Source organism: Lates calcarifer, linkage group LG15 (genome assembly GCF_001640805.2).
Source record: "Lates calcarifer isolate ASB-BC8 linkage group LG15, TLL_Latcal_v3, whole genome shotgun sequence".
Taxonomy (NCBI): domain Eukaryota; kingdom Metazoa; phylum Chordata; class Actinopteri; family Centropomidae; genus Lates; species Lates calcarifer.
The window spans coordinates 6,625,334-6,769,069 of record NC_066847.1 but is presented as its reverse complement, the minus strand read 5'-3'; the positions used below and the strand labels follow the sequence as shown (position 1 = coordinate 6,769,069).

Here is a 143,736-nt window from a genome sequence, read left to right as displayed (position 1 = left end):
GCGATTAATGTCTCCATTAAAGAACCTCCCCCAGTTTCCAGGGGTGTTGAATGAAAGGATTAGGCCTGATGTAATCTCTTTTGATTCTCCACCAGATTTCTCCACCTGTGTGCTGACACACCGGACACTGGGGAGACAATAGGTTAAAGACATTCCTTCAGGGAAATGAACTTTCCACTAACCGTTTTTTTTTTTTTTTTTTTTAAATTAACGCTTGAAAGGAGATATAAACAAATATAAAGAGAAGTTAGACTAAAACGATTTTCTTGTTTGTGTATTTGTTCATAAATTCATGCATCTCATCAACCCAAATATGGTTTCACTTGACTGAATTATTAATTGTATCTATCCTTAACTAGGTTCACCAAGTGAACATTTTGCAGACAAAATCTGTATGATCTTTCTGCAACGCTGCAGATGCGTACATTAAAAACATTTACTCATTATGCTGATCAAAAATGCAATTCATCCGATATTACCATTCTGTCGAAATCTTTATTTTGGAGACAGGGTTGTGTAGGCATCAAAAATGAATGTTTAAAGAGTTTAAAGAGAAGAATGGTTAGACTGGGTTTTCTCATTCTCATTTTAATTCACAAAACCATGGATCACACTGATCCAAATGCAGGACAGTTGCACTTGACTGACTCATGTATGATGAATAACTCCAAGCTGAAATTATGAGATTTCAGCAAAAATCTCTATTATTTTAGTTATTTATTTATAGATTTTCTTGTATAAAATGCTTATAGTCAGCATTCCATTCAGTGAATTAGATTTTTCCCCTCTTACGTCTCCGCTCAAAAAAACACAACTTGCACTGCATAATACTGGTTAATAATAATATTGGTGTGTGTGAAACTGTATACATGTGTGTGAATGAGTACTGGTTGCACCTGCGGTGCAGAAAGCACTCAGTTGACTAAACAATTACCAAAAAAAAAAAGAAGTGTTAATTTTAGCAATCTTTGAATAATGTCAGAGAGCAGTTTTATCATTGTTTCTTAACCTCAAATTTAATTTACATCCACACAACCAAGTCCTCGTAAATGGCAGCTCCACACAGACAGCATCTTTGGCCAACAATAGCTCTACCTCCTGACAGTCTCCGTCAACTTGTTATCAAGTGACAGTGTCTACCCCACTGCCTCTTCACCCAGACACGCTGTGACACCCCAGATTCCCATGTCAGAAATAGAGATGGACAGAAGGAGGACGAAGACTCCAAGAAGAAGTAACATGCAAAGGAACTCTGGAATTTCAGTTGGTGGTGGGGGGTTTCAAGCAAAAGAATGACCAGCCGAAGGAGAGCTGGAGGAGGCTTTAATGACATCTTGATGACAACCTGGACGGGGGTATGCGCGGCTCCTGCAGGAGCGGAGGAAGAGAAGGGTGTAAGACGAGCCATATGGGCTTGTATAGCTGTGAATAGATGCCTGCTCTGTTATGCTCCAAACCTGCGTGTCTCCATACCAGCACTGATCATACATGATGAGAAACAGGAGCAGTGAAGTCTCCAGCTGTGCATCAATGTGTAATTTCCGACTCAGCCGGTTATGTTACGGGCCACTGGTTCCCCCAGGCTCGATTTGCTGGGCATGGATGCATGATCAATCTGTGGTGTTTGAGGGTTGTTACTGATGTGGAGGAAAAACCCTGCAAAGAATGTTCTTGTCCTCTTTCTTGCCAAGAGTCAAAGGAGAAGATTGATATCACTCTCATGTACATTACATGAGAGGCGAAAGCCAGCAGTTTAGTCAAGCATAGCAACTGGAAAACAGGAGGAAACAGCTAGCCTGGCTCAGGTTGAGGGTAACAAAATCTGTCAACCAGCACCTCTAAAGCTTACTAATGGTTTAATCCATACAAAACCCTGCTGTGGCTTTATGACTTCCTGACGTCTCTGCTAAGCTAATCAGCTGGCTGTGGCTTCATTTTTACTGAACAGACACGAGAGTGGTGTTGATCTACTCATCTCTCTCACGAAATGTCAAACACCTCTGCTTATCTGGCCAGTCGCTGAGTATAGTGGGTTCGATTATTGGAATGTCTGCTCCAGAAACTTACAAAACACTGGTTTTAGGATTTGATGAGCACTTTGTTTTTAGCATACTGGGGCCTTAAGTGACAATGAACAGGATTTGAACACACTTGAACACAAGTAGTTTTGCCACATATTCAAAAATGGTCAAAACCAAGCATCTCAGATGACAAAACATCTTCAATTAACCCTACCAGTGCAGTTACCTTTGGCTAAGCACTTCTAAATTTCCTACTAGATGGATAACAGTGAATCTACATTTTGCTAGTACATTTCTTGTATGCCTCCTCAGTGTCTTGCTGGAGTCAGCCGATTCTCACGGTGAGCCCTGTGTGTATGTGTATGTGTTTCTCTGTATGTGTTTTTAGGCTTAGAGGTTGTAGCTGCAGGTCGGGAGCAAAAGCAAAGAGTAACAACCCTAAACAGCTGCAGAAACAGTAACCTGAGCCTGACAGGGACTCTGTTGAAGGCTAAAGAATCGATTAGCATTCCAGCAACCACAATACCCAAATATACAATGCAAAGATATCACATATACTGGCACTTTTATTGTCTGCATGACCACAACAACCAGTGGTCCGAAACAACAACCTGACAGTCCGGCTTTGAAAAGCAGAATGATTGATGAAGAACTGTAACCCTCTGGCATATCGCTCCCTTAAAAATAACTCCACAAACTATAATTTCGGAGTCAGAAACATCTCAGCTGCGCAGTTATATTTTCTGTGTCATGTATAGAAATACCAAGGCTCATGTTCTACAGGCTCAGCCCTCCCTCTTGGTAGGTGGCCTCTGTTCTGTGGAAATAATCGATACAGCCAAAAAAAAAAAAAACAACAATCGAGGGAATAAAAACACACATATTGAATGAAAATGTATTGACTTGTGAACATGGGACAATCCTTTAAGCCCTGAGCTCTTGTTAGAGAGTGTCAGTGAATGTAGAGAAATCAATCCATTTACAGCCAACAGAGACAGACCTACATTTGGAAATAGGTGATCAGATTTCAAAAGAGATGGAGATGGACGATGGGTGGCAGGGCATGTGTGTGTGCTTCAGTGTTGGCGTGCCTGTGCCTGTGTGTATTTGTGTTTTTTGGTGGGTTGCAGTGTGGCCAGAGGGGTGACTTAACGGAGAGATTACCACTCTGCTGGGAAATAGAGGAGGGGGTATGGGAGGCAGGTTTTCTTTTCTAAGGGGGGGTCCCCAAATCATCCCTAAAGAGCCATGAGATTACAACACTGAGATTGAGCCTGGAGATTACAGGGATGAAATGTACTGTGGGAACTTCCATAATGCAAGGTGAGGGACAGAGGATTGTGGTTCTCTAAATAATTCACCTTCCTGCTTCCCCTCTTTCCATAAAACCTTTCAGAGTGCCATGCCAGTTAAAAATCACCACAGGTCTAAAAAGCAAAGGAGACTGTGATATTAAAATTTGTCATGAGTTATACAAGTTGTTATGGGTGTAAATCCAAGCGTGATCACGTTATGAGCCATTTCAATCTATTTACTTCCAAAATATTAACATTTCTGAAGATCAGTTATCCTGTCTCTGAATATTAAGTGACAAGAATTTAGTTAGAATGAAGTATCATCCTCTAATATTCTTAAACAGGCGTCCGCTCATAATCGCTTAAGGATTAAGAAGGCTACCAGGTTGCAAGACAGAGGTCATAATAACCCTGCAGGGAGTTAGACTCACTTCAGAAATCAAGTCGCCTCACTCTTATCTCTGCAGAGTTACTGCAAACAGTTGAGATTAACACCGCCGCCTTGCTTTGGCTACATGTTTGTTTGGGGGATCTCCTGCTCTCAGCTGATAAAACTATCAGAGTGATGTCTGGTGCAAAGTTACAGCTAATCTCTCACACTCCTCTGCCTGAAAATGACCTCTCTGCAGTCATTTTGAAACATCCAGTCAGTAAATTATGACCACATAACCACATTTGGGACATTAGGATAATTACTGTAAACAAGAAGGACCATTACAGGGGAGATTAGCAGCCTCTGAGGACACTTTGTATTGTTTACCCCTGGGTCAGATTTCATTTTAAATCTACTAGAAGTAGTGGTTTACAGAGCAAATGGACACTGCAATGATGCATTTAGCACTGTTAAAGAAAGTAGATTATGTTTTATATAAACTACTGCGAGAAGTCATGTTAAAGATGCTCAGTGGAGCTTTTTGTAAACAAGAAAAGTTACACTTATGTGCACCATTTCTCATCAAAACTCACTGTGTGTATCTTTGAAACAGGGTTAAATTCCCCAGGGTTTCATGTCAGGGTGCACGAATGACACCTCAGTGAGATCTCAGACTTGTATCTGCTGGAAGATTGTATGAGAACACATGCCCAAAATTTGTATCTCGAGCACACTCTGTAAGGAGAGGAACAGTGAGTTGACTCTCAGCTTTCATCTGAGGCTATTTATAAGCACATAAAGATGAAAAGTGTGAGAACTTTTTTTTTTTTTTTTACACAATTCTTTCCATTTCAGAAGAACAACATGTACATTTATAGATGCAATAAAGTTATCTTATGTAATATTTGGCATCAAATGTATCAGTGACTGAAGTTTATGACGCACAGACTTCCCTGGTGGAGAATAGCCCCGTGCTGCAGCCATCTTCATCTCTTGCTTTTCCTCTCAGCCTGTTGTTTAGCAGGTGAAAAACAGTCTAATCAGATCAACTGACTTTCTTGGCCAATTAAAAACATTCATTCCTTAGTTGCTTTATTTGTACATCTAGAATCATTATCCTGGTGCATCGTATTAAAAACAGGAGGGTATGTATTGTAATAAAAGGGCTGCACTGTCCCCCCAATAAGGATGGCACCCTTAAAAGTCAGGTGTTTCTTCTCTCATAGACACTGATTTCACATTCAGGGTGTAGAATGGGAGACAAGACAACACTGTTTTCAGTCTGCACTATAAATGTCTGTGTGTTCATTCTTTCCTCAGACTAGTTTCCACATCCTTGCCTGAAGCAGGTGTGGCAGTTGTAGGTAAGTATCTGAAAAGAGCTCAGTCAGACAGTGTGTGTGTGTGAGTGTGTGTGAACATCTTTGCTCCCGCAGGTTGGTTTTTCCAGATGGGACCGCTGCTGCCGAAGCGTGTGAGTCACCGTGTCTGTTGAGACGTCCACCGCAGAATCGTCATACCTGAGTGCTACCAGACATCTCTGTCTGTCTGTGAGGGCTTTCATGTAAGAAATATGTATGCAAGGTCGAAAGAAATATCACCTTTCCTGTTTGCTTTTACAACCCGTGTTTCATGATTTCACCTGTAAATCCTCTCTCAGACTAACTTCTGATCCCAGACAAAACAAGCTGGGGGCCAACAATGAAGAGACGACACCTGATACTTTTCGGTGACTAACGCCATTTCATAAACTTAACAACTTTGAGACCTTGAGCTGTAATCTTCAAGACAAACTTCCCCAAATCTGGCACAGTCCGCTCACTTTGGCTGCATAATTTATGACCCGCGGCGGCCAAGGGGAGTCACAAAGGGACAGACGTTGGAAACACAACATCAGCTTACAACATAATCACATGGTTGTTTGACCCAAAGTCATCACACTGCACTCTGTCTCTAAAATAGTCCCACTGACCTCATGTAATGTTTTTTCTTTCATTTCTTCAGCATACCAATCGACAAACAAATGAGCTCTGTGGATAACCAAACTGCCCCAGAGGATTGAGAAAGCATCTGCATATAATACAAATCTAATTTTAATCCTCTTTTTGTATTTCAGCTTGTCTAAACTTATTTTAAGCTTGCACTTAACTTGAAAAAATGTGATATAAAAACTCTATTCAGAGTCTCTTCAACTTTAGAGCATCAACTTGTGATCATAATTACCATGTGTTATTGCCCCACATCATCATAATCCCGCCACAAAAGACAATCTCAGATATAAACAGAAATAACTTGTTATCTTCTCTGAACCATCTCCCATCCAGAAAAGCGTTGTGGTGTGTTTGTGCAACGGTTAACGCAGTCTCACACAACTCTGTGGGCTGCTTTTGTTTGAAGTAATTACAGTGTGTGGAACAGAGCCCAGGGCAAGGTGTGAATCCATTTAGTCATCACTGTTCATGAAGAAGAAGAAGAAAAAAAAGAAAGTACCCCTTCTGAATGATGTCTTCGTGTTAGAGTGGGTGGGGGTGGGGAAATGTTTGTGCTACACTGGGAGCCAAAAGTGAGCCAAATGGCAAAGGCCACTGGGACACAGAGACAGGATGATGTACACAGCTGTTTGAAAAGACTACAAATGATACAAGAGTTGAGCTCTGGGGCAGCAAAGTGTCCTTGACACTCAAAGAGAAAAATGTAAGTCACTTTTTGCATCTGCAAAACAAATGCAACATAACAGGAGAGTAAGCGAGATGTCAAATAAGCACCGCTTGTTCTCACCCACACAGACCTGAGACGAGGTCTAATCAGGCAGATTAAGTGAAAGCACCTGTGGAGGTGTACCAGGGTTGTGTAAGTGCCTTTAGGAAGGGAACACACCACACAAAATAAAAGACTTGTTTTAAATTCAGTTTGGCATGGATAAATGACATTTTTTTAAAAGATGGTGGAGAATCAGGAGAGGATTTAAAAAGTTTCTGAATTGGTTCCTGACTTTATTTGACTTCCTTATCACTGACATCAAAGTAATATTCCTTGTGTTTAAAGAACAAAAGAAGCTCTTTTGAAGATCACCTTATGTGATGTTTACTCAGCTAAATGTGGTCACTGAATAAGGTGTAGAGGTAAAGTCAGCTATGAATGCATACACTATATATGGTAAGGAAAATTGAACTGAATGATCCCTTTTTAATCATGGAATCATATTGTAACTATTTATCTACAGAGCATTTTATCACCTTTCAGTTCATTGTTTCAGTTTTGCGGTCTGCAACTTTACCATCTTGGCTCAGTCACAGCACTCTCTCAACTTGGTTTCCAGCACAGACAGCTTTGCAAAAAAGCTCTTAATACAAAATGCACCCCACCTGGTGAACATGGTGGAAGATTTAACAGCTAAAGAGCCAGATATTTCCCCTGGGAGCTGGTGGAGCCCAAAACAAAAAGAGAGTGAATGTTGTACCTCACACAAAAGCTAATGTTGCTCTGTGTCTGCAATGTGTGTAAATATGTCACTGTTCAACCTGGAGGTGATAATTTTTTGTTTACAGCTTATTCCACTTTCTCAAAGTAGCCAAAAAATAAAAATAAAATCAACTAGGTGAATGTTGCTTTGATTTTATTCACCTCCAAAAGTAGTTATATACAAAACCTAACATCTGCTTGGGTGAAAGAAGAATTAATGACTTGCAAAAACAAATGTGAAAAACCTGGTGAGAGCACTTGGATTTAGTTTTATTTTATTTCCACTTAGGAACCAAATAAAAATAATATCTTTCCATTGGCGATATTAAGCTGTTTGTTATTTTTAAGTTCCCTGGGACACTTTTTAAATGGAACTCACAAAATGATGTGTCTCTCTGTAGTTCCACCACAGTCTCCCCATGCACAAACTGCCACTCTTCAATTTCTGATGCTTTCATGCTCTACAAACCCCATTTCCACTGAGCGTCGCTCACTCTGTGTCATAAAACTTCAATACAGATCTCAGAGCTGCACACATGCATCAAACAGTCAGCAGCATTCATCAGCTTTCACCCAAGCAAACCACTCTCAAGTAAAAATTCTCTCTGGGCTTGTTTTTTTTTTTTTTTTTTTTGGAGTGCACAGACATTGGGTGAGTCACATAAATATGTCCAAAAAGCTGAACATGTCGCTGTGAGTCAAAGTGAGGCTGACAACTGTGGAAGTCTGGACAAAATTATCGAAACTCACAGAGTTTCATAGGATCCATGATGACAGCTCAAAATCTGACTGATGTTGGAAACAAATGGAAACAGTGCTAGAACTTGAGCTTTGGGTGCATGATCACCTTTTATTAGGGTGTGTTGTTAAATTCAAATGGGAATGTCAACAAAAGCCCCTAAATTGAAAAGGAAACAGTATTGTATGTGAGGAAGCATGGCACAGTAGGAGAGGAAATGGGTGTAGATCAGGGAGAACAGGAAATAAAAGAGGAGAGGGGAGAGGGAGATCGGAGAGGAAAATTGTATTATTGACTGGAAATATGATCAGATCCTTGGTCCTGCTATAAAGCATGAGTTTGGTGTGAATGTCATACAGATGTGGGCAGTAGCACAAGAAAGAAGAATACTTTTCAATTCAGGGGTAAAGGGAGCCCCCTGCTGGTTAGAGGACTCACAAAGAATAAGTTCATGCTTCTCACTTGAAATTGTATAGTCTGCAGAGTCAATCAGCTCAGGTGCAGTGAATTTGTCAATTAGATGAGGAGGAATGCACGAATGAAGCTTAGTAGGAAAGTGCTCCTGATCAGACCTCGAGAATGGAGCTACTAGGAAGTATTTTATCAACTTCTTGTGATTTTATTTTCCATTTCATCTTGTCTGCATTGCCTCTAACAGATTAAAGCTGCAAAAAAGTTACATTTACCTTTTTTCAGTTGCAACATCATCTCAGTATATTTTTAGCAGAAGAAAGTAAAGTTATGACCAGTCATTCATGCTTCATCAAATCTTTTAGTGCAATAGTCTTTATTAGAGCATACCAGAAAACAAAACAGAATAAAACATACAACAAGGAAAAAACCAAAATCAGGAAGAAAATAATATTTAAACCTCTTTTCTTTCATGTCACAAAATTAGGAATGTTGAAAATCACACGTTGCACATTTCTCAGTCACAATCAGAAAATTCAGGTCAGTTAAATCATCATGTCAGTCACACATTCATATTTTACACATTTCATATAATTGTGCAGCACATTTTCCATTCCTGGTGTCTGCGGAAAACAAAAGTATTTTTCAAATGATTACAGAATATTATGTAATAGTTATGTTGCACTGCCAAATCTCTCATCTGTAATCTCCTGCCTGCCCTCTGAACAGTGAGATAATCCTCAACTAATGCAGCTATCACTGCCTTGAATCTCTTAATCTAGTTTTTGCTAAACTACAGATTATATCAGGTTTGCTTACAGGTGTGAAGGCCTCCTTTTGTGGTTTAAGAAGCACTTTGGGTAAAGAAAAATCACCGTGCAATCCCCAGAAACTTCACTGTATTGTCTATTCCAGGTTCAATGCTGGTTTATTGTAACCTTTCTTCATTTGCTGAGATATGGTTGTAAAATAAAAACATTTCTGGGAGTTGGTGGGTAAATTCAGTAGCTCTGAATGCCTTCTGAGGACTGAAGGACTTCTATAATGGCTGTACAGTTCAGTTACAGGACATACTTGTTAAATCTACCGTGCCTCTAAACTTCCTCCATAATCCCCCCCCCCAGCCACATATTGTTTATATTCTCCTCATTCCCTCTCACCAGTATCTAGTTGGTCTTGGTTGTGCTCTTGGTTTTCAGCTCTGCCAGCTTGCTGGTGACAAAGTTCCACTTGAAGGATGCGTCCTCGTTTCCCCCTCCCAGCGAGACGTATTTGGAGAAGCTATTGTTGCTCCTTCCTCCTCCTTCACTGTCCTCTCCTGCAGCGACCTGCCCATCTTGGTTTGCCTCCCCTGCGGCCTCTGTCACAGCTTCCTCACCTTGGCCTTCTGCTGCCTCGTTTGTAGCAGCGGCGGCGGCTGCTGCAGCAGCTTCGGCCTGCTTCTTGGCAGCCCAGTTGGCTGCGAAGCTATCCCAGAATCCTGAGCGCCTGGTGGGTCGAGGAGGCTCCTCTGGCTTTACTGCAAGTGGACTGAGAATTCAGAGTAAGTAGTGGGGTGAAATGTCAGTATTATACAAACATGAGTGGGCACTTTTTCAGTGTTTAAATTACATTTTCTATATGTACTTGCTTCACATTAAATCAGTTGTTCAATGTGAAGCAAGCCTTCATTTTCCTTCCAAAAATTAGATGTGACGATTGAGCTGATTAGCTTAGCTTAGTATAAAGACTGAAAACAGGGGGAAACACCTGGCTCTGTACAAGGTAACAAAATCTGCTCACCAGCACATTTAAACTGAGATATGTAGTTGTTTGTCCATGTTTCTAGTCTGCTAGCTGTAGTGTCATATTTACTGGACAGACAGTGATATTCATATTCTTCTTGTCAAGAAATCAAAGAGCTCTATTTCCCAAAATGTTGAAGTACTGCTCTTAAATCTACTCATTTAAAGTTGTTACTGTTGAGTTAATAGTCATACATAAAGTAGAACTTTATTATAATCTACAAGATTATTTTGGCTTTCCTTGAAGTGCTGTATAATTCAAACTCATAATCACATTATCAAAAGATTTTTTTTTTTTTTTTTAAATCCCCTATAGTTCCACTGACTGGCCCTATTTCACCTACACAAACCTCACAGATGGTAACAAGGTGTGGGAATGAGACGACCAAGAGCAAGAGGACCAAGAGGAACAAGAGAACAGATGTCAACAAAAGAGAAAGTTTTCCACTCACTGGTCAGCAACCGGCGGGCTCTCAGTCTCCTCTAGAAGCTGGTGTTCATCATCTTTGTTGAAGAGAGCTGATAGTCTGTTCCAGCTTTTGGCCCCGGCCCCCTGCATCTGGACACACAATCAACCACACACAGGGGGTCAAAGGTCGAAGCAGGGATGCACTGAAGCTGAAAGGTACAACTTCGGTCACAGAAGTCTGACAGTTAATAGTTGTATGACCACATTATAATCTGTATTTGCCTTCCAGACACTGTTTTTGTAAGGAAACCTGTCCCAGAACTCAAGCAGGGGCTGTCAATTTTTGCATACTTTCTTGGCCAATTGGGAGACAGCATTGGGCCCCTCATCCTCCTGCACTGGGCTCATATCATTCTCCACTTCTGTGACCTGAAAAAGCAGAAAAAATGGTGATGAAATGGACACAGACAGCAATGTCCTGAATTTATTTATAATATGCTGTCAAATGTGACTGGAGATGCACAGGATTTGTGCATGTTAGTCGCCATCTAGTGCATATAATGGATATTACAATAGAAAATGTTTACTTGATAACAAGATAATGAGACCTAGATAAATTTATACAAAATAATATCAGTTTTTGAGGCAGAAAAATCAGCAACTTATTGTTTTAATTATTTTATTTTCAATGCACACTCATACACTTACAGTATGAGAAATAATATTCAAATAGTACTTCCACTTCAGTATATGTTTTGACATAAGGAAAGGTCATAGTAACATACTTCATTTGTCTTATATTTCACAAGTACACATGGCGTAGTGTGGACTCAAATAGCAGCGATGACAACCCTGCATATCCATCTAAATGGAAACTATTTCTCCCAACACACTCAGTATTCCCTGTTGTCCCTGTAAAGACCCTGGCCTTGCGAGAGACCGCAGTTTGAAGCTGTCGGCCCGTTCATTCAAATACACCCCAAGGCCCTGGCTATCTGTCTCATCCCCCACCCCTGACAGTCAGTCAGTGGAATGCCAACTAATCCGTATGTTCAGCTCCCGTGCAGGATCGAGTTTCTCAATACTCGAGAGATCTGGGTCAACGCAACACTGTCTGTTTTGCTGCATAGAGTACAGGTGTCACAAAGAGGCCATGAAAACCAGTAGTTGGAGAGGCACTCAGAGTATTCAAGTAAAATACAGCAATTCAAAATATTCCATTACGAGTAAACAGCTACAGTGTGGGGATTCGCCGCTTCCAAAGGGTCACATGATAAACCTGAGGTGTCATGAGATGATTGTTTCCTCCATGGGAGAGGAAACAAGAAAAAGCACATTTCTGCCACACACATTTGTATGATTTTTTTTTTGGCAATTTCTCTAGTGTTTACTTTTTTGGTAAATGTTGGTTAAGTTTGTCTCAAACAATTATTCAAATGAAACCATTTGAGATGTTTAAAGGGGAAATTTATACCCTCCCCTGAAATGCAATAGAGTAGAGGTATAAAATAGCATAAAAAGGAAGTAAAATACCTCAGAATTGTACTTAGAGTACTAGCATGTACTTTGCCTCTTTCCACCACTCATAAAAAAACGGCATGCAGCTTGTATTGTTGCTTCAACATAAAGTACTTAAGTTACAAGTTGCTTTACTGATGCTACTAGACTCTATTTTGACTCCAGGGTCTGCAGTAAATATCAGCAATAACAAGCAATTTTTTAAATCAGTCAGTGATTCAGCTTTTCAAGAGGAAGCTGACTCTGCCAGGGCCTAACTTCTGCCTTAAAGTTCCCTTTGCACAGAAAACAACACAGCTGATCAAGCTCATCTGACTGTGATGAATAAAAAATGATCAGCAAAACAAAACCTGGTGACTTTCTGACTTCGGTGCCAACAATCATGTCAACTTTCATGTACGTCGCCATATGTATATGAATCAGCGAGAGGAACAAAAATGGAGAAAGGTGTAAATTCTGTACCTCTTCAGCAGTGTCCTCCTCATACTCAGGGTTAAGAGTCTTCAGCACTTTGCTCTTATAAACCTTCCACATAGGATTCATACTTGCATAAATAGATGCTCAACACTCAGGAGAACACCTGCGAAGACCTCTCTATGCCTCTGTGGTCCACCCCTCCACCCAAGTCTCCACTTCCAGATTCAGCTCGTCTCAGTTGGGGCAACTTTGACCTGTTTCCATGCATAAAGTTCTCAGTGGTTAAGCAGCGTGGGGAACCTGTTCAGCTCCGAGGCCTGCGCTGGTTCATAGCGTTTCTCCTGGTCAGATTGTGTCTGTCTTGTCAAGCCAACTGGGTTGACAGCTGCTTTCGTCCCCACAGAGTCCCTGAACAGGTGAGGCTAGGAAGCGGTGCCGCTCATGCATGCGCCCACGCAGGTGTACACACACACACTCATACATACGCACTCACATTCAGCGTCACTGTTCAGAATCCTGACTTGGTTACCTGGAAACAGGTGTGGATTTCCTCATTCATATTTCAGAGGGTCTCTTTTCCAGAGCCAGAGGTCTATTGTCAGCCAGCATTGGTACACTGGCTCCTGTAACCCTGATGCACATGCACACACACATACACAGTGCTGACATGTTTATGTTCAGAAAGAAAGCTTATTTTGATTATTTTAAACCTGCAGGGGCTCTGTGCTTGACCAAGTGCATGTTCTCTCAGACCTGAAGTGTTAGCAGGTTCTCTCAAACTTGGGTCTTAACTCTTCCTCATGTACCGTGGCAAACAGAAAACTACAAAGCAGAAAACATAAAAAACATGAATTAATCAGTTGTAATCTGGTCTGTATTTTCCTATGACTCGTCAATAATGAATGCACTTTATTTATGGAAATACACCTTTATACCATCTCATCAAACAACCCACTTATCTTCCACTGTTACCTGGCCACTTCCTCACCGTCCTCACCTCCATTCTCATTGGCTGCTTCAGCGTATCGGTCAAACACCAATCAGATTTCAGGTACACCGCAAGGTTTTTTGTGACTGGTCGCTTGGCAACCTGAGAGGGCTGGCAAGTGTTGTGTAGATAAAGAGAGATGTATAAAGCTTTGATGACTGATTGGGTTTCACCAGCCGCCCACAACAATCCAGCCAACTACGGAAATAGACAGTGTTTTGCTTATTCAACTCAAACACATATCTAAGAAACAACTACATTTAATGCTAACATGTTAACTTGACATGTCTCAATTATCTCTTTTATTGCAGCAATGATTAAAGTATGGGAAACGTCTCTTTCGACTCAAACTAAAAAATACAGCACTTGTCCATTTATTATACATTTATGGAAAGTTATCTAGTGTAGACTTGATCATAATCTTGATTATACACCAGAGACATTTTATCCAACCTGTCCTATAGCTCTCCTGTTCCCGGTTTTGATTACCATACAGAGTAACGACAGTAATGAAGCTGTAAGGTCGGCCACATCCATAAGATCAACATAAATTATGAATGCGGTTCTATGGACGACATGTCTATGCACACAGACTGATGGATGCTGGTTATTTGAAGAGCAGCCAGTTTGGTTGTGGCCGGAGCAGCTCGTGTTTCAGACTGGAAAGGACACACCCAAGTATTTATCAGAGTCACCACACCACACCAAGGCAATTGATTGTTATGGAGGCAGCAGCACGACCTCTCTGATTCCTTACAGATCTTTTGTAAAGGAATATAGAAAGAAACTGATTAACCAGGATACAAGTGGAGATTTAAGAAGAATTTCTCAGAGTGAAGATATAGAAAAGTGGCACTTTTACATTAAAAATATCCATGAATAAACTTTCAATGAGATGTGGTTGATTCAGTGTGGTCGCAGTCTGGATTTAAAGTGCACAAATAATATGATGAGTTTATATAATACAAAGCACTGCTATAGTTTAAGCTACCCCAACAAAATGTACTTTAAGTGCACATTAATTATATATTTTCACATTTTGCATTCATGACTTTTACTTGTGATGGAGTACTTACAGTATAAATTGTGGTATTGATACTTTTACTTTAAAAAGTGGTTTTATGTCTCTGACCACAGTAAATAGTTTGATACAATAACATCGTGGACTTGAATCTTAACTATATATATAAAATCTTAACTAATATCTGATGTGTTTGTGAGTCATCTTATCTCCTTGATTTCCCCAGAAGATCCTGCATTCATCCTCCAGCACTGCCCTCTAACCTTGAGGCTGCCACTACGTCTTTATTTATATTCCCACTGTGCTCATTTAAATAAATTATTAATTAATTTGATCTAATTTGAAATTCCTTGTGTCAGACATGAAGCAAGATGGGCAGTGTAACTTCACTGATCCAAACTATGTCTTTCACTGGATCTTAATTATCCCTGATTTTCCATTACCACTGGTATCTGAACATTAATTACTGACTAGATATTTTTCAGATAAAAGCAAATAGTGGGGGAGATACACACTATTACAGGTCATAGCCTTGGATCACCACCAGGCGGCTCAAGAGCCCTTTACATGGTAGTTTTGCACATTACAAGGAGTAATTTGCAGGGTTTTTTTTTTTTCAAGTGTACAATGATTATAAACATGATATATTCATCATATAAAAATATGCTGATGTTGGTATAAAGGGACTTAATTGAAATACTTTGACCAATTAAAGACTAAATACAACAACTGATGAACAAAAAGCAGCGCAGTGGTGAAAGTGTCATAGTGGCATGTTGTCTTTTAAGGGATTTGTCAGTACCACTTCAGTTTTACATTATCTTGCCAAGATGTGACTGTCTTTTATATTCTCTCAGTCCAAAGTCCTTTGTGAATGTGGGACAATACCTTTGTACTGGTATGTAAGTTGTGCATTTTCCTTTTTATTCTTTCCCTCCCCTCAACAGGAGCTGGCAGCCCAAGGGTGGCGATGGGTGGTCCATGCACATTAACCCATCCTGGTCCATGAATACTGGCTGAGAAAGGTTTTGATTGCAATCAATGCTTTCTCTGCATGACTGCTAACAGCTGGCAAGACAAAAAATAATAATAATCTGGAGTTAGGTTCATGATACCCATGAAAGATTCCTCTTTGGGAGCTTACTTATGTGGGGATGAAAAAAAAAACAACCTCCTGCCCTCCTCTCCACCGCCACATGATAAAGGCCATGCTCAACTATATAGAGTATGTGCATCATATGCACGCTATGCATCCTTTTTTGGTTGTGTATTATTACCCTTGCCTCCCTTTGTTGACCACTAGGTGGAGACAGTGAAACAATCCGGTGCTCAAGTGTAGTGCTTGAGCGATATAGAACAGAATGTACAGAACACAGTGTTCAAATACATGACTTGATCGTGTTTATCATATACATGGACACGTGCCTCACTGTCAACATGCAGGCCTGTTCAAAGTCATCTGAGAGTTTAACAGCTGCTGAACTTTCCCTGAGCGCTGCCAAAATTACCTTGAGTCATTTGAATGTAAAAGCGCTGAGCAGATTCAGTGCCTGAGCAGAGTCCTGCTTTTTCTTTTAAGAAGTAAGATCACTCCATGGAGAAATAATGAAGATTTTGGTTTAGTGAAAGCTCATCCTGTGGACAAAGAGAAGTGTCCCACACAAGAGGGCAAACCAATTGAACCTCTTTTGTGCAAGAAAAAGACCTCCCACCAGCATAGTGGGGAGCACGACATGGGGTATGTGGATGGAGGGAGAGGATACTCAAGAGGTAGTCTGCCTTCTCTGCCACTAAATCTAGACCAGCAGACAGGAATACAACCAGAGGAATGTGGATAGATAAACCAGAACATTATCACGAGTGTTAAACAGATGCAGGTTATCATTCATTGAACTGAGCTTTATGCAGTAGTCACACAGCTGACATCAGCAGTAATTTTCAAGAATGAATCCACATGAAATGCTTATATACGTTAAAACTTTAAGAAGCAACAGGTATTCTGAGCCTTTACTGAAGTAACCAGCGATCCTTCTCCACAACACATCACAGTCATTGCTAATTTGCAGTCTGACACCTTTGCAGCAGACAACAACTCACACCTGTGCTCGTCCTTCTTCTCAGCTTCCAATCTACCGTATCACCCCCCCTCCCCACCAGCTCACAGGGAGAGGGGGTGTCTGTTGTTCAACCTCCTGGGGCGACTTGGATTGGACAGTGAAATTCCATTACTGTGTATGTGTGTGTGTGTGTGGGCCTGGACTTCATAAAACTGATGCATGTGTAAATACTCACTGGACAGAATGTGTCCACTCCAGAATAGACCTGAATTTAAAGACAGAGCCCTGGGAAGGCAAAAGCTGGCTGGCCTTCAAACACATAATGACCGATGTGTTGAATGGACCCTGCTGCCCTTTGCCCTATTTACTCTGCGGTGTGCGCTGTCAGGAATAGCTGATGGAAATGCGGCAGCGTTGAAGTCAAGGCAAAATGTGACTCAAAAGTTCTGGTCTAAAGCATCTGACATCCAATTTCAGCTACAAGTGGACTGATTTGATGACATTTCAGTATGTAGGTCAGTGAGTCAGATTGTAGGACAGCTGTTTGGCCTACTGTACCAGCTGTAGCCTACTGTAGACTTTGTCCTTATTAAATGAACAGTCGAGGTGTTAAAATAACAATTTGTGGATACTCCACTCACTGCCTGACATCCCTGCCTGGAAATCATTGTTGTTTTTACACATCCATTTTTGTAAGGATCAAACTAATTAAATATTACATGTTAATTGCCTGTGGAGGCACTGGTGGATGAGTTTCGTGACCTACAGAGCCAGGCTAGCTATTCTGTTTCAGTCCCCTGGCTGTAGCTAATATTTTTAATACAGATGTGAGAGTGGCTGTGGTTTCACAGGGAGTTATATGCTGTTTTGAATTAGCTACATAATTTCTTGGCAAGTGTAATTTGCTAATTTTGGTGAGAGCCTCTCTACTTGTTTCCAGGTGCTAAACTAAGCTAACTGACGGCTGGTTGTAGCTTCACATTTGACAAATGGTGTGTAGCCAAGAAACTGCACCTTGTACAACCACAACTTCTATTTTTTGTACAGATTAGAAAGATGAGATTTTACCTGTTAGTTACTGAGCTTGCTTGTGGGCAGGTTTAGGCAGATTTAAGGCAGAGCCAGACTAGCTGTCCCCCTTGTGACCACTCTTTAAGCTAAGCTAACTGTTTCCTGGTTGTACATCCATATTTAATGGAGAGACATGAGAGTGGTATCAAGCTTCTTATCTCTTATCTAACTCTAGCAAGTAAGCAAACAAATTCACTTCTCAAAATGTCAAACTATTTCTCTGAAATGAATATACCTACATGTGTTGTCCAGCTACAAAATGACTTCCTTCTTTCTCTCAAGGAATTCCTCAGGTTAGGAACCACAATCATATACGTCTTTACCAAGCATTAATTTGATCCAGTGGATGTTCATCAATAAGAGACATATTGGGACAGTGCTGGAGAGAAACATTTACCTCCCTTGGAAAATTTTTGTTTATCTTGTTTGTTAAAATGATGTCATGTCATAAAAGTGTCAGGTGAAAGTTGGACTGCAAGCAGTTTGCTTATGTAAATTAAAACTTGGCTTAAATGTAAATGTAGTTCATCACATGGTTTGTTGGTTGGGTGTGGTGATCTGCATCAATTTAAAAAAACAAAGAGTTGTCCCACTGAAATGAAGAAATGGAGTAAATCACCACAAACTTGCAAACACATCTTATCTGTTGTCTCCATAAACTAATCAAACATCAGATATGTAGATTTATGTAAACCTATATTTGACTCATTGTGTGTCGATTATGTAAACTGTAATGGAAAATACAGCTAGATGAGCTCACCTGTGAAAGGAATAATGATTAAATGACCTATAAAAAATGTCACATTAATAAGATCTGGCATCACTGGCAAACATTAATACATCTGTATCAGTGTGTATGTGTGTGACTGCATGCAATTTTGTTTTATTAGTTTTTTCTCTTTGTGTACATGCATGCATGTTTAAAGGGAAACAGTTAGATAATGCATTGCTGTGCACATTGCTTGCCCACATTCTTCTGTGTTCCTCTCATGTTTTACGAGGCCTAGCAGGCATGTGAGCTTTGGCAGTGTGGCGTCCTATCGTGCCAACTGTTGTATAATGTCCAATAACATGCCCATTGACAGCTCCTCTTACCTCCCAAAACAGGCTTTTACTGTTGTTATGTTTCCATCATCAACTTGGCTTCAGGTCCTGGTTTTACATAAGAACTGTTAAGGATTTTTTTTTTTTTTTATAACTTGGCTAAAGTAATTACTATATTCACACACACATCTTGTTTTCCAGTTTGCTGTGGTCATCATCTCATCATATACTACAGCATGCATGCAGCTTAAGAAACAAGATGACACATCTGAGAACAACTTCTTAAATTAAATTTCTAATTTTGTAGTTCCCTAAATGTATTTTTTCTTTCTGTCTGAGTCTTGTGGGCAAGCAATACTTTGGAGATGTTAAGTTTGGAGGTAGGAAAAACTCAACAGGATGCCGATTTAAGAATGAACATTGTGTTTATTGGTAGAACCAGATATACCATCAGCAATGTGCATTGAGAAAACATCAATAATGTCAGTCTAACCACAGTCATTTGTAATGACTAACTGTATAACAATAAGTGGAAGTACGGAAATAGTGGAAACTTCATGGAGCACACGTAGAACACAATAATACATCAAACAATGCAGGGACACAAATAAAACCAGACTTATGTTCTTAAATCCACTGTTCCAGTGCATGCTGGGAGGTCTCCCTATACACCCCATTATACCACAATATATGCACATACAAACCTTGTTTTAATAAACCTAGCTGTCATTTCATGTACTATTTACATGCACACAGTACTCTCAGTTACTCTCCATCTACCTGCATCACTAAGTCTTTGTTGTGTGCCGCAGGTTTACTGAGTTCTTTTGGTCCTGACAACTGTGTTGTCTTTGCATACACACCCATGCACACACAAACAAAACTCCTTTTCACAGACAGGTTATCCTTCAGGCCTTGCTGAAAAGTTGATCTCTCAGTAAATAGTGAAGGATTCCTGTGACTGACTGAGGACACAAAGGAGTTCACCAGCAGGGAGAGCATGGACGAGTCCACTGACCAGTTCAAATAAGCTTAACCAAACTTTTAATATGTCGATGCTTAGATCAGATGGTTCAACACTGGAGATGGTTAAATATTATTGCTATCAGTGTTATCAGTAGGACAAGAAAGTGGTCCAATGTGTCAATCAATCAAAAATATTTGTTCCTTCTATTTATCTCCTGTACCTTTTGAAGAATTGATGATTTGAAATAGAGAACCCACCTGATTAACTGATTCAGTTTTTAGCCAGGCACTGTAGCACTGTAACACAATTGACATACATTTTATGTCATAACACAAGAACCATCCTGACTGTTTGAGAGGGTCCTGGGACACGACCTATCAACCCACTCTTTACTTGCCCTGAGGATGATATAAATATATACAGATCCACTGTTGGTGGTGCTAAGGTTGTGAACTCGTTGACATGACATTCTGGAGGAGAGGTGATACTTCAGTTTAAACACTGTTTTCATAATCACAAGGCATGAAGTGCCATCACCACTTCAGGGACTACAGAGGTAGTTTTGTATGTTTTAGTACATAAACTACATATACAAAGATTACTGTATGTTTAATGCAGCCATTAATTCCACTGATTTGTGTGGTCGTGCAACACAGACTATGACTCATCTACATACATTTTCAGCTATGCTAACAGGCGGCTCTAGGGATGGCAATTTGACTCGGTCAGTGCACTACTCCAGACTGAAATATCTCAACAACTATTGGATAGACTGCCATACAATTCTGACCAGTTACACATGTAAAAACGTTATGGATGACTTTTCCTGTGGCATCATCATCAGCTCAGGTTGACCAGATTATTATTATGCCAGCAAAACCAGTGACTCTTCCTTTCTCAAGCAAACTAGGGCTCAAACCTGGAATCAGTGCTAACCACTGCACCACCATGCTGCCCAGTGCTAAACTTTTCCTTGCTAAAATGCTAAAGTAAGATAGTGAAAATGGTAAATATTATTCCTGCCAAACATCAACATGCTAGCATTGTTACTGACAGCATGCTGATGTTAGCATTTAGCTCAAAGTACAGCCTCACAAAGGCTATAGATTCAAAGTCTTGTTGTGGTACAAAGGTTCTCAGTTATGACTGTAAATATCATGTAAGAAAAAAAACACCTTCTTGCTTTCCAGGATTACTGACCGGGCTATAACTGAGAGCAGAAAGCAATATGGTGTTAGGGTCTATATGCCAGGATAATTCTGCTGTTGCAATGTAGCACTGGCATCTGGGAGGGAACATTTTGGCAACATGACACAGGTGGGTTATTTTGGTGAGGAGACTCTGGGGTCACATAAGGTTATAGGTAAGAAGGGAGCCTTATGAAAGCTGCTTGTTGGAGAATAAAGACAAATAATGTTTTTGCATTAAACTCTGAGACACCCGGAGGACACCAAGGAGCTCTTTTCAAGCAGGAGCTACATATTAAACCCATTTCTCACACTGTATATATGGTTGTGTGTTTCTCTGTGAACACATGTAAGGATTTCTTCAGGACACAACCTGTTAAAACCGGCTGTAACTGGTGGTTACAAGCAGGTTTTTGTTGCAAGGCTGGAGGCAACAGCAGGCCTGCTGTTTGACTCAAAAGGAATTTAAAGTTCACGACCAAGAAGAAAACACACACACAATCACATATTTAGGACTTGAAAACTATGTTGATGTCTAGATGAGATGGACTGAGATGTTCAAAGAATTCAAGCAGATATGAACCTTAAATGGAAACACACATGCACATGGCTCCATTTACACAAACTGCAAAAAAGCACATGTAACAGTGAACACACAAGATTTCATGGTACCTCCACTAAAAAGCAACAGGGAGAAGTTTTGGTTTTTATCAAAGCTGGACAAAGAAGTGCCAATCATTGACTGCTTTCATTAAAAAGTTCATTTAAAAAAACAGACTCATAGAAACTGAACTCATAGAAAGAAATTTTTATTATTCTTATTTTATAAACAGCACACATTTTTGGTGTTGACTTTGGTTCTCTGACAGCTAACTCTCTAAAGCCCTGGAGCAACTTCACCATCCTCAGTAGCAGTACCGACAAAGACAAGGAACATCCAAAAAACAGAGAATTTATTGTAATGTAGTACAAAATCTGCATGATAATATAGACATTAGTATACTTTCTGCCATGTAATATATTCATGTACTCTTTCTACTTGTGCACATGAACATGAGCGTGAAGATGTTAGCGAGCAGACATGACTAGTATACATGTCAGAGCTGTGAATCATGTTATTCAACAGAGCCAAATGACCTCAGCGGCAGTCTGTCACAACCTCCAACAGCATCAACTGTTGCTGCCATGATGGAGCACGTACAACTGCTTTCTTTCATCCTCATCAATCCTTGAGTTTTGACCTTAATGTATCAATTAAGTGACAGCTCTTTTGACCAATAAGAGCCAGCTTTGGTCAAGAACACAGTTTTGAACATGCAGCGGCGATAAATTTTCTGGCACTGAGCGTCCCAGCGGTTCCAACTGGACGCAGTCGCACAATTTACAATCAGCATCCATATGAAGCACCACATGCCTCAGCAGCCTCTCAGCTGAGTTTCTCAGATATCCATCCACACCTGTCTTCAAATGCTCTCTCCAAAATTAATTTGGCCCGGCCAGATTTGTATCAGTGAAGAAGAGAGGAGGTTGCCGCCAAGGGAAGATTAGATGGAGGGATTCCAAGGGACAGAGGGATGAAATGAGAGGATTAGAAAGTAACAGCTATCATTCAACTCTGTGTCCTCTTTAAAGCCACTCTTGGTTGTGGAGCTGTGGAGCAGCCAGTGGTGTAATTGGACCTTCATCAGGTGTCAGATGAGTTATAGATACAGCAGTGACAGGAAACAGTTGAAGGGGTGCAGATAGAGTGACTAGTAAGAGCAGAGCAGTGGGTCAGAGCAGTGGGTGTTTCATTTAGATACAAACAGCATGTGCAGCAGCAAATAAGACGTGTTTAATGTAAGCCAAATTACAAGTCTCAGAATTTACTCTATAAATATATAAGTACATATATAAAAGCCCATAAAGAAAAGAGCAGGCCATGTTGACACAGAGACAAAATACAAAGCTTGCTGCTGACTAAGTGGTAAGAAGCCCAGCAATGTATGACTAAAGGGGAAAATGACTGAATCTGCAGAGAGTCTTGTCAAAGTGTACACAAGGTAAACTTAAGCTTAGATACTGTATGTGTTATTTATAGTAAGTTGCCTGTTCAAATACCTGAGGGTTCAAATTCCTGAGATAGTCACTAATTTTCTGGAATTAGTCACCAACATCTGCCCAAATTCCATTGAGCAAGACATTTAAACCAGCTCAGATGAGGCGACTGTAGTGAAATACTGTGGCCTCAGTCTTCCTCTTCTACTGCAAAAAGATCTGTGAAAAAGACAAGCGAAGAAGAAAAGTGAAGAAAAAGCAAACATTTCATGCATGGTTTCTGACCCACTGAGCCATTCTCAGAAAAGAAGCTACTTCATTAATTTATGTGGTTTAGTGATAAGATTAAATAGATTTTAGTTAGTTCTGGTTTTAACCTGCCAAAAATTGACTGACTAAAGACACAGATTTATTTTTTCAGTTTATGTAAAACCTTTGTTCTATTTCTTTCTATTAGATTAAAATCAAATAAACTATTTGTCTGAGTATTGCTGAGTGGGAATAGTGTGCCATATCACTTATGCAAGATGCTGTTTATTGATAAAGAAAAAAGTAGGCTACATGGCCCAGAGGCATTTCCATGGACTCATATATGTCAACACCTGACAATGACATACTGTAGCTGGGAAAGGTGATACTGCAAACGAGGCACTCCTTTTCTCAGAGTGACAAACATTTGAGTCAGCTAACCTTTAATCAAGCGTAAATGAAAGACAATTGAAAAGAAGTGAGTGAAGCAGAGTAACAAAACTTGGCAGGAAATAGATGTGGACAACCTGCCTGACGCTGAGACTTCCACTAAACCTCCTCCACACACTTTTGTCACACTGAAGGCTCACAAACAAGCCAAGGTGTTGATCCTTACAACTAAAAGTCATAAAAAAAATCCACATCTGATATATAACCAGTTTGCCAAGGGAAACCATTTCAGTACAATCTCTGAATCCTCATGACAGAAATAACTCTCAGAGAGTGACAAAAATAAGAGTATTCTGTATTTAAAAAGGAGGGAATGAAAGTCTATAATTCCCAAACCACTGCCTATTTCCAGCTCTGGCTCCCACAGCCACTGGTATTCTCACAAGCATATATAGACAGGAAATCAGCAGCTCAGTGTCCCTGCTCCTCTCATACAGTGGCTCAGCCAAAAATGTGCCCATCAAAACCATGTGGGGTGTTAAAACAACATTCCCAGGCTGTGGATTTTGATCAGCAAAAGGAAAAGTCTGCACTAAAGTTGGATGACTTTAAAAAGGGATGAATGACTGCAGTTTGTTTACTTACTATTGGAAACTACTGAAACAAATCAATAAGTTTGTTCACTTACTGTAAGAAAGTGTACATCTCCAGAGTGGTGGATACAAAACCATGTTTCCATATTTGAAATGTACTTAATGATAAACTATAATATATAAGTCAGTGGTCAAGATGCTCAACCTTTACCCTGAAATGAAACACATATACATATCTATATATATGCATGTGTTGCATCATCATTTTTATTTTGACAGTGCAGTCACTAACTTGCGTGACAGTGCCAGATAGTTGCGGTTTATCGAGCCACTGCTTCCTCTTTCAGTGATTTCCAAGTTTTGCAACAACTTCTGCAAGTGTTTGCCTCTCATGCCAGAAAAAGTGAATTTGAAGGAAAGTATATAAGTATATAAAGTATATTTATAATGTGCACCTTCTTAGTTCAGCATGTTAGCTCACCAACATTTGCTAAGTAGCACTATAGATAAACTACAACCAAGACTGACACTGCAACCCTTTGCGTTTGACTGGTTAGCAAAAAGATCAACACACGATAGCAATAAGCACAAGAGAACTAGGCCGAGAGCATAGCCACCACTGAGTGAGCTGTAACAACCTGGGAATGAGTGGAAGGTGAACCGGGGTATTTGAAGAGGAGAGTTGATGTGTTGATTGGGAGCAGGTGTGGAGATTGAACCAGGTGAATAAGCCGTTACACAGAGAAACACAGGGAAAATACTGGGGTCACAGCCAAGCCATGAAAGTCACGACAGTAATTTTGTTGATGTCAGTGGTGCAATGGTAATGTTAGTTGCTTTATGCTTCTCTGTTTTATAATATAAATTGTTTGTCAGAATATTCATAAAAAAGTGTCATTATATGTTTTCTTACAATAAACAGTTTGTTACCATCCACAGTATTTAGTAACTAGAGACATGTAATCCAAGTGTAAAATCAACATGTACAGACTTATGGGATATCTTTAGCTGCACACATTTCTTCTTGTTCTTTGCACTGAAGTGGTGACATCACCTGACAACAGTCATAAAGAAATGAACCCTGTGGGGGAAAAAACATTTGAGCCCATAAATAGAGAAACAAACAGCCTTCGAGTCCAGAGATAAGCCGCTTTTCAGTAAATCCTAATGAACAGGAGCCATAGGGAGATAGAAAAAAACATCAGAGTGAGATTAGGAGGCAGAACATGGCGTCCCACATCACTGACCTGGGAGAATAAAGGACTGAGATACAGCAGCACTAATTGCTGTAGCAAGCCTATAAACTACAACTTTAGAATAATTAAGTAGCATTTATATGTTGTTTAGTAAGGGTATGGTCAAGAGTGATTTAAAAAAAAAAACTTTTATGCTCGCTGAAAATATTTTTATGTTATAATTATTAAAAATGCTTTTTTAATTTAAGTAGTAGTCTATCTTTTGAAAATTGGAGGCTTTTATGAGGCAGCAGATAAAAACAGATGCTGCTGATTGTGCCGCAGGGCGGGGGAGTCTGGATCTGAGAGACATTGTGTTCTCTACAGTCTGCACGTTGGACGCCAGTCACAACAACGGCTCCCCGGGCAGAGGCCACCCCAAAGTGAACCTCCATGTGGCACATGCTGCAGCCAGGCACGTGCAACACTGCCATCTCCTCGGCCTGACTCTGCCAAGGATGCTGAGATGTGACCTGACGTGGTCTGTACGCATAAACAGGACCGTGATCTGCTTGTGTTTGTACATTTTGTGTCTTTAATAAATCTATGGGGGAAGTCTGAGCACAGCAGAAGTTTAAATTGTTTATCATGGGTACCTTGTAGTGAATGAATACTGCTTGTTGAGTAGTTGAAGGGCTACTGAAACACTCGTTCCCCTCAGTTTTCCAATGTCACTTTTATGCAGTTTAATCTTTTTGTATGTCATTTATAGGGGTTAAAAAACATGGCATGAAATGACAAATGCTCATAGTTTGGTGTAGATTTTTCAACCCAGTCCTGAATATACAGTATATGGTGTAGGTGACTATGATCTAATTTGTACGACTTTTCAGCAATATGCCTCTGACAAGACAAGACAAACATAACCACAAAGCAAAGACTTCATTTAATGTCTTTATTGAACATAAAGCAGCAATAAAACATAATATTTTCACAGGGAAGAGGAAATGTCTCGTAAGGCTCTGAAACATCATCCACCCTGAAAAGGGGTATATATACAGTACTTCTTGATAGAAAAGAAACTTCATAAACTGTACAGCCTATGAAACAGATCTGTACACGTCTAATGGAGTTTAATCAGTATAAACATCATCCATGATACAAACAGGAGCAACAAACTCTCCCACTGCCATACAAGATTTTTCATGTACACACAAGTTGAACATGTTTATGGGTACTGTGAACCCAGTGACTGGAAAATTAAAGGTGACGTTCATCTGAGAATGAGCTTTACAGTCCTGTTAATGTCTCTTGTTCACACCTGCAGCTATGAGTCCCACCCATTCCCAGATTTTCAAAAATTCTTTTTACATAAAGCTTCAGGGCCATTCGCAAACATCTAAAAAACCCTCTCATTTACAAAACTGTACTTGGTCATGACTGTCGGGGCGACCTCTCTCTGGGTGCACTCCTAAGCCCTTTTGTGAGAATTGGTTAGACGTTGAAAGAAAATAAAATTAAGGGAGTGGAGCCCCCACCCTTGTCCCAAATAACGATCCTCCCATCCACATTCCCCACCAATGACCTTATCCCCATCCTTTTGTCTCTGCGGCTTAGAACCAGGCCGATTTTGGTGACATGTCGTCAGTTAGCCAATGGGCGCTCTTTGTTAAGGGTTGTGCCCTGCTACTAGCATCACCGAGACACCATAGTGATATTTTTGCCCAGTGATGTGCAAGGGGAAGGGCAGGGGGGAGGAGCTTCTGGCGTGGGCAGAGGGGCACGTGGCGCCCAACGAGGTCTCGGCCTGTCACAGGGCATCACATCAGCCTGTGAGCAGGCATGCGCACTTTCTACACTCCACACCCTGCGAGAGAAAGGGAGGACGTGCAAGAAAAGCAGTCGCCAATCTGCCTCAAACCTGTCTGTGCAGTGGGGGAAGGTGGGAATAAATGCCAAAACGTCAAGAAATCAGTTACTGATGGACCCTATGTTAGTGAGGAGCATAAGTCTAAGTATGAAGAATATTCTCTGAGATGACGAAAAAGACTGCCATGTAATAATCAGCTCTTAACATGGAAGACTATGTATTTGTTCTTTAGTTTGTCACCCAGAGACATCACATTAGGGCATATTCACAAGCTAGCCAACCAAAATGATCACTTCAGAGATCATATTTCCTTCAGCTTTAGAACTTCATCTCATAACCTTGCTTAAAGGTCCCTTGTGTGGAGCATTTTGTCATCAACTGTCCGTTTAAAAACAACCCTTCCATCTTTGTTTTCCTCAAAGCATAAAGTTGCTAATCCAGTATACAGACGGAAAGCTCGATGTCTATTTGGAACCAAAGAGACTTTTATTCCTCTACTTTAAGACCTCACATGCTTTTTGCCATCATTACGAGCAATTTATCCTTAAATGCATTTATTGCATGAGCTTCACACTCCTTACACTATCACATTTTTGCTACTTTGCGATAAATTCAGGCTTGAATGTGCAGAGGGCACACTAGCAGGCAGGAAAACAAAAGTGCTACCTCACTTAAGGAGAGACATAACGTGTGCATCAGCCTGACCGCTTCCTGTTGCGTGCAGAGGACACCGCAGGATTTTCTGACACAGGAAATACTGAAGCTCTGCTGCTTCTAGTGCCAACCTCAGACTGTAACTCAGACGGTTAAAATTAAAGAAGCCCTGGATCAATCCGTGATAGTTTTCAATCCTTCAAACAATACTACTAAACATCTTTACATCTCTTTCAAAATATTCACAGCTTTATTAAATCATTAGAAAATAAAGTAATACATTCATTCATCAATAAAAATGAGAAACATGAATTTTGCTTTGATTAAAAGTCTGCACACCCATGCAATGTTCATAGTTCATAGTTAAATGTTTGCATTAACATGTAGCAGATAATGTAGGAAGACTTCTTAACCAGGGTGCTTATCAAGGCAGTCACACATCATATTAACAGGACTTTATGGATTATTGTTAAACAGTGTTAAATCACAGGGGGGGAAAAAAAACACCATATATATAAAAAAAAGGGTAGTGAGTGATTTTAAGTCCCTGTCTGTTGTAGTATTTCAAAATGTTTCTGCAGTTTTGTGGAAATATTCACTCAATCTGACACCTGACAGATACCTTTCACAAGTACTGTATATATATTGACAGTGTGATGTGAGTACAGCTCCTGATCAGTTCACAGGCTCTGTGATGTTCTCTCGTGACAGGGGGTGGGGAGATAATAAAAATAAAAGCTTAAGGGGTTGAGCTAACTTTCAATCCCCTTTAACCATGTTCTGGGCCTGCCATCACTTCCTTACGAGGTACATCTCAGTTGCAGTCAGCCTTCCTTTAAAATGCATTACTGTTCATATTATTTAACAGGCTTAGAGCACTAGCAAAATTCACAGTCCCCCCAACCCCCCTTTCGTGGCTCAGAACAGTATTGACGGCATCTTGCAAGCATGCACCTCTGTAACAACTAATGGTCAGACCCAGTTGGCAGTCAGCTGGTTTTGATCACCCTCCCAAAACCAGTCCATGACCCCAGGTGAGCCATCCCCACAAATCCCTCAAGGTCCCAACAACAGAAAGTACAGAAAACACCAGAAATCTCTGTGCATGGTGAGTGAGGGATACCAGAAATTCAGTGTCTGAATGTGACTGTGACCGTGAGGTGAGAAAAGTGCGGTCCTGGAAGACACTGCTGTGCTTCTTGCTTCCTCACTCCATCTCCTTTACTTCTCATTGGCTCATCCATTATCTCAGTAATCAGAGCAGTCAAGTCTCTTCAGGGCGCAGGCTGAGCCTGGACTTTCTCCGTCATCTGTTTGGCACTGTAGTAGGACAAACTCAGGCCCATGATGGCCAGCATCATGGCTATCTGGTTGATGGCACGGTCTTGTGGCTGCGTCTGCACCTCGCCGGCAACTTGCCTCTGCAGGGACAAAAACAAACAAGGCAAAGGTCAGAGGTCAGTCATCGGTGTAAACAATGAGCCATTCAGAACATTCTTGTGACCAACAATGTTCAACCCTGAATGGCCAAAACTGTGTAAAAGCAAACATTCACCAAATATTTTGTCCTAAGAGACCTAACATTTGCAACTTTAGTTCCACAGCCCTCTGCCATGTGCCCAAACATTTGACAAGAACAGTGATTAAACAGTTAGGAAGGGGAGAGGTTTCAGCTAATGGAGAACACAGTGTTCTGAGCACAAAGTACCAAACCATGCATCCAGAATCAAATAGCATGTATTGTAAAGACTGACTGCCTAGACCAGATCATGCTTACTGTAGGTTTCTAAATGTGCACCTCCTTCTTGTCCTCTATGATCCTTACAGGACCTGAAGCAGCAAGTTAGGAATGTCAGCGTTTTTAAAATCTCAGGCATCTGAGACAGCTGCCCACACTCCAATGTACCCACCCCCCTTCACTTAAAGAAAGTATCCATTGACACAATGTCAGATAAGACCTAACTTCTGATAATAGTAGTAGGTCAAGCTACACTTGTAAGCAAAATGCTAATGGAACCCACTCCACAGTGTTTGTGTTCTCAGAACCAACGGGCACCAAAGAAGTAAATTAGGCCTTGGTAGCTTTAGAATCTACCCTCACCACTAAAAAACAGCACTATCATCTCCTTACTAAGTCAGCAATTATCTGAGTTGATTATAAACCAAAGAGCTACATTTAAATCAACTGAAAAGTCACCCATGGTAGTAAAATCTCCACTACAATTACTCAGCATTAGCAAAGTGAATTCACCGTCGTGCCAGCCTGTCAGATCTTATTCAACAGCCAGTCAACTTTTCTATGGTCTGTTGAGCATTTGAGTCACTGTAAAGCCAAATGAAGTGGACAACCACTGTTTTCAAATTAAAGTAAATATGCGAACAAAAACTTTACACAATGGGCGAGACATATGGAGGAGCACGACTAATGAGCGGATTATGATGATGGCGAGAGGAACAAAAGAAACCGAGAGGAAATGATATCACAATAATTAGTGTCACCCCTAATTATATTGGTGATGAAAGCAGATTGTGGGTCACAGAACAGCACTGGGCCCCTTGACTGAAAGCAGTTCAGATTAGAACCATTGTAGGTAGGATATCAGAATCAAAAGTGCTTTATTTGAACGATGTGCAGTGTACACAGGTATTTGACTCAGTGATAGACAGCAAAAATATTATTTACAGAGAGTAAACTTAAATTCCATTCTACTCCAGATGGCTTAGTGGGTGGAGATTAGAGATAATTTGCCAGTGTAAAGCATCTGTCACTCATTTTCCTCATCAGAAACAATTAAAATCAAACTGAAACTTTTCAGTCTGAAACTAAGAGTATTTGATCGGTTTGATGTGACTTTTGTAAACAGTGGTGAGGCTGTACGTACCTGGAGGAGGCGGAAGTATCCAGGTGTCAGCCTGCCCAGTCTGATTATCATATCTGCTGATGTGGTGTGAGGTGGGTTCGGAGGGAAGAGCTGGGTTGGCTCTCGAGACCTGCAAAGAAAATGGCGGATTCAATTAAATTTTTCAACAGGAAAAAAAAAAACAAACAAACAAAAAAAAAAAGAGTAATCGAGGATAAAGTTGCCAACACAGAAATACAGTTGGAATACTAAAATATCCACCAGAAGTGACTGGAAGTTGCGTCGCCAAAAATGCATCAGATAAAATCGACTATCCCTGTCAAACTTTAATGAAAAGTATTGCTGCCAGAAGAACACTGCCGTTGGCTTTCAAATAAACCAAAACCATCTGATCCATGCATGAGGAGGGAACATCTCATGCCTGAGGCTATAGCACAAAACTCAACTGCAGATCCAATATGATTGCCATGTGTAGAAATCCAAAATATACAATAAGATCCTATATCAGGTGTTTAACATCTGGAATTCTTTTTGATCTGATATACTTGGCACAGATTCTCTTTGTTTCATGGTTTCTTCCCAGAACGCCCTTAACACCCCCGCCTGTTATTAAATAATCATGTTTGAACCAGATCTGGACAAGAGCAACAGAACCTCTATTCATGCTGCGTCATAAACTGACGCAGCAAAGAAATGGACAATTTCATTCATTTGCACATGGACAATTCCATATGGCATTGATCAAGAAAGCGGAGTTTCAGATGATTTTTGGACAAACTCTTGTGAAAGAACACCAAAGATAAGCTGATGGAGGGATGGATGTCCATCCAGCCATGAGTTAAGGACAAAATGTACCCAACAGGCGAAGCTCAAGATTTTAACATTTTAAAACTGCACAAACTGGATTCTCTTTACTGGTGCAAGGATGGGGAAAAGGTCATCTCAAAAGGCATCCCAGCTAGACCAGATGAGCAGAAAAGATTGTGCATTACAAGACACAAACCCCTAGGAGTTCGCTTAGTAAACACCAAGCGCGGAAGTCATTTTCAGCTGGGTTTTGATCATTGCATCTGAGATCAGCATTCTAGGGAAGGTGAGGTGTAGGATTATGGAGAAGGTAAGACATATGTGAAGCATTACTTTGCCAACCTGGTTGGAGTTACACCCCCCCCTCCCTTTACGAGAAAAAAAAGAAATGTGATCCACGCTTTAAAAGTTGCTCCTTGGGGGAAAAGTCAGCCTTATTTGCAAAAAGCAACAGCCTGAGATTCCTCACCTTCCAATAAAAGCCAGAAAATGCCAGTCCCAACTGGCCAGCAGGACCCTCTACTTCCCAGCCACGCTGAAAATCCAACAGATGCCAAACAGTGATGAACTTGAACTACTGAGAGAGCCTCTGCGCTGTGCTCCGCCTTTTTATACAACCCTGCTCTCACCCAACGAGATCTGCGGGCTCGCCTTCAAAACACACGCCCACTGACGAACACATACACACGGATGTCGAAATGCATTACTCTCAGTGGGTCGCCTTCCCAGACACACCCCTCTCCGCCTCCTTCCAAAAAAATGAAAAACCCTTTATGGACTGTCAGATATTATTTGCTCATTTGGTCAACAAAGGGTAAATAAGAATAATACAAAAACAATACAGCATGACAATGCGCTCAACAGAGCATGCATGTCAAAGTGTAGGGTTACATAACCAGCCTGATGTGTCCATTTAATCTCAAAACTGGGGCAGAAATTAAATGTCACAGATGTCAGGACTGTCCATCAAGAACCTGATAACCTCTGGATTAGAAACATGAGACAATAACTTAACATGCATTTATTTCAGTTGAGGGTTTTAATCGCTCTAGTGGCTGGCTGTGTTATATAATTCATTTCCATTTCACTGAACAAATAGTTGCACTTCCTCTCCAAGGATCTTTGAGTGCGACAGCCAGTGTTTACAACACGCAGGTTTTAAGAGATTTAACGGGCGTAGGATCCACGAGAAATACAGCAAGGGTCAGTTTCTTGCAGTACAGAGTTATACATAAGCAGATTCAAGTCACACCTTGAGCAAACACTGAGAATTTGGCTCAAACTCAATATAAGTGACTCTGAGTCAACAACAAGTACCTAAGGCTTATAGGTTTATTGTCTAACAGGAACAAAATAACTCACATTAACATCAAAGTAAGCCAATTATTGGAAGTCTTTACAACACTATGATTAAGAGATTAACTCAAAGCTTGGTATATGACTCCCAGCAAGTCTAAAGCAGCAACAATAATCTGATATAAGTAGATTTCAATTGATTTTATACTTAAGAGACGAGTAAAGAAGATGAGTAAAAGTGTAAAAGATTAAATCTGCTCTTCTGTGTTTGTGAAGGTGCAGTGGTAACCTCAGGCGCTTTCAAAACCATTTTCCAGTGATCAATTAGCTAATCTAATGGTAGGTTTTCCAACAGGCTGGATACCTGCAATGTGCCGCGCTGCCAGCAACTATGATTAGAACCAGTGATGTGGGATGTTTTCCATCCAAGGTGCCATATGACAGGGACAACACAGGGAATGGCATTGCCACATCCACACAACAACATGCACTTTCACCTATTTATTTTTGTGTCTTTGATGAACTAGAGCTGAAAACTACTTGGCTGCTATTTAATGGGTTAATGTAATCCATGAAGCCAGAAAAACAATTAGGTTTCCTTAGGCAATTATTTGATGAACTGTAAGAATGAGAACATATTACAACAAGAGATACTTAACAAAAATGGCATTGACTGTGACCTTCCTCAGCTAATTAGCTGGCTGTGCAGATACTACAGAGAGTTTCAATGTTTGGTCCTGCTCACAAATAGTACCCACACACTGAGTGTCAGCTCAGGTATCACCTGCTATGAACTTGTAATGGAAACAATCACCTTGTTAGGACACAGAAGAGTGCTGTACTGTCCTTAAAGGAGCACTCCACTAATTCTGCACATGTAGTTTAGTTTACTCATCAGGAGCAGTACTACTCAGCCTGTGGAAACAAACAGCTGTGTCATATCTACAATTCTGACCATTCTTTTTGGTTGGACCGCAATAGCGGGGCCCTCTTGTGAGCCCCATGACTATATGGAAGTGCAATACAGAAATGTTAGTGCGACATTTGGATTTGTTGTTGATTGCCTTTTTTAATGTACTGTTCATACCTGTCTGGTCAATTTGAGCGTCACTAGTGAAAGTATACAGCTTGTATGTAACATTTCCAAATCTCGTATCTTAAAGTTTTTTATTTCCATTTTCAATTGCTTATGTGGTTTCAGATGTTTTGAGCTTATTACATGAATTATCTCAGCTGCTGCTCAAAGAGGTGTACAGCACAAGGAAAAAAATGTTATGTCACCAGTCAGAGTGTAACAACTTGTGAATGCAGCAAATACTGGCAGCTGATTTGGTTGCTGAGTAAGTATTTAGGAGTGGTTACCTACATGCTTCGGCGTGAGTCCAGGTGAATCACCTGGGAATTATTAAGAGGGCGTTTCCCCATCTGACTGTGCGGGCTCAGTGGGTGACTTTTTTGTAGAAAACAAACAGACTGTATAAGATAAGATAAGACAGACTTTATTTATCCCACTTGTGGGAATTATTTTTTAAAGAAAGTGACGCTGCAAGCAGGGTTCGAACCTGCGCGGGAAGATCCCATTGGATTTCAAGTCCAACGCCTTAACCACTCGGCCATCGCAGCCAGATGTATATTTAGTCATCTAGCTTTCATGTCTTCTACTTATTTCAAAGCAAAGTGTTTCTTAATTTCCCATAAACACGAAAGTGATCTTAGTCTAATTTGCAGGAAAGGGAAATGCAGAAGAGAAAGAAAACTGCCTTGCCTTTCCATCAGGAGATGCTGACAAGAATGTGATGAAAACACAAATTAATTTATTTCATCTCTCCCACAGAGATTGTTTGTGATTGTAAATAAGGGCCTGTAAGTATTTATTGGGTATACTGTGTACTTTATTCCAAACAACCAATCAAATCCAGTCAGAGCGCCTTTCTTGCCCTCTTGGTCCCGCCTTTTCATGTCACATTTTACTCCACTCTACAGCCCATCCACATACAGCAGGGGATCGCCTGTGAGTGAGCGTCGAGAACAGCTGAGTCGACAGCAGCTACAGCAGGACTATCGTCTGAATCAAAATCTGCATCCAGGCAACAGCGGCTCAAGATTACATCATGATCATTAATCAACCTGAATGTCTGCCTAGTCGTGCAATCACACCACTCCCTTGTCTGGGCATCCTCCACATTCATGACCATGGCATGTACATGACTGTTGCCATGGTTTCTCTAGAATAAAACTTTTTTCCTTCAAGCTAGTTAAGGGACAGTTTAAGCAAATGTCAGTTCAAAGAGTTTGTACAAACAGTTTTGCACATCAGTGGCAGACGTACTCAAGGTACACGACGATGAAACTCAAAATGTGGCCTCCATTTTGGGCCCTAGCTGTGAAGAGGCCAACATGGCTGACAAATTAAAGAGGAGTGATGCTTTGTCAGTTAAATGAACCAGATCTCACACTTGTTAATAACCATTAAGCTAAACTGCTTGCCCACCCACTGAGATAACACAAGTGTAAATCTAATCAAGGAGGGAAAAATCCAGGCTCTGTGAATCTGACCTGTGATATGCAGATGACAACAACTGAGCAAACAGTACAAAAAACAAACTAACAAAACAAAACAAAAAAATTCTACATTTAACTGTATCGTTTCACCTCAAGCTCCAACTGGCTTGTGCTTCCAGAAAAAAAAAAAAAAAAATTCTCTGAAAGGAGAGAGGCGATGTGTTTTCCTACTATCTATACTGCTGCTAGGGTACAAAATGTAGAGATGACATGCCACGCACAGGGGTACTCTACACAAAAGGTCAGATAAGCACAAACTGGCAATACAGAGGAGGAGAGGGTAAATGAAGCATTTTAGGATGAGTCCAGTTTTAAGATTTTCAGGATTTCAGGATGAGACGCAAAAAGCTGTGGAGGTTTAGCTAACACTTACAATCGTCACTATAAAAATCTCAACTCAAGATGATGAAATTATATATTAAAAAAAAAAAACAATAATAACAAAATAGACAAAGAAAATGCATCATCTTTAACATTTTAATCAGTATTGTTCTGCTGTTTTTAAATCAGCCAGGATCATTTCTCTAAATGGACATTTTCAAGGAATTCAAGGAAAAATGCATCTCCACTAATCTTAATTTGACTGCAGTCAGCTGCAATATACTCCAAAAATATACCAAGTCATTTATTGCTTCGTTTTGAAAATGCCAATTAATCACTTAATTCACTCATCAGTGCCAGCTTTGCCCTTTAAATACTAGGACTTCAAAAGCCACATCGACTGACAACGTATTTATTTATTTCCCTATTAATCATTTGATGGTTTTGGACTAGAAACTGTTCTCTGCAACAGTTTCGACAAGTTTTTTTTTCTTTTAAACCTCGGAAAAAACAATTCCCTATCACAACCAACAACATAATCCAGATGATCACAAACATTTACGATGTTCACAGTTAAAATAATAAAAAAAAAAATCTTAAAGGACAACATCCAGTGTCTGTGAACACGGGCTCAAAAGTCAAAAACTGTATTTAAGTTTTAAATGAGAACATAAACCTGCCACATCAACTTTTATCACAGAGACAATGGGACTTTTCTTTCTTTCGTTGCGAAACCAGTTTTGGTCGCATGTTTTCTCACAGTTCACTCCTTCCTTGTTTCTTTTTTTCCCCCTTTAAAAGTACCAGGTGATAATGTGGGTGCTTACCTGCAGCTGCACCGGTTTTGGGGGTTGGTTTTTTGGGACGGTCAGTCAGCGTTGGAATGGATAGTACACTATGTTCACGCTGTAAAGTCTTTATAGGAAGCCGGGGCATGTTCTATATGGGAAAGGGGGAGGGGCTCCCTGAGCCTTGCAGCGCACACAAGGCATGTCACTGTCCATGTGAAACACATAGACCCCCGCGTCTGAGAGGAATGAGCTCGTCCACGTTTCACACGATCTGCATGTGCTGGAACATTTTGTCTTCTTCCTCTATAGATCTGACATTGTATCGTTAAACACCAAAACATGGGTGGACTAGCCGCACAGGTCATGTGTACCCCACGCGTCTTGGTGTATTCTGGTTCAAAATATGGCCTGAAAAAAATTGCAGGATGCATTTATTAATTAATTTGAGACTGAACAGTTGGTAAACGTGTAAAGAGACCTAGGTTGACTGCGCTTTGGAAAATATGAAGTTATTGTGACACGCTATTGGACAAAAAAATGCATCCTGCACACTGTATAAAGTGATTCCCATTGGTCAGATTTGCAGATGTACAGAAGTATTTTTTGACCACATAATATAGTCTACAATATATTTGCACATGTCTTGTAGATTATTCAGGCTGCCATTTTCAGATGACTTTCAGGATTTTGCTCTTTTGGTCTTCTAATTGAAAATATCTCATTAATCCAAATAGCCAGATGATAAAAGCATACTGACACCCTTCATCCTAACATCAGAGTTGTATGTCAGGAAGCATTAACTTACCTGAGCTCAACACTAAATCAACATGGTGAGCCTCCTGTTTGTCTGCTTATTGTCATGCAGGTAAAGTATTTAAATAAGATGTTTACTAGTGAGAAATCAGTATCACTTACCATCAGAAGCAGAAACAAAAAGAATTTGAACCAAACAGGAAAACACAGAAATGCCACAGATAAATCAACCTGTCAAGGTGGAACATACTCCACCCTGTCGGCTGGGGTCAGTGGGTTTATACACATTCCTAACCTGGGAGAGAAGGTAAGGTGTCCTGCAGATAGCTTATATCAGTTAACTTTTTTAACTTTTCATTTCACACATGGTAAAAAAGGAAGGAGAACAGAGATATTAGGAGCAGGACTTTTCATCCATGACGGCTTGTATGATACAGTTGAAAACTCTGTAAGAGCTACTGGATGCACCTTGAAGTGGAATTAGTTTGTCATCTAAATCAGAATCAATTTGACCTTTAAAACTGTGCAGCATCTGTTAATACATCCGTATGTTTCTTAAGTTTAATATCAATCTCTTGCATTGATGTAGTCTTCTTAGGTAGTTGTCCCTGTAGGTTTAAGCCTGTGAATTGACTTGCATGTCATAGCTGTGTTGCAGACCACCCTCCCCTCTGGTGCTGCCACCCCCTGATGTGTTTCTCCCGGTGTCACCTTTCCCCCTACCATTACCACATGCAGAGTGACATAACAATCAACTGAAGTATGTGTGTACTCAGTATGTAAAGGACAGTTTAGAAATGCATATGAACTCACTGACTACAGCCAGCAGGATGGAGAGTGTTCCTACAGTCATCTTGACAGGTACTCTAACCAGGTAATCTACATGTAAACTCAATGTGACTGACATTTAAAGACAAAAATGTAAAAATACAGGCATAAACATGAGAAAATGGGTAACATAGGCAAAATAAATATAAGACTATAAGCATGACATCCAACATACATCAAATTTAATGCAAAGCAATGACAACCCAGAAAAATACCAACAGGTGCTGCCACTCGAGTACACACACACACACACACACACACACACACAGACACACACACACACACACACACAGACAGTAATTAACCGTAAGCCTGGGGGAATAGAGAAGTTCTGAGTTTGACGGTGGAAACAATTGTGATAAACCTCAGTGCAGCCGGCAGTTTGTTCCACAGACTGAAGGCACCCTCACCAGACTTGGATTGAATTCTGGGTACAGCTAGGAGACCCCCGCCTGCTGATCTGAGAGACCTGACTGGGTTATGATCAGTGAGCAAGTCAGAGATGCACAAAGGAGCCAAACCATTAAGTGCTTTATGGATAAATAGAGGGACTGATAGTACTAAGCTGCTAAGTGGATCTTGTGGTGAGATTGTTTTTGTAAACTGTTATTTCCAAGCTCAAATCAAATCAACTTTGAACCTCATTGTTTTTCCCTCCTATATTGATACAGTTTGAATAAGTGGTAAATGCCCTTATTTCCCAACATATGATGAGATTGTGTTGTGTTAGTTTTGCTATGAAGTCACTATTAAAATCCTGGTGGGAAACATTACAGGGATAACACAGGGAACTGACAAAGTATCTTTAAATGCAGCTCTCTGTATTCTGGAAACTTGGAATAGTTGACATAAACTATCTCACCATAAGGTCCACTTGTTTAGTCTCCTGGAGCTTTCAGTCATATCACACCATCTTCCTCAGCAGATGGAGTTTGCCCATTTGTCATAGAGATGATCACTTCTAATCTGTGTTGACTTATAAAACAAGATTGAAAATGTACTTCTACATTTCCATGAAACCCGGGCAGACCCCAGCTGCTGATGAAGACCATGTGATATAATTGAAAGCTCTAGAGAAGTACTGAGTGGATGTTGAGGTGAGGGTGTTTTCTGTCAACAGCAGGTTTCCAAGGCTGAATCTATAGAGAAGAATGTGGTTGCATTGTACCTCAACCTGTGGCTGCCACTACCTTACCTACAACATGTACTGTTTATTTAATAAAAATAAAATAATAAAATAAATGAACATTAGCCACTGCTAAATCCTTAAGGTAGTTCACAGGATGTTAAATACTCCTATTAATTGTACAAAGAACAGCAGCAGCCTCAGTGACATCTTGTTGAATATTTCAAAACAAAACACGTCATATTTGACCGACTTTCACAGGCTGTTGAAATTAAAGCAGAGGGAGACCCCAGCTGGAATAAAGACAAGTATTTTGTCTCTCTGCAGTGATGCGTTACTGTCCTCTAGTGGTGCTGCACCATAAAGACAGCACCTCTGTCTTATCTTTGAGAATATTTAATTTATGTTCAACTGTAAACATCTACTTTATTGTTCCAGTGGAAATTATTTTACTTCCCTGCCACTAGTTATGTTTTGGGGCAGTATTTTACAGTGAAAAGTGGTGGTAGAAGAAATGTTCAGATTCCTCATTTAAGTAAAAAAAAAAACAATACTTTGTATAAACACTATTGCATTAAAAATTGTGCTTAAGTTAAAGCACATATAATTAAATTTCAGAAAAATGTACTTTTTCTCCCGACTTTCTTTGTAGATCAATATTTTACACACTGCAAAAAAAAATATTGTTCTTCTTCCTCTCCAAAGTAATTTTTGTCTATTATTGAGTTCTAGATATCTTATTTTAAGACAAATGAACAAAAAGATATGCTTTTGTGTTTAGATCATTTCAACCAGTTTCAATAGGATTCAACTTTTCGATATTACTACAGTTTTTTATATATATATATTGAAACAATGATCACTTATTGTCTTTCTCATTCATTTCTAACACTCATTTGTAAAGCTGTTGAAACAAGTAGCTTTCTGTCAGAACAGGTTAATGGGATTAATCTGACTGTTCTGATCGTTCAGTCTCTGAGGACATAAAGATATTAAACTAGTTACAAACCTTTGCCAGCTAACATTGGAATTTTGCTCACACTAATGCATAATGATTAAATGTTCTAAATATAAAAAGTGTTTAAAGGGGCCAAATGTGCAAATTTCATTTTTACTTTAGGCATTTTGACTTCTTTCAGGTCATTCTCTTACAGTGGAATATTTTCACACTGCACATCTGGTATGTTCACCCAAGTAAAAGATACATCTTCAACTGCTGGTTTTGCTTTTCACTTTAAGTAAGCTGATGTTTTAAGTACAATTATTACCAGTCCTAAATTATGCTTAAGAAAGAAAAAAGATCTAAAATGGATGCCCTGCCCCCAAAATGGAGGAGTCTTCAACTGTTTTGGGGCTGACATCACTGTGTCACAACATATTGGACTAATCCTGAAAGGCCCCTGTGGTGTTAACAGTATCTATAGAAACAAAACTACTTGTCTCTTCAAGGTTTTCATCGCACAACAAAGTAATACCAAGATGACATTTTGAAAATTTTTATTCAAGAACATTTAGATCAACCATTAAGTCAGAAAAGATTTCTTTTCGTCTAACAGAAACATAACTTAACAGAGCCTCTTATCAGATGACCAGGTTCACATACATGTTTTTGGGATGTATCAAACTTTAGACCTAATGACCGTATTTCTCTGTGGCATTTTCACTGACTAGATATTGTGTTGACATACAGTGTTTCAAAACATTTGGTAAGCAATTCTTGTTTTTTTTTTATTAGTTCAACATTAAAATACAAGGAGATGAAAGGTAAAATTCCTATTCTCCCTCAAATTTTAAGAATATTCTTTAGCTGCCTTATAATGTTTAAAATTAGATTTAAAATCCAACTTGTTGGAAAATATCTATTACTCAGCAGTTTAAAATAATAATAAAAAAACAGGATTAGACAAACTAAAAATGCCACGCCTACTAGATATGGACGGATTCATTTTAAAATGGATATAAAATGGATATGAATGTGACAACAAAGTTTTGTTACATCAAGTGCAAGCCCAAAACAAACCTATAAATGACATTTGTAATATAAAACTTGGTAAAAAATACTTATTTAAAACTGTACAATCACCAAGTACACAGAGTGAGCACATCAACCGTTATTCATTTGGCTTCAGTGGCTTCGGCCTTTGGCTCCTAGGGGAGAGAAAATAAAATAGCATTATATGCAGTGCTTGTCTTAGCAGTGTGACAGTACATTCCCCTCTCCTGTCATCATCATTATACTAATATCCTCCATTTCATCTTATTTAGTGTATTGCAGGGTGTCTCCAGGTTTGATCAAGTCAGACACAGCCGTCTCAATTCCTTTCAAAATCAAATAAAAATTATCAAAAATTGCCTATGTAGCTGTGTCTATTGACAGAAGTGCACTAAGAAACCACAACTTAAGACTTCTTAAACTTAATGTGAAGATGTGTGAACAGTAATCATTCAAATTTGGGACTTGAACTGTTAGATATTTCCCAGAATTTGCAGACACTCTGATTTTGATTGGTTGGTGTTTCTTAGTTTATAATAAGTTTTGCTGAACAAAGCACATACACAGATGCATATTTCCAAAGCTGTCTGCATTCTCCTCAGAGCCTGTGAGGTATCTTAACTTGTGTCGTCTCACATTAAGTTTAAGCACTTGAATTAGTCATTCTGTATGCTTGAATTAACGTTAAGCACCAAGTGTGTGTATATTGAGGAGCCTGAAACTACTGAATTCCTTCCTTCAAATTTCTAATGGTACCGGACATTCATTGTGCTTTTTTCACATACCCTAAACACTCGTTACATATGAAGAAAAATGAACAACTTATTGTTATCTTTGACCTCTTTTTAAAGGAAACCTAGCCATTCAAACACATGTTAATACCATTGTCTAATTGTGGGTTATGTTGATTTGATAATTGTGATGGGAGTTTTCTCTCCTACAGAAACAAACCTCAGCCTTGGTGCTCCCATTCTCAGCTGGTTTGGCCTTCTTTGCTTTGGCTGCCTTCTACAAAACAAAACAAAACAAAAACATTAAAATTGGTAACTAACAGATTAGAGCTCCCCTGCTAGTATACAATTATCACATGCTCAAGAATAATGAACAAAAACAAGTGTACCAAAACATCTCAAATGTTTCTCAAAGGCCAACCCTTTTGCCCTGAATTAGGTCAAACTTAATTTCCCTTCCAGGGCCATGATTCTGTTTCACATGTCACAAGACAGAGGTGTTCTGTTCAGCTAGTGTTATAAATCAGATTCATACTTTTGGTGCAGCTTTTTTCTTGGTCTCCGTTGGTGCAGCTCTAGGTTTCTGCAAAACAGGAAGAAAGATTCTAATTGTATGTAACAGATTACACAATAAAAGTGTGTGTGTGTGTGTTACAATGAAAAATAATGGCTTGTGACACTGAGCATTTCAATAATCCCTGCTCTTTACTTGTCACTTCCTCTTGTCACAATAAGTAATTATTACAAATGCGATTTTAACTTTATAATAAAATGTAATATGTATTAGCAATCCAATTAGACAGACAATGTGTTTATGTATATTTAATTTTAAAGGTTCAACTAACTCCTCAGAAAATTACTACCTTGTGGATGAGGAACGAGAATTATCACAAAGCAAAATGGCAGTCATTCATAATTGATTGCTTGAGGCTGTTTGTCAGGAGCTTACCAGGGCCAGCCGTGGGGAGCATCTTCTTTGCTATAAATAGTAAGAAAAACTTTAGTAATAATTGCAGATGCACACATAACCATAACTAAATATTTACAGGGCTTAAGTGGTTATTAGACAGCTTGTCCAATCAAAATGACAAAAAACTTTATTTGAAGGTAAAAACTGAGCATTTATTCAATATGAGTAATATAAAATGGATATTTTCACAAACCTCAGGAGGCACAACTGCCTGAAAAGAGAAGTACCAGAAATGCAAAATATTAACACCAGCATGATATAAGACAAAATCATAACAACTCAAACGTAACAATAATCTTAAAAAGTGACAGAACATTTAAATACATTTCTGCAGACATGATCTTGTACAAGCATAAAAATAAACGCACAAGACGTAAGTATAAATTAATACATTTTCACACTGATGCCGATTTTGAAGTTGACAAAGAACTTCCCGCGCATATTTGAATTCAAATTTGGGCTGTCCTGTCACCGTGACAACGCCTTGGCGCCCTGACAGCTTCCTTTGTTTTGTATCAGTGCGCGCCGACAGACAGCTGTTGGAAAACTGATAAGATTACCACTTTACTAATCTGCTGCTACCGCCATGGAATAAATGCTGCCAAACGAAGCCTGCAGAGGCTGCAAACAAATCAAAATCACGCTTGAATGTAGATTTTTGTTGTGAAACCATTTTTTTATTCATTCATATCACATTTTGAAATATTAGTTTCGTATTTTTACGAACACAAGACGCCGCTGAGGAATCGTGTAACCACTAATTACAGGCAAAATTAACTTAATACTATTAAAGCAACAGAACATTATTGGGACATATTAATATAGACACTAATCAATTAACACCAATACACTTGTTTATTTAATGATGCACAGAGACGTCAACCGATTTTGAGATTACTGCTGTTACCTGTTTTGAATCCACATGCACGAACAAGCCTGAGTTTTCTTATTCAAAACGATGTTTAAAAAAAACTCCCCTCCCCCTCTCCTTCCTCAAATTATGCAGGTTGTGCTTGAACTTACTTTGATTGCTTGATAACCGCGCTACAATACTGATTTTCGACCACAACTTATGCATTCGTATTGTTGCGTTAGCTACGCATTTGCAGCGTGCATCGAAAGTTCGTTGTTGCGTTTAACCTGTCAAGATTTACCCCCAACCACCGACTGCCAAAGAGGGAAAACACAAGACGGTGCCAAGAATTTAATACAGCGCAATGACAACGGCTACACTAGTGAGAGCTCTGGCGCAGGACGCTAACCTATCATTGTGAGCGTTATTAGTCGTGTTTAATCGGTTAGAAATTATTTTACATGACTGGCAACAGTCTAAAGTTTTTATTTTCGACGAATGGGAGGATGCCTGAGCAGGTCTCCTCTGACGGACCGCCATTGCTGTGGCGTTTGTTAGGGTTGATGACGTTCCTCTGATGCAGAAATATCAAACGCAGCCTAACGTTAACCTCAAGTTAACAACCACGAACCTAACTCGCTGAATTAAAATAAAAAATAAAATAAAATATTCTTACCTTCGCTTTGCCCATGTTGCTGGCAGGAAATGAACAGAAAGCTCACAAAAATAGCGTTAAAAAATGAGCTTTTTCCGGAGAGATGACACACAACAACCCACCAGACGCTGTGTAAAATGGCGAATGTATAATGCAAACGAATGTTTTTGTAGTTTATACACTGAAATATAAGAACGAAACCGGTTTGAACCAGTTTTGTATTTCGAAGCCTGTCATTGGATGAAGATGCGTCACGTTTTTCCAGGTACCACCCATTTTGTTAAAGAGGCAGGAGGCAGTCTGAAAAATGCTGATGATTACCGCACGGGGGCGCTGCAGATAAAGTTTCTCCAAACTGTGTATAAAAATTACCATATATTGTCTATGGGTTTCTCAGGAATCTACAGGTCCAGGAAAGTTTTAAGAAGTACCGATTTTAGTTTCCACAAATATCTTTAAATATCTTAGATGTAATTTACAAAGGTCTTAAATATTTTCTCTAGCCTAGCATACACAGTAATGCTTGTTATAAAATGTTTTGGTATGTGGTTTTAATAATAACTGGCTGGAAAACATCTCAATTTCTAATGTGGACCTTACATAAACAATTCTTTTTATTTGTTAATCCATTTTACCATCTATCGTCTGCTGCCTCCATCCAGGTCACACTTTTATATGGTATTGGTAAGGTCTTATAAAATCTGAAATTTGGTATTTGGTGAATATTTTAGATACCAACTTAACTCAGTTAGAGAGCAAAGAGGCCATTTCATTTTCTCCTTTACAAGTAGCAAGTCCAAGCAGCAGTACCGAAATATTGAAACACTCAATTACAATAAAAAGTCCTGCACTGAAAATTGCATAAGTCTTATCAGTAATTTACTTAATGTATCAAAAGTATTCAACTTTGGAAAATGGCCCCTGTGAGTGGTACAATATTCTATATCATATTACTGGATTATTATTACTGTTGCATTGATGTGTTTGCAGCTGTAGTTGGCTGAGGTGGAGCTATATATGTATATTTAACTTGCCAAATAACTATTGACTACAAATGTCAAATAAATATGGTGAACTAAAATGTGAAATATTTCCCTCTGAAATGTAATGAGTATACAGTAGAATGAAGTACAAGTAACTAACATTTGTACTACAGTATTTGAGGTACAGTACTTGAGTAAATGTACACAATATTTTTCTGCCACGTATGTTAAGACATAAGATACCAATATACTGACAGCCACACTGACACAAGAAGTAAGGCAACTGTCCATCGATAGCCACAACTGTGACACGTGGTACGCAGGTACAAAGGAGCGATTAATTCATATCTGACATACAGTAATTACTTTATTCTGTTGCGAAAACTGGTCAAAATCTAGTTACTAGTTCATCGACATCAAACGCAAGAGGCAACACCTTCTCACCTCCTTTGGGCTTTAACAAAAATCCAAACTGTGACGATTTATATTAGTCTGAGTGACTGCTTTGGAAGCATTTCCAAACCACAGGATCCCAGGGTTTCATTCGTAGAACTGGATCTCCCAATCAATGGCATGCATTTGACAGATAATTCACACAAATATTTAACTACATCTTGACCAGACATTTCCACGTTAGACTTTTTTTTTTTTAAATCAACAATCATAAATATCACAATTACTCTACAGCCCCATAGGGGTAAAATTGCCCTCTCGTATTGTAAAAATCACCAACAAAATGAAACCATTCCCAGTTACTGTTCGTTCCTCCCTTTTCCACAGAAGCCCTTTTGTGAAGAGGACAGGAGAGGTTTCATCCCCACTTCAACATGGGGTTTGTTAGTTGGAGCCTTCCTAGGCAAGGACGGCTTCGCTGCATAAGTCATTAAAGAAAGAGTCTCTTTTGTGCTTTAGTGCTCTTAGGAAATCCTGAACTCGTTCCTCCCGGCAGGCGGTGTAGTGCAGCAGCGCCTCTTGTCTTCTCTGGGCGTCGGCAGGTTTTCCATTCCCATGGTGCTGCAGGTGTTCTGCTACACAGGCACGATCCGCCTCTAGCTGCAGTAAGGCCTGGTGCTCTCTATGGAGGTCTCTGGCTTTCTAAAACACAATGCATATTAAAATTCTAATTAAACTTACATGAGAAGGAATACCTTTAATTAGAGATTTTTTTTTAAAAATTACCCTTTTAAGTAGGTGTGAATAACATAGATGTATACTGAAATCCCGAAGCTCATGACATGCACAGCAGACAGTACACTTATGTAACAGATGGTAAGCAACACAAGCTGTTATACCAAGTGATACTGGCCCAGGATATCTACTTTGTCTGTGAAAAAAGTGGCAGTGCTAAATTGACTCTTATGGTTTGAATGCTGGAATATTTGGTAGCTTTTCAGCAACTACGCTGAAGCCATAAAGACAAGGTAAAAAAGTAATTACAGTTGCAATCCTTTTTAAATTTAATGTTTTACAACAACTGATATTGTGACATGTAGTGCATGCATGGTACAAAATAATATAAACATCTTACAACACAATAACCTTGCAGTAAATATCAATTTGATAAAGCAGGTAGTGCTTGGAATCACAGCTTCTGTGCATGTGCAATGTGTTCCTGTGATTTTGGATGTTTCTCACTTTGCCACATTACATAATTTTTGACTGTATTCATCATGTGTAGTATTCATGCATTGTTGGCATATGGTTAACAAAGGAAACTGCATTGGCTACAATGAATTGAAGTCACCCAGATACATTGACTGAAAAGATATCTGACACTACAGTCTCAAAAATGCCACTGGAGTGGAGTTGAATCAGTATCTTTGGCAGGGTCACAAAAATCAAACATTATGACCCTATCAAAAGCTACATTCAGTGTATTAGGTATGCCTGGCCAAAACTAATGAGGTCTAATACAACAATAACTCCTGCCCTCCTTTGGATTATAATGCTCCATTTGAGTTGAAACTGATTTAGAGGAGTGTTAACTCAACTGTTTGGTCATTGTGGTCGATGAAGGTAGGCTAAATAACAAAAACATTTACTGCAAGGCCTCTGTGTTTTCTTGCTTTGCCAATCTCTCTGGTGACACAAAAAAACTAATGGTGCCACAATAACAGCCTTACCTGAATGGATTTGTAATTTAACTGATACTGGAGAATGGCTTCACACAGGTTCCAGAATGAGTACTCCGGCCATAGGACTGACTGAAACACTAGACAGGAGTGGGAAGTCTGCCGGATGGAAGATAAAAGAAAATCAATATATGTAAGTCTCAGAGGTGAAGCTGCAAAGTGTTTTAGAAAATGTGCTTTTGTGGTTTAGATTATTAGAAAATGTTATCTATTTGGTTAATACTGTCTGTCATGGTTGTCACAGGCATGAAATCAATTGCAAAAAAATGTGATGTGAAAACAAAAAGTGGGCATTTTTAAGGGAAGTCCTACGACCCCAACATGTATAGCTTAATTAGAAATCAAACTTGTATTGGTGAAATCCAGTGGCTGCTTCATTACACATAAAGGCAATGTTATACATGATTTTACTACTACCACAGTCTTCCTAGAGAAACAAACCAAAAAAAAAAAAAAAAGAAATCAAATGTATCTTATATCATGTCTACTTTGCTGAAACATATTCCCAGCCCCTACAGATATTTCTTGCTGAAATCATAGACAAATTTGTGGCAATGGCTACATAAACTGGAAGCATTGTTCAAAATCACGTTTGAAGGTGAATTCCTTGAGTGGTATAACCTGACATACAAGTCTAACTGCCAGGGTTATAATCTACTATCCCCATTTCATAAAACTTAATAATTACTTCTACTTTGCAGTGATCAACAATCTTGGAAATCCCGTTTTGCTTTATTGTTTCCACAGTCTAACTGAGATTTATCAAGGGACATATTAGAGACAACACCTCTCATCTTTAATCGGTGTCATTTTTCCACACAATCATTCTCATCCTCACCTGCCAAAGAAGGAAGTCACTGAGGCGCACCTCTCCAGAGGTGCGGATGAGCAGATCAGGATTGGGAGAATTATTGCTGTACAGGCACTCACTTAGCAACGCCTCTGAAACATCACTGTGCACCATAAAAACATAAACAGCTCATTAAAGCAATAGCTCCCCTGGTTATCTTTTTATATTCTATGTCATATTATAGATCTCTCCAAGATATTGACAATTTAAATAGTATTGTCTTGACCATTGTTTACCTTGCTTTGATCAAACTCTGCTCCACTCCCCAAGCCATTTCTCTAACTGCATTCGTGATTTCATATCTTGATGTGTAGGCAAAACACACATTCAGGAAACATCTGCAAGACACATAAATGATAAAATGAGTGGTCATTTATAATGTATCATATAAAATCTGTTTATGTCAAGTAGGCAGTAAAGTGATAAAATTTAGCTGCCACTGATGGAGGTCATATCTAATAAACATACTTATTGTGAGCCCTGGTTGTAACCACAGCTTTGGCAATCATCTTCTGAAGATCAAGGGGCAGCATATTTAAGTCACCTAGCACCCGGATACACACACCATGCTTCTTCAGATTGTCCCTACAGAAGGTAGGAGTAGAAGTATCAGATGAGCAGAAAAGCACTAAGAATAACAGAGAACAAGAGGATTACTCCATTTATACACAGCAGCTGAAACATGTCTGTCTGCATTTCCCACTGAGACGCACACAAAGGTGTCTACACACTGGAATTTCTACTGAGAAGTCCAGTGTCTTGTGTACAGGTAGTATGTCACATGTTGGTGTTCAACGCAATAACACTAACCAGCCTCCATCATAAACCACTGCCTTGGTGGCAACAGCCTTGTAGGTATAAAAACAAGGGTTACAAGGAATCTTGATCCACATATTGAAGATGCCTAGTGCCACACAAATATGATGACAAAGATATTTTAAAATTACAAAATCACAATAAACTTTTCATACTTGTTATATTTTGGAGTTAAGCGCTCTCATCAGCTTCAGTAACTGACGTGTTTAGTAACATGTAGACAAACAGGATGGTAGCTGTTGAAATTCAACACTAAATTTTTCTTGGGCCTACATCCAATGGCTATTTCTGGAACTGTGGATTAACACCCCTCTCTATTAGCCTCAGAGTTCAGCTGGTAGTTGGTAGCTGGTTGATATCTACATTTGCACTAAGGACCACAGTTACAGCATAATTAGAGGCAAAATTTTAAACATTAGTGTAAACTATATATTTTCATGTATTGTACCTCAAACAGTCAGTATCAGCCAAAATAGCAACTGAAATTATTGATTTAGTGTGATTTCATTTAGAAATCAGCCCCTCTTCCTCTTGGTCACCGTGGCATCAGTCCACAGAATATCTTGCTCAGTGGCCAGTATAGTTGTAAGTGTTTCTGTGTCAGTGTTGTTGACTGTTGTTGTGTCAAATTACAGTAGAAAGGAAACCAATAATCCAATATTTCCTCCCAGATTCCTGTGGATGTTTTAAAATTCAGTTACAAACTATGTTGACTTTAAAACATCAACAGTCAGCTGGCAGGACCTTTGAGGAGAAAACACCTCCACCTGAGGCCCCATTGACTGGCAGCATTTATCAGGTGGTTTGCTTCATTTTTGCAAGGACTGAAACTGAAACACGCAAGTTTCAGTCTTGCAAAGACTCTGTTAATTCACCTACACATGACTGGATTTGGTTCCTCTCAACTTTGGTTTAAGGAAGCATGTGACTCATATGATGCATAATATGTGACTAAAATGTCTCACCGTTCCTCCAACAGCCTTTCAAATTTCTGCTTGGCCAGCTCCATCAGCCCGTCCACCTCATCTTTAGTGCGTTTGAAGTTCTCAATGCTGAAGGCGTACACTGTCACCTCTTGGATGTTGAGATGCTTACACCAACGTAGTGTCTGGGATGGATGAGACAATGGGTTACACATACATGTACAACTATTTTATGCCCAGACAACATGTTTTAAACTTGGTGCAACCCCACCTCTGCCAGCTTGTTGAAGCCCTGCATGTGCCCTTCCTGACGCTCCATGTTATTCCTACGCGCAAAGCGACGGTTACCATCCATGATGAAGGCCACATGTTTAGGCATGGGACCAGCCTGGGAGACACGTCATACAATGATAATAATGTGGTTGTTTTTTCTAAATAAATACCTTTGCATTTTCAGCAGTTTTTTTCAAGACAAAACAAGCAATTTCAGGGCATCACATTCAGCATGTGGAAATTACTATGAACATTTTGGATTACTTATTGGCATTTCATAGACCAAATGATGATTATAATTAATCAAGAATATGATCAGACTACTTGAGTAAGAAAATAGTGGTTGGTTGCAGTCCTACAGTGATAGCCGATTGCTACTGGGTGATAGAAAGTAGGTCCAGTTTGTGCCTCTAATGCATTAACTTAACATTCAAGTCATGGAGCTAAGCATCCATATTTTTGAGCTGCAAGGACTGACTTCATAGGGTGAACGTTTGCACATGCCACAATTAGTTTATTATTTTTTGCTATTTTCTAAGTTCATGAAATCAATAGCAACATTCGAGGAGTGGCAAATTTGAATGTCTTTGTGCTGCAGGAGTTGTAATTACATTTTCTTCACTTCAAAATTAACAAAATGAATGAATGAAATTTACCCAGAGCACTGCATTCAACTGATCTTTGAAAAACAACACTTAACACTGTTCTTGAGGTACAAGACTACTCTACCTATTTGGATGAAAAAATATTCTGCTGTGCTATGAAGAGTTGTGTTATAAAGAGTACTTTCCAGAAAGCCAAATCTCCTTGCTTGTTCTGTACAACACAATAAAAGTACAATAAAAGTTATTTTATATGGAAATAAACCATAATGCAATGTAACATCAACACAGACAAATATTACTGTGAATAACAAGTGGTTTATCTTGTTTCAGGCTGTACAGATTGAGGAAGGAGATTTTTCAGATATTTTCCAGTTACTATCTTGAGAAATATGTGGAAACTTATTAAATGTTTCTTCATCTATGGTAAGAGGAGTCTTTAAGGATTGTGGAAATGCCTCCCAAAATGGAAGACGTGTTGTTTAATGGCCCTCTGAGTTGTTTGTGACCAAAATGTAATGCCAATAAGATAAGATAAGATAAGATAATCCTTTATTAGTCCCACAATGGGGATATTTACATTGTTGCAGCAGCATAAGTGATTGAAAGGCTGAAAAGACATAAATACAAGTAAAGGCAAGATAAAAAACAAGATAAGGCTAGATGAGGAAGGAATAGATGGATAGGAATAGGAATAGAGGAATAGATGAGGAAGAATAGGAAAAAACTGGGGGCAAACATAGAAGAAGGGCTTACCTTTAGGACATTGGCTGAAATCTTTTCGAGCAGGTTTAATTCACCCTCCCTGATCCACGACATTTTCAGGCTTTAAACGGTCTGAAAATAGGTGATTCAATAGTTTTAAAAATATTTGTTAATGTTAACCTCGTAAGCCGCCCTATACTTGACAGCAAAAAACTCCCAAGTTGCCGTTAATTCGACGGGAAAATTATCTAAACGTCTTATAAACGCGTCGTTTTAAAAAAAATACTTCATGTTACATGCAGCCTGTGATTGATTTCTCCGTTAACTGCCCGCCTGGCTCACAAGATCTCCAATGAACTTAACTGCTGCGAGGCTGAGAAAAAGCTCAAACCTAGTCACACATGGTCCAGAAAATATCTACTCTTAATGGAAACTACCTCATTCATTCAAACTATTGAAGCTCAGCCCGTCCTCCTCACAAATTTACTGTCATTTTCTCACATTTCATAGACCTTCCAACTCACAGCTTTTACGATGACGACCTCTTCCGCATGAAGTCAAGTGACGTTCCCGCACGATGACGACTTCCTGTCACGTGTTGGTAGATTTTCAGAGTAAGTGGATGGACTCAGCGTTGGATAGTTTTTCAGACTGTGAGCATGTTATTTTCGCAAGAAATAACATTAATTCTTCTAAACCAGAGCCACTATCATAAATATGTGTTCAAAATATTACTTATACAAGTATTATTAATAAAAAGTAGTAGTAAAAGTACGTTCTGAGTAGTAGTTCTGCATTCCTGAAAATACATAGAATCATTTGTTGATTTTTTAAGTGAATAGAAGTCAATAGGTCTACAACACCCGCAACAAACAAACGTTAAAAAAATACTTTTTCAAATCTTGTTAATTCATTGTCAGTTTTGGTTGAACTGAAAATTAGGGGGGGGAAATAACAGTAATTGTGGCATGTGCAGAAGTTTAAAAGTTTAATAGCACTGTAGGCGCTTTTTGCATTCATTTTTGCATTTCTATTCTTCCTGTAGGAATTTCCACCCACTCTTCCTGCAGATTATATCAAATTCTGTAATATTTTCATTTTGTCTTGCACAAGATTACTGATTTCATAATGACTTATTCATTACATCTTAGCACACTCGGCAGTGGTGGAAAGTAATAAGTGCATTTACTGAAATACTGTACATTTGAGGTACTTTACTTGACTCGTATTTTCTTTTCCTGACACTTCTATTCCACTATATTTGTCATAAATTATTGTACAAATTAAGATGTTTGCACATAAAACATATGAAAAGCTCATAAAATATAATGCATTGCATTGATTAAACTTCTTAATCAGCTGACTGACTATTTGGTTGATGGTTAAGTTATTTTTATGTATATGCAAAATTGCTAAATATTTCAAGGTGCAGACTCTTCAAATGTTGTGATTTTAATTAGTTTATCTTTAAAATTTTTCTCAGCACTTACAAACTAAAGGATCAATCGATTCATTGAGAAAACAATCAGGAGATTATAATCATTAGTTGCAGTCGTACTAAAATAGTAACCAACTATAGCAGTAAAAAGTTACTTACCACTGATGCATGAGTAATAATAATCTAATGATATAATACGCAATAAAATAACGGTCATAGGGGCCATTTTTCTGCAGTGAGTTGGCCCTTACTTTAAGAAAATTACATACCTACTCAATGCCAGACTTTTACTTTTAACAGATTATTTTTGTAGTGTCATATTATCACTTTTACTTAACACATAACAGCGAGTCTGCCCTGACACTTGCCCCTGTTTCATATTTGCATATCTGCAGTGCAGTTCCCCCATCAACCTCTGGGGTGTGACAGCAAGTTCATCAACACTTTCTTTGCACTTTTTTCAATGGAAGAGAAGAAGTTTCAGATTTTGGGGGGTGAGGGGCTGGCCTTTTTTGTTCCGCTGGAGAATCCTGCTTGAACGGTGAGCAGGAGCACAACAGACCGACAAGAAATCACAACGCCGCGGACAATCGGCGAAATCACGGCGCCGGGAAGGACCGCACCGCCCCGCGTCGCAAGAGTGTTTGGAAATAAGACGGTATCGCCCTCCAGCTCTGCCGTTACTAGCTCCAGGGTCAACGGGCAGGCAAGCAACTGGCAGCTATCGCCGTTAGCCTCAACTCCTCTGCGGGTCTGGGGGGTTCTGGTAGGGGCAGGGGGCGGGGGTACACCGAGAAGGGAGAAGACTACACGCCGAGAGGAGGGGGCTGGAAGTCTGAGACGCTTCCAGCCTGAAGGGGCCGGCGGTTTGGCCACAGCACCCCGGACTAGCTAGCTTGTACCCGCGCGGCTAAGTGAATGGGATGGAGCCGGGACCGTCTGGCGCTGGTAGGTTTATTTTTACCTCTGTGGTTTTACATGCTATCAATCCGGATACCCGAGTTATGGCTGTAGATGCAGACTGCAGTTGAAAAAACGAGGCACCGTAGCCTGGCCTTAGCATCAGGGGGGATGTTACAAGGAGGCTTGGTGACAACCCCGTCTGTCTGTTGCACCGCAACGTTTTTAGAAGAGAGAGTGGGTGATGGAGGGGGGCTCTCCTGCAGTCTACTTGCACAACACTTTGTAAAGAACGTAATTATTTATACAGATTTATAGCTATAGACAAGCCTTTTAGAGTGCTGACAATATTCTCAGCCATGCGCGGGGGCAGGGAGGTCGTGGGAATCTCGGTGAGGAGGGACGAGGTGAAGCCCGCCTTCAAGCAGCAGCAGCAGCAGCAGCAGCAGCTCAGGAGCAGCAGCTGGCTGCACCCCGGACTCCCCGCTCGGCACACCAGCCTCCCTTTTAACTGACAGGTTATGGTTGATTGCACAGTTCAGGTTGTCTAAAGATTGTCTATATCTTACATGCGCATGTTAGGGACACGAGCAAAGGCCTAACATCTGCCGAGACAGATGAATTATTTATTTAAGTGGAACCAAAAATAATCCTCAATTGTGATATGTGCACAGCTGCTGCTGGAGGTGACAGAACCCGTTTTTAGACTTGGGAAGACTGGGGAGCGTGTGCAATGTATGCTTCACTTTAAGATTTACAGCTAGTGCTTATCAGTGCCACTGATGATCTCTTATTTGGCAGTTTTGTTGGATGACACTGAGGTGTGGAGGCAACCAATTAAAACACAAACTAGGTGGTGACTGACTTTATGCCAAGTTCTGAAGTCCATCTCTTGTGGAAAACGTTGGACCTTGGCATTCATAAAACAGCCTTCAATCTGTCTTGAACTTTTGGAGGGCAGGGTTTATATAATCAGTGCTGTCTTTTTTTATTCAAAGCTGGTCTTTATTTGCACAAGTAGGCCTGAGATTGAAATTACAGTCATTCTAGATACTGAACCTTGAAATCAGTTGAATGGGCTTGTTTTTATTTTTTTAAGATTGGGGGATGGGCCCCTGGGGCCCCTCATCTCAAAATCTGCTTTTGTGTTTGAAGTGCGATGATTCAATGTACTATTTTCCAAGATTGAGCTGATTGCCATGTTTAGCTCATGGTCAACAGCCAATTATTCAGAGGGCCAACTAGTTTGGCCAAAACAATTGATGCATAATTGGCCGTTCCTTCTCATTCATGTACTTGGCCTGTCGTGATCTCCTGACTAGGGATGGGGTCTCCCAGTAAACATCACTTCTGCTCTGTATTTTGAAATTTGTAAAGGCTCTTTTCAATGTGATAGATTTTTTTTTTCAGTGTCAATGTGAAGCGCGCAGCTCAGCCCTTCAAAATGAAAAATAAATGTACTATCTGTTTGAAAATGTGCTCAGTGTTATTGTAATGCAAAGATGACCAAAGAATCCCAAAACAGGCAAATTTGCCAACTACCCATTAATGAATCAAAATTAAGTGCATAAGAAACATCCATGACCCCCCTGATAAAATATTAAATTAGTCATTCTCGTGTGATTTGGGATTCTTACGTGTTACGTCATTGTAAAGACGGTAAATAGCAAGTGTCTTCATGTTGTGATGCAGCACTAAAGCTCTGCTTTAAATCTTACCGCCCGGGAAAGACTGCTATTGTCTCGGGATATGTGAGAGCGCTGGCTCTGCTTCTCACCATCTGCCTTCACTGGCACGAGGGTGAAGTGTGTGTCATTGTGTGTGTGTGTGCAGTGATTACGACGCACCCCAGACACTCACATATTCACACACATACAGTACATGCTTTCTTGCACATATGAGTATGTGTGATCAACACATGCCGAGTGTCTGTGTGTTTGTCAGATGTGTTGTGGTGAAGTGTGATTCTACACATAGATAGAGAGCATCTTTCTGTGTTTTATTGCTAATGTTACTCTCCCTGTTGGTTTGGCATTTTCTGAAGGCTTAGTGAACATATGATGGAGTGGTGTGTTTGACCCAAGGATTTCCATTGCAGCTATTTAAAGCAGGGCTTTTCCAGTTTTGGATACCCAGGCGCCTCAGCCCAATGTGGGAACACACTCAGTGCAAGACCAAAAAGGCCAAGGTCTCTTCAGCATGACCACAGTGGCACCCTGCCTCCTCCCATCTCCTCCAACAGCCCTACACACACACAGGTCCCCTGATATCCATGACAATGCTGTGTTGCCGTGGTGTCTCCATGGTGAGGCTGGGAATGTAGAGGGGGGCCCCCTGTGTTTGTGTGTATCAGTGTGTGTTCGCTGTAGCAAGGGCGCTCCCTCTGTCATACACCCGTATTTGTACGTGTGTGTGTATGTGTGAGTGTGAGACAGAGGAGCAGGGCAGCTGGGGTCTTTGTTGTGGTGGAGGAGGGCTGTTCTCTAGGGACCCAGAGGTTAAGGCACTGGGCCCCTCTCAGGCAGGAGTCACAGCGAGCCTCACAACTAGCACCCAGTCTAGGACCCCCTCTGTATTAAACCTCCTGACAGGCTCAGACTTGTTTTAAAGACATGATGCTAGTGTGGACACTGATTTCTGAAATAAAAAGTTGAAAATGCCATAGAATATCTCTGTGATGCCCTCAACATGATCAGAGTTCAACAATTCAGAACTCAAATACATTCAATTGACAACTGAAAGAAGCAGAAAATCCTTGTCATTTAATGTTTGACATTTTTGCTTGATGAATTAAGTCAATTAATAATCAAAATTGTTGGTAACTGTTATATATCAGGCACAACAAAAACAGTTGGTGTAATAAATGAAGTTTTAGGGAGTTCAGTTACTAACATCCTCGCATTTTTAAGATTTAGACTGACATGTAGAATTTCCATAAGTAAATTTCTGTTAATGATATGTAAAGAAGCATTTTTCTAATGTGTTCTCTCTCTTTTCTTTGCCATCATTTCTCTTCATATCGTCTTCCCCCTCCCTCTGTCGTCCATCCTCATTTGACCTAATCTGCGTGCCCCCCCCCCCCCCCCCCCCTTTTTGCCTCGTCAATATTCTACTCCATCACCCCTTATCTTGCTCCCCTCTGTAACACACCTCTCTCTTCCTCTCCCCGGTCCCAAATGCACAATTTGCTGTCTAACTTTTTCCCTCTCATTGTTTTTCTTCTCTCCTATCTTCCCTCTCCCTCATCCTGTCTTCCTGTTACTGCCACTTACTCTCGTGTCCACCTGTCATGTCCTCTTGGCCCCTGCCTACGCTTCCTTCCCGACTTTTGCCCACATTTTCTCATCCTCTTTGCCCTGCCTCTGCTGTTCACAACCACTTCCTTTGCCACCTCCTCACTTAACCGTTCTTTATCTCTCGTGTGCCTGCTTTGCCTGTGCCTTTCCTCTGCTTTGTCTTGTTATTTCTGCACTTGCTGTTGCTTTGTGCACGCCCACTTTCCTCATTCCTGCCATCATTGCTCTGAACCACCTCCCCACCTCCCCTGCTGTTACCTGTCCATGTTGATGGCTCCTTCTCCCCCATCTGTCCAGTGCCCATGGGGGTCTTCCCCCCACCCCTGCAGCAGGTGTTCCATGCCCCGCGCCGGCCAGGCATGGGCACCGTGGGCAAGCCCATCAAGCTGCTGGCCAACTATTTCGAGGTGGAGATCCCAAAGATGGACGTCTATCACTATGAGGTGGACATTAAGCCTGACAAGTGCCCACGACGAGTCAACAGGTAACAGAACATTGCAGTCTTGGTATTTTTTGTGTATTTTTTGTCTGTGATGTCCCACATGAATCTGAAAGATCAGTACTTGTCAGTTGTCATTTGTCATGAGCATTTATTAACGTGTGGCAGCAAAGCATGCATTTTAAGAAGTCGACAAGCAGCTGAAATGTCTGCTGTGTGGAACAGTTTGAAATTGGATAATGAAAGCCCAGCAGCCACTTGTAATCACTGTGTTGTCAGTCTTTCAGGAGGCAGCAACGGCTGCTTTCAACACAAACAATTCAACTGGGATTTAAATGTAATTCTTTGTAACAACTATTTATTAGTTTTTACAGGTTTATTACCATATTTTATGGGAGGGGGGAAAATAATGAAATATCTGTTGCAGCCAAAGCAAAGCTCTTCAACACATAAGCATGCCACACCGAGATTGGTCTTGCCCATTTATGTAAGAAAACAAATATTGCATTGGGGTGCAATATCACTAGATATTAAGTCATAAATTGCTCAAATAGGGAGAAAATAACCTCTTTCAGATATTCTAAGCTAGTGGAACATATTTTCCAAACTTCATACTGTGTTAAATACTCATGGAAGGTCAAGCCTCTGTGAAAATAAAACTTGTGTGGTGCCACATCAGGCCATGAAGAGCAAAAAGCAATGTGAGAAAAGTTCATGCGTCTGTGCAGAATCAGGTAAAAATTAAACAAAGTTTAAAGTATGCATGGGTTTCAGATCATATTAATATTAAGCAGTAGGAAGCCTTCTGTTCCTGCAGTAGCTGTGCCCAAGTGACCGGACTGGACAGATGGTGGAGTCAAAAGTGAATCTAACTTAACTGACCCTTTCGTCTTTGCTGGTGTTTATGCCGCAGAATGTGCTCGAAGAGGCACACTCCACATGGGTGGCTAAATTGTTCCTGTCCAATGTAGGCTCAGTCAAAATGATTGTTTCAAAATCTAAATGAAGTCACCGACTTGAGAAGGGTTTTAAGGGTATTATTAACATAAGTGGCTTTGCAATCAGTGTTTTTAGATGGAGCAAGATAGACATCCTGCAGTTTACAAAAAACGACAGTTAATTGCAAAAGTAATTCAAAGGAATTCTATTTATTATGAATTGTCTTCTTATATGTTCACAGGCTAGCACAGATTGCTATGTTAGTTGCTACATCCTTGTAATCAACAGTATTAACTTTTTTTCACCATTAGTCCCTAGATAGTTTTTACTGGCTCCATCCATTTTTCTTTCAGCTGTAACAAATTAAAAACAAAATAGGAGATGCCATGTTCATGTTCATCATTTATCACATTTATTGCTTTAATCCAGGCAACAAACAGTACATAAACATAAATACAAAATTCAAGTGCTGTCTGCCTTGCTGACTTTGGTCATGGCTCTCCAGAGAGCTAATTCTTCTGGAAAAAAAGATTGTCTTGTCTTGCCTTTGAGGGGAAAGGGCAATACGCCACAAAATACATCATGTTTGATTCAGGAGAATTCATCCTTTCATGAAGGAATAAATGTCATTTTCCCATTTACTCAGCTTTCTCTGCTCTCGATTCCAGACTGAAATTGTAGTGTCACGCTTGTGACTGTGAGGGGGCTATCAACAAGATATGACCGGCTATCATGTTCCACAGTTGCCTTTTGTGTGGAGTTATGTGTCAGGCTGGCTGTGAGCAGAAATATAATATATATAGGCTGACCTTCTGTCAGTTTTTTGGCATTTGCCGAGTCCAAGAGCCCTCAAGTTTACTGTCTCAGTGTGGCTTATTAATGGCCTCAGTCTGTTGGATAATTGCTAATAATTATTTAAGATGGAGAAAGGTAGAATGTAAAATGGAGATAATCTGTCTTTTAAACTAGAAAACTTCTTCTCTGGATGTTTGAAGCCAGATGTTTATGTAAGAACATGATGTGACCATTACAGTTGACAGTTTCACTCAGACGTGTGCAGCTTTAATGAATTAAATGTTTAATCTGTTTTTGTATGTTTCCTGAAGAGAAATTAATTACTCTTCTCAAACCCTGAGAGGCACGACTTGACAAAATTTATTTCTGTCTGCTAAAACAGCCATGACCCAGTACTCGTGTCCTCATGTTACTTTCTGTTTTTGATTAAACAATCAGTCTTTTGTTGAAATCCTTGAAGATCTCAGCAGTTGTCCAGAGAACCCTCTAGGACAGCCCTCAAGCTTCTCTCTCTTTCTAATTATCAAGGTTGTGAGCAGACACAGAAACAAATGAAGCACTCCAGTTATTTCCTATTTGTAATTAAACAGAGTTGTAGGCCTCAGAAAACCTAAAGAAAAATCTCTGAAAATTGCATGTGTTGGTACAATTTTCTCTAACATCCAAAGAAGGTCTTTGAGCTTCAGTCTCTTTTGGCTTTAATGTTTGAGACAAAGGGTCCAAGAAGGCATGCAAAGGTCAAGCCCTTTGACCTTTCCTTTTTCAGGATGTCTCCTCATCCCCCTACACTTATATGAAGACCAAGGCACGGCGCATTGAAAGGTGGCCCCTCGCCCACACCCTCTCTCTTTTTGTCCTTGCCTTTCCCCCCATGACCATGAGATTTTGCACCCACCAGCTGTATCCTGCTCGATCAATATTCTATCATCTTGGGAACTGCCCCCCCCACCATCACAATAGAGCATCCTGATCAGGCGATGGGTTTAATTGACAGAGCACGGCCTCTTTCTGTTTCTGGTGCATATTAATCCCATACTGTGTTTTTATGTGTTGCTTCCTACAGGGAGGTGGTCGAGTACATGGTGCAACACTTCAAACCCCAGCTGTTTGGTGACAGGAAGCCAGTATATGATGGCAAGAAGAACATCTATACGGTGCTAGCACTTCCTATTGGGAGTGAGAAGGTAGATGTTTGCAGTGGCTTTGTTTTACACTGTTACACAACACTGTACTCACCTATTAATTTCTCATCAGGGATCAATAAAGTCTATCTTAAGCCCTGCTTGGACCAGAATTAGAAATTGTCTTTAGTGGAGGAATGGTTATTTGAAACTCACTGAATTTTAAATGTGCTGCAGAGCACATGTCTGCCCCAATATTAAAACTAATGACAAATTTTAATATTTTAATATATTTACTTTGTTGCCAAGAGTTGGTCAAGAAGATCCAAACTAATATAAGGCCACAGCCTGTTGCCAGTTAGCTAAGCATAACATAAATACTGGAGATAGGGAAATAGCTTGCCTTTATTTTTAAGCAAACTAGATATAACATGTTAATTAGAGAGCTTTAGGCAGATTTTCGTTACAATCAAACAGAGACAGGCTAGCTGTTTTTCCCCATTTCCAGTCTTTATGCCAAACTAAACTAACAGGCTGTAAGACTTAGCCTCATATGTACCATACAGGCTTGAGAGTGGTGTTGATTTTCTGATCCAGCAGGAAAGTGAATCAGGTACCCAGGTGCGATAACATACAGTCATATTTAGGAATCCATATAATATTAGGAAAACGAAACCATGCCCTCTTGAGTACTGAATCCTGTTCAAAATAGGATTTACAGTAAACTGCAGAGACTGATAGTTTTTTTTTTTTTTCTTATCTTACTGTTCTCCTCCTGCAGTTTTCTCGGTCTTTACCTCATCTCTCTGTTTCTGTCCTCTATCACTTCAGGTGGATTTCGAGGTAACCATCCCAGGCGAGGGTAAGGACCGAATCTTCAAGGTGTCCATCCGTTGGCTGGCCAAGGTTTCATGGCGCCTGCTGCAGGAGACTCTGGTCAGCGGCCGCCTGCAGGTCCCCCTCGACTCGGTTCAAGCCCTGGACGTGGCCATGCGCCACCTGGCCTCTATGAGGTATATCAAAGGAAGCCTTTTCCTCACAGTTACACCAGTACAGGCACAAACACACACATTAGTACTCAAAGTGCAACACCCCTACTCCTGTCAACAAGAGTTATATGCATGCATGCCTTAAAAGCAGATTGGAAAATTGTGTTTTTGTAGAGTTCATTTTTGTTGACATTGTAACCATGCAGTCTAGCAAGGTTAACTGGGTTGTCCCGTTCACTTGCATCAGACCATCATAGCTCTAGGGGTTAGAGTCACTAAACAAAAGATGCTTGTTAGCTGAGATGTGTGTGAAAGTGTCTACTGAACAATACCGAGGAGGGGAATAATGATAACTGGCTTGAGGACTTGACCTGAAAATGGTCAAAAAGGAAGTCCTCAAGCCACAGAAGTAATTTCAAAGATAATGTTTCCCCATTTTTTCCCAGTTAGTATAGCACTGTTCCTTAGTCCAATATTGTCCAAGACTGGTGTTTTTCCATGCAGGTTTTCCTGTTTTTTCAAATGCTACTAGGAGACGTGAGACATCAACTTTACTGGAGGTCAAGTCACACTGAAGTCATTCTGCACATTCATCATTTTCGTTTTCACCCCCACCTCCTCCATTTAGGTACACTCCAGTGGGCCGTTCATTTTTCTCCCCACCTGAAGGATACTACCACCCACTGGGTGGGGGGAGGGAAGTCTGGTTTGGTTTCCACCAGTCTGTACGCCCCGCCATGTGGAAGATGATGCTTAACATTGATGGTGAGTCACTGAAGACAAGCTCACCAGAGTGTGTGTAGTCAGCCAGTGATCTCAGTGTGTTTTTTCCTGACATTGCATGACAAAGCTGAAACAGCAGGACAGAAATGGTGAAAATTAAAATTGAATCTGGGACCAATGAAGATGTGAAACATCTGTTGTTATTTATATTTATGATCATAAATAAAGCTTGCTGCTGTTCTTTCTGGTGGCTGCCTATAATATTATATTGACTCTGATGAATGTCTTAAATTTTTAGGTAAATACTGAGTGAAGGTTTGGACGTCCATACACCTCTTTCGCCTCTCTGACTTTTTGGGACCTGTTGCTGCTCTCTGTCTCCCTCTAGTGTCCGCCACGGCCTTCTACAAAGCCCAGCCTGTAATTGAGTTCATGTGCGAGGTTTTGGACATACGCAACATCGACGAGCAGCCCAAGACTCTCACTGATTCACAAAGGGTCCGCTTCACAAAGGAAATTAAAGGTGGGTTCCTGGACAGTGTGAAAATCCCAGCCAAATGTCACAATGAGCCCAAATCAAGAAAATATTTTTTACCTGCAAGCCCCTATCCAAAGAATAGTTACTCATTTTAAACCTGACAAGTACATTTCAGATCTTTTCCTGGAACTTATACATTATGCATTTATAAATTATATATTTCCATTTGCCTTTAAATGTTGGGGCATTGTTATTTCATGAGAACCTCTTTAATTTCATTGCTTCTAATGATCTTGTCTGTCTTTCTGTGTCCGTGTGCATTAATCCTACTTGTTGTTGGCAGGCTTGAAGGTGGAGGTGACCCACTGTGGCCAAATGAAGAGAAAGTACCGTGTATGCAATGTCACCCGACGTCCTGCCAGCCACCAGACGTAAGTACACAGACGGCATTAAATTATATCATATTGAATTCATTTGGAAGACACTTCTGTAAATGAAATAAGCACATGCACGACTGCTTTGTACATTAGGTCATAAACAGTGACTGTTTATCTTAATGCATACCTCTACATTATAAGGACATCCCCAAATTAACTATATGGGTTTGCATAAGTAGATACAGTAATAACCATTGCAATAGAGATCTTATTATAAAGTAACAAAGGTTCTACCACAAACCTGTATAAATGTTTTTTTTTTCCCAGCCTATTGGGGGAAGTGTAACAAGGTGTACACACATCACTCAATATGTTATCACCCTATAAAGTTTATGTGGCAAATGTGTTAGCAAATAGTTTCCTATTCATAGATCCAGTAAATATGGAGCAGTAAATTTATGTGGAAGAAAACCAAAACATTGAGCTAAAAAAAGATGCTGAAATGCTCCATACAGCTGAGAGAAACCGCAGAGTTGGGTGATGTTCCTCTGCGCGTTCATCACTATAACCTGCTCCTCTCACATCCATGTTGTCATTTGATCCTTGTTGATATAAAATGACTGATTATAGCAGCTTTAATGTTTACATCAACATGTCTTAATTAGTATTTTATCCAGAATTACTCATTTTCTAGAGCTGAAATGATTGTTTGGTTAGTTGTTTGACAGGTTAGAAGTTTGTATTAAATAGGCAATTTTAATACATTACTCTGGAATCTTATTAGGTGTGCACTTTTCCTTTACTTTTTACATTTAATTAAATGATGAATCAATTAATGAAAATATTTTTTGACGATGGACATAACTGTGAGGCACCATTCTCGTTCAAGCCTGGCTGAACCTTCAAATAAGGAGCCTGAAGGCATGTGTCACTCAAAAGCTTTTGTAAACTATTACACCAAATGCAACCTCTTTGTTGTTTCTTCCAGAGCATGCAGTCATTCATGTTTCTCATCTTTTTTTTTTTTCTTTTTCACAGGTTTCCCCTCCAGCTCGAAAGTGGGCAGACAGTAGAATGTACAGTGGCCCAGTACTTCAAGCAGAAGTACAACCTGCAGCTAAAATACCCCCACCTACCATGTCTACAGGTGGGCCAGGAGCAGAAGCACACCTACCTGCCCCTGGAGGTGAGAAGGGTTCAAGAATGATTTAATTGTGATACAATAACTGAGGTCATTGTTTAAACATTTAACCAACCAGAAAGTGTTCATATGCAATTACTTACACTCTACATGATTTGGGTTATTTGGGTAACACTATGTATACTGTCCATACAGTACATACAGTGCATTAGTGCATTTAGAACCTAATGAATTTTGATTTACTTGTTCCAGGTGTGCAACATTGTAGCTGGTCAACGATGCATCAAAAAACTGACAGATAATCAGACTTCCACTATGATCAAAGCCACAGCTCGCTCTGCGCCTGACAGACAAGAGGAGATCAGCAGACTGGTGAGTTGTGGAGACATGGCAGCACCGAAGAAATGTATGACCGTGATTTATAGTGTTAAGTCACAAAGGCTGTGAGATATGATGGATGACCTTCACTCTCCACAGATGAAGAACGCTAACTTCAACCTGGACCCGTACATCCAGGAGTTTGGGATCAAAGTGAAAGATGACATGGCTGAAGTGACGGGAAGAGTGCTCCCAGCCCCTATCCTGCAGTATGGAGGACGGGTAAAGAAAGAGTCATTTATCAGCTCAAAGAAATCAATTTTTGAGTTAAAAAAGTTAAAAAGCAATCAGTTGGTAGCATACATCATTTTGCTGTAGATCTGACCTGATTTGGTTTAATCATTCTCTCCTCTGGTCCTCTCTTGCACAGAATCGTGCCATAGCTACCCCCAACCAGGGAGTGTGGGACATGAGAGGGAAGCAGTTTTATAATGGCATTGAGATCAAAGTGTGGGCAATTGCCTGCTTTGCCCCCCAGAAACAGTGCAGAGAAGAGGTGCTCAAGTAAGGACTAATGAGTGGGAGCAGTGGGAATTCATCTTTTGAAGGGAGATTAAATAATTTTCCCCAAAACATTTTTTTGGCTGTCTTGCCTGTAATTGTAGTAAATCATTAGATCCACTTTTAATTTAGCTGTTAATGCTGAACATTAAGCATCTTGAAGAACGTTATTTCTTTCTTTACAAAGTACATTTCTTTTCAAAAGCAGTTCTAAAGACTTTGTTGCATAAAAACATGGTATATGATCACATCTACTGTACAAGACAACAGACAAGACAAACAGTCTTCACGTGTGTTGCTGAATTTTGCCGGTTTCCTTGCAGGAACTTCACAGACCAGCTGCGTAAGATCTCTAAGGATGCTGGGATGCCCATTCAGGGCCAGCCATGCTTCTGTAAATATGCCCAGGGAGCAGACAGCGTGGAGCCCATGTTCAGACACCTAAAGAACACCTACTCTGGACTTCAGCTCATCATCGTCATCCTGCCAGGAAAAACTCCTGTCTATGGTATGCTATGTTTTTTGTTATTGGATACACACTCTGCCATAATGAAAGTCTGTTGTCATTTTACACAGACAGATAATAGATTTAATGAAAGAAGAAAAGCTGTTTAAAATACCCACCAAACCACGGAACCATCTAAAGACGTACTCTGCTGTCAAAGCATATACATCAGTAAACATCAAGGCAGATTATTGGAAAGCTTAAGCTCACAGAACACTTCCTCTGCTCTTAAGCATCATTGTGTTCTTGGTATCTCATTTCCAAACTCTGCCTTTTAGCGGAGGTCAAGCGTGTGGGAGACACTCTCCTTGGCATGGCCACGCAGTGTGTACAAGTGAAGAATGTGGTGAAGACGTCACCTCAGACCCTCTCCAACCTCTGCCTGAAGATCAATGTGAAGCTGGGAGGCATCAACAACATCCTGGTGCCGCACCAACGGTGAGCCACTGTTTGGATGCTTTTGAATTAGTGAGAATTTTAATAATACTCTACCTACTGCCACAGTCCTTATCTGATATAGGTCCCTGTTAAACCAAAGAATTATACCATTCATACACTACTATTATATACATGAATCTGTTGGTTAGTCCTCATATTAAGTTTTTTGGTCTCCTTTATACAGCAACTACACTTTACAATTTAAATGAAAGCCCACTAAATCCTACTGGATGAACTAAATTGACCCATCTTAGCATTTCAGCTTGTGATGGTAATGTAATTCCTGAAAAGCAACCCTACAGTGCCTTCATGAGTGAGCATAAATTGCATCTCCTCCTCCATTCGTGCTCTCAGGTCAGCGGTGTTTCAGCAGCCGGTTATCTTCCTGGGAGCAGACGTCACGCACCCTCCTGCTGGAGATGGCAAGAAGCCCTCCATTACTGCTGTAAGTCTCAGTAATAACGCCTTCATTAAACTACACTAGTTGACCTTGAACACAATCTCAGGAAGAGGAAGGGAATGAGCGGCTGCATGTCCTACAAACCCACACCTCTTGTCAAATCTGGGCGTGCGCGTACAGCCCTTGGGCGGGGGACAGCAAAGTGCTTTATTTCGTAATGGAAATAAGTGGTAGGTTCAACAATGGATGTGTTATTATTTTCTCTATCTTAATTATTTAAAGATTGTGGACTGTAGAAGGACAACAGATCTACTACTTTTGTAGTTTAAATGAGAAACATTTTTCTTCAACTTCAATATGACCATTTTTTTGAGACAGTATCTATCATAGTGGCCAAGTAACAGCAGTCTAGTACAAGTCAAAGTAATGAATTTATAGGTGTCACAGAACTGATGAGCATAATTGTCAGCCAGGTTCTGTCCACTGCCTCTGCTTCTGTTAGGCACAGCAGCACCAAATACAGCAGCTCTGTCAGCTGTGAGTGGATGAAAACTATATCTTGTGATTAGTTGAAGGTCAGTAGATGGTTGCCAAGCGCAGTTTTGATCCTTGGGCTTTCTTTTTCAACCCATTTCAAAGCCATACAAACCATTTTGTATTTACAAGTATGGAAAATTACACACTGAAGTAAGTCACAGTACAGTGTAGCTTCTCTGATGGAAGCCCAGATGTTAAACTGAAAGGTGCACTCCTTTTTATAGGCAAATCAAAAAACATCCGAGGGTATGTAAATAATGCAAATGATCTCAGGATATCATAGATAAAACAAACGCACATGACTGAGGTTGCTAGGTGACAGTGGCACTGGGTCCCACAACTATAAATAGTATGTTTGAGGCAGAGGAGCTTTAACATCTTTAATCACTTTAATCTTTACATCATATCATAAAGTTAATTAAACTTTTAGAGCAAATGTCATCACATTCAGTACATATTTGAGTGTTATCAGTATTATCTGATATCAGTTTGATTGTTAACATGAACATACAATAGGAATGGATAAATACTATTATGTGTTTTGACCATTGGATAGGTTAGATGAATTCAGCGCCTTGGGCATTGTTAATTAACTTTGGTATTTTTGTGAAAACCATCAGTAGTTGTAGCCCTAATTTGCAGCTTTATCAAGTATCGTATACCGAAGATGTGTTTTTGCTGATCAGAACATTTCAAAATACCAACTTATTCCTTTTCTGATGCATCAAATTAGTGGTAAATCCCCGAGCACACCCTGCTTTGAAAGTCAAATTCATAAGAAACGTCTGCAGTTGATTTGACTCTTTGTTTAGACCTGGATACACAATAAATGAGGCTGAACAAAGAAAAAAAGAGTAGTAAGAGAGGAGTTAGTGAGCTCATCACTGACTCACGTTCAAAAAGGAAATGACGTCAACCCCTGTCCGCCCTTGACCTCAGCTCAGCTGTGGTTGGCTGTGTTGTTGCCTAGCAATTATGACAAACGCTTGAGTCACACAGAGAAAGGAATGGGGAGAGGAGAGTGAGTCTGTCTCATTTTTCCCAACTGAGGAGAAAACTGATGAAAAATGATGATTGTAGTGCAATGAAAGGATTTGAGGGAAGAAAAATAAAATGTTGATGCGTTTAGCCTCCCACACTAACTAATCGCAGCCTCTAGGGGATGCTAATATACAAAAATACATATTGGGACAGAAAACTGGCAACTGAAAGGACAATGAAACAGCTGATTGTAGCTTCTTTTCTATGTTGTTTTAGTTTGTGTGACAGAGGTTTTAATTTAGAGAGCAATGCTACAAGTGCATAGATTTTCAAATAACTAAGAGGTCTTGAGTTGTACTCAAGGACACTTTGACACTAAGTAGATGATTTCATTTTTGTTTCTTCATCATACATTTGATACATGCCTTTATGCAAACCACTTTAAAATATCAAATGGCACACTTTCTTTGCCTATGTGTTACCAGTGGGAATCAAATCACTGACCCTGAAATACCACGTTCAACTCGTCACTTGTTTCCTCGTCTTTCACAGGTGGTAGGCAGTATGGATGCCCATCCCAGCAGATACTGTGCCACAGTGCGAGTCCAGAGACCCAGGCAGGAGATCATTGAAGATTTGTCTTACATGGTGCGTGAACTGCTAATTCAGTTCTACAAGTCGACTCGCTTCAAGCCCACCAGGATCATTTTCTACAGAGATGGCGTTCCTGAGGGACAGTTGCCGCAGGTAAATGGGAATGGATGAATTTTTTTTTTCTTTTGTGATATATGAGATGCCAGTGATATCAGCCTAAGTGCTAATAACCAATACCCTTGTGTGTAGATTCTCCATTATGAGCTCCTGGCCATTAGAGATGCGTGCATCAAGCTGGAGAAAGACTATCAGCCAGGCATCACCTATATTGTGGTGCAGAAACGCCACCACACACGCCTCTTCTGTGCTGACAAGTCTGAGAGAGTGAGCTTTTTATAGTCTAACACAGTTTGTACTTGTTTCATTAGACATACCTGGGTTCATGTGTTTAATAATGTGTCTGTCTTTTGATAGATTGGGAAGAGTGGGAATATTCCTGCAGGGACTACAGTGGACACCAGCATCACTCATCCCTTTGAGTTTGACTTCTACCTGTGCAGCCATGCAGGCATACAGGTAATAATAACAGTAACAAAATGGCTTTTTGGTTTGTGCTCTTGGATAATTAAGTTTTTGATTTCCTTGAATAGATTAGAAGAGGAATGACTGCCTTTGACCCCAAATCCTACATAACACATTTGATTGTTTTACATAGCCAGGTTTTTTTAGTGCATAAAGTTTTCATTGCCTTCTCTCTGTCTCTAGGGTACCAGCCGGCCGTCTCATTACTATGTCCTTTGGGACGACAATCGTTTCACGGCTGATGAGTTGCAGATTCTAACCTACCAGTTGTGCCACACTTATGTGCGTTGTACCCGCTCAGTCTCCATCCCTGCTCCAGCCTACTATGCCCGTCTTGTGGCCTTCCGTGCCCGCTACCATCTGGTGGACAAAGAACATGACAGGTTAGTGTGATTATGAAAGATATAACATAGGGTTTCTGAAACTTAAAAAAGATGATAAACTGTGACACCATTTTTGGTTCCTAGAATTCTTACGAACCACAGATATTGGAGGATGTTCTGTTTTTAGAAGCTGTGAAAAAGTTAAAACCTGTTAAGTACATCTTAGTATATTTGTTCTGCAACACTGCCTGCGTTTAAAGTGACCCTACGCAGGGTTTGTACCCTAAGTTTGAGAGACTGTGTTATTGGTGACTTTAGTCCAATAATCACATATGAAGAGTCACTGAGCTTGTTCTCCTCCTGTCATCTCTGCAGTGGGGAGGGCAGCCACGTGTCTGGTCAGAGTAACGGTCGGGACCCACAGGCGCTGGCTAAAGCTGTTCAGATTCACCATGACACCCTGAGGACCATGTACTTCGCCTGAGCTAAACCAACCATCACCACCATTGACCCCTCCCACCTCATTTTTACCTGAGTGGGCAGACGGCCCACCGCCACCTCATCCCCATCCCTTATTCCCAATGACTGCCCACTACACATACTCCACAGACCTGCCAGTCAATCACCCAAATCCAAGAAACATAAGGCCCTTCACCTGTAAAACACAGTCAGACTCTACAGCCTCATGCACTCAAAAGGTTATGAATATTATTATTGTCTTTTTGTTGTTTTTACTTTACCAGGACTATTGTTCTTTTTTTGTGTTGAATTTTTAAAACGTGGGTATTATTATGTAATTGTATTGTACGCTACCTTCACACTCCTATGTATGTAAGTATGCAATACGGATGGGAGAAAAATAGGCGATAAAAAGAAAAAAAATCCTGAAAACTTTTTTAACTGCCACCACGATGCTGCCTCTTTACCCATCCGAATGCCGGATGCCAGTATTCCAAACCCCTTAGTATGGGGTTCCTCCAGAGGGGTGGTACTGGGCACGCACACTTACATGTATCATTTTAACGTTGTCATGAACTACATTCATGTTTTTAATGTTTTTGAATAATGTTATTTTTTTAAACAGCCTTGAGGAGTCTGAGGTATGGTACATTAGCACTTAGTGTTAGCATGTAGGTGCCACCAGTCCTGCACATAAGAGTTTGTTAGTATATGTGAGGCTAGCCCTCTGGTCTTATATTAGCAGAGGCAGAAAGAGCAGGTGTAGCATATCGTAGATACAGGAATGAAGTCCTGCCGCACTCTCTGTGCTGGTTAGCCAGTCCCTTAGAGATTTAGCCTATAGAGGCAAGTTTAGCAGAACAATAGAGGGACCATTTGCATAGAGTGTATCAAATATACTTGCACCCCATGCACCTAAACCAGCATTATCAACCAGCCAAAAGTGATGCCAACCAATGGAAAAGGGGCACTTAAACAGGAAGATAATCTTTTATTTCTGTATGCATTGCTCTTTTAGGATATACGAGGCACTTTTTTAATTTACTTATTGATTTATTTTACTTTGAAATGGTGAGACTTGTCTGTCCTGAGGCTTGACACACAGACTACTTTGAAGTTTTCACATCCGAACACGCATAGCTTTCAGAACAAAGAGGTAACTAAGGCAATAGGCAAGGTCAACACTCCTCTGTAGATTTGAATACAGGCAAATAAGTCTGTGATCACTTAAGTGCTGCAAAGCTGAACTCGCATTCAGCAATTGACCTTGCTCCGATCATTCTGCACATTCCAACACGTATCGGTGGAGATAGCGCCAACTTCCACCCACGCACTTCTTTGCGTACCTGTACACACCTGTTCTGCTCCTGTCCCATTTTTACACAAAGCTCTTCCCTCTGCAGGCATTTACAACTCATGGCCTGACTAGGAGAAGCACACACACACCTCTGCCCTCTCAGTCTCTTGTAAGCATGTAGAGACCAACTTCTTCAAATGCACTTGTCCCCTTATTTCCCTCTAAGCCTAACTATCACTTTCCGCCCTTTACATCATCACCCTCTATCCTTGCTGTCTGTTTTCACTTTTAATCTGCAGCATCCCCTGCCCCAATCCCCTAGCTTGTGTTAGCCAATCCCCATTGGTGCTCTGTGTGCATGGGCAGCACAGATAGGGGATTGTTACATTGGACAGGGTGGGCCACTACTACTACTACTACTTAATATGCCCTGCCTTTACATCTAGTCACTTTCTGGATTAATGAAAAAAATGCATGTAATTATTTTGACGACTGGATATTCTGAGCCACCTTATTTTGGTTTTCTTAGAGGTAGGAGCTGCACGCTCACCACTGCCTGTCAGTCGTTTTGCCTCGATTGTGTAATCCTTTGTCATTATTATTATGAATATTGTGACTAGTGTCAGAGTGTATCCTCAAGAGGGCACTGTGGAGACGGTCTCAAAATTCCACCTCAGTTGCCCTTTAAGCGCCTCAAATCTTGTCTGATGGTCAGAGCCCCTTTGAGATGAAAGGGATCAAAAGGTAAGAGATCAGATGAGTTTGATTTTTAAATCATGTTTATGAACTTGCATAATCTAAATGCCTTTGTACACCGTTTTACTGATCCTTCATTGTGTCCAAGGTGATTTGTATATATAAATATATAATATTAACCTGTTATGTATTTTGGCTCACCGGTTGCCGGGCCTTTCACAGTTGGGGCCAGTGTTTTACCCCTCATTCTGTGCTAAAAAAGAAAAAAAAAGAAAAAAATCAGTCTGGGAGGCATTTCCCAGCACCACTGAAACCAGATGCAGTTCTTCACTCACTGAAGCCACAAAGCACCTTGCAAAGGGGGGAGACGAAATGGCAGTCACCCTGGAAATGCATCATGTGGACACCGGAGAGTCCACTCCTCTCCACACAGCCTCACTGTCTGACTAAGCAATATTGAAGCCACTGATCAAGAACAGTCCTTGTCATAGCACTTCCCAGTAGATTTGAATGAAAGGACATGGAAGCATACTATTTTGGCTCTGTATGTGATAGTATGGGAACTCTGTTGGGGAGGGTTATTTTTTAAAGAAAATAAAATTGTTTTTTATTACTGCTGTTGTTTTTTATTCTTTATAAGTTGAACTTGACCACCACTAGATATGTCCATTTCATTATTTCCACAATTTCACTCAGAAACTGTTGATAGGAAACTAACTAGTAACAATATGGATAAATAATAATTTCTTTTCAAGCAAAAACTGGTTTGTCTGATCGTAAACTCAACATCTATATGGTTTTTGACTGTTGTTCAGACAAAAAAAAAGCAATTTGAATATGATAATTGGGCTCCAGGGAATAATTGTAATGACATTTTATAGACTAAACAAATAATAGATTGGTATACCTCTAGTATTTGATGATGAATATTCTGTGATACTACTTTGCCCAAGGTTTTCTGTGTGCTATTTTTGAAATGGAAAAAACAAACAAAAAACCCCAACAACAAATAAGATCAATATGCACTAAAACAAATAAGGTATTACTAGTAGTTTTTCACACATTCCCTCCACAAGACAAAGCCACAAAATATAGTTATTTATCAATTAAATTATTTAGACAAGAATGACATGGACTAAACCTGTTGCTTTTGGGGTCCCTGGGGAGTTGCCCGCTTAGCGAGCATTGGTTTACCCGGATTTTAAATTAATCTACACTTTTCAAATACTCAAGTTAAAACAGAAAATAAAAATAAAAGTGAGCAATGTTTACACAGTTTTCAGAGGAAAACTTCTCTAGCTGAATTTATAGAGTTTGATGTAATGTATGATAGGCTTTTAAAATATCTTCTCCAGTAATTTATTCATAGTATTGTAAACGTGGGGTTACCTATAGGTGAAGGCGGAGTTGATTTTTCTGACGTCTGGCGACAGAGCCCACCTCTTCCTGTCGGTGTCAGAAGGCAACTTCACCATATTTAGCTGGCTCGCCGAAGCCCCGCAGAGTTGATCTGTCAACCAGACTGAAAATCTTGACACATATCGGCGGATACTGCCCGGTGTTGACAGCTTTATTCTGGCACTGGGATAGAAACTACAGAAGACGACGTCGTTGGGAGACGGTGCTTGAGGAACGGGGCCGTGTCAGTGGCTGTTTTTAACGCTATAAAAGTAGCCGTCGTCTGTCAGAATTCCAACTATCCAACAGCCGAGCTAGCCAGCTAGCTAATTACCGTAGCTACACCGACGCTCGCTGTGCGGTAGATACGGATTTATGTGCTTTCTGTTAACGGTCAGCCATCGGTAGGAATTCATTTGGACTCAGTGACCCCGCTGTGATGATATCCTGACAGCTCCTCTCGTCCGTTCCAGCCGCTTTCCTTAAAGCCTGGCTAGCGAGCTAACTTAGCTAACTAGCTGGTTTTCACTGCCACAGCGTCGCGTCGAGTAACCAGTAGCTTTCGCCGTGGCAGTGAAATCCGATTGGATACGTTGACCGTGTGCGAACGGCGGTGTGCGGGGACGCCGAAAACCCCCGGCCGGCGAAACGACCGTACTGAAGGGCCCCTTTTGACAGTCCGCAGGGAGGGGAGCTAGCAGAACACCAGGGTACTCGGACACTCAGTGCTGCAGAGGCGGCGCACCGCCGAAGGAGACACCGGATTGAACGGAGGAAGAGTCCCAAACGTTTGACAACTGTGATCCGGGAAGTGAACCGGGCAGGGACCTCATGAATGGAAATCGGAACTACAGGTAAATTACCAAGTTGTTGACTGTTGCACAGCAAAAGTGTCAGTGGAAGTTACATTTCCCGGGGATTGTACAAGCTAGTGAGGTGAAAACACCGGGATGGTTGGGTTGCTTCTGTGCTCGACATCCAGTGAAGCTTGAAGGTGTGAAACTGTAACCAGGGAATTTCTCATCTTCTGCTGCTAATTTGCCCAAACATGAGTCACGCAGATGAAATGATTTAGCTGAATAACACTCCTAATCATGCGAGACTGAATTCAACTTCTTCTTTGCACCCAAATGTAAAATATTTGACTGTCATCATCTGTTAAGTCATCCCTCAAGAGTACTGAGGAGTTAGTTCTATCTCATTGACTGTAAATTCATCAGCCGCATCGACCAGGTGTATGGGCTTCATTAAACAGGTGCTGAGGTCTGTGCCTGGTATTCCCCTGCATTATCCCACATTTATAAGCTATTGCACGGTTTAATCCTCATGTTGTAGAATGAGCTGTTCAGCCTAAACCTAACATGGTTAGTCGTCCGAGAAGTTGTGATAGAAGATGAACTCTCTTGTCCTTTCAAGTCCCCCAGACCTTGGTCACCTACTGACCCCAGCCTGACCTCAACATATTTAGCAGCGGTAGAGAGTAGGTGCTGCGGGACGAGGTCACAGCACCTACTCTCTACCACTCTGAGATTTAACCTATTTTGCCGTGGTCATACTCTGTGCATATAACATTTATTCAGTGTGTTTTCTAATTCCTCAGCAGTGAGTAGGAAGGCAGCGTTTTACTTAAGATGATTGACAGGATCCTTGGTTGTTTTTGGAGCAGCTTGGCGGCAAGTTAGTTTACCTATTTACGTGAGTGTAAAAACTAGAAACCCTCATCTTTGAACATGTTTATCTGCAGCAGTGACCTCATGTCACCTTGCAAATTCCTGCCCAGTCTCGGTGATTAAAATTTGTCAACCTAGCTCATGGCCAGTAAACTGTGTCTGTCTTGGTCATAGTGGCAGTTAAACTGTCCGAACTGCCTGGCTTTGTCTCAGCTGTAACGGAAGCTTTCCACTTACGTGACCATAAACGAATACCAGGTACTCTTGATCAGCCAGTGACACATGATACAGCAGTTGGTCCTTAACCCACCCCCTCCTCCTCAGGAGGAGATCCCTCTCTGCTGCCTACTGTCTCATTAGTGTTTCGGCACTTCTCAGTTGGGACACTTCCCATTGTTAGTAGCATCAGGGACCTTGAGGTGTTTTCCCAGTAACTGAGCACCTACGGTAATGTCAAACTGACTAAAACAGCTATATGTTAATGCTGAGCTCACAGTATACTCTGAACTAGATTAAATTTGCTGTGTTGTCACAGACAAAATGATGAAAAAGAGGCACCAGATTTGGTTAGGATTCTTTGATTAGGTTCAAACTGTTATTTTCATTATACTCCTTTAGTTACAGTGTTGATGATGTGATTTTTCTATTTTAACTTCTTTTTTGAGGAACTTGAATCATGTCTGCTTCTCAAGCTCCTCAGTCAGCATGGATGCCAATAAAAAAATCAGACCTGGGAGCTGTACAGGAGTATATTGGTGTTAGCTTGCAGCACAGTATTCCACGGTAGTCTGAGAACACATCAAATGCAATTTCATGGGAGTATGCTGCTAGCCAGCCTTACATTAAGTGTGTTAAGGAGTGTGGTTGATGCTTTCACTTTGGAAGAGGTTAATACATTGATACAGTCAGACAGAAGTGCATTTTACCGTGCAGTTCTGTGGCTTGTCCCTGTAAGTCGCTGCAGTCTTGATATTGTGTATGTTGGTGTTGGTTCACAATCTCATATCACTAACCACCACAGGCCAACCCATGAGCCCTGTGTCTGGGTGAATGATTAAAAGGAGACCCTTCATCTGTCAGCCAGTGGCCTGGAGAGTGGCGTGAGAAAATGCAAATTGATTGCACAGCCTGTTTAGACACTGACAGTTACTCCTCGCCCCAGAAGTAGTCTGAGCAGTGGCACATGTGGCATGGAAACCATGGCTCTGGAGAGCTTAGCACTAGGGATATAATGAGTGCAAGGCTTTTGAGCCTTAAGCAAATCAAATCCATTTTCATGTGCTAACCCTGTGGTATGCCCACAAACAGCTCATCACTTGATATTGATGTGATGTTACATTATGGTTGAGTTGAAAAGCCAGAACTAGTCAGAGATTTTGAATTATGGGCTTTGCATTGTTAAAATTTGTGATGACCTCATAGTCAAACATAATCTCAAATGGAAAGATAAATATTTTATTATATGTAATTTTTGACTTATATGCATAATACAGTTATTGGTCATGCTGGTTTCAGTGGCAGGCCAGCATTTAAAGGAATAGTAGTCATTTTGGGAAACATGTTTTTTCGCTTTCCTGCTACGGGTGAGATGGGTTAGTTGAGACGAGATGATTTTATGTAATAAGCTCCAGCCAGCAGCTAGCCTGCTTAGTTCAGCTCAAAGACTGGTAACTGGGAAAAACTGCTGGCTTGGCTAAAAGAAATAAAGCATTAATTAGTGAAGATAAAGTCCTGGTATCCAGATATTGTTATCTCTGGATAGCTGTTTCTCCATTTCCAGTCTTTATATTATGTCAAAATATTCTTTTATTCGCTGCCTTGCTCATATCAAGGTGTTTTTCTCCCATTTGAGCAGAATACGTGGTGGACCTGTGAGAATGGACTATACAAGAGCGTAGGTTTTTCTTATCATGACAGATGCCCGTTGCAGTGGTGACGACAACATAAATGTACCTGGCATATTGAAGGATGCAGTTTACTGGAAGACAATGATATCGCAGATATTGTATAGCAGGGGGGCCTCCCCCACCCTCCACCTGTCACACCACACTTAGTAGCCAGGTGGGATTTGAGTTGGCTGGAGATGACTCAGCTTAGCATGAAAGGCAGCCCTGGTGGAGGTGGGTTTTGCTGTCCATTAACACAGCACGTTAGGGGAATGTTGTTAGTTTCATGAAGATCGTCTCTGGGGTGTGTTTGAGAACATATGAAATTTGCATACTTTGTGCTTGGTTGCCGTATTGATGTCTTGTTCCTCTGCCAGACTCACTCCCCATTTTGTAACCCCCCCCCCCCCCCCTTCTCTCACTTATGTGTTTCCCGCTCTTTTTTTGATTCACAGACAGTCTTCCCCCCCCCCACATTTCTTCCCTTGCTTGGTAACCGCTTCTATTTCTCTCTCTGTGCCTCAGTGGGGAAACTCTGCCTTCCCTGTCACTCTCCTTGTATGCTGGTTCTCTGTGGATTTTGTACAGACAGCGGGGTCGCCTTTGAGAGAGGGCTTAGTACTTGATTTGCAGTCTCTCCCCATAATACTCAGTTCATTCAAGCAGCCCATTGACAATAGACTACCCCAGTCCCAAACCCCAGCCACCCATAAGGCTAATCATTAGCATATTGTTGAAAGTTTCTATGGAAAATGCAGTTCACCGTTGCTCTTTAGGCTCATTTTATCACAGAGAGATTTCACTCTTGGTTTTATTCTACTGATGAAAAATTTCAATCTTTCCTATTAAGCCCTCTTAGAATTTTGTCTTTTTTCTATCAGATAATATTCTATCATTCAAAATAAGTAGTAGCGACCAGAATCTGCAGGGAGCAGCTGATACAATTGAGTCTTAATGTTGGATCATGGAGTATTGAGGTTCTGTCATATCTCATGATTTGTTCTGTAAATTTCACTTTTTTAAAACAGTTGATTAATGCTGTCAGAGATATTCAGTATTTTTAAGTTAAACACAAATTCATTGTGCCCTCTATTGTGTATATGTCTGAGTAATTAGTAAAGTAACAGGTTGCCTCCTTCTGCTGTCCTTACTTTTTTGAGCCAGATGTGACCTCTGGTTTTACTACCACAAAATATAACTTCACCATGATAGTATTTACAAATAAAAATAATGATAATGACGCTTTAGTTTGACTTTTATACTGTGAAATTCAAAATGGTGTTAGAATCTAATCTAACTTGTTACTAGATGTTAACTCTTTACTCATGTATCATCATGCTCCATATTTTTTCTGACCTACATGTACATGTCTTTTTAATAGAAAGAGAAAAGGCTGTTTCAGCCCAGAACTTTCAGTGTAATTTTAAGTACATACATGCTCCAAATATACTGCCATCTTTTTCTGATGTTGTGAATCCTATGGCCTTGTGTGGAATAAATCTTTCTTGTATTCACTATAAAGTCTTCTTCATGTGTCTGTGTAGTAGACACATGAATAGCTCTGCTGGCTGACACATGCTGTTGTCAGAGTGTGGAGCTGACAGCAAACTCCTGCAAGTGGGCTGAGTAGACAGAGGGAAAAGTCAAGGCACGGAGTGTGTGTGTGTGTGTGTGTGTGTGTGTGTGTGTGTGTGTGTGTGTGTGTGTGGGAGTGTGGGAGAAGGGGGGATACAGAGGAGTGTGAGTGGGAAGAGGAGAGGAGGAAAGGCTGGAGGTTGTGATGTGTCACAGAGATTAGAAGCCAGAGCAGCCAGACCACGCTTCTTTTCCACCCCCTCCTCCCTCTTCTTTTCCCCTTCCTGAGATCTGTTTTTTGGGGGAGCTGAAAGGGGCTCATTTTAGGGGGAGGTTATGGACAGGAAGAGAGGGAATTGGATGGGGAAGTCTGTGTGTTTTGTCGGGGGGCTCACTGCAGGACAGACAGAAATCTGTCTGTTTATCAGAGAGACAGCTTTGTGCAAATATCTCTCATCAGTATTCCCTAATGTCTCACAATGAGGGTTGTAAAGAAAGTCCAGTAGAAACTACATTATCTAATATCAGTAAATTTCTAACATACAAGTTAGAAGTATATTCTTGGAAGACTTTAATTGCTGTGCTTTAATTGCTGACTTTAATTGCTTCTCAGTTGATTGTAATTAAAAATCATTCATGTTTTTACTCTTGTGTTTGGGATGCTAAGTCTTAACAGCAACAAACAAAAACCAGAGGTTCCTTTCATCAGTCTGTCAATACATTAATCATACTTGATGATTTTCCCACAGTAAGTACACTACTTGATTTTGTCAATACCATCAAATTGAAAGACGGAGAATAAGTTGTTTTCATGGTTTCATGAAGTCTGAAGTTTGTTTCAAGCAGCTGTCAGAGTTTCTTGAGTCTCGGGGACTGGGGACCGGGAGTCTCGACTTCACTCTGATTGTTGGTGCGTTTGCATGTGCTTATAATAAACTCAACATGTCATAGAAAAACTCTGAAGTTCATCTAAAGCATTAAAATGAACTCTTTTTGGTACTATTTCTTATGTGGAACTGAAAACCGTATGCAGCCAGGGATGAGGACTGTTGAAAGGAACAGGGACGTTGTCTCTGGAAAGACATGTCAACGCTCATTTTCAACGTTCAAAGCACAGCAAATAAAAACGTTTTTCTGATTCTGGCACACTTACCTTTTAATGCAAGCGAGATATCCATGTTAAGACGCTGACATGACAACTGCAATAATCTGAGCACTTGCTTTGGCTCTAATTAATTTATTATAGCGCATGTAAACTGTCAGAGTAACGGAGCAGTTGACATGCCCAGGTCAACATAGAAAGTCAACAGCCTCTGGCCGCAGTCCACTGTTCCAGTCAGGCTGGACTAGCAAGACTGAGGACAGAAGGCTCCATTTAACCTGGGCGATTAGAATCTCCTGGTCAGTTTAACACAGCTGGTACCTTGTGTGTGTGAAAATGTGAGTAGTTTTTTTTTTGTTTTTGTTTTTTGTTTTTTTTTGATTACACCCATGATTTCCCTTTCAGGCTGATTGCATAAATAACGTTGTAAAATATCCTGTATACAGCATTTTACTGGTATTTTACTGGAGTTGTACTCAGTTTTGTTGTATACTATTGTGTAGTCACCCATGACCTACCTGTATGCCACTGAGTCAGAACTGGCTTCTCACTACAGATGATCTTAAACCCCCTCCAAATCCCCCTATCCACTCAGTCCCACTGAAAATTGTCCTGAGGGTGATGTCAAAATTTTTGCATGTTGTTGTGTCTGATCAGGCCTTGTCAGTATGTGGCTGCCTGCTGGTGTTTATCTGTAGCAGAGAGTGGCATTGACTCCCACAGGTGCCAGATGCAGCACTCTTGAGGTTGATGAAGGGAATAGGAGGGAGGAGCCTGACATGTGCATTACGTATATCAATCCTTCCTTGCCAGCTATCAGTCTTCTCTGTGTATGTCTGTGCAGGCGTGCATGTGTGTGTGAGTGTTTCTAGTTTCTGCCTGCTGTGACTGACGCCATTGTGCCTCACCACTGAACACTCGCCCTGTTCCCACAGCTCAGGCCTCTCTGGATTAGAAACACAACAGCTGTATTGTGTGTGTATGTGTGTGTTGGTGTGTGGGCCTGTATGTGTGTGGACATGTGCACTCGTTAGCAGCGTGGACGTTTGTGTAGTTGGGGGGGGGTTAGCAGGGACTGGATGTCAGCCTAGCTTCTCACTATCCAGTTATTCTGGATCCCAGCCCACTGTGTACAGTATGACTGTGTTGTGTTGCAAAGCAGCAGAGTGGAACGAGTTCGCATTGCTGGGATGTTTTTGCTAAATATTCACTGCTAAGAAAGGGATGGTGTGGTGTGTTTATATAATATTTATTTGATATATTTATTCCATGTACACCATAGAATTGTAATACTCATGCCTCTAGCTGTGTGGTATCATTCAGCTTTATTTACAATTAATGAACTTGATTCTATTCCTGTGCTCACCACACATTTTCCATTGATAAAAAGAAACCAGCAGGAAACTTATTTAATGTCGCTGCCTGCTTATACAATGAATTTGCATCTTGATCTATTTGGTCCTGATGTAACAAATGAAAAATGGATAAGTCTTGGAGAAGAGAATAAGACTTGCTAGTTGCTGTTTATGGATTATTGCCCCGGAGATGGACTTTCAGGAACAATGGCACAGGACGAACATTTCCAAACTTGATTAATGTGCTGCATGTGTATGTTGGAAGATTGAGGTTTGCTTAAACTGAAAAAAGGCGCCTGCAGCTCTTCACCTAGCCAGTTGACCTGTGTAAAACTGATCTGCCAACAAAAAGTGGCAGAATATGTCCAAATGTGGGGCTGCCAGCCAGCCACACAAGCGAGGCACAAAATGAACTCAGTTCACAAGCAGAAAACTGAAGCTGTGTGTTCAGCAAAGTTTTGGCAAAAATACAAGTGTCTGGAGCATATTGGGCATGCTGATGGACGGCAGCAAAGTAGATTTCAATGCGGGACTCGTAGGAGTAGTTTTGGTACTGTATTTCTGCCATTAAACCATGTTACTATTGGAGTACGGTGTAAGTGACATAAATTCAAGCTGACCACAGCGGCTGCTCCCTGAAACAGGAAACTGCCAACATTTAGGAGCTGTCTTTCAAGCCTGCTGGGTGTAAGCTTGTTAAATCATAGATTGTAGTTGGCATATCACTTTAAAGTTTGTAAAATATTGGCAACATTAACATATTCCTTTTTATTTTGGCGTGAATATCTACTATATCTGAAAGTACTATATTTGGCCCAGACAAGAAGAAATAATTATACTAAATATTGCTATATATAGGACACAGTTTCATTGAACTGAACATGAACATATTTTACCTGTGACTGTGTTTCTCTCTTATTGATGGGTAATTCTTCTCTAACCCCACACTCCCTTTGGGCCTGAGAGTTATTTTTAGAATAACTTTTTCACTGGCAGTAAATGAAAAGAAATATAGATGTATAAGTTTGATTTGAAAAAAAGAACATCTGATTGCAGCGTGTTGCTGACAGTATCTTAAAAGGCTATTGCATATCTTCATTTAACACACACAGCCTATGTAATGATAAACCAACACTAGACCTAGGTCGTAGAGTGAATGCTTTGCTTTGCAATACAACAAAAACACTTAAGCTACTCTTTCAGCACAATGCAATAGGCCCAGGGCTTGAGTGGCAATTTCCAACCATGCGTACCACAGAGATGTTGAATTTTCACTGAGATATGCTAATAGTTCATTTTATTCATGGTCAAGAAGGGCTTCCCCACCTTTGTCATCTCTCACTCTCTGAATGTACAGGCCCAGGAAATGACAGACATACTTACAGACATGGGGGAGGATTAAATCTTCTCTCATCTGTTTGTTAAAGCATGTCCTTCCTGTAATTATCTGAAAGCGCACGTACAAACACACAGAGCAGCATTTTTCGTCTCAACAAGGGGAGGTTTCCTTGAACCCTCACACTCACTGTACCAAGAGTCAATAAGCCTTTGATGTGTCTGTGTAGATTTGTGGTTGATGTTTCACTATTTGTCATTGCCAAGTATAACACATCACCTACCAGCAGCGGTCCATATCGTATCCCTGACGAGTTCTGTGTTTAGTCTCGCAGTAAGTGGATGTTCCTATAGACTCATGCAAGCATCTTGGCGGGTTAGGGGTTGTGCATGCCGTGCACCCACCAAGCCTTCCTTTGAAAGTTTCCCTTTTATTGTTGGTTGCAGTGAATGACTCAGATAGAGCTACTTACAGCTGTAGAAGCTTGAAACTGAAGTACGTTGCTTCAACCCAGCCCCCCACCCAACCTGACCCCTTTGCTCCTGCTCTGACCCCCTCAATGCTGCTCCTTTGGACAAGCATATTTGTTACGTCTGTTTGTGGAGGGAACAGAGACAGGCCGTTTCCAAGAAGTGCAGATAGGAGGGAGGTATTTGATGTGCTGCTGAATGTTTGCAGTCGGGTTCAGAAAATGCTGCAAAACACATCTGTGTGAACATGCCTGGTAGACTTCCAACATCTCAGCATGTCGCCTGCCATGTGCGTGATGTTGCTGATCAAATAATCCCATCTGTCTCCGCAGCAAGCAGTAATCACTAGATGAATAGATGAATGGTGAGGCCAAAGTCATTTTTTAAGCTACTTGTTGAATGCCTTATTCTGGTAAAAAAAAAAAAAAAAAAAAATCAAACTGTGCAACATTAAAGAAAGAAATCCTCCAATATATGGCAGCACATGTCACATTGCAGTATTTTTAGCCAATAAAATTTCTGTAACATTTCACCAAATGGAGAGACATTTGTCCTCTGAGAAATATGAATAGTCTTTCTGCAATCTCCACTGCAAAAGGAATCTAAATATACCAACATCACAAAGTGTTTCTGCTAGCGACAAATTCATTGAGAGGTCTGTCATAATGTGCAGGATTCACAGGAAGCCAAAGAATGCAGATGCAGGCTAGCCAAATATCTTGGTGAGCGAGGCCAGTGTTTTGATTAGACCCACACAACTTGTTTGTTTTGATGCCTGTTTGCATCTTGTCAGATTGCCACAGGCCAAACACAAGTCATGACTACGGGTGGTAGGTTAGTCTGTGCAGGCAGTTTTTTAGATGGTTGGCCTTGGAGATTGTGCTGTGTCAGGAATATTTGTTTGAATGTAAAAAAACGCTGTTGCAGTTTGTCAGTTTGTACACATCTGTTCTGAAAAACATCACAGAGGGTGTGTGCGTATGTTCAAAATGCCAAAAGTAGCAACTTTCTGCTTAATATAAGCTCTTTCTTTGAGAGTGCGTGTGCGCAATACCACAGCTACAAATTCCTGTATGTCTCTGTGTGTGGTTTTCTTACTAAAATGAAACCAAGTGGTTACGTGTGTTTGTATTTGTGCAAGTGGGAATACCAGAAGTTAGTTGTGTTTTTTTTTTCTTTAAGTTTTGTTTTTTCTTACTGTAAGATGACCCTGTCATTGCTACTGTAACCCCAGAGCAGGATGCTCCTCCTGTGTGTTTCTCTGCCCATATGGTGGCTCTGTGACTCATGCTGAATGGGAGCCAGTACCGAGAGGCAGATGAAAGCCGGAACACACCAATCCTGCCCACTGTCTAATCCTGCCACTCCCTGCTACTCTCCTCCTACTTGCCAGCTTCACTAGGATCATCACAGCACAGCCCAGAAAGAAGTGCGCTCTCAGTAACAGAAGACCCTCTTGAAGTTTGCATTAAGAGCTTCTTGAGTGATTTCTTTCCTGAAATTGCCTGAATTAGGACAAGTCACACTTCATGGTAGATAACCTTATTTCTGTAGCCTTAATGAAGACTTACCAGAATATCTGTCTTCCTTTTTTTTGTTGCAATTGGGCTTACCTCAGAGGTTTCACTGAGGGTCCCCAAGGGAATTACCATTACAAAAGTTTGTAGACACATAATTTTGTGTGAGAGGGACAGCTGTGGTAGGAATTCCAGACTACCCTCTCTTTTTCATCATTTTATCCCAACAGGCTGTGTCAAACACAAGGCCTTCACCCTCTGTCGACCCTGTTAGCCTCCACTCTACAGCCCACCAGAGGAGACACAGGGGCAGAAAGGGGAACAGGGCAGAAAACACATACCTCTAAAGCCTCCTGACTGTAAACAAACAGGGTTGCTCATGTTGTCTGCTGTTACCTTACAGAAGGTTTCTGTTCTGTTGTGGGGTGGTTTTTATGAACTTCCCCTCTGCAGGGCCCTCAACACCAACTTCACCCACACATGTGAGCCTATGAGTCAAATCAGTGATGAATCACACTCAACCATGACTCTCATTTATCAATGACACATTTGGGGCAGTTTTTTTGGTAGACGCTGGAGAGCACCAGGCCTACAGCTGTGGAGACAAAATGAGACAGTTGAATAAAACTGAAAATAAAAGGCCATGGGGGCTGGAGGGGGACATAAAGATAGCAACACTTGCCAGGCAAATGGATGAGTCTCATCTGGGATTTTTTTGTGTAAAGATGGCTGTTGTATAACAATGGCAAAACGCATGATAGCATCATAAGTTTAATCCAGAGATTGTATTGGTACGTCAGCAAAGCCATTTGTTCTCTCAAGTGTGGTGTGGAGGGCAAGCCTCAGCAGACCCAAAAATAGCCCTGACATGAGTGTGGCACATTAAGTTGAACAGAACTCGCTGTTTCTGGATCAAAGTGACTCATGTCTAAGACAGCTCATGGTTTTTGTTTAAGTGTGTGTGCATGCACAGTAATACCGTATTTTAGAACAAATGTGAGAGCTGTGTAACAAATAAAGATTGTTGAACACATGTTCTGTTGTGAGTAGCACCACACAGTTAACAGTTGTTAATGTTGAACCATTCTGGTCTGTTGCTGGTTCTAAGAGCTAGTGTGTGAGCAAGTAAATTTTTAGTTGAATCATTATTCATGAATTTTGTCTTCTGGTTTTTAAGCAAATCATGCAATATTATCAAGAAAATTGTCTATACAGTATTTTAAGTTGGAGCATCTGAAATGTGAGTGGAATGTTATCTTTGAGTGATTTTTACATCAGTCGTATTAGAGGGCTAGATTTTTTTTTCCACCACAGTGAATTAAATAGCTGTAGTGGAAACCCTGTGCAATTAAGTCACATGCACTTTCTGTGATGCTGCATACAGGGTCAGTGCACCTGATTTGTGTGCCTGTGTGTGTGCATTTTCAGAAGACTTGTTGGTCCATGTGTAACATCCGTTTGCAGTTGTTTGCTTTGGAGTGCACCACGAAATGCTGGTGCACGTGTCAGGGTGTTTACAGTCCTGGCTGTGTTTTTTCATCATGGGCGTGTATTGTTCATTTTGAAACAGGCTTTATTCCCCCGATACTTTTATATAATCTCTGTACTTTTCTCAGTTATATCAGATCAAATTTTAAAGTGCATATTGCAGTCAAGTGTGACAGTTTTGCGTGTGTGGTGGGTGTGTACGTTAGTGTTATATAATGTTTAAAATGTCAGTGTCAGTTGTATTTATTCTTGGTGTTTCCCCTATACTGTGCCTTATCTTGACATTTGGAATTTCACTGTTTACTTTTCTCCACCATCAGGCACTTGTTACCTTGTTAACTAATGTATCAAACCAGTGACAGAGAAATCATGTAGTACCTTCAAATCATTCAGTTCTTAGTTGATATAATATTGTTTACCATTTTTTTCTGTAGAGCCCAACACATAATGTTTTCTTTTTTTAATGTATATTAGTGGGTAAAAAACATGATAATGATAATCAGCATGTTTTTCTTAATACATAAACACATAACGTAACAAACATAAGTTTATTGTTTTGGCAAGGATACCTCAAATGCTAAGTAATTGTGACAAAGCAGGCAGATGATTATAACTTTACACACTTTAAACAGTAAAATTTCCCCTGGAAATTAATTTTTAAATAACTACAAAGTTAGCACAAATACAAAAGAAATGTTAAACCTAGTTTAAAAAGCGGTGTATCCAATATAGACCCTAATAAACCATTAAATGTGTACTTACTGTATTGTATTACAGTATCTTTGATAAGCCAGTATCTGTCAGTAATGTCAGTTTGTTTAATGCAACATTACTTGTGTGCATACATTCTGCACAATTGTCACCCTGAATGACCTGAATCTGATCCACACTGAGTTTTACATTTATTTATCCTCCCCTCCATGTTTTCCTCTCAGGAGCCGTTGGGGCCCAGTCCCTGTTCTCCATGCCTCGGCGGCCTGGCTATGGCACCATGGGAAAGCCCATCAAGCTGCTGGCCAACTGCTTCCAGGTGGAGATCCCCAAGATGGATGTCTACCTCTACGAGGTGGACATCAAGCCTGACAAGTGTCCACGGCGAGTCAACAGGTAGGATGGTATAAATAAGCATTTAGTTAATATCTTAATACAGAGCAGTTTGCAGGGAGTGAGCACAAGGAGTGCAGTCTCTTGTTATAAATGGTAGATGATGGACATATGAGGTATTAGTTAGATTCTGTGACCTTTTAATTCACAGATATTCTCACAAATTATTTGTGTTAAGATGATTGTTTTTTTGACATACATTTATGATGAAGTCTTAAACATGTTAGTATAACTGAAAGTCTGTGTGTGTGTGTGTGTTATGCAGGGAGGTGGTTGACTCCATGGTGCAGCACTTCAAGGTGACAATCTTTGGGGATCGCAGGCCGGTCTATGATGGAAAGAAGAGCCTGTATACAGCCAACCCATTGCCTGTGGCACCTACAGGGGTGAGCTGGAAAAAGACTCACACAAGTGCAAACACACAATCATAATCCTTCTCCTGTGTGTGTGATATCTACATAAACACAAACCTAACTGAAATATGCTGTAGCCTACAGACTTACATGCTCACATACACAAGTACGTAAAACCTTAATAACCACCACTGGAAACCTTTCTTCACTCAGTGATCTAACCCTCTCCATGCTGTCCTGCAGGTGGACCTGGATGTCACTCTACCGGGTGAGGGAGGGAAAGATCGTCCTTTCAAAGTTTCCATCAAATTTGTCTCTCTGGTCAGCTGGCACATGCTCCACGAGGTGCTCACTGGCCGCAGCATGCCTGAGCCTCTTGAGCTGGACAAGCCCATCAGCACCAACCCGGTACATGCAGTGGATGTGGTCCTACGACACCTGCCCTCCATGAAGTGAGCTACTGATGTTTTTATTTAATGGATAATGCTGAAGAATGATCTTGAAACAGCTAACCACGTCAAAGACATTTCCTTTTTATCCTTACCTGCTTTCTCTACCTCCTTCTTCAGTCACCAAACATGAGGTCAAAAGATGAAAAATCAAACACATTGTAAAAAATCATCCCTCTGATACTCACAGCAAATACTATATGTTTGTTTTGTTATAGTGGCACCAATATAAACACTCTGATCCCAGCAGAAATCAAACACAGCTTAAATAGGCTCTCACGAAGCGCCATACTTGACCTCATACCATCTTCTACTCAATATCACTTTCCAAAGCCCCAGCAAGAGCACAGATATCACCAGCGCTTTAATGAAAATTTTTTTCAAAGCATTATTAAAAAGTGGTTGTATCGACACCTTTCATTTAGCTCTGCTCGCAGGTGCCGGGAGCCTAGTATTACAACGGTATCTTGACACATTGTCAATGCAGGATTCAGTGAGAAAAATGTAGCCCCTGTGCAATTATTAATGTGTCTCCTGGGAAGAGTAATAAGAGGTTGATGGGTCCAGGCAGTGTCACCACCCTCTTAGTTCACTGATCTAGTTTCAGGCCATGTTGAGGAGCAGCTGAATGTGACACTGTATAACACATATTGGCCTACATTCTCAATTCAGGATGTGTCAACTAAGCTTATACGTCCTGTCATCTTCTGGGCCCTTTCCTATTTGCTTCATGTTCTCCTTTTCTTCTTGTTCTTTTCTTTCCATGACCTTTGATCGTTTTTAACTCCCTGTTATGCTTCATTCTTTTCTCATAATTGCTACTTTTCTCCGTTAAGGTACACTCCAGTGGGTCGATCCTTCTTCTCAGCTCCAGAGGGCTATGACCATCCCTTGGGAGGTGGGAGGGAGGTTTGGTTTGGCTTCCATCAGTCTGTGCGGCCCGCCATGTGGAAGATGATGCTTAACATTGATGGTGAGAACCAAACTTCAGTGTTTGTCTTGCTTTGATTTTGCTGTGATGGTTCCTCAGAGCTTCAGTATGACCTCACAAATTTAAATAAAACAGCACTTTTTATTGCTCACACAGAAAGAACTATGATAATACATCAAAAACCTAAGAGTATTTATACTCATTACACAATGTTTTCTTTGTGATTTAGTCCTTGTTTAAAAAAAAGAAAATAAAACTGTCTGCCCTTGTATAGTCACGCAGAAATTGCTTTCTCTGTTCCTCTGTCACAGCTGGGGAAATGAGATTTTAATAATTAAACAGATCAATTAGAATGACATGGAGCCTCCGTGATGCAAACTATTTTTAGAGATGTGTGTATGATCGATTTACTTTCAGTGATGTTATGTTTGAGGAAATTTAATAGCAGTATTTAACATAAATTTAATGTGACAGTGTCAGGCTCATGAGAAAGCTATTTCACTGTAGCTGAATGAAGTGTGCAGGATACTCAAGGCTTTTTCATCTTCGTGGAGGCTGAAGTTGTAGTTCTGTGCTAGGGAACCAAATATTTTTTTTAAATGAAACAGCACATCTCCCATATTTACTTTTTATTACTTGTTATTTTTTCATCAAATCAAACTCAAAATTTTACTTGCTGTTTGCTTTAGTTTTACTTGGTGATGATGTTGCCTCCCCTCTGCCATTACAGGTTATTTAGTTGTAGACCAGCAGATTTAATTAGTCAGAATGGAGCCTGTTCTGTTGGCTGAGATCCAGTCTTTCAGATACGTATTGAATGGAAGATCTAGTTTGGTTATTGGCTCCAGCTTGGGGCCCCATGTCAGCAGAAAAAAAACTCTGTTTGATGACCTTGAATAGTAAGCTACAATTTCAATCTGTTATTATTTGTGTAAAATATGTGACAGAGAGGGAGGTGGAGAATGTGTTTTGCCATATGCACACTGCAGGAGGTTGTTGGAGACCAAGGCTCTGCTGCTGACAAGAGAGAAAGTGCGTGTGTGAGAGTGTGTTAGCGGAGCTTGGAGGAAGGTGGGTTCTTGGCTGGATGGGAACTGACTAGTTGGTTGCTGTGGAGACAGAGGACAGCTTGTGTGTGTGTGTGGTTGTGGTTGTGGTTGTGCCTACATGAGTTAGACGGGTGGGTGTAGCTGGGGTCAAGAGGGTAGATGTGTGGAGCATTTCCTTGAGACAGCTTTTGTTTTGCTCCAAGTGCTTGAAGCCTCTCTATTTGAATCTTTCCCTCTCAACTCTCTGATTCTCTCTTTGCCTCATTTTCCCGCCCTCTCATTCTTGGAAATCAATTGGTTGCCTCAAGTCTCTTGTCTACTCTCCAACAACAAACCAGAACGCTAACTGTTTGCAAAGTATTTATTTTCTAACTATTCAGCATGGCATCGTGTACTGGCAAACTACTATTAAGCCTATTCAAATACTTGCGCATGAGGGAAACAAACACTGCCTCCTGCGCTCAATATCATGGAGATCAAAAGCGCATATACCAAATAATTGTAATTACAGAGAAATGAGACCTTTCAATTTTACATTTACATGAATGACTCAGATGCTTCGACACACACAGAAATGAGAACAGAATGCGTGGGATGGACCATTAGGAGTGACGTCACTTCCTGTCGGCAGTCAAAGGCTCCCATGTCTCACGGGCAAACCAGAGGTGTAAGAGTGTTTGTGTTTACAGTGCAGTCATCTGCCTTGTTGTTAAGCATCACTCAGAGGTACGCTTGCAGTGCTTTCGTCAAACATACCGTCAGAGAAGGGCTTCTGACATCAGAGCCAGAATATTCGTCAACAACTTCCTCAACCTCAACACCACACTCTTTTCATCTCTGTGTGCCCAGTTTTGAATTCCCTTTGATCTTCTGTGTTTTGTCATACCTGTTCATGTCTCCCTGAGATTTTAATATCGCTCTGATGCTGTACAGTATGTCTAGCTCTGCAGTCTGCCCGATCATATTTAAGTTTATTCTGTGCGTCAGTCTTTCCATTTATTGAGATGAAGTTTTTATCAGAACAAAGGTAACCTGCCTACATTTGACAATGGGAGAATCTCAACAGACCACAGATTTTGCACTGCATGAATTTGGACCTCCTGTGTTCAGTCTCTATTCCTGCTACTTTTATTTTTCATGGTGGGCTGACTAAACAAACATTATGTGATATGCCTCAATAAGAGCTTCACAATAGCTACATTTCACTCCATCCGTATGTTACAATCCATCTGGTATTCATGCATTGCATTTGTTACTTAGAGCTGGTTATCATTATGTGTGAACATTTCAAAGTTGCTGCCATTTTTGAACACATAATTGCCTTCACAGTTGGAGTCAACAAAGTGCCCAGTAACCTATTAAATGCTGTTTAAATGTTCAGCTTGGATGATACTTCAGCCTGTGGTGTGTTACAATGGTACATTACAGAATTAAGTTGTTGTTATTCAGTGTTGTGTGGAAACATAGGATTTTTTTTTCTTAATTGACTGTTATCTATGCTTTATCTTGCAGTGTCTGCCACCGCTTTTTACAAGGCCCAGCCTGTCATCCAGTTCATGTGTGAAGTGCTGGACATCCACAACATAGATGAGCAGCCTCGCCCTCTCACAGACTCGCACCGGGTCAAATTCACCAAAGAAATCAAAGGTGAAGCCAAGGGGGGGGAGTCAAGTTAAAACAGATGAATAAATGAATTATGTGTGCTTGGGAATGGGAGAGACAGTTTGAACAGGAGCAAGAAAAGCACATGTCGCAGCCAGTTGCACTCAGACACATTCTTAATGCTTCTCCAACACTTCGTATTATTCACCAGGTTTGAAGGTGGAGGTGACGCACTGTGGAACCATGCGGAGGAAGTACCGTGTCTGCAACGTGACCCGTCGGCCTGCCAGCCATCAAACGTGAGTCAGCCTTCTGGGTGGGAGAGGGAACAAGAGATGCTGGGTGGAGTGTGTGGATGGGTTGGGGGCGGGGAACGCGGACCACAGAGGATGTGATCACCAATTCACTACCAAACAAACCAGATAATGGCTGACTCATCCGACAACCATGCGGTCAACATTACTCATTTATTAGTGAGGTAGCTGTACTGCTGCAGAACTTCAGTGTTTGTCATCTGGAGAAGAATAACTCACTGTGTGTATTTCTTTAAATGGCTTTTACAACACCGTCAGAGAGAACGGTCCATATCTATGGCAACGTATCATTCAGCAATATGGTGTTAGAATACTATGGGTAGAAATACTTAATGAAATATAAATAGTGATTATGAGCTTTGAAGGTAGCTGTCTGTAAAGCTAGGTGTTGAAATAGTATGCTTTTTCTCTACAGGTTCCCTTTACAGTTGGAAAACGGTCAGACTGTAGAGCGCACTGTAGCCCAGTACTTCAGGGAGAAGTACAACCTGCAGCTTAAGTACCCACATTTGCCCTGTCTACAGGTGGGCCAGGAGCAAAAGCACACCTACCTGCCCCTGGAGGTGAGAGAAAAAAAAATTCTCAGTTATTCTCTTTGATAAAGAGAGCTTCAGATATAATGAAATCTGTAGTGTGCAGTCCTCTGTGCAGCTCCTAGCTGTTCCTGTAAATATGGACCAGGGCAGATGCAGATTAAGCTCTCTTCAGAAAATCTTTTGCTTGCTAAATAATAACTAAAATGATTAAAGATGCATGTTCCAAGCTTTGTTCAAACTTTTGCTTTTGTTTCTTTACAGGTGTGTAACATTGTAGCTGGTCAGCGGTGCATCAAGAAACTGACAGATAACCAGACCTCCACTATGATCAAAGCCACAGCTCGCTCGGCACCTGACAGGCAGGAGGAGATCAGCAGACTGGTGAGTTGTGGAGACACCTATGTTTAAATACTGAAATGACATTAGGTGATATTGGTAACACGTTTAGAGTATAGAGATTAAAATTTAGAGCCATTGTTGGGGGTCATGGTCTGTGACTCCTGATGAAGGAGGCAGCCAAAGACAGAATGCTACCCAAGAGGCTAAACTGAGGGCTAGAAATTCCCTGTATCCAGATACAATCTAGGATATAAAAAAAAAATCATAGATTGACTGTATAGAATATTTTAGCGTGTAGCCATTAATGTTGCTTTCAGATGTTACATTTTGACAGCACACCACAGTGGCTTTATTAAATGCCTGTGTTGCTAGGGTTGTCAACAGCTGGTTGCTGTGTTGCTCATCTTGATATCAAATTGCTTGTTTTGTAATCACCTCACCCAGATTCTCATTTTATATTGTTAACAGAGGCATGTCTGCGTGATTGTCCATCGCATTTTGCAATTACAAGGCAGGTCTACCTAGGGTCAACAAAATGCCAGTCGTAATGACTTTAATATGTATGTGAGGCTGAGGTTTATAGAGAGACTGACAGACTGTACACTGACTGCCTCTGGCCACCATCAGATTAGCAATTCACATTTGGTACCTGTTGTTACCGTATTAAACCACATCTCCTGTCTCTTCACTCAGGAGTGAAATGACTGGACTTGCTCACAGGAAATCATTGTAGACAACATGTTTTCATTTAGATGCACCATTGCTTGAAACTGACAGGGCAGTGTGGGTGGAGTAGCAGAGGTTGAGAAACAGAAAAGGAGAAAACAAGCAGATAAGCTGTGTCTGTCAGAGCCACATAATGAATTCTATAATATATTTGGATATCTAGCCAGCTGGACTGATCATGTACCCTGTGCTTGCAGTCATTTGGATTAGGGTGCTGACACCTGACATTCTGTGGCATGTCACCAAATTCTCATTTCATTTTTCCTATCCACCAATATACTAGAACACAATGAAAAAAATAAAGAAAAAATGCAAATTGTCAAAGAGAAATTCCATAAAAAAGTATAAACAAAAACCACTACCCATACATACACGAGGGAGTGCAGGAAAGTAACACCTCATTAGGGTAACAAGGCCTAAAACCACGATGGCATAAACATTTGGCACAGCAGCAAGCATCGTAGAGGTCACTTTTTTTTAATATAATGCTCACTGAACTACTGCTGTACTTTGTCCCCATTAAGAGAAATCAGAGCTGTATCACAATATACACATTTTGTCCTACTATACAACATTCAAGAAACAATTGTCTACACTGGTAATTCACAACAACTGAGAGAAATTTAGCTGTTTCACTTAAAGGAACAGTCAGACTTTGCGCTTATTTTCATTCTCACTGAGAGTTAGATGACCAGTACCACTCTCATGCATCCAATACTGTCTAACATTACAGCTGGAAGCTGCTTGGCTTAGTATAGCAGAAAGACTTGAAACCGGGAAAATGTCAATCCTGGCTTGTTATTACACTTCTGTTTTTCATATGGAATAATCAAATGAGATATAACGTGTTAATTTGTAAGCCTTAGAGGCACTGGTAAGTAGATTTTGTCACCTACAGACTTAGCCATGCTAGCTGTTTCCCCGTTTCCAGTCTTTATGCCAAACAAAGCTAACCAGCTGTACAGATGCAGACAGATATGAAAGTGTTTTTGCTTGCCTCAGCAAGAAAATAAATAAGCTTTTTCCAACAAGGTCAAACTATTCATGTAACCAAAACAAAGCACAGTAAATGATCAGGTAGAGGAAACTCCAGTAGAACAGATGGATGTTATAACCTTTCAGCACTGCACTGGTCTTTATTCATAGTGTCATTAACTACCGCAGTCTAACCTGTGCCCAATTTTCCCTCCCTGCTTCCTTGCAGGTGCGCAGTGCCAACTACGAGGCAGACCCATTTGTGCAGGAATTCCAGTTCAAGGTGCGCGACGAGATGGCCCACGTGACGGGGCGAGTGCTACCCGCCCCCATGCTGCAGTACGGCGGCAGGGTGAGCACAGAGCACTTTATGGTACCCTTCCTTTAAATCACGCCCATTCTTTCTGTTTGTCTGACACGCTCTCCCCTTCCTCAGCCTTTACTCCACTGTCTCTAAGGGGAACTAACTCACTGGCTTCTGTTTGAACTTCATGGTGTCAGTCTTTTTGGCTTATTTTTTGTGGTTGAGTCTCAATAGTGCAAGATTTGATTCCACCTTAAACGCAATTTCAAACAGGACACAACACATTTTGTCCATCTACTACAAGGCTTATTAACATAAAATTAAATGCCTAAATCATGAGTGGATGGCTTCTAAACTATAGAGCGTTTTGGCAGCTATAGCCTTAAAATTTGCCATCACTTGCCTGATGTCAGTCTTCCTAACTGAACTTTATGAGAGGTTTCCAAAAGAAGCAACTTATTGAGACTGAACCACTGTGTTGATTAACATCTGTCTGTTTATCTTCTCTGAAGACACACCTTTATTATTGTACATTTCGTGCGTGTGTTACACAGAACTATGACACCATTATGCACACTATGCTGAGCTTATATATATCTTACATACTATAGATTCCATCACACAGTGTGTCACATTAGCTTTACTGTAACAAGGTTCACATCAAAATCACTTGATGATTTTTGTTATTTGTTTCTCTAGTGAGAACTGAGCCTTTTTGCAAATGCATGTTTCCTGGAGTGAGCTTTTGTTGTGTGTTTTTGTTTTTTGTGTGAATTGAATTTGTGTACAAAAATGAGCGTTAATACATTTTGGTGTGGATGAAGAGTGTGTGTGTGGTTCCGGTGAGTTTTCAGAGAGTAAGAGTGTATATGTATGTGGGTGTGTATGTGCACACTTGTGTTTCTGCCCACTCAAGTGTGAGTCTGTATGAACAGTATGAATGTGAGTGTTTGCTCACATAATCATGAGTACATGTGGTGAGACTGCGATGTTGTTTCAGAACCGCACTGTAGCCACGCCCAGCCACGGGGTGTGGGACATGAGAGGGAAGCAGTTCCACACTGGGGTGGAGATCAAGATGTGGGCCATTGCCTGCTTCGCCACACAGAGGCAGTGTCGAGAAGAAATCCTGAAGTATGATGTTTTTTTTTCCTGTAACGTTTTCAAGCTGTCTTCTTTGAGATTCTATTACCACTGTGCAGTTTAAAATACATTCATTAGATTCCTGTTCAAACCACTTATCAGTTTTGCCTCTCTCACTGTCCTGAGGTTAAAGATTATATTACTTGTATATTTTTATCTCCATACATTGTAATCTGGCATGAATTAACCATTTCTTTTTCAAATGACAACTGAAAAAAAGGTAGCACCTTTTCAGCAGTTTGCAGTTGGCTAGGTTTTTTTTTTTTTTGTAGCAAGGCTTATATGGATATGTATATTTTAATCTTTACTAGTTGATACCAGTTAATTCCAGAGAGAGAGTGGTGCACATTCATAAAAAATAACTGTAGTAATGTCAGAGTTGGACCACAGGGTAGTTTTTGTAAAAAAACACACCCTAAAAGCTGGTTTTATAAACGTCAAAATGAATTCTAACACTTACATGGAAAAATGCAATACCTGTACAACCACAAAAACAGGAATTTCAAGTACTCAGGTAGGATTTTTCAACTCCAGGGGTGACATGATGTCAGTATGGATGTCAGCACAGTCAATACATACAACAAAATGAATATAAAATCAAAACTTTTACTTAAGCAAATGGGCCTATTACACATTATTATAGCTTTTCCAAGCTAAAGCACACAGGGCACAAACATCCAGCTTTTCCAGTACTTTTCTTCTGATTGTTTACCCTTTGTTCCCTTTCCTTCCTAATATAGGGGTTTCACAGATCAGCTACGTAAAATCTCCAAGGATGCTGGGATGCCCATCCAAGGCCAGCCATGTTTCTGTAAATATGCCCAGGGAGCGGACAGTGTGGAGCCCATGTTCAGACACCTGAAGAACACCTATGCTGGACTGCAGCTCATCATCGTCATTCTGCCGGGAAAGACTCCCGTCTACGGTTAGAAAATAAATAATTAAAAATAAATAATTAATTTTATATTATTGTGAAATTATATTAGAGTCCAGAGCTTGTGGTTGAGACTGTGTGGAAACACTAATGCTATTCTGGGACTGAGTGCTAGTGCAATATTCTTTCCTCCTCAGCTTCGCAAATGTTTGCCAATGAAAGAACCATATTGAGAAGAGTGTGTGGCACGCTATTTAAAAAAAAACTCTTTCCGCTGTATTTTATATTTTTAATGTTTTGTATGTTTTTCTCAGACCTATTTTTTTTCTCAAATCCTTAAGAGTTTGCATATATGACTGCTCTCATGTAGCTTTTATACTTAACGATGTTTGAATTTCTTTGACAGTTACCTGCAAAGATTTGAATTTGATTACTGAGCATGAGTTGAATAGTATTCCTCTTCTTTTCTAAATCTCCATTTTGAGTGCCAGATTTTAAAAAGTGACAACATCATCATACTGTATATGCTATAGTCTGACTAGTCTACTGACATGTTTGACAAAATTTGATATATGCTTACTTTTTTAGCGGAGGTAAAGCGCGTGGGAGACACCCTCTTGGGCATGGCCACCCAGTGTGTTCAGGTGAAGAATGTGGTGAAGACGTCACCTCAGACCCTTTCCAACCTCTGCCTCAAGATCAATGTGAAGCTGGGAGGCATCAACAACATCCTGGTGCCGCACCAACGGTCAGTCATGCTCTCTCTCTCTCTCTTTTCTTATGAATGGCAGTTCTTTATTAATGCTTGTTAAAAATGGTCTGTAATGACTTAAAGTATTAAAAGAAATTGTAAATATCTGTCACATACATGAGAACTTGTCCTTACATTATTTGCTCAGTTGCCATAGTAACACACACAATACCATAAAGGAAGACACGGTTTATATTGTCATGTTTATATTGTCAGTAATGTCTGTCTTTGCTGTGTTTCTCAATTAATAGACCCTCAGTGTTTCAGCAGCCAGTTATTTTCTTGGGAGCAGATGTTACACATCCACCTGCTGGAGATGGAAAGAAGCCCTCAATTGCAGCAGTGAGTCTCTTTTTCATTTTCCACCTGACATTCTCTCCCACTTGGCATTTCAATCCGAGTCCTCATCTCTCTTACTCCCTCCTGCACCTCCAGTTGCTCCCTGCAATCTATCACCGCCACCCCCTCACTCATGGTCCTCCTCCTCTCCTTTCTCTCCTCCAGGTGGTAGGCAGCATGGATGCCCATCCTAGCAGGTACTGTGCCACTGTGCGGGTCCAGAGGCCCAGGCAGGAGGTGATCCAGGACCTGGCCTCCATGGTGCGGGAGTTGCTCATCCAGTTCTACAAGTCAACCCGCTACAAGCCCACCAGGATCATTTTCTACAGGGATGGAGTTTCAGAAGGCCAGTTCAGACAGGTCAGCTCCTACCTTTATACTTTCAGAAAAAGATTGGTTGTTTCTTTATTGTTTTACAAGTCATAATTTAGATGTTTTTGATAGAGACTGTATGATTAGGTGATTGTTTTGGTTCTGTAGCTGGTATGTCAATTCAAATCAAAATGTATGATCATATTCCACAAATATTTTTCAATCACAAATTGAATGAAAAATATTTTTACAATGGAGGACAACATTCTGGTATTTGAACTTTGAAGTTAATATTATGATTGGTTGGACAGATGGCCTTTAGAGAAATTCAAGTAAAGATCAATAAATGACATAGGACATAGGAATATACTGTAAACTGGAGTATATTATCAACAGATTTTTCTTCGGGGGTAGTTTTTATAAACTTTTTTTTTGGTTTCCACAGGTGCTGTATTATGAGCTGCTGGCCATTCGTGAGGCCTGTATCAGCCTGGAGAAGGAGTATCAGCCAGGCATCACCTACATTGTTGTGCAAAAACGCCACCATACACGCCTCTTCTGTGCCGACCGTAATGAAAGAGTGAGTCCCCAGCACACACACGCACACACACACACACACACACACACACACACACACACACACACACTCTTTTAGGATGACACAATGATAGTACCCATTAAAGTCAGTACAGTGTGTTATGTTTTAGTCTATATTCTTTTTTTATGCCCTGTGCCAGCACGTTAAGTACTCGAAATGGACCTCCTTAATTACCTTTTGTTGTCAATTGGACTGTTCACCCTCCTAACCCCTGTAATTACATTCGATTAAAGCATTAGGGCCCAGTGCAAACTGAGAGCTCTGGAGTGGCACTCAAGGCCCCTAGAGTAAGACTCAGCTAGTAACAAGCTTATTTTCAGTGCAGGCACTCTCATATGGAGCATTAGCCTCTCTGGGGCATTAAGCTTTTAATTGGTTGGTTGGGAGCACTTGGTAAACCTTTGCCTCGGTCAGTCCATCAACTAGTTTTTTCAGAAGTTAGATTTTTTACTTCCTGACCTCATTTAATGCTCTAAAAGCTGTGTTTTCCATTAATTTTTCCTGCATCTTCCATTTTCTGTTCTAATTGTCTTTGTTTTATAGGTGAAATATGAGGGGAAAAAACAGTCAAAGGGCATTAGTAGGGACTAACTGACCTTAACCTTGCTTTTGTCAGGTTGGACGTAGTGGAAACATTCCTGCTGGTACTACCGTGGATACGGACATCACGCATCCCTACGAGTTTGACTTTTACCTCTGCAGTCACGCTGGAATACAGGTCAGACCAACCTCTTGTCTTGCTCAGCCTGCTACCTTTTTCAGCAACGTTTCATCACACTCTCCACCACTAAAATCCTATCATCTCAAAACTGTGTGTACTTTTGCAGAACCATTGTTTCAAATACATAGTGAACAGCACTGAGAAATAATATAGCCACAAGAGGAAAGAAGAAATACCTTGTTTTTATTTTATTTTTTAAATGTTTCCATTTCTTTTATATCTATCTGAGGTTAGATCCTCAGCAACTGGAGATTTCCCTCCTGGCTGTGTAGGTCATTTTCATGTGTCTTAAAAAGACTTTTCTTTTAAAGACAACTGAAGAAGTTTTTAGATCATGCAATTTTATCAAAGTTTCAAAAACACCCTCACCTCTGCAGTGACTGTGTGGAATGGCAACACCTCAGTACAAAACAGGGCTAAATTTTTACAGAAAAGTACTGAATCTCAAATCTGAGTCTGATAATAGCATAATTGTGTCTTTTAATTGTTTTCTTCCAGGGCACCAGTCGGCCCTCCCACTACCATGTACTGTGGGATGACAATTGTTTTACCGCTGACGAGTTCCAGCTGCTCACCTACCAGTTGTGCCACACTTATGTGCGCTGTACCCGCTCAGTCTCCATCCCTGCGCCAGCCTACTACGCCCACCTGGTAGCCTTCCGCGCCCGCTACCATCTGGTGGACAAAGAACATGACAGGTAAGGAGGGAAGATAAACAACGGTTTCTTCTTTTCTGGCTCTGGATGAAAAGGTCCTGACCCCTGTGTGTGTTTTGATAGCGGAGTCTTGTACTACTTACAGAAAATTTTCTTGCGCACCTCCCATTATTATTTGTCGTCCATCTTAACTGGTTCTCTCCTGTCGACCCCGCAGTGCTGAGGGCAGCCATGTGTCTGGTCAGAGTAATGGTCGGGACCCACAAGCGCTGGCCAAAGCTGTTCAGATTCACCACGACACCCTGAGGACCATGTACTTCGCCTGAGCTACACCAACCCTCCCCAATCATTGCCACCCATAACACACACACACATAAATACACAGATTGCAACCATGCACACCTGGCTTGCAAGTCAAGGAGTCCTCATAGGTGCAAGTCCCGCCCCCCACACGCCTAGTCAATCCGGACCTGACACTGTGCAGAGGAAAGCAGGGAGGAGGGAGGGGAGGAGGCACCCCCACACTGGACTGAGGATGCAAACGCTGCTTTAAAAACAAACAAGAGAGAAACTCAGCACTATTATGCAATATTAAACCAGCCAACTAGTTTATTTTCACCCTCATCAGGCCCCCTTTTCATTGCCCCTCCTATTTGTTCACCCTTGTTTGTCTCCTTTACTTATGGCCTAGTGGGTGTTCTTGTTTGTTTTTACTTTTGCCCTCCTTTGGCACAGTCTTTCTTTATGATCTACTAATCTGCTCCTTTGCCATCTACAGTACCTCAAGTCAGTTTGAGCAGCAGCACTTTTACATTCTGTCAGTTTTAGTGTAGTTTGTTGTTGATTCTCCCCAGTGTTTGAAATGAAGGAGCAGAGAAGGAAAGGTCAGACTCTGGAGTTGTTCAGTGGTGTTTGATATTTTTTTTTTTTTTTTTGGAGTAATAGTTATTACATTGGACCTGAGGTCCTCCCAGACGCCACTTTTGTTTTTCCTTTTTCTCCTTTTCTTCCTCTGTCCTGTCACTTTTTACTAGTGTGTGAAGTCACCAGTTATGTGTATGGAGCAACATGTTCTTTTGAGCACACTGCCACCTGTTGGCGACGAGGTATAAATGCCCCCTTAAGTCACAACAAGGGGTTGCTGTCCTGTAAAGATTCAAATCAGTTTTGATTTATCTTTAGCAGTCAGCTGTCACATTTAGACAGGGGCAGTTTATATTGGCTGATATATCAATTGCTCAATTGCAGCCATCTATGGATTTTATTTAAAGTATAACACTGTTATTTGATTCTGGTTGTTATTTTTCCTTCGACATTATGTGAAACATTTTATGATTCTAACTTTTTAAAGAAATCATTTAATCATGTAATCTGATGTTTTTAATCTTAGTAGTCGTCATGCATTCATTTCCCTCAGTGCTTTATCTCACATTTCCCTCTCTCGAGTTTGAGATGGTGGTTAAATAGAGATCATGTCAATGGTTTCCTCTAGTGCAATAATCAGTTGAACGAAGGGAAGAGGATTTTAGGGGACTTAAACAACGTAAAAGAACAGTTTCACATTTCATTTGAAAGTGAGTGTCCTTGATAGGGGAAAAGTTTGCCACTTGCAAGGCACTTTCATGTATTCCTCTTCTGCAAGATGATAGATCACCATGTTTTATGAGTTTGCCCTTGCTGTTGGGCAAAAACAGTGCAACTGCAGTTGGTGACTCTTTTTTCTTTTTCTTTTTTTTTTTTTAACTTGAATTGAAGGATTTTATGCGCCTCTGTGGTTTGAGATTATTTTATCATCAATGGGCATAATTTCAGAATTCCTGATTATCAGTTTGCTAATGAGGCTGATTTTCTTAATTCCTTAGAATTACCCAATTTTGGAGAGCAAAGCTTTTCATCTGACAGCAGCAAAGTGGAGTCTAAAGGCCATAAAGAGGTAGTATTCAAGTGCCTGGTGGAAGTTTAAGCATTTAATGGTCAAATATGGATCTTTTTTTCCCAGTGGGTAAAAGAATCAAAAAGCAAATTCCAACAAATGGACAACATGAGATAGTTTGAAGCAAGAAAGTTTCACCCGATGCCTCTTTTTCCTCTCAACAACTGTCTACTGACTTTTCTATACATCTCATTCAAATCATCCTAAGATCAATATATTTATTATGTTTGCCTATACAGCAGTGTTAGCTGTTGGCTTTGCTTCGGAGCAGCATTCAAGCAAAGCAGGCCGAGTTGTCTTTTGCTTAATATTCACCAGATATGGATCCAGCTGCTACAGTGTGTTTGTACCTAATGGGCCGGGTTCATGGGCATGGAGTCAGCCTCATAATAAACTAATTCTTTCAATAAACTGTTTCTTTCAGTAGGCATCCAAGTCCAGGATTAGGTTTAATTCCTTGTCCATGTAACCGGCCTGAAGTTGGGGCTGGCTTCAGGACAGAGCCGAGGAGTTAAGTGGATGACCAACACTTGCAGCAGAAGTACAGCTGACTGTTGATATTGAAACATGTATCTGACTTAGAGTCACCATTTTGCTCCTCTGTGCCACTGATGACCTGAAGCTCGTCCGGGGGGTGTTTTTAAAAGTTATCTGCACTAAAAGAAGCATGTGTTTCGGGACTGAACACAGGCGTGGTGCTACTCATTCTGAATTAGAATCTGAAGCTGAACCTCTATATGAGACTGTATATGAGCTGGTAGGTAGGGTAGAAAACGGTAAACCTCACTCATGTTAGGACATTAGAAGGTCCCACTTCTACGGTTGGTGCGGGGAGCTCTAGAGTTAAGATTTCATTCGGTAGTTATGGTCGGCATTGAGAACCTGTCTATGGTACAATGACAGACGTTCCCTCGGACAGTGAGGTATAATGTAGGGTCCTGCATCCGCTGTTGCATTTGACTGCCTTTCATAGGCTAGCCTTCCAGCGTGGAAGCCAGTGGGTTTGAGCCTTCATGATTTCACTAGTGTCTGAAAGCCTTTTTAAAAAGCCAGATCGAAAGTATATTTGTACATTTTAAATTATGTAATGCACACCACTTATTTTTGCTAACAGAAAAAATGTAGTCTAATTATTAATCTTAGTAATAAATGTATCATGATAAGTAATGGTTAAAAAGGTATAATAACAAAGTTTTATTATTGCAATAGACTGTTGACTTGTTCCTGTGTCACTGTATAACGTATAGTGTATGTGTGAACAGTGGTGGGGTTGTTGAAACTAGTGATGTGTGTTTGGACTGTCATACTGTTATTGATAGGGATGTGGACTTAAACCGCCTCTTGCTTTGATGTTTGGAAAAAAAAAAAGCTGCAAGATGTTGAATGCTTATTTCTCTCCTTTTGTTTTTTTTATGATGTTCGTACAGTTGAGGGTTTGTCGTAGAAGAAAGAATATCGAGAGAGAAAATATTAGCATACTCTAGTCTGAAAGGCTTTGTATAAGACATTACATCCCTATTGTGATGACAGACAGTAGAATAGAAAAGGAGTGGGTTGACGTATTGAGTGTCTGCTCTTGAATGTTCTCGGGTTCTCTTCAACTGGTGCTGACGCCTGCTCCTTATCAAGAGGGAGAGTAAAAGGGAATGGGCAAGTGGTTTTGAAAGTGTTGTTGATCCATTTCAAGGACATGTGATCAAAGAATAACGTAACAAGGGGTAGTAGTTCTCCATTCCTTTGCGTTAAAGCCTCGGGGGATTTACGTCGGATTGCAACCTCTGTTGCTTTCCTCAGACTCCTCTCCTTACCCGAGCCTGTTCATGTGCTCACAAATACAAAGAGTTGGCCTCCCAGTAAATCTGGTGTGACAAAGCCTGTAATCTTATTGTTGCTCTCTTTCCCCTTTGCTCCTGAACATTTACTCCCCTGTGGCAGAGGACTACATTCCACGGCCGTACAATCCCATCCGATCCCCCTGGGAGGCGTAAAAAAGATTAGAGCTGAAGGACAATATGGTGGGATATAGTGGGTTCTGTGATTAATTCAAGTACATGTGTGTGTGTTTGGAAGGAATCAAAGCTGATCAATGATAGCTTTGTCAGTATGTGGCAGGTTGTGTTGGAAGCTGAACAAGTCTGAAGGTTGATTGTGAGAATTAGAATCCATTTATAACTCACTATCTCTGCTGTCTGTAATGGATGTTCATTTTGTGTATAAACTACACTCTTGAGGGCAGTTGAACACATGTTTACATAGCAGATGTGTTTGCCTTGCTTACAACTGAAATGTCATCAGCTCCGCTTTGCAAATATTAGCTAGTAGAGAAGTGACCTAACATGAGCAAGACCATTTGGGGCCTGTGGAAGTGAACGCTTGAAGGGATATGAAGACATTATTTATTTGGCCAGTTTTTCCTCAGCAGACATCTGTGTTAAAGAGCAGGGGGAAAGTCTTGTTTGTCCTTCTAGTTCCATTAAAATGACGTGTTAGATTGGATGGAAATAAAAGGCTACACTCAGCTCACAGCTCGCAGCTAGCTGTGGCCTTTGGCTCTCAATTAGGATTGTTAACCATACAGGCAAGTCTTCTTATGAAACCTGAAGAGCAAACATCTTACCCACACAGTGACAACTGTCTAGTGAAGAAAAATAACCAAATTAACTTCAAATGGTCAGTGACTCCTTTTTTAAAAAAGAAAAAAATAGTAAAAGTATATTCCATTTCGAGTAATCAATCAATATCCCTGATTTTGGTTGCTCTCTATTTGCAGTGGAAGGTAGCAATGGAGTGAGAAAAAGTCCACAGAAAGTGCCTTTCCTCTTGATGGTGCTGTAAATTGAAAGATAAAATGTAAAAATCAAAGAAATAGAATCTCCTTTTCAAGAACACATTGCAATGCAGGAATGACTGCATTTTACACACACTCACTGTACACGTTTGTTTTTTAGAGATGGCAATGCAAACTTGTGTATTTAGACATTAAGCCTACATAGAAACAGAATATTATGCCAAGTATATGGTTGTGGTTGAGCTTTCGCTTCCTAGTGCATTTAGTGTCTTGGACCAATGGTGTCGTTGGTACAGTGGAATGTGCGTCTGGGTGGGTGGTGGGGTGGGATGGGGAGGGTGGGGTCATAGCGGACACTAGCGTGGTGTGATACAGCCCAGCCCACGAATGACAAACATAGCACAGCACTTTAGAGACTGCCACTCTCACTTAGACACATAGCCAAGAGGTTTCGATCTCTGTCCCTCCAGTCCCCTTCTTCCTCCCGCTCGGGGAGGAGGAGGAGAGGATCCAGACCTCAGCGTAAACGAGGAGTCGAAGGGATGTGTGTTACCAAACAAAGCAGTCGGTCATTAAAAGTGTGCCTCATGCTCTTGTGACTTTTGTTGTTGGCTCGGTTGAGTCAGCCTGCTCTTGGGTGGTGGTTTTCCCTCTGGAACAGCCACTCAATACTTGTTACAGCTAGGGCTGGGTGTCAAAACATGATATCAGTACCTCCCTGATTTTTGGCATCAAAATTCTGAAGTGTCCCAAAGTTTGGAGAAAAAAAAGTGGTCCATAACTTTTTACAAGAGTAGATTTTTGCACTGAGGAATCAAGGTTTTCTTCTTGAAGGGCATTTTTACAAAGGAAAGTAACACAAGGAGGATCTAAAGAAATCATGAATGACAGGAAATACTACTCTGCTGCACAGTGAAGTATTCTTTCAGTGTCATTTTACAGCAGGTATAGAGACGAAATCCAACAGAACCAGTGTCAGTATTGAAACTCTCTTCACGATGCCCAGCCCTAGTAACAGCCCATGGCATTCTGTCATCTTAGTGCAATGCCCTGCCATGTGTCTTGTCCCTAATGGAGGGAATGTGTGCCCAGTAGTATCCCTGTCTTGAGCCGGTAGGGTGTCGACTGAAAACCGAGGGTGGTCTGTAGTTCTGTGGGTACCTTTTCAGTCCAGGGGGTGAAATCTTTCTATTACAAGAGATCTCAAAAAACACTGCACCTCACTTACCTTGGTATGCTGCATATGTTATACTACATGAAAGAAAACTGCAAATTGCTTTTATTATGACATATAATGCTTGAGTAATGCCTGATTGCGATATTCTTATACAGTAACTATTTTAGAGTCAAAATAAGTATAACTGTAAAAAATATTCTCTGTTTTGTCTTAACACTTATCCAATTTTGAAAAATTGTTCTTGAGCCGACTTTTATTTTGTTGTCCTATTTAAATGTGTTGTTCTTTAAATATATATATGAAATATATATATGCGGAATATTTTATGGTGTATTTATTGAGAGTGCGTTTAAGCGGCTGGAGTCTCCGCATCATATTGCAACATGGTGGGGGTGGAGCCAGGAGGATGAGGCCTTTAGCCCCTCCCCCTCCATGTTGACGCCTTATTCTCCTAGACACGCAAGCACAACAATATGGAGGGGGGTATGAGGTGGAGGAAAAGCAGGAGGTGGATTTGACTTGTTTAAAAAAAAAATAAACTGCGTGTGTCAAGTTCAGGTTGACATTTAACTCTCAAGCCAACTCTGCCTCCTCCTTTTCTTGATATTCTTTACCCTCCAATCTTCTTTTACCACCTGAGAAGGCCAAATGCCAACCCCCACATGTTGCAGCTCATCTCTGATGAAGGGAACCATTTCTGAACCACACTGACTTGAGTGTCGAATAGCTGACTTTTTTTCATCCCAAGCTGCTGACTGGTACGTTAGCCATGTAAATTCCCCAAGCCATTAAAGGGCAGGTGGGAGAGAGCGTAAAATAAAATAAATAAAAAATGTAAAAAAACCCACGGGGGAAGGAAGGAAATATGTTGGAAAGGCAGTATACTTTTGGATTATGGTGAAAATTTTAGCGTAGGCGTTGCTTCTTTCCTCTTAAGTTGTTTCCTGTCGTCAATTTTTTTTTTTTTTTTGTGCCAGAACATTTTACAGCAGGAACAGGTCTCATTCCACAAGAAAAGACATGCCTCAGCCTTAAGTGCGTTCTTATGTAATCGTCAGATTTCTATGTGACTTTGCAATGCTTGCGTTGGGTGGCCTACCAAGAAAACAAGCCTACGTACTTGATCTGCCCTAATTCCCCAACCGGCATCCTCATCACTTTCTCATGTCTCATGTAAACCACTAACATTGCTACAGAACCTAGTGAACTCTGATGTACGAACAAGTGTAAAGCTTTCGAGAGAAAAAAAATTGCTCTGTCCCATTTGTACTGATGTCAGAACAGAACCAAGTCTGGGTCAAACAGTATTTGGAAACAATTGTTGGTATTTGTCAAAACCAGATGAGCAGGACAATTCAGATATCAACATAAAAATTCTGAATAATGTGAAAACATATGCTAATTTGCCTTTTATACACTTACATGTGCTGGTGTAAACTTATTGGTTATTCTGTTGTCATTAATCACAAATCCAAAGAGCAGTATTTTCAGATACAGTTTGACTTGGGCCTGACAGGAACCAGGGGGTTCCCTAGAGTGCTGGATTACAGAGACCTGTGCCTGTATAATGAACCAAGGATGAATCATGTTGTGATGAATTGCTGTTCTTTTATTTTTCTTTTCTTTTTTTTCCTGTTGGTTGTCCCTCACCCCATCGGAGGATCAGAGACATGGAGCTTTTGAGTGTTGTCAGTCCTGTTCCAAAGCAAACAGGCCCTTTGCCCATTAAACCAAATACATTTTGGTTAATAAATGTTTACGGTAATGTTTACTCCAATGGCTATCAGATGTTTAACCTGTTTCCATCCCATTAGCATTCCAATAATGACTACGAACCAAATATTGCAGATGAGATTAGGCTCCTGATGCCGCTTTTCCCTTGTATACACATAATGGTTTTGAAGACAGATACTTGACAGTGGCCAAGGATTTTATGTGTATGCTGATTGTCCAGATTGTCATTTTTTTTAATGTAGCATCACTCCTGTGTCAGTCTTATTTCAAACTTAAGATCTTGGGCTCTGATACCTCTGAGTGAGGCACCAGCAAACGGATGTATACGTTGAACAGTGAACCTTCACCACCAGATGATCCATGTCTCAGTCTGTGTTAGCCTATGTTGCAACGGCTCTGTTGTACCAACAGCTCGATTCCTTTTCAGTTTTAAATGTTTTTCTTTTGTAACTTTCTCTTACAGGTTGTTGGCCTTTTAGTGTTGCTTTGCTTCAGTTTGAAGTGTATCTTTGACTAATACTTGCAATAAAATGCTTTGCTTTACCATGGTTGTCTTGGTGAGATAATGTTGGTGAAATTGCAGGACATTTTTCACAGTATGACAACTAAGTACCAACATACTCAGGAGCAGCAGAAACATCTCAGGCCTGTCACACTTACAACCACAAAATAAATATATTGATTTATTTAGACTGAGTTTTGTCACAGTTCCATGAAATTAAGACAAATGTAATCTGAGAGCCGGCTGTCTTAAAGTCCACATCTAGTTGAATCCCTAATTTTACGACCCCACACTCCAGTGGCCCTACCTCACAAATACACATGAAAATGTTTTTCCTAACATTTAATACTTTGTTTTCTAACATTTCTAGGAGCTGCTTTGCAACCAGTTGCAACAAGTTACTTATGTATGTTTTCCATCTGTGAGCAGCACATTTCTTTCATGAACTGAATTGTTCTTTCAAGAACAGCACCTCGTTCAAAACTTTGCCTTATTTAGTATGCGTACTGTCACAGACGGATTATGAAGCAATGCACCTCTGGGCACAGACATGTACAAGGCCCCTCGGCCCTTCTACACACACAGATTAAACAAGAAACAAAATAGCCATGCTGCTTGCAGTCATTTTGGGTCTTTTTTTTATAGTTGTTTGCCTCTCTTTGTGTCTCTGTAGTTAGCATGTGCCTGTTTCAGTGACATTTTGCAAGTGAAGCCTAGGGGGCCCCCTAACCCTTTGGGTCCATGGGCCCATGCATGCTCAGTCTGCTCATAAATCTGTCCATGCAAACTGTTTTCTTTGAGTATACTTTGTCACTATTCTAAGGGAAAGAGAACATTGGATAATACAGAGACCATATTGAGATGTAAGTAATATAAATAATAGTAATGATAGCTATAAAAATAATGATGACAGTTAAAATAGTAAAAACAGTAAAAGCAATAACCATTGCCATTAACACTAATAAATTTTAAATTTAACAAAATCCATTGAGCTAGATCGTGGGAGCAGCGGGAAACTACTACTGTGGAGGCAGAAAAACCTGCAGTAAGCGACAGGAGAAGAAGAGTGTAAACACACTATATACTATCACGATAATGTTTACCAAGTTCATCCTGTTAGCATGCTGACATTGCCGTTGACGTTGCCATTTATCACCAAACACAAAGTACATCTGATGAGGATATTTAGTCAAGTCAAGTTGAACTTGTGGTGATCACCAAATCCATAAAGAGACGTCATCTGAGGGACCATAAATATCTGTACAAATTTTCAGTTAAGTTGTTTTAGGTGACCCTAACAGTCAGTTTATAGTATCACCTTTTGATCCCCATTGCTAACAAGGATAGAAACAATAGAAATGAGACTGAAAATGACTTCATCTTTATAACTTTTTATTGGAAGATGGTTGAAGAAAACATTTTGTCAGTAGCTCTACCTGATATCTATCTCTTAAGTGATGGCCAGATGACCAGTACTATGAAATTGCAACATTGTTGTCTTTCTGGCATTTTTTTTTAAACCCTAAATAACTGAGCTGAGAAAAAACAAAGTTAAACACTTTTTATGCTAATATCATCTGCCCAGGAATTAACTCAAGCACCCGCTGCCAGATTGTTTGAAACAGTTCGCAAATGAGTCTGGAGATGCAGATCTCAACCCAAAATCAGGATATGTAACATTGTTTCTTTCTTTATAACATTTTATCCTGCAAAGAGCACACAACAAGTCACTACTGACTGTCACCATGAATACTGCTTAAAAAAACATTCATGTAGGTGTTTATTTTAGAGGAGGTTTCACCACACACTCAGATGCCTAAATACACACATACACACACAGCACGGAAAAGTGGAGGACCTCTCTACGGTGCAGCTCCCACTAACGAGCTGAAGTGTTTACAGGTGAGGTATCTGAGGTAGAGGGGAGCAGGGCCTACCTGAGAAGTGGGAGTGAGAGGGGCTGTTGTGAGGCCTATCACACATTCATGGTAACACAGGTGTTTTCATTTATTTTCCCTGATTGCACCTTTGACTGTGTTGCTGTGTACAAACTGTGATATCGACATTCTTTCCCCTCCTCCGATACTGTGTTGCACCTGTTAGGGCATGATAAATTGTGCGTATATTATTCTTGTTAGTACATGATTTTCACATAATTCCCAACAAAGCTCCACACAGAGTCAGCCCCAGCAGAGGTTTAATCAGCCACAGTAATGGAAAACACCTGTGTGAGTGTGTGGGGCTTCTAAAAATTGCAAAGTTGCCTTGAAATGAATATAGACATTAAAGAACTGAAAACCTTTGGATCAGATTTATATGTTCACAGGTTTTAGTAGAAAAAATGTCAGCTATATTATACACAAAAGGCTGAAGTACAGCATATTTTTTAGTATGGCTAGTATCATTTACAGAGAGAAGAAAATGCTGCCCTGTAGTATTATATCATGAAAAGACCATATAAAACAGCTCATGTCCTCCTTTCACAGCAGGTTTCTCAGCAAGATAGAAGAATAGACTATGCTGATTTTGAAATTCACAGTTTGGGGAAAGAATCACAGCTATTAATTCTTAATACACATTCTCAGTCTAACTATGAACCTCAGTTACTGGCCACCGAGTAACTCACTTGCAGTAACTGGGATTTTCCTCAAAGTGTTTTTTGATGATTTTTCTGCCCCAGTCAAATTCACTCAAACTGCCAATATTCTGCACTCTCTGCCAATGTCATACCAAACTAATACCAGTACTTAAGGACACTTCCTTCTGGCAGGAGGTTGCGGTCCATCAAAACCAAGACCTCATGGCAGAAGAACAGTTTCTTCCCCTCTGCAACTGGGCTCCTCAACAAGATCTAGCCCCCCTCAACACGCACAGACTGTTCACAGACTATAATCCCCCCACCCTCCACTACACGTTACATTAACGTATATCTATGTGTTACATTAACACACATCTCTCCGGACAATCACTGCCACCTTCAAACATTTGCACTCAACAATTTACATTTTGATTATGTATATTTATGTTCCTTGTAAATATAGTTTTTGCTTTTTGCTCTTTTTTTTTAAACTACCACTGTCCTATCACTGCACCAATATACCAAGACAAATTCCTTGTATGCGCAAACTTACTTGGCAATAAAGTCTGATTCGGATTCTGATTCTGAAGACCTGAAGGAATTAGTTTATTAACCTATTTGTCAAACTGACAATAAATGAATCACATGTTTGAATAGTCAGTTAGGAGTTTCAGTATTTTTCAAACAAAAAATTCACATTTTCTCTGGCAAGGATTTCCTGATTGGTAATAGGCTATGCTACTAGCTGATCCAGCTCCTGGTAATGTGGTGCTCAGGCCCTAATAATACTAACAATAATCTCTACAAAAGCAATAGGTTCCTTGCACCTTCTGTGCCCAAATTCGGTTTCAAACAAAAGGAGGAGGTCTCTCTCCTCTTTGACGCTGGGGGCGAGTCCGCCACAGGGCTGAAACCACGCCCATTCAAACTGTGCAGTACAGTGAGCAAAAAAATGGATACTAGCAGCCATGGAGTTGTAACAGCCGTTCATATTCGCGCCACCAGAGCCAGAGTAAAGTTCAGAGCCTGAGGACAATTTCTTATTGAATTGGAATGTGTACAAATGACAGTTTTGTTGGTCAAATGGCCTGTCTTTCAAGGACTCCAGAAACAAGTCGTGCTGTTAATAGTCATATTAGTATAAAGTATAATGATGTCACACAAATAATGAACTAACTGTGCGTTTTATTATGGCAACAAGTGTGTAACACATACGTATAAAGACAGACAGTGGGTACTGTGGGCGGGACAGGAGGGTGAAGGCTGGAGAGGGAGACGGTCGGTTCCGCCCATAGGTTCCGCCCCGTTCAAAAGTGACAGCGGATTATCTGTGAATTTCCGTCGTCTCCGATGAAAGTTTATAAAATTTATCGGAGTGAAACGGTCACTGCAGAGACGGGTGTTAGTCGCATCCCTCAGCTCTCCATCGGTGTGGCTCTTAACCAAAATAATCCACCTCCTCTTAATGCCTTTGAAAATTTAAATAGGGCGGCAACCAAGCTGTTCTGCAAACTGTGGCATCCAGGGAAGATACATTTGCGGGACGACGGCATAGCTAACTAGCAAGACCTAGAATAACTTGTAGTCGCGCGGGCGAAGTGCTGATGTTAATACAGCCTTAGTATTGATAACGATTACACTGTTAGGGGCGGGGTTATGCTGAGTGGAGGCTTCAGTGTGTCACCGAGCCGCCATTTCAGACCCGCCCATAAAATCCTGAAATTGAAACTGATGGAAAACTGTGAAACGGTCTAACTTCACAAAGCATTAACACATGGTTTACAGACTTTATGCGTGATTTCAGGAACTATTTTCTAACATAAAGAATGTGTTTAGAGACAAATCTCTGAATTTGCTTTTCATGAACTTTAACTGATAAAATAAGCGACAGATTAATCAGTAATGTAAGTAACTGATGGATGCAGTCTTGCTTTTAATTCAAAATTTTCAATATGAAGTATGTTCACACTAGAAAAAACAGCCAGCATGCACTAATGTAACAAAATTGTTCCATTTTTGAATGTTGGATTTATGAGAAGTATTGTCCCACAGTGTAACACACAACAGTTTTGACAACAGTTTTTCTGTTTTGACAGAAAAACAAAAACAAAACCGCTTTTCTGGAATTTCAAATTTTGATTTGCAAGTAGCCTTTCAGAGTCACAGTGTGATCAGTGTCTGTTTGTGCATGTCTTCTTATTGAAGTCTATTTTAACACAAAAAGTCTACATGTGTTCTATGCAATCTAACTGCCAAAAACATCCACTGTCAAAGTTAGCACAGAACATACTTTATAATAAAATATGAAATTGAGATGTTAGACATGATTCATGGCCTCAGAGTCCTTGTCTGTCAGCTTGTCTTGAGATGGTTTATTATGGTGTAAAATTTCCAAAGAAATAGGAATGTATCACTATTGGTTTTCTGGTTTGCTCAAGTGAAACTGGATTAAACCTGTTTATTTTCTGTGAAACTGTTTATTTCTTCACATCAAAATTCTGCAAGAAACTGGGGACACATTAAGCTACAGCACAGTGTAATGAGAGAACAATAACAGACAGCAAACGATTGGCACTGAGAAGGAACACTTCTTATCATTAAAAACACGGAGAGATGGATGTTCCATGAGAAACCAGATGCTCTGCAGGGTGGGACTCAGCACTGATTATGTTCACATCCCAACTGTCAGAAACAGCTCCATCCCCCTGCGCCCAGCTACATCCAGCTGACAAAATGACGGTGTTAATTTCCGTACATCATTTAAATAAGGGAGAGCCAGTGTTTAGTCAAACAGGCATCCCTCTGTGGGCCTAAATGCAGCTGCCACAGTTTCTCCCTGCCTGAGAGTAATGCACTGATCACTCATGATGACATAGTAGCACTGTGACAAAACCCACTGTTAAAAGCTAAATCAGTCCTAAATCACATGAGAAAAAAATGCAGTGGAGTCAAAGCAGGTTTTCCACTAAGATTTAGTTACACACTCAACAAGCAACATGAGGTATTTGGCAAGGGGGATCAGGGCTCGGTTTAACTCTAACCCTAAACCTAGACCAACAACATGGAAACACAACTTACACCACTTAAAGTAGTATCAACTGTGTTTTTTTTTTTCTTTTTCTTTTTACCACTTGGAGTAGCAAACACTTGCATACTATAATTTTCAGTGGTATGTTTGTCAGATATTGACCATCTGCCACAAAACTGATTTCCACAAACTACTCCAACCATCTGGACTTAACATACATCTAGTTTAGAAGAAGCAGAATGACACATTAGATATAATAATAAGAATGAATCAAAATGAAGTTGGGCACTGTAAAACCAAAACAAAGAGCTGAAAGACACTAAAAAGTTCAGTGGAAAAAAGGTGGGAACACAAAGTTAGGTGATCATTCTCTGTGGATTCATCACTACGAACAAACCCTTTCATCTTTTATTCACTTTTTCCCCCATTGCTGTTATGTAAGCTTTAACAAAATCTGAATTTGTCAAATAAATAGTTAAATTGTTATGTATATGAAGGCAACTTGTTAAACATTTTGTCTTTTCTCTACAGTAGGTATGAAGAAACTAAGAGTCACTGCTGTTTTGGGACAAACGTTATTATTTTTTACACTGCTTTTTCAAAGTGTTACTCCAACAATTCCTGAGGTTGCAGTTTGTTGAAGTGTTCAGCAGGTATCCCCTTAAAAAGCCTCTCAATCCGTGTTGGTGAGGATCTGTCATATTTGTCTGAGAATCTCTCCCTTGCCACATTAGACAATTTCGTGAAGCCGACTGTTGATGCAACAGCAATTCAAGCAGCCAGCACTTTATCATAATTACCAAAGTGGCTACATAACTGGTTCTAATTAAAATAAATACCAACTGAAAGTATGTGTCAGCTTTAATACAGATCTTAATCACCATTTTTATAAATGAGTTTACAAGGTAACTGAATGTACAAACAGATCTGCCTTAACTGCCCAGGTGTCTCTCATACTGCTGATTAGGTGAATGAGATAGAAAGGCAAAAACCCCTCCCTCTTTTGTTTGCTCTTTCTGCTCATAAAAAGGTTGCTTTGACTGAAAACATTATTTTCCATAAAGAATATGAAACACAATGCTACATATGTCATTTGTGGTTTTTTTTGTTTTTTTTTTTTGTTTTTTTTTTGGCTTTTACTTTGTGTTTTTCCCTCTTACTTCTTGCCCCACCTCTGCAGGTTGCCTTGATTAGTGATGATCAACTGCAGCTGTAACACTTTGACCTGGCAGCTATAAAAGGAAGCATTTGGAGAAGAGGAGTGGGAGCTCTCTGTTGAGTTGCATGGAATGGGGTTTTTTTGGGGGGGCGGGCAACACAAAGGCACAGAAGAATTAGGCATTGTACACGAAAGATCTGTTATGTCGTGTTTAGTGTAAAAAGAGGCTTATGCCAAATAAATGCTGTCACTGTGGACTTTGCAGCAAAAAAGCTGCAGATCACTTTATTTCCATGGGTTGTGGCTTCACAAACACAAGAGATATGGGGTTTAAAATTCAGCTTCTTTGGGAGGCTGGCAGTGAGACCACTTTTTCTGGGGATTGAGTAGACACAGTATGATGATTGCATAAGTGTCTCATTGAGATCAAGATCCCTTGCAAGAGATATACTGAGAGCAAATCATATATACAGGATCACAGAAGACAAGTCAGTCACACACAAGCATGCTAATTAAAATAGCAGAACTTTTAATTCCCTCTGAGAAATGAGCTTTTCTAACAGTTGGTTTCATCCCATTAGAGAAGAACAGTTCTCCAGTTCTGAGTTGGTAGAAGAAACTTTCAAAGCTAACCTATCCTGTGAAACTTACACAATATGCAGTCTGTCTGTCTTGCTGTTTTTACAGCCATCACTGACCTGAGTTAACACCCCCTACAGTTCCGCCTCTCACCAGGAGTGGGAGCAGTTCACCAAGAAAAAACAGTCAAGCCTGATGAGAAAGGGATAAGATGCTGTGCACTCTGTCATTGCTCACGTACAATATGCACAGGACGATGTAAAGTGTGTGTGAGTTTGTGTGTGTTTTTGGAGTTGAGAAGCCAGAGATTGGGTATCTTAAGGATGACAGTATGAGGGCCAAAAATGATTTGAAAAATAATAAACAAATGTGGGCCTGTAGATGGAGACTTATGGAAAAGATTAGGAATCGTGCCATCAAACCAAAAGTACCTTTTTTGCTTTTAACATCATGGGACGTCAATATGTCAGTGCTGTATCTTGAGTGTGACATTTTCATTTTACCTCTAACCTCTACATTTGCTTCTGTCAGGAGGGTGGATGATATACAGGGAGAACGACTTGACTCACAGCCTGCACACCACTATCTCCTCTGTCCCATAGATGACAAATGACCTGATAGCACAGGGAATTATCACAGACGTCAACCTGCAAAAGTGGGTCCACTAACTGCAGGAGGATATCCCAGCAGGGGGACTTGGCATCAGCTGGGCACAGTCAGCAACAAATATTGATTTAATAATACCACAATCTTTGTATGTAAGCATAGTTTGTGATTGATTGTCTGCTGAAAGGATGTTTGGCTCTTTTAAAGGTTTCTGGAAAGTGATGAACTTCACCAGATCTATTTTAATGCCCTTTGATTACATTTCAGGAACAGGAACATCTTTTTTTTTTTTTTTTTTTCTTAATTCAAGCCAAAATGACAGTCGCTTATGGACTAGTTTGACATTTTGGAAATACTTATTTTCTTTCTTGCTGAGAATTCGATGAGAAGATCTATACCACCCTTGAGTCTATTCAGTAATTATGGCTGCAGCTGGCAGTGCTGCCAGCCATTGGGTTGTTATAATTGGGGTTACTTTTGTACTATTTGGATAGTTTCCACCCCTGAAAAGTTACATTTCAATAAATCTGCCCCCCGTTTTGAAATGTTTGGAACATTTTGACCAAAATTATATTGATTTTGAACCTGAAAAGTCTGTTCTTTGCTGGAGCTAAGAAGTAGTGGTGTGACTCATGACAACATCAATGGGTGTGTCATTCTTATACAGGTTGGACAAGAGTGCCACCGTTGTCCACTGTGCAACACCCTCCATTAACAACACATCTTTGAATACAGTGGTTTCTCTCAAAACTGGTGGAAAAGTGGTCTGGTTCACTAGATAGCATGAGGGTCAAGTCTTTATACAAGTCTTTATACAACTAAACTGCCTAGGCAGTTTAGTAACACTCACCAGGTTATAGTTTCTGTTCATATAATGAGGATATGATGCTAATTCATGTATTTTGCAAGTTGCAAATATGTTGATACTGAATGTACCAGCCTTGTACAACCACCATCTGTGCTGACCACCTCCTGGCGATCCCAACACCATTAATAAATGCCTCTTTCATTGATTAAAAAATAAATGAAAATGTTGACCCTGAAAGTTATTCAGCCAGCTATTACTTTTCCTACAAAACTTATTTGCTGTTCTAACTCTCAGCAAGAAGGCAAATAAGTACATTTCCCAAAATGTCAAACCTATTGCTCTAAGATCTCAGAGGCTCATAACAGCTTGCTTGAATTATAACATGACCAACTCTCAGTCTCTGACTATAAATAGCCATAGTCAAGCCTTTCTCTAATCACATCAGACCACCCATTCTCCCTTTTGTTAGCCCTTTGCTGGCCTCTATCTACAACTATGAATACGTATAGTTCTGGCAAGGAAATCCAGCTGTGATAAGAGTAACATGACTGGAATGCACAGAGAGACGTTGGGGGTCAACAGAGGGAAGCCTGGCCGCTGATGGTTCTCATGGATGTGTCATGGATCAACGCACTGCTCCTTACAGCTCCACAGAGAGAGTACAATGCACCACACAAACAAGAATCTGAATCTGCTAGTGTGTGTATGTGTGTGTGTTTGTGTGTGCGCCACTGACTGCAGAGATGGTGATAAGATAATATTGAGCTGTCAGGGATCAGCAGACAGTCTTTTCTATTTTATGGACTATGTGAATTATGATGGACCATTCTAACGGTTTGTCCTTCCCAGCCATTATTCAGTTACTCTACGCTTGTCAGCTCAGAGCCCGGGCAATGCATCTATAATGAATTTGATTATTTACAGATAATTTTGATGGGGATCTTGAAACAAAATTAAGGATAAAGGACCCACTTCTTTCTCATGGTCCTCTGAAGATGAATCCTAATAATTATGTTCAATAAAACATATTGGTATGATAACATTTAACTCAAAGCACCACTGTGTCTCAGTACAGCCTCACAGAGCTGTTCGGGCTCAGACTTGTTTTGACAGCAGTGGCTTTCTGGAATAAGTTCTGGGTTACAGAGTTAAATCATGTTTGATATTTTTGACCTTTTCTCTGCAGATGGCTGTTCTGGGCCACTATACTCCAAAATGGCATGGAGTGAGGATAATTTTGCAGGGGAACTGCAGACCAAACGTTTGTGAGAACAAACACAGTCCAATTGTGGACAAAATTTTACACTTTTCGGTCCGTTTTCTATTTAACGATAAACCTGGTAATATCCCGTTTTTTGTTCTTGTCAACAAATGCCATAAAAAGACAAAAAACAACAATGAACCACTCTCTCAGTACTTTTGGATGTCGGTGGTACTCTGGTCTAAGCCCATTTGTTCCTACTGAAGATGAATCTTAAGAAATAGGCCATGAATATATCCCACATTGTTTGAAGATTTTGAAGAGATTTCCTAAATGACCTGGGCACTTTAGTTTTAAGCAATTGTTACTTGAGATTGTTAAGACTGTATTTGCTGGACCACTTTCAGCCACAGATTTATTTCTCTGCTATTTACAATAGCAGGACAGTGTATAATGGATTGACACAAAATAGTCCACACTGGCAGCTTCATCATGATGAAGGATGTCACCCAGTGCAATGATGTGGCTCATTAAGATGTTTTTAATCGTTTTTGCACAGTGGAGGTCTATGACACAGAAACGAGCTAAATCAGGCACTGGCTTAAAAAAACAACTGGCTAGGAACAGTTGGCGTTGATCTTTGAATTGGATCTGTTAACAATGATTTAAATGGAGAATATCACCACCTATATTTTTTAAGATGAATGTCCTTCATGCCCTTTAGTGGGAGCTCTGAGATTTCTTTAAACCCATATTTCATATTTATCATATGGCCTCAGCTTCAGACGAGGCTCTACAACTTGCAGGTTTAGCTCCACATGATGGATGTGCCTCTGCTGCACCTCCATCTCCTGTGTCGTCTGATGGGAGGCGGTTGAATCCAGGGGAGCACAGGGTACACTAACAGTACAATGAGAGCAGTGCTAATGGGCTTGTGACAGGGGGGATTCTTGCAGAAATCTGGGTAAGGAGGCCGTTTGAGAAATGTTCTGCCCTCCTTTTATGCTTATACTGTCAAAAGTTCTCTCGAAAGGGATAATGTGCACATGGTGATGTATGTTTTATATATTACCTGCATTTTCAACTTTGCAGACTCATGTGAAGCTGATGCATTTATTTCATATAGAACTGCTGCATTTAGAGGGCAGGTGCATTACTAATTCTGAACAACAGTCTGACTTCAGTGGTGAGTGATCTGTATTCCACTCCTATCACTCTACAGTTTTCATTCCATTTTCATAATATTTCATCATTGTCTTCTCCACCTCAGGATATAGCCTTAAGGAGCTATATAAGCTGTATCTACCATTCTTGTATCAGTATTAAGGTTCAGCAATATTAAGGACTTTTGTAGCTGAGAAAGGAGCAACTTTTCTTTGATATATTTCGAAATATCGGAATGGAAAGCAAAAATTATTTCTGGCAAAACCTCCCAGAGGCACGCCTAAACTTTCATGGCAGATGTTCAATAGCTTTTTCCTCCCACACCTGATATAACTTGTCCTCCATTTGACCGCCTGTTCTCTGGTTCCATTTCCTCCATGTGGTCCAGTGTGGCTCTGCGGCGCGCAGTCATAACAGCACTGGGGGTTAATGGGTTCATTTCTTATGCAGTGTGATTGGTGTGCTGTGAAAGTTGACATCGCTAAAGTGCATGACAATATATCCAGCGTTATCTGTTGCACACAATCTGCAGTGTCTGGATGAAAACCAAGAACACTGTAACAAAGAGAAAAAACCAAACCAAAACACAACATAACCAAAATTAACGGGGAATCCCAGAGGATAATTTTAGCCTCAAAATTACACAATTGAATGGGTAGGAAAGCAGAACATATCAAGCTGAATTCAAACATTTGAATAGCAAAAACCCACAAACAATGTAGAAGACTTAAGTTTGAGATTGTACTGGGACCCATAAACACAAAAATGTTTACAGGCTGGATTTCATTTTATATACTCATTTTTGCAGGTGTTATCCTGTGCAATTTGCTTTTTTTTTTTTTTTTTTTTTTTTTTTTTTTTTTTTTTTTTTTTTTTTTTTTTTTTTTTTTTTTTTTGGTCCATTACTGAGTGATACAGACTTGATTATATTCACTGGTGGCACAGGTGCCCTGGTTCATATAAGAAAGATGAGCCATCATGCTTGCTTGTAACAGCTCCTTGCATGCAATTATGGCAATCCAATTGGCATGGGAGTATCAAAGTTCAATTGCGTCGACTGAATGGTAGCTGGCTCACTGACTGGTTGACTCAGTTAATTATTGGTTATAATACTCATAAATTACATGGTAATACCTGACCCTTGACCCCTTTTGAATTCCAAAAAAGTTGGTTGCATAATTTCTTTTGGTTGAAACCTGAGTAAAAGTTACTTTGAGTTGCTGTTTTCATATTATTATTATTATTACAACATAGTGAAAAAGAAAATGTGCAGTGTATTCATATTTGAAGCTAATGGGAGACTGATAAATAGTTAATAGTTGAGCATTATCTACACAGTAGGTCCTCTACATTATAGCTGTTTGTCTATGATCCAAGCAATTATAATAGCGAGCTGTCTGAGGCTATGTGTTGCTGTTATTATAATTTAAGTAACTGTTAAATTACTTTTGGGATAACTGTTGTGTATTTGACTCCTTTTTTTTTTTATCTTTGTTATTTTTGTGTCTGTTTAGAAGATTAAAAATTGTGTTGTATGTCCTATGAAGGCTTCATGTTGTTCTGATAATTTGTTTTTTCCCAGCAATGTGATTAATCTGACAGCCAATTTTGTGATTCCAGTTTTCTTGTTACTGGAATACCTAATTCATTTTTACAATATGGTCTCTCTCTTGCTGAAGATTTCCACCACTGTCTTCAGCAACTGAGTGCTGCTGCATAGCTGTGGACCTCCATTCATAGTGAGGACAGGAGAATAATCAATGTCTGCTGTTATAGCAGCTGAGACAAAAAATTAAAAAGATCACGACTCTGTCCTCCTGGAAAAAAATAAGACATATCTAAAACTGTCTTTTCAGATTATTCAAGTGAATCATTGCATTAGTAAGTGTGTCACATTCTGTAAAGGGATTTTATTATAAAAGAAATACAATACATTTAAATACAATGTAGAGTCAATACAAGCTTACAAAAATGATCATTACCTATGCCTATGCTATTAAATACACAGTGTCAGTTGCAGCCCAGCAGGAGGCAGTGTAAAGACTCTGCTGGTATCTCAGGCTCAATATCCATTTTTAGATATTTTTCTTTTTGCCGACGAGCAGTTCACTCTTCACATTGTTCCACTGCTGTGTAAGGTCACACTGCTCACAGGACAGGAAGATCCTCCCTCACAGTCCAGTCCATTCCCTGCTCTCCCCTTTTTAGACCTCTGAGTTTTTAGATGGGGTCATTCAAAGGTTGGTGCAGAATCTCTCCACTGTTATTGTGCCTGTGTCTCCTGAAAAGAAACGAGTTAAATTTAGATCAAATAGCATTGACAAACCGTACACTGGCTTGAGTACACATGATTATTGTTTTGTCAGCAGACACTGCCTACCCTGTCATGCCCCATATGTGTCACACGTTGTGTGGGAGGACTCTGGCTGTGTAGCTTCTTACTGTTTTCATTTAGTACCCTCAGTTTTTTTTCTCTCCTCTTTTAAAGCAGTTACTACCAGTGTCTTATTTTCTCTCGGCATATGGTTTTATGATCAGACCAAAGCCTGAAATGAGATTTGTGCCTGTGCCTGCCACTGTCTATGTGCTATACTGTACCACCACAGCAGAAATGCCAGTACTCCTCCAAGCAGCAGCAGGAGGACGAGACACACCACGGCCGCCGTTGTCCCTCTGCCCTCTGTCTCACAAGGTGCTGTCAGGTCGGTAAAAGACAATGAGATGAGAGGGCAAAAAAAACCAAACCCAAAAAAAACTGTCATCTGACATGGCTGCTCTAAAATGCCACAAAAGGTCCACTGCAACAAGTCTGTACAGCCACTTAACTGACTGGAAGAGCAAGAGCTAACAGGAGGTTTCCTGAAATACCCTGACTGTCTTTGGATCATCACGCCTCGTGGCAGATACGAAGAATTGCATTTGTCTCGCCTGTTTAGCAGCAGTAGCAGTAGTGGTGGTAGTGATTTATTGATTGCACTGAGGAAAATCCTTTATCACTGAAACACCACCAGTGATACAATACACAGAACAAAGTACAATCAGTGGGGGATGGGTCAGATAGACACAAGCCACAGTATAAAGGAGTCTGATTTCTGAATATCCATGACACAACACCCTGAGCTGACTTTAAATAAGATGTTGATGATGATAAAATGATGCTTGGCCACCTTTTCGTCCAATCAGTTATCTTACACAATGATCTCAGAAGCTCAGTATCTAATTTGATAGATTAATCATCAAGTGTTACATTGTTATATTTATTATATTATTGGGTCATTATTGTGTGTTAATGTGTGTGTGTGTGTGTGTGCAGCATTTGTAATATTGTAACTGGTATAAATACAGTCTAAGTGATTCATATACAGCTGGTATTTAAATCCATAACAATGTGTAATTGACACGCATTTAATGGGTTGATGGGTCATATACTTTGTATGTATACAAAAAACCATGATGTGCAAAGTAACATCAGGCTTTTATCAGATAAATGTAGTAAAATAAAAACTGCAATATTTTATTATGGAATTTGGTTGCTCAGAAGTAGCATTAAGTAGAAATGGAAATGAAATTCCTGGGAAATATCTGGCCCTTAAGCTACTAAATTCTCAAATATGTTCACCAGCTAGTCCATAATGTTATTTATCTGCTGTGTGATGATGACTGGGAAAAAAAACAAACAAACAAACAAACAAAAAAAATGCCTGTGTCTGGAAGAAACTTCTATGAGAGTGGTGAGAATGAACCAAAACTGTAAAGTTGTGGGCTGTAAACTAAAACAATGAGCTGAAAGATGCTAAAATGATTTATAGAGCTGACTGGAGTGAGCCCTTTCATACAAAACATAAATTTTTCCCCCAATACTGATATTAATTTGTGCAGCTTTAAGTAAGGTAAATAATGTACTAAATGCACTTCACCTCTGCAAACTGTACACAGGTGATTCATTTTTAAGAACAATATCCCTACTTCTTCACAGAGGCAGACACAAACAATACAGAGTCAAAATCGTACCTGCAGTATATGTGGCAGAACTGTAGCCCAGTTTGTTGCTAACCATACAGGTGAAGTGGCCACAAATAGGTTTCTTGGTCACAAACAGCGTCGTTCCATCTTTGGAGACGTTTCCCACAGTCTTGGTGATGGCGACCCTCTCGTGAAGCCAGCTGAAGTGAGGGTCCGTCCCCCAGGCCTCGCCGCAAACCAGCAAGGAATGAGACACATTGATGCTGACAGAGACATGGTGCACCGCCTCTGGAAAAGACAGAGGGGTGAGGATAAGTGTGAAAATAGGTCATAGGTATGGAGGAAAGAACTTATGGCTGGATGGAAACAAGGGGAGATATGAAGTGCTAGGCTGTGGGCATCTATCTGTTATAAAATATGAATAATGGCACATGGTTGTCCAAAAGAGTCTAAGACAAAGAATCATGAACGCTGTTTAATGCTGTCAGGAGAAACTGGCTCAGTTTCAGAGGGGGTGATGATGATGATGGAAAACCCTGAAAGCTGAGAGAGCAGATGTAGAGAAGAGTGGAACTGATGAATTGATACCATTTAGAGCAGACAGATGAGAGTGAAGGCAAAGAAGCTTTGACAGAAAAACTAGAAAGCTGCAGTGAGACTGAAATCATCTAGAAGCACAGAAACAAAGAGAGAGAGCCACAAAGCAAGGCCTATAGGCAAATTTAATTTAAAGTGTTTCATTATTAAATGAGACATCCGCCATCAGAGAGAAACAATGCCTGCTGGCGTGAAATTAAAGCACATCCATTATGCCATTGGTAATTGTTGGAGTTAACTCTAGAAAGGTCAGCTGATGAGTATTTGAAATTTCTGCTTTCATATCATTACACTGAGATGTACATATTTGAGACTTAATTTTCACAAACTGCTGTTGTAAAATTCTTCAAAATGTTGCAGAAGAGCAGTATTTATATTCATATTTTCCCTCTCCAGCTGCCATCTGTTGGCAGCCTCAACATCCACCAACCTTTATAACCTTATGACTTTCTCCTTGTCTGTTCAGATTGTAGAGAGCAGAATCATTCCTAATAGCAGCTGCAACTACTGATTATCTTCAGTATCCATTAGTCTGTGTGCTTATTTTTGCACTTAACCGATTGCTTAGCCAAAAATGAGAACAAATGCCAATCCCAATTGCCTGTGTTGTCTATAAAGTACTTATTTTGTCTGAAAAATCAAAGGGATTTCAAAGGACTGCTGTTTGCAAGGTCAAAAATGTCTTTTAAAACTTCAACTATTAAGTGAACATTAACAAGAAGTCCTTTCAATACTTTTACAACTCCATGAGTTGAGGTATGCAGACAATTTTATTCCCATTCTCTCAGGAAAGTAGCTTAGTAGATTCTGTGAAATCCCCATGAACACCCTTAAATTCAAAGTCTACTTCCTAGACAAAAAATGGGCTGCTGATATGGTTAAAGTCAGAATGAAGTTAAGTTCATATTCTGGCCTGCTCTGGGACATACAAGTCAGAATTCGAATCTTCCATCAAAAGAAGATAATGCAGAAAACCCTCAAGAGAAGCTACTAAATGGATTTTGTGGTGAGATTGTTTGGTCAACAAAGGAAGTCAGTTTAAAATGACTGGTGATAGAAAACCGTGCAAATGCTTGACCTGGAGAATCCAAAATTTTTTTGAGTTAGTATACCATCAGAATGATTGTGAAGCTATGTCTCAACTAACGACTTCACAGTAAATTCCTTCACATGATGTGCTTCATACTGTACCATATTCCCTGACAATGCAGTGTGCAGTGGTCTTGGCTCCTGTGTGATCCGTCACAGTCACAGCGTACACACCGCTGTCCGCTCTGCTGTATCCATTAATCTCAAGTGTTGCCTCCTGCTGCTCCACGTTCGCACTGACTTTTGGCCTCATACCAGCACACTTGAAGCTTTCGCCTGGGCATGTGGCCAGTGTCACTCTCACGGGAGAGATTCCAGTTTCGGGCTCTCTTTCCCAGGTTACCATGGAGACCTGTTCAAGTGGTCCATGCTCGATCTGGGCTTTCAGAACCAGCCTGAAGTCAGGGATTACATGCACGGGCTCCTCATTGAGGATGTGCACTGACATACACTGGAGCCTACATGGCACTGAGGACAAAGATTGGACCATTTGTTACTACATGCTCATCATCAGTGTCTGGTTTTTCAACTTACATGCCTCATGCAGAATGTTTTTCTATTCAGCTGGCCAGGAAGACCCAAAGTATTTCATATTCATCAGTTTTGACCTTTTAGCTTATGGAGGGTTTGCATTATTTGGGCAGAACTGGAAGCTAATAAAACAAACACTGGCATAATACTTCATCTCCGTCCTCTGCATGTGCTTTATGAATATGTATGGCTGCTTTCTGTCAAACAATGTCAAGCGATGATTTATAGTGCATGACAGGCATGCCTAATGTGATATCCATCAAACCACATCAATATCCTAAAATCTATGTCAAAACTGTAGTGGACCTGGTAAGCCTGTGTGCATTTACCGCAAGGAGTATTAATCATGCGTCTTAACTTGGATGGGAGGATGGAGGAGATGTGAATAATGCAAGTGTGGACATCAATGGAAAAGGCAGTTTACATTCTTTTTGCATTTGTGTTGGTGTGTAACATGATTTTTTTTTTTTGTGCTCTCAGAGAATTAAAGGATAGCTTCACATTTTTTTAAAAGTCTGTCTTTAAACAAAAGGCAGGTGCTCATGTGTGCACTGAAACCTGCTGTAATCATTTTATAAGATGCTTTCCTTATGCACTTTCAGTGAAGTGATAGTCCAATGTCCTCTTGTAAAAACAACAACCCCATATGTCGTGTGTGCAGGCAGCTCATTATGACCCATAGTTCTGTTGATGGGTTGACAAAACACAGGATTTTCACACAGGAGACCACTGCTCATTTCCTGTGTGAAACTAATAGTCCGCATTGTCTCTTATATCCATGACTGTTCCACAACCTTAAACATGTGTTTATTGTTGTTGTTGTTGGCAGACAAAAGTCTGGTATGCTCCTATGGGTCATATTTGAGGATAAGGACAGACGACCTCCGTGCTTGTTTAGGTTGGACGACATGGTGGTCCTTGCTGAGGGTTCAGCAGTCTGTGTTTTTTGATAATTGAAATTTGATATCTTCCAGACTTCCAGCCTTTTTTGTTTAAAATTCTGTCATTGTGTTTCAGCAGACAGTGTTTCCTTGTTTAGCAGCAGTGGAAAGATAATGACACAAAGAGAGACTTCTGCACTAATGGTGTAACTTTAGAAGATATCCACTTGATTTGTCTAACTTAGACTGCTGAATCCTTGCATTACCCTCAGATAAACTTTAGAAAGTATTCATACACAAGACAAGGACTGCATTGTTTTATATTGAAAGTGCAGGAGGAAAGATTACAGCAAGGAACACAGGGATCTGACTGTTGTTTTTAGACAGACTTCATGCTGTTTTTTTTATTCTTACTTTTTACTAGAAGACATTATTGTGGTGCCTACAACAAAAAACCTTACTCAAAAGAAGCAGCAGAGCAACTCTCCCGCACAGGAAATACTGTAGATCCATAACACCTGCTGATGTAGACACAGAACAGAGAGAGGAATTTGTCCATGACCACAGCAACAGCACACCATTTCCTCTGAACTCATGCAGCAGGGGTGCCACCACAGCAAGAATAACAACACCACCTCCAAAGAAAATGTGAAATTAAAATGAGAGTAAAAAACAATTAAAGCAGCATGTCCCTCTATTAAAAATGTAATCCAAATGGTTAGGGTATTCTTTTTTTTCCCCCCTTAATTTATTTGTGAACTATCCAAAGAACAACAATATTGGCATTGCAGACTGCACTAGAATCAGAAGTTGGAACAAAATGAGGACGGGTCTGCTGCCAAAACTAAAATGAACCCCCTCAAGCACAGCTGCCACAACAAAACACACAGAGAGGAAACAGTGATAGCAGTGCAGGAACACAACGCAACCTGCATACATTAAATATAACCTGGAATTCCCCTTGCTGTTTGCCGTCAAGTTATCCACATCAAAACTCCCTCAGAGTGGGATTCACCTACCTTTCCAAAGGTGAGACAAACAACAGAGTCGAGCCAGAGCTGCTCCACTCTGCGTTCACTTTCTCAGAGGTTAAGGTGCAGTGCAGTTCACTCACTGAGCAGATTTATGGCCTAAAATAAAACAAAATCTTCAAAGCAGTTGCCATTTCATTGTGATAAAGAACCTAGTTAAAGATGAGAGCTCCAGATCCACAGCCGTTACTGCAAACAACATCAGACAGAAGTACAGCTGAAGTGTTTCTGGACCTTCTCCTTCTCTCTCTGGCCTTTATCTCTGCTTGTCACGTCCAGTCAGTGAGTCACGTAGGCGTCACCTTATTTCCAAGCAGTTTCCTCAACCACCCCCCACCACCACCAACTCCCCCTCTCCTTCCTGTACAGTAAAGAGTTCTTTATGCTTTGTGTTTTCAAATAAGTGAACTTTCCATTGTAAAAATCACCCCCCTCCATACTCTCAACCACTACCACCCCCACCCCCACCCCATCCTTTCTCTGACCTGTGTCCAAGGACATGCTCCGACAACAATACAACATGTTCGATTTTGGATTTTCACACCACTGTTGTTGCACTGTTTGTAAATAGAGATAAAATGCAATGGTATTCTTTTGAAGGGAAACCAGTGACAATGTTGGAACTCAGTCTTACGAAACAGGCTTTGTACTGCAGGCTTCTTATCCTGCACAAACACTATTTGCCCTGCAGACACAATACATTGTCTTGGCTTTAGAGTGTAAAGAGGAGGTAATACATGAATTACTCTATTCTTATTTTGTTTTTTCAATAATTGTCTGCCTGCATGCAACTAAGAGACACCTCCAAGCACGTAAACCGCAATGCCAGTGATTTTATTCTTTTTCCCTTGGGAGAGTTCAGTTAGTCTACGCAAAACTGGAGCGAGAACCATTTAATTTGAAGTTTGCATCATTAACAGTGGATCGTGTGCTGATTTGATGGAGCCACACTGGAATTTAAGATCATATTCTGGCCTTTTCCAGCTTACATAAATCAGAATTTAATCCTCAGCTTGTGAAAAGAACATCGGGAGGGAAAAAAAACCTTCCGTCAAACAAGATGATGTAATATGATCAAAAGCTCCAGTACAGCCACGAAACAGGCCTTCAGATAGGATTGTTTTGTCAGCTACAGACCTCTCTACACTACCAGAGCAGTGAAACAAAATGACATCACTTATTTCAGGCTTAGCTCTGCAGTTTTTCACTTTAAGAAATGCATCCTGGGGCCCAGATATAACGAGTGATTTAAAACTGATTATAAATCCATTTGTATTTGCAGAGGGGTTATGAATAATCATGGGAATCACAGCTGTGGCTCCCACTGAGTTCTTTGTCTACAGAGGAGTGCTGTTAGCTGGAATTAACCAGTGGGTGGCACTGATACATCAGCTGAAAAAAAAATCTACATTTTGCCCTCGTATCAGCCTTTTTTTTTCCCAGATATCAACATATGCTTCTGGTGCCATATGTAAAATAATTAGTTTTACTTTACATTAATCCAAATCATTGCAGTGAATATTTTAAATAAAGAACTGAATGTATAAAGATGTTGTTATCTGATATAATTTTATCAACCACTTAATCAGATCACAGTTTCCATGTAACACAGCAACCAGTGCTAATAAAGATGACCTTGAATCATGAATGTTAAAAGGGAAACAATCACCATTTTGAGAAAATAAAATGTATATATTCTCTGAAAAGTGATGCGGTTTCTACGTAACTGCTAGCAGTGTGACACTATCTCACTGTCTCATCACTATCAGTTTCATTAATCTAAAAACCCTTTTACATTTCTTAACATGTTTTATGTGGACTAATGATGTGATACTGTAAGATTTTTGTAATATATTCTTCAAGCTGGAGACGTTAACATGATCGTCCATTACATTTTAGCCCTAGCCAAAGGAGTTCACACAACACTGAATAAGCCTATCAACACCAGGTAAATCTCTCTCCTCCAGACCTGAAGGAGGGAAGCAACCGTAGCTATGGAGACAGAGTAGACTACAGTAGCTAGGAGTATGGCCTAAGAAGTATCCAAGAAAAAAAACAAACAAAAAAACATACTCTACTATTTCTCTATTCAGAGAAAGGAATGAAAAAAATAAATAAAGCGATCCACGACGAGGACAAACACAGATTACCATTGGTGTGGTGTCATAAGCTGGCACTAGCAGTGTTTGTGTAATTACTGTCTACCAGAAGGGGAGATGAAAATTTCACACTGCAGGTTTAATGTTATTATTAAATGCAGTAATAGAAAAAAAAAAACAGGGCACATTTATGAAAATACTCTTCATGAACACATGAGCATGTAAAAGTATAGAAGTATTATCTAAAATTTACTGGAGTAAATTTAATCGTTCTGCAGAAAATGTCCCCTGTGCCTGATACATTATTATATATTACATATTTTAGACTGTTGTAGTTGGTCAAGGTGGGACTAATTTCAAATACTAAATATACAGTTCAAGTACTGAGTTACTTTCCACCATTAGCTTGTAGCTAATGGCTGTGGACACCTTTAAGAGAATAGGTGTGTCCTTGACAGGTAATAGTGGAGAAACAGGAAGTAGACTCATAAGTTAGCAAACACAATCCAACACGGAGCTTTATTTCAACACAAAAATGAACACAAGGACAGGGGGAAAACACTTTGGTGAGTTTTATACAGCTAGCTCATGTTATTAATGTTAATTAATGTTCAGGAGAAAATATTTGTTTTTTTAAAATCTCGTATAAACTGAATTAAATGGTGTATAAAGCACGGTAATAATAGCAAGGCTCCAATCTGTACAGCCTTTATGGCCCAAAGTCTGTTAAAAAAAATATTTTAAGCTGTTAAAATTTATCAGACTTCATAGCAAAAGTAATTTTGTATATTAAAGAGTTTAATCTCTCCGCAGACCGGCCTGACTGACGACATGAGACAACCTTTGCTCCTTATCAGTCTGTCACTGGCAGGTAAAACAATTTGCACTGACAGTTTTCTCCCCTCCTGTTCTGACAGTAACGTTCAAATGGTTCAAACAGCTCACAAAAGAGTATCGGTTAGAGTCTGTACTGCGGGGAAAAAAACAGGTCAGGGGAGAGACACTGTGGTATTCCAGGCACGTTTATAAAACAATTGCATTTCAAGCAGAAAGCTCGTCTTAACTGCTCTAAAACCTGCGTGGCTGCATTCTCGCTTGTGCGCGGACTACTGAGTGATGTGATGCTTTCACGGTCTCCTCCCAGTTTCCGACATCTGAGCCTTCAGACTGACTCAGATGGACTTTGTTTGGAATTTTGTTGATAGGGATGGACGATAATACATTTTTTGAATACAAGAGTAGGCTACGTAGCTGTTCTTCATGCGTGAATAAGAGGTTTACCTATACTGATACTTCCTTGTTGTTTATGAAAATATGACTTCTGAACAGTTATTAAGTACAAGTGAGCAGGTGTTTAATAACATACATACATACATATATATATATGAGTTGATACAGATGATCTGAAGGAGGAATCCTGTGATGTGGATGTTTTGGGTCACCAGCGCCTGACCACTAGCACAACATGCTCAATTTAACAAATAAGATATTGTTTGTATTGTCAACAGTATGAAAAGATCATTGACCCTTCACACAAGTTTTATCTGTGAAGCCAAAGTCTGATATAACTTACTCCTCAATTAAAAACATGAGTGAGCACCTCAGCACCTCTACTGCCATAAATACTTGCAAGAACCCCTCGTATATTAATCCGCAGCGGAAAATAGTCTCCAGCAAATGCACTCTTTATTCCTGTCTGAGTAAAAATTATTAAACTATATGTTTGTGAACAGTCTTTAATGACTTACGACTCAAGTAAGAACATGTAGGTTTGGGGCTGAATGCCACAAACAGGATATATAGGTGGGAAAATGTTTAGACAAAGGCTAATACATTGCTAGTTTTCATCTTTTCATGATGATAACAAAATTATGTGTTTGAGGATCTTGCATAATGGATGCCAAATGAGTAGTATATCTTTTACTGTGGTACCAATTTTCACATCCAAAATTTCTGATCATTCTTTCTACTCTGGTGTAATTGACTGTTGGATGCATAAAAGATCAAGCAGAAAAAATCTACTTTTACTATTTGTACTTCTGCAGCAAGATTAGCAAAGAAAATAAGCACCAGGAATGTAAATGATATTTTAATTTGTTCATTAACTAAGGGTTGTTGTTCATGCATGAAAGATAATAATTAAAGTAATAATCAGCAACATTTTCATATAATTAAATATTAATTTCGTGGCTGTCTATTGGCAATTGATATTACACAAAAGTGAATCAACCTACACTCTTTGTAGGAGCTCTTTCTGTTCTAAATGCCTGCGGTTTGGTGGATGTGTCTCTGGCAAAGATCCTTTGGTGCACGAGAAGTGATTTAACATTTCCAGAAACAGCTGTTAGCTTGGAAGAAATGGATTGTTAGAATGAACAGTTATACCCATTAGACCCACCTACAGAAACCTAAAGTTCAGGAAGGAAAAGTAAAAACTTTTCTGGCTGCCAGTTAATCTCTGCAGTATACAGTTTTATTATCAGTTCACTTAACTACAGTTGCTGGCATCACTTCTGGGCTCCCTGCCATTGTTCATTCAAGGAATCTGCAACTAAACCACTTACATATTGTTATGAATCAATTGCAACCTATTAAATTCAGTCATATTTACTCTATTTCTTTGAGCTGACCTTGTGTCCCGGCCTTGTAAAAACAGCCCAACAGCACACAAAGGCACTGAAACTGTGCTGCGTCACTCATGGGTGTTCCTCACTTCTGACTCATGACTCTTTATCTTTCCATCTCTACTGGAAAATCGACAAGGCCGCTGATATTTTTAATCGAGCATTGACTTTAACATCTCAGTGCAGGAACCTGAAGACAGTCCATATAGCTGTTGGCTCTTGTCATTTTATTCTCTGCTTCCCAGTGAAAATCGTGTAAAGGCAGTCCAGCAAGACTGATCAGGACCATATTGATTTGATTCACTATAATTCATTGGCCAGAGCGTTCTTCCGTGGTGGCTTTATATGCCAGTAAAAGGGCACTGAAAATTCAGCCTGGGTTTTTTTTCCTGCATGAATCTGTAATACCAGCACAAACAAGAGGGAGGACTGGCAGCCAAATAGAAAAAACCAGACAGATTTATTTATTTTTTTGGTCTTCACTCACATACAGATTACAAATGGACAAACGGCACACAACAGTTAAATGCCTGAATGTGTCAAATCAATGGTTCTTTACAACATTTGTGAAAAATTGCCTATGCACCACTGATTCTTGAGAGGAGAGACAGCAAATGTGATTTCAGCACGGCTTACGTTAAGTCAGGCTAACAAAAACACAAAATAGATGTTTAGCTTGGGATCACTTTACAATCCAAAAAACATGGTGTGAAATCTACGAGGAAGGAAAGAGTGTGTACCTTACTAATGGGTTTTTACCCCTGGAGCCTGGTCTGTGTGTATCTATAGATTTTGTTCTCTGCAGTGGTGGAAGCAGTACTCAGGTCCTTTAGTAAAAGTACTGAAGTATTATCAGCAAAATATATTTAAAGTGTATCTAAAGTTTAGATACAGTGGTTTCCAACCTAGGGGTCGAGTCACTCTAAAGGGAATCTTAGGGATCATGAGGAGATTAATGGGATGGGAGAGAAAAAAAGGTTTTCCACACAAGTTTGTATTTTTTTTTTTGGACTCTAATCTTTGATTTATTTGTGAAATATTGAATAATTTTAACTTTCAAAGCCTCAACCAATTATTTAACTGAAACTCCTGCAAACAACTCTTAGACATCTGGAAGGTGACAAGGGGCCCCAACTAGCCACTGCTAATTTGTAAGGGATCATAAGCTGAAAAATATTCAGTACTTGAGTAAATGTACCTTCCCTCACTGATTCTCCTTTTATTTTCTGTTTAGTCTTCCTCTCTGCTGATGTGATGGCTCAAGTACAGATCCAGTTCCAGACAGACCCGGTGCTGGTTCAAACTGGTACTGAGATAGTGTTTACAGTGCTGACAGTGCCTCAGGTCCTGTCCATGACATGGAAGTACCAAGGAGTCACTCTGGGTGTGTGGGCCGGGGGAAATGCAGTGGTTAATCCAGTGGCCCAGTTCGCGGGCAGGGTCACCATCACTGCCACCCAACTCCGCATCGGAAGTGCCCAACTCCGAGATGCCGGGAACTACTCAGTGGAGGTTATCCCCATTGCCACCACCGGCCTGACTCCTAACTCCAGATCAATACAGCTGAGGGTGTTTGGTAAGAGATAAAAAGTGTGCCTGTGAGTTCACTTAAGAGGGAGGAGGAGAAGAAGGAGGAGGAGGAGGGAAGGGAAGGGAAGGGAAGGGAAGGGAAGGGAAGGGAAGGAAAGGAAAGGAAAGGAAAGGAAAGGAAAGGAAAGGAAAGGAAAGGAAAGGAAAGGAAAGGAAAGGAAAGGAAAGGAAAGGATTGGAAAAGAAGGTGGGAGGGTTGGTGGAGGGAGGTTTTGAGGGAAGCGATAATGTTAAGGAGGAAGAGGAGGGAGTAAAGAGAGGAGAGGGAGGATTTGGGGAGTAAGAGACTTAGTCTGGGAGGTGTAATGAAATTAGTGACCCATAGTAGGCAAGGTAAAATTAATGAAAAAGGAGGAGGGGATGAAACTCGTGGCTCAGGGCTTTATGCAAATCAAAACTCATTTGATATGCAGCACTCATGCTCTTAGATGTTTGATATTGTAGCAATCTAAATGTAGCATTACATTTACATACAGTACATACAGTATTTTCCACTCATTTACATTCAGTAACATACCAGAGCACGAACAGCTGAGTGTCTCTCTTTATTTTCAGTCATCTGCCCATGCCAGAGGGATGACGTACAGTCTTTCTCATCCTTGTTACCACCAGAGGTGATGGAGTGGCAGGGTGACCAAATTGTTAGAGGCACTAGTCTGTTCCTGCTCAAAGGTCATATCCTCCAAAACTCACAAAAACCAGCTCATGTCATGGATTAGCCGAGTCCTTGAGCACGACTCTCTGCCTCCTACTTACTCACCATAACTTACTCTAGAAATGAGGAGCAGCTAAAACCTTAAAATGTAAAATGCTACTGCTGAGTCACAGGCAAGCAGAAAGCCTGCAAAAATGCAAGTGGTTAGAGCTATTAGAGGCAGTTGCTTGAATGTTTTTGTTTGTTTGCTGTTGCTGCCGCTGTTCTCTCTTAGTCACAGCCTCCTCCTCCATCCATACGCCCCCTCTTCTCCCTCTCCAATTATTTAACTTAGGCTGCCCGCCAAGAGGCATCTCGGCTACCACTCATACCGTCTGCCCCCTTATTCACCATCTGTGCTTCTATCTGAATCCTGTCCCTTCTCAGCTCTCACTTGCTTTGATTACAACAAATTATCCTCAACAGAAACATAAAACTGCCCTCTATTGTTCTGTCACTCCAACTTTTGAAGTGTGCTATCTCATACTCTCATGCTCTATACCAACAGTAATAATACCTTTAGAAACCCTTTCTGGGTAATTCTGCTTTTGCAGCTCTTTGGAGACATCTTTATTTTTGAGTCTCCCTGTAGATGCAGTGGCTGGGGTGAGTCTGGTTGTTCCCTCAATAGCGGTAGAGGGTAGAAATGTGTCTCTGAGTTGTACATGGACTGCTGGGACGGAGACTACAGTCCAGTGGGGCAAAGGAGGTAAAACCATCACTGCCGACTCCAGGATCACCATCTCAGATGGCTCTCTCATCATCAACCCAGCCAGACGGAGTGATACCGGGGAGTACACATGTACTGTCAGCAACCTTGTCAGCGCCCAGACTGCCACAAAGAGCCTCACTGTCTACTGTGAGTTTGCACTGATCAAGACAAGTGGCAGCTAATCTGCTGTAGCCCCTGCAAATAGCAGTAGCTTATCTGCTTATCCATACTGCACTGCACACAGTGTTCTGAATTGCACTCGGATTGCACAAGACATTCTGTCATAAGATTATTGTTCTGCCACTGTCTTTATCACATCATTAATTTTGATATGACAGTGTTACAGTAATATCCCATACTACAGTGACTACCTTCCACATTCCTGCTCTCTAATATCTAAAACACAAGGTTTCTTTTCCCAAATGAAAAACACATCAGATCACAGGTGTTGGTAAAATCCACCTGGGCTATACATGCCAGGAACATAAGATCATGATAAGAAGTCATAACATGAGGTGTAACTAATGATCATTTTCATTGCTGATTTGTCTCTGGGCATTTTCAGTCAATGAATTATCAGAAAATAGTGAAAATGCCCCTTACACTTTACCAGAAGCTAAGGTGACATCTTGAAAAATCCAAAACCCAAAGAGATTTAATTCACAGTAATCTGAAACAGAAAAAAGTTGCAAATATTCACATTTGAGAAAATTAAACAAGCATTTATATATGGTGTTTTTGCATGATAAACGATACTGTAGTCAGTGAGTAAGCATATTTCCCATATCTTGAACTGTCATACTTTTTATTGCCATATATAGCTTGGAAGATGTCTTTTTTTTTTTTTTTGAAGAGTAGCATGTAAATTCTGCTCTAACACCAGACTGTCTTGAGCAGCAGGCTGCAGTAGCTTGTTTTCTCAGTAAGCTGTACTTTCTTCGGCTTCTGTGCAGGATGTTGAATGCACAAGGCCCCTCATGTGTATAATATGCAGTCAGATATTTTTTTGGAATCCAAATTTTCCTTGTTGTACTTGAGAACCAACTGTTTTTGACGCTGCTCATGATGTGCTCTGATCGTCACCGATCCAGATGGCCCTGACACTCCTGTACTGACCAAGGACACCCCAAAAGCCTGTGTCGGGGGAGGGAATGTGTTGGTGGGACAGACGGTGCGTCTCACCTGTATGTCTGACTCGCTGCCCCCTGCCCTCTTCACATGGCAACGTAACGGAGAAACTGTTAAGCCAAACCAGCCAGACAGTGGGGTGCTCACCCTTCAGACTTTCTCAACCAACGAGAGCGGCCGGTTCGTGTGCACGGCCAGAAACACCATCACTCTGGGCACGTCAGAGCAGGGGACAGACTTGACCATCGTAGGTGAGTTATGGTGGATGCTCTCTGTGACTGATAATGATGACGGTTGGTTTTGGACTCCTTCCCTGTATCTGTCTTCACGACAGGAGAGGCACAGAAAGTATCCTGGGAGATTGATCTGGTGGGAATGTGGTCAAAGTCATTCAGTGACTTTCACACACACTCTTTCCTCCCTTTATTTTCATTTCTTTCTCTCTGCTGCACTTTATCATCCTTTTTTAGAATCTTCCCCTCCTCTCCTCTGTTGTTTTTTTTTTTTTCTTTTCCTCCTCTTGTCTGTCTGAGCTCCAGACTCATTATCTTTATTAATTCTCCCCCTTTGACACCATTCTTTCTATTTCAGACATATGTCTAAATGGAGGGGAAGTGGCTGGGATTGTGATTGGAGTGTTGCTGCTGATCATAATCATTGTGCTCCTCATCCTGCTCATTATTTGTCTTGTGCGAAAGAGGAGGGGTAAGTCTGTTTGTGCAACCATGGACATTTTGTTTATCTACTTTTCATTTCATTATATATTATGTTGAGTCAAACTCTTCATAAAAGACTACTTGATGATCTCTGTGTCCATCTATACTTTCCATAATAGCTCAGGCATGTTTTCTTGCACTGGTGTTATTTTGTTGTCATTTTTATTGCTACAGCACAGCAGAGATACAGGAATACTGTGGTTGCTCAGAAGACCAACCCAAATCTAGTAAGCCACTATAACAGTTTACATATGATTCACTATTGATTTTGTCTTTATCTTGTCCATGTGATGGTGCTTAAGGGCTTTTCACAAATTAACCCCTTTATTCCATCTTTCTTTTGCTGTCTCCTTTCATCTTCCCCTCATTTTTCATTTGCTCCCATTAAGCCTCCAGATCCACAGCCTAATGGTGCAAGAGAATTGGGCCAAGGTCCCCACCACCCCCACTATCACGTGAACACACACGCACGCCACCCTGACCGCTTATACACAGTGCCACGTGAAAACCGTGACAACCCACAGACACTGCCGCTGAATGGCCTGCATAACTTTGACACACAGCAACACAATGGTCGTACCCACACGAATGGACTCCTACACAATGCTATTCAGAACACCAATTCATACCCGCACAATGGCATTGACAACCCGGCTTTCACGCACACTGATGCTCAGAATGCAAATACAGTCCCAAACAGACAGCAGCAAAATTCTAACATTCTCATACAGGCTGGCACTGCCCAGGGCGGCACCCAGCCGCCGGCGGTCCACGTCAGCCTCAATACGCTGCCACAAACTGCCCAGCATAACAACAATGCACAAATGCCCACCATTCATGTCAATCTTAACTCATACCCAACCAATGGCCAACAGACTCAGCAAAACAGTTCATCTCCCCTTACCAACACAGCTAATAATTTTGCTTCACAAACCCAACAAAACCTGTCACACACAGGGCAATCAACTCCTAGGGTGCAAAGTGGGCAATTCTATCCTAGTGATCCCCAACTGAATGGTCCTCAAACTCAGCCTGGGCTTATACCAACTGGGTACACACATTTTAATAGTAACAATATTTCACAGCAAAATGCAGTCACACAGACCTACCAGCAGGAGCCAGCGCGTCATCACCACTCTGAAAGAAACTCAGACAGATATGATGCCACTCCCAGCTCCTCCCATCAACAGATGCCGTGGGATCGCCTGCGAGGGACACCGTCATATCCCAGCGGCACGCTTCAAAGACGACAGTTCTCACCTGAGCTCACCTCTGACACTACAGACTACACTACCAATCCACCTATACCAGAGGCGAGAACGGCAAATAGATCTCAGCCACAACCTCAGAGCCAAAACAGTTTGCTGAGCAGAGTTCTAAACAGACAAGTTGCACCACCGGTGGACAGACAGACACGGAGCCGTTCAGCTGATCTTCGATTCCCAAATACACTCGATGTAACGCAGCTTGAGGCTGCACACCACACACAGAGCAGCCTCCGCACACAAAGGGAGAGTGCTCAGCGAGACATCAGAGGTTTGCCTGGTAGCCAGACCGCCCCCAGGCAGGAAGCCAGACACAGCAATAACCCCCAGGCACTGCCTCTCATGAGCCAGCAGGACACCGTACGACACTCTGCCATGTCACAAGGACCCACAACACAACAGGGACCAACTGCACCACAGGGTGCAGATACAAGAGCTTTGGCTGATCCTAATCACCTTCCACAGGCTCACATGGCCCAGCAACATAGAGGAGTACCCATCCAAACATCATCACAAGGTCTGGGCATGCAGACACAGCCTGTCATACATGGTGCCAGTCACCCTCGCCAAGGAGGCACTCCTGCCCAGTCTAATCCCAATAACCTAACCCAGGCTGCACTCAGAGCCCACACTGCGATGGCTGAAACATTTCAGAATCGGAACCAACAGACCCAGGCTGCCCTGCTTCACCCTGGACCACAGGCTCAAGCTCCTGCTGCTGGAGCTCAGCATCCACCGACTCCTCCTCCTGTTCTGCCCCTTGCACAGTTCCAGACTCTCCCCAGGGAGCGCACTCAGCACACATCCCCAACTAAAGGTCCCCAGCCCCCTAGACCTCCTCTTAACATACCAGTGGCTCAGCGCCGTGCGCAGCGGCATGTTGCCACGATGCATGTTAATCCAAACAGGCGTGTTGCTGATGAGGCCCGTGCCCGTGCCCGTACCCATGGTGATATCCATGACCGTTTCCATGCCCGTGTCCATGCCCAAACCCTTGATCGTGCTCATGACCGCTCCCGTGCTCAAGCCCTAGCCCAGGCCCGTACCCGTGCCCATGCCCGTGACCATGCCCTAGCCCAGGCCCGTGGCCACCGGAACCCAAGACCGGTGAGTGACACATGATGAGAGTTTGAAATGGCAGCCAACAGATGCCATATGTTGACTGATATTACAAATCTCCAGCACACGTTGCACTCTCAGATGTGTACTTAGGGCTGTCATATCATGTCATGCTTCCTGTTTACTTGCATGTGTGCAGTGCGATAGGCCCACTTCTACCTGTAGTTTGTCCTCAACAGTTTGTACTTTTGTCTGCAGTATGCATTGCTTGATGGAAGCTTGACAGCACCTTTAACTGAGTGTTGCATTTTTACGATTGACAGCCTTCTCGATGCCATAAAAATTTATTTAGTCTCGAGTGTTTGTGACATAGTGGCAGTTTTTTAAAGTAGCATTGTGTGTCAGAGGTTCTGCTTCTTCTTCTGTATGACATGTTGGCAATGAAGGGGTTGTCGTGTCTTTCCACCAACAGGCTCATGCAGGGAGACGAAGATGATGACAGATGCCAGCAGACAACACTCTACAAGTGTCCCACATCCAATGACACAAACAAACAGATGACAGACATGATCCAATATACCACCAAGCAAGACTGACTGCACAAGGTTCTGCACTCAAAAAAAGCTGTCATACCCTGGTATCTCAGTACTAAAGTTAGTTTTTTTTTTGTAAAAGAAATTAGCATGTCTCCCATGGGGATTATAAAAAAATAACTTTTTAAAATACAGACCTGCTTTCTTAATAAGACATGATCTTCCCTCTTCTAAAAATGCACTATGTTAAATATACTAAATGAAGGATTTTCTTATAAATCCTCTCTCTAAACACACTGTTTTCCAGACCCAAAAGCATTGCACTGTTTTGATTTCTGATGCACTGGTCAAGCATCAAACTTTGCCTGGAGCCAGCTCAGAGAAGATAAGTTCAGTGATCCATAGCTCGCATGCACTCATCCATTCATCATCAAAACTGAACAATGCTACCTTGACAAAATGCACTTGAGGTGCTTGCATGAAAATCTGTTTCTGTCTGGCCCTTAGGAAGATCTAATAGTGACAGACAGTGTCATAAATGAGAAGGACACCACTCACAAGATGGAGTCAACCTCTGGGAGCGGTGACAATTATGAAAGAAGTAAATTAGCTGTAGGGGTGGTCTTCATCTACATGGAACTATTTATTTTGCGCCTTCTGTTTACAGATGCCTCTTATTTCACTTCTCAATTAAGGAGATTCGCCTCAGTGGTGCTCGGAAGTAATGCTCAGCTAACTATGAAGGGGATCCCACGAATGGATGGCGCTTATTAATTAAATGCTTTTATGTGACTTAAATGACTTGGAAAATAATCACACCCGCGCATGAATGAGGTCTGCACAAAGACCTGAGCTGCCACGCTTTCTGCTGAAAAAGCACAGAGTTGCAATTTACTGTCTGTATTGGGTCATGGGCAGCACATTAAAAATGACAGGATGTCATTATTACTTTCACAGATTATGTATTTAATGATTTATAATGTTTATGTTTTTTTGTTTTTTTTTTACTCAGGGATGTACTTGTGGATTCTCTTATTTAGGTTGCACCAGTTGATATCAGTGCTTTTTTTTTTTTTTAACAAATATGTGTGACCAAATACATCTGGACATTCAAGAATAAGGCAGGTGACATTCTATATTTTTCTTATTGTTAACAAATCCCATGACAACTATTGTCTGTGTAGCCAAAATGTGATATATCTAACTCATGTGTACTGTTGAGCTCCATTAATTAGTCATTAATCAGCCACACTTGCACTGGATGACGTGGTTCATCATTATGATAAACATGATCTTTGCAGTTTGTTTGAGCTAATCACAGCAGCATCATCATGCTGCTTCTCACTACAGCACCAAATGTATATTAATCTCCTGCTGAAAATAGTCCCCCACAAATGCACTATTTAATGTTACATGAGTAACATTTGCTGAAAGCTACAGTGCCCAGCTGCATCAGGAAATTATTTAGCCTTTTTTTGAACTGCAAACAGACTTAGGGCTGAGAGCCACCAACAGGGTAGGAAAGCTGAAAGTATCGAGAAGCAGACTAATGTGTTGTTTGTTTTTGTCTTTTCATGGAACTTGTTGACAATAAGAAAAAAAGACAATAATCCAAGCCTTATCCTTTTTAATATCAAAATACTGTAAACTCAAATTTGAAAACCAACATGAACAAATACACAGCACATCTGGCTGCTCCAACTGAACATCTGGAGCATGAGATTTACTCTGCTGCCTTGACAAAATTGTGCTGTTTTTGAAAAATTAATGCTTGTGAATAGTGTATATGAATATCCATTTGAATTGCTACAAGTACTGTATTTATCTTTGCTCCTCAGGAAGGAATTGTATATTTTTTTGGGCTTCATGAAATGTTCTGAGATTTTTATCAACAAAATAATAAAGAAATTTTGTCACAAAGTGTGTTTCCATATAACTTAGACAAAGTCTGCTGTTGAACAAAACCATGTCAGGTTGGTGTGTTATTTCCATTACAGTGAAGTCACTTGTCTAGACTATTCACAGCAGAATTCACAATCAGGACTTTTTTTCCCTCTACTTTTGAAATGAGCACATCCTTCCAAACATGAGGATCTTTTGATTTCCAGTACAAAATACCTCCTTGCACATATTGACAGTAAGTCGGACCACAAAAGCACCTATTTATTCTATTGCTCCTCTGAATCACAGAGTTGTTTGCAGTCTGAGCATATTTCAGCTCACTGTGTCTATAGTGCTAATTATGCATAGCGCCTGTGTACACCGAGCACTGCTGTTGATTCTCCTCAGATAAATCTGTTCCTTCAGCTTGTTGTGGAGGTGCAGAGCGTGTGTTTGGATCACAGCTCCATCAGTCTCCCAATCCCCTGTTCCCACTTGTATGTCACCTCTGATGAACAGTCCTGCTGCTCACTATTGGAGACACTTCACGGTAGTCTAGCACTGTAATGAGTGGAGATGGAGTGCATTTAAGTACCTGCACTAGAAAAGGTTACGGCATTGCCTACCAGTTCCAGATGAAAGCTGTGATTTATGAAAAGTTTGGAGCAGTTTTACAAATGCGCTACTTTGTATACTATACTTTGTCTTTGGAGTGAAGTGTGTTGTTTATAGGCTACACAGCTGAAATTACAAGACACTCTGCAGTCCTGAAACACACAACACAGTAAACCTCAAATGCTGATGTGGCCACCTTCCCTGGGCCAATTTGCATGTAAATCTGCTTGTGTTGTTTTAGCATTCTGATTTACCGTGATTTACTGTGACTGCCGCAAGTAATTGTAATTGTTTACGCATCCCTTTGGAGGCATAAATTAAAGGCAAACATAACTCAAGTGCTGTGTGTGCAAATAGGGCATTTTATGTATTGATGAATGCTCTTTCGGTGTGTGTCGAACTGCAACAGCGAGCTTTCCCGACTCAAGTGTGGAGGGAGCCAGTGTTGATTTTACTCAGGAGACTGCAGTAGATTTGTACTGAAAAACTTAATGCCGCAAGATGGCCAGTATAATCCTAATCCAGTTTTAATTTAAATTCATTTTAGCTCAGCAGGCACGCATATTTTTATAGATTTGTTGGAATTTTATCATTTGAAAAATCACAAGGAGGTGTCACAAGACCCAGACAAAATTTAGTCCACTTAACATTTATCTCCAAGTGAATAAAAGATCATGATGCTGCCTTTCTGGTTGCATTTGCTCACTGCAGTGATGCTGCATTTTCTCTACCACTGGGGAAAAGAAAAGGGGTCAAGCATATTAGTCCTCATAAGTCCACATCATCACTAAAATGAACTAGTAAGTCCTCTGAGATCCACATGTCCATCCCAGTCAAAGTGTCCTTGAGCAGGACACCGAACCCCCCCGCCTCTGTGCACTGACCCCGCCTTTAGTGAAATGGCACATGAATACGAGTCTCAGAGGGATATGAAATGAAACAAATTTATGATTAAACTTTACACATTAGAGCCTCTGAAAAAAAGAAGAGTGTGACAGCATGACCCTGAATTTATGGCTTCAGCTTGTGCCACAGTCATCTATCCAGTCAAAGTGTCCTTGAGCAGGAGAGTGAATCCCCAACAGTTCACTAACTGTAAATCGCTCTAGATGGGAGTGTCTAAAATGTAAATCATAAACTGAAACTGCACTGTGGCAGCCAGGGACCCCATGCCTCCACATCCCACAAGGGGGAGCCATGTGAGAGGATTTTTGAGGTTATCTATTGATCATTTTCCACCATTTTTTTTTCTCCTCAAGGCCTTCACCATCTGTGCAACTTTGATGGTGGGTGCAGAAATTAAAATACAAGCCACAGGCAAAGTTTTTCTTGTCTACAGTCCAGCACAGAAAAAAATATCACTAGGTATATAAAAAAAAAAAACAAATACGGTTTTGTGCAGCAACAAGGAAATCCTCAGTTGTCACAGACTTGTTTATAGATGCTTAAAGGTGAACTGCTGCCTTCAGGGATACATATCAAACGCAATGACTTCAAAGAGTTTTGTGTTTTATCGTAATCTTTTGTTGACTCAATTGAGCATATCATGTTGTGTTTCATATTTCAACCATGCTCTCTCTTTCAAGTAAAGGCAGGCTCTTTTACTGATATTTCTCTGTAAAATAAATCAGAGACAACTCTGAGGAGTCCTTGTAGAAATCCAATGCTTTAAAGCCTCTCCAGTAGATCTTTGATATCATCTGTGACA

The 143,736-nt window shown here is 40.5% G+C and overlaps 7 protein-coding genes, 1 long non-coding RNA gene and 1 other non-coding gene across 15 annotated transcripts; 3 read left to right on the top strand and 6 right to left on the bottom strand.

Annotated features, from left to right (window-relative positions):
- Positions 1-8,648: 8,648 nt before the first annotated feature.
- LOC108899442 (uncharacterized protein C1orf232) lies at positions 8,649-12,819 on the bottom strand. Its single transcript, XM_018699880.2, has 4 exons — positions 12,475-12,819; positions 10,846-10,923; positions 10,538-10,644; positions 8,649-9,831 (listed from the first exon to the last, which is right to left on the bottom strand). The coding sequence occupies exons 1-4, from the start codon at positions 12,553-12,555 to the stop codon at positions 9,468-9,470; spliced, it is 630 nt and encodes a 209-aa protein (XP_018555396.1). The 5' UTR covers positions 12,556-12,819; the 3' UTR covers positions 8,649-9,467.
- A 15,140-nt stretch (positions 12,820-27,959) lies between these two features.
- LOC108899453 (putative transmembrane protein ZNF593OS) lies at positions 27,960-36,558 on the bottom strand. 3 transcript variants are annotated; one of them, XR_001963553.2, is made up of 3 exons: positions 36,407-36,558; positions 30,615-30,723; positions 27,960-29,153 (listed from the first exon to the last, which is right to left on the bottom strand). XR_001963553.2 is itself a non-coding variant. In XM_051075883.1 (3 exons), exons 1-3 carry the CDS (start codon positions 36,262-36,264, stop codon positions 29,007-29,009), a joined length of 261 nt encoding a protein of 86 aa, XP_050931840.1. In that variant the 5' UTR covers positions 36,265-36,391; the 3' UTR covers positions 27,960-29,006. The 3 variants fall into 3 exon arrangements, 1 of the variants encoding a protein (XP_050931840.1); XR_007814592.1 differs by lacking the exon at positions 36,407-36,558 and adding an exon at positions 31,870-32,024; XM_051075883.1 differs by lacking the exon at positions 36,407-36,558 and adding an exon at positions 36,260-36,391.
- Positions 34,238-34,319, bottom strand: trnas-uga (transfer RNA serine (anticodon UGA)). The gene has a single exon. It is a non-coding gene; the product is annotated as a tRNA-Ser (tRNA).
- A 3,999-nt stretch (positions 36,559-40,557) lies between the features above and the next one.
- On the bottom strand, positions 40,558-44,469 carry LOC127143302 (uncharacterized). The gene is made up of 6 exons (XR_007814591.1): positions 44,301-44,469; positions 42,965-42,982; positions 42,751-42,780; positions 42,337-42,384; positions 42,022-42,078; positions 40,558-41,225 (listed from the first exon to the last, which is right to left on the bottom strand). It is a non-coding gene; the product is annotated as an uncharacterized LOC127143302 (long non-coding RNA).
- Positions 44,470-45,611: 1,142 nt separating this feature from the next.
- On the bottom strand, positions 45,612-52,186 carry dhdds (dehydrodolichyl diphosphate synthase). Of its 2 annotated transcripts, XM_018699888.2 has the most exons (9): positions 52,088-52,186; positions 51,615-51,695; positions 50,255-50,371; positions 50,026-50,168; positions 48,713-48,829; positions 48,481-48,582; positions 48,233-48,347; positions 47,386-47,493; positions 45,612-46,357 (listed from the first exon to the last, which is right to left on the bottom strand). In XM_018699888.2, the coding sequence occupies exons 2-9, from the start codon at positions 51,675-51,677 to the stop codon at positions 46,115-46,117; spliced, it is 1,008 nt and encodes a 335-aa protein (XP_018555404.1). In that variant the 5' UTR covers positions 51,678-51,695; positions 52,088-52,186; the 3' UTR covers positions 45,612-46,114. The 2 variants fall into 2 exon arrangements, with proteins under 2 accessions (XP_018555404.1, XP_018555405.1); XM_018699889.2 differs by lacking the exon at positions 48,713-48,829 and having other exon boundaries at positions 51,615-52,136.
- Positions 52,187-53,427: 1,241 nt separating this feature from the next.
- ago1 (argonaute RISC component 1) lies at positions 53,428-72,503 on the top strand. Its single transcript, XM_018699886.2, has 19 exons — positions 53,428-53,949; positions 57,495-57,681; positions 60,434-60,554; positions 61,323-61,504; positions 62,109-62,245; positions 62,592-62,726; positions 63,025-63,112; positions 64,097-64,244; positions 64,452-64,571; positions 64,677-64,799; positions 64,948-65,081; positions 65,402-65,586; positions 65,862-66,021; positions 66,376-66,466; positions 68,492-68,686; positions 68,783-68,917; positions 69,008-69,109; positions 69,299-69,498; positions 69,814-72,503. The coding sequence occupies exons 1-19, from the start codon at positions 53,925-53,927 to the stop codon at positions 69,920-69,922; spliced, it is 2,577 nt and encodes an 858-aa protein (XP_018555402.1). The 5' UTR covers positions 53,428-53,924; the 3' UTR covers positions 69,923-72,503.
- Positions 72,504-73,325: 822 nt separating this feature from the next.
- LOC108899450 (protein argonaute-3) lies at positions 73,326-107,939 on the top strand. Of its 2 annotated transcripts, none has more exons than XM_018699885.2 (19): positions 73,326-74,142; positions 86,623-86,794; positions 87,057-87,177; positions 87,388-87,596; positions 88,430-88,566; positions 91,086-91,220; positions 91,387-91,474; positions 91,905-92,052; positions 92,287-92,406; positions 94,295-94,417; positions 95,370-95,503; positions 96,253-96,437; positions 96,975-97,134; positions 97,389-97,479; positions 97,642-97,836; positions 98,234-98,368; positions 99,003-99,104; positions 99,606-99,805; positions 99,981-107,939. In XM_018699885.2, the coding sequence occupies exons 1-19, from the start codon at positions 74,124-74,126 to the stop codon at positions 100,087-100,089; spliced, it is 2,583 nt and encodes an 860-aa protein (XP_018555401.1). In that variant the 5' UTR covers positions 73,326-74,123; the 3' UTR covers positions 100,090-107,939. The 2 variants fall into 2 exon arrangements, with proteins under 2 accessions (XP_018555401.1, XP_018555400.1); XM_018699884.2 differs by having other exon boundaries at positions 94,295-94,438.
- A 12,971-nt stretch (positions 107,940-120,910) lies between these two features.
- On the bottom strand, positions 120,911-127,458 carry si:dkeyp-97a10.2 (uncharacterized). Of its 3 annotated transcripts, none has more exons than XM_051076073.1 (6): positions 127,101-127,458; positions 126,543-126,716; positions 124,772-125,137; positions 123,032-123,271; positions 121,619-121,715; positions 120,911-121,301 (listed from the first exon to the last, which is right to left on the bottom strand). In XM_051076073.1, exons 2-6 carry the CDS (start codon positions 126,592-126,594, stop codon positions 121,241-121,243), a joined length of 816 nt encoding a protein of 271 aa, XP_050932030.1. In that variant the 5' UTR covers positions 126,595-126,716; positions 127,101-127,458; the 3' UTR covers positions 120,911-121,240. The 3 variants fall into 3 exon arrangements, with proteins under 3 accessions (XP_050932030.1, XP_018555552.1, XP_050932029.1); XM_018700036.2 differs by having other exon boundaries at positions 126,543-126,602; XM_051076072.1 differs by having other exon boundaries at positions 126,543-126,599.
- A 2,219-nt stretch (positions 127,459-129,677) lies between these two features.
- si:dkeyp-97a10.3 (uncharacterized) lies at positions 129,678-141,452 on the top strand. The gene is made up of 9 exons (XM_018700032.2): positions 129,678-129,777; positions 130,025-130,082; positions 133,070-133,411; positions 134,712-134,978; positions 135,923-136,210; positions 136,551-136,664; positions 136,850-136,902; positions 137,065-139,047; positions 139,472-141,452. Exons 2-9 carry the CDS (start codon positions 130,043-130,045, stop codon positions 139,493-139,495), a joined length of 3,111 nt encoding a protein of 1,036 aa, XP_018555548.1. The 5' UTR covers positions 129,678-129,777; positions 130,025-130,042; the 3' UTR covers positions 139,496-141,452.
- Positions 141,453-143,736: the final 2,284 nt, after the last annotated feature.

Coding starts and splice junctions, on each gene's coding strand:
- LOC108899442 (XM_018699880.2), bottom strand. CDS start 12,555: ATGAATCCTATGTGGAAGGTTTATAAGAGCAAAGTGCTGAAGACTCTT. Junction 10,924..12,474: donor AGGAGGACACTGCTGAAGAG/GTACAGAATTTA, acceptor CTGCTTTTTCAG/GTCACAGAAGTGGAGAATGA. Junction 10,645..10,845: donor TCTCCCAATTGGCCAAGAAA/GTATGCAAAAAT, acceptor TTGTGTGTCCAG/ATGCAGGGGGCCGGGGCCAA.
- LOC108899453 (XM_051075883.1), bottom strand. Junction 29,154..30,614: donor GATACTTCCGCCTCCTCCAG/GTACGTACAGCC, acceptor TTGTCCCTGCAG/AGGCAAGTTGCCGGCGAGGT.
- dhdds (XM_018699888.2), bottom strand. CDS start 51,677: ATGTCGTGGATCAGGGAGGGTGAATTAAACCTGCTCGAAAAGATTTCA. Junction 50,169..50,254: donor GCTTCAACAAGCTGGCAGAG/GTGGGGTTGCAC, acceptor CATCCATCCCAG/ACACTACGTTGGTGTAAGCA. Junction 48,348..48,480: donor CAGAGTTTGATCAAAGCAAG/GTAAACAATGGT, acceptor TATGGTGCACAG/TGATGTTTCAGAGGCGTTGC.
- ago1 (XM_018699886.2), top strand. CDS start 53,925: ATGGAGCCGGGACCGTCTGGCGCTG. Junction 64,800..64,947: donor TCCTGCAGTATGGAGGACGG/GTAAAGAAAGAG, acceptor TCTCTTGCACAG/AATCGTGCCATAGCTACCCC. Junction 65,082..65,401: donor TGCAGAGAAGAGGTGCTCAA/GTAAGGACTAAT, acceptor GTTTCCTTGCAG/GAACTTCACAGACCAGCTGC.
- LOC108899450 (XM_018699884.2), top strand. Junction 92,053..92,286: donor ACACCTACCTGCCCCTGGAG/GTGAGAGAAAAA, acceptor GTTTCTTTACAG/GTGTGTAACATTGTAGCTGG. Junction 96,438..96,974: donor GGGAAAGACTCCCGTCTACG/GTTAGAAAATAA, acceptor TTACTTTTTTAG/CGGAGGTAAAGCGCGTGGGA.
- si:dkeyp-97a10.2 (XM_051076073.1), bottom strand. CDS start 126,594: ATGGATCTACAGTATTTCCTGTGCGGGAGAGTTGCTCTGCTGCTTCTT. Junction 123,272..124,771: donor CTGCATTGTCAGGGAATATG/GTACAGTATGAA, acceptor TGTCTTTTCCAG/AGGCGGTGCACCATGTCTCT. Junction 121,716..123,031: donor TTCTGCCACATATACTGCAG/GTACGATTTTGA, acceptor CCGACCTGACAG/CACCTTGTGAGACAGAGGGC.
- si:dkeyp-97a10.3 (XM_018700032.2), top strand. CDS start 130,043: ATGAGACAACCTTTGCTCCTTATCAGTCTGTCACTGGCAG. Junction 136,211..136,550: donor GACAGACTTGACCATCGTAG/GTGAGTTATGGT, acceptor TTTCTATTTCAG/ACATATGTCTAAATGGAGGG. Junction 136,903..137,064: donor AGAAGACCAACCCAAATCTA/GTAAGCCACTAT, acceptor GCTCCCATTAAG/CCTCCAGATCCACAGCCTAA.